General features: G+C 43.6%; 1 protein-coding gene and 2 long non-coding RNA genes across 6 annotated transcripts; 1 reads left to right on the top strand and 2 right to left on the bottom strand.

Moving 5' to 3' along the window:
* Window positions 1-13,522: 13,522 nt before the first annotated feature.
* LOC117080548 lies at window positions 13,523-16,886 on the top strand. The gene is made up of 3 exons (XR_004435889.1): window positions 13,523-14,040; window positions 16,438-16,493; window positions 16,804-16,886. It is a non-coding gene; the product is annotated as an uncharacterized LOC117080548 (long non-coding RNA).
* Window positions 16,887-49,148: 32,262 nt separating this feature from the next.
* LOC117080642 lies at window positions 49,149-72,392 on the bottom strand. The gene is made up of 3 exons (XR_004435910.1): window positions 68,951-72,392; window positions 58,056-58,173; window positions 49,149-49,500 (listed from the first exon to the last, which is right to left on the bottom strand). It is a non-coding gene; the product is annotated as an uncharacterized LOC117080642 (long non-coding RNA).
* Window positions 72,393-76,399: 4,007 nt separating this feature from the next.
* Window positions 76,400-110,625, bottom strand: LMO2 (LIM domain only 2). 4 transcript variants are annotated; one of them, XM_033203943.1, is made up of 6 exons: window positions 110,134-110,625; window positions 99,540-99,603; window positions 87,528-87,805; window positions 87,179-87,404; window positions 82,419-82,634; window positions 76,400-77,400 (listed from the first exon to the last, which is right to left on the bottom strand). In XM_033203943.1, exons 3-6 carry the CDS (start codon window positions 87,532-87,534, stop codon window positions 77,181-77,183), a joined length of 669 nt encoding a protein of 222 aa, XP_033059834.1. In that variant the 5' UTR covers window positions 87,535-87,805; window positions 99,540-99,603; window positions 110,134-110,625; the 3' UTR covers window positions 76,400-77,180. The 4 variants fall into 4 exon arrangements, with proteins under 4 accessions (XP_033059834.1, XP_033059833.1, XP_033059836.1 ...); XM_033203942.1 differs by lacking the exon at window positions 99,540-99,603 and having other exon boundaries at window positions 87,643-87,805; window positions 110,134-110,378; XM_033203945.1 differs by lacking the exons at window positions 99,540-99,603; window positions 110,134-110,625 and adding an exon at window positions 88,159-88,370 and having other exon boundaries at window positions 87,643-87,805.
* Between the last annotated feature and the right edge of the window lie 32,390 nt (window positions 110,626-143,015).

Genomic DNA, 143,015 nt, shown 5'->3' with positions numbered 1-143,015 from the left:
GTGATTCCAACCTGTAGTCTATTTTAGCAGGTCTTATTATTTCCCCTTGAAATAAACCCCTGAAATAGTTTCTCAATAATACTCAGTACCTCAATGTCACAGCTATTGTTGATTCATTTTTTATGACTCCCATGATCCTAACTAAATGTCATTCACATCACAAGTACTTAAAAGGTTAAATGTTATGAGGGAAACAAAAAAAGTAGAGAACAAGACCTTGCTCACAAGATGCTTCTAGTGCAGTTGTGCAGAAAATGTGTATTTTATCAAGCCGAGAGAAGCCATTCATGAACTTTACATGAAATTGCAAAATAGAATAATAAAATCTCTACCTAAAAGTGCCATAGAAGTAAAGAAACAACTATAATATATATGGTGATATAGTTTGGATGTGTGTCCCAGCCCAAATCTCATAATGAAATGTAATCCCCAACATTGGAGGTGGGGCCTGGTGGGAGGTGATTGGATCATGGGGGCAGAATTCTCGTGAATGGTTTAGCACCATCCCTGTTGGTACTGACCTCATGATAGTAAGTTCTCGTGAGATCTGGTTGTTTATATAGCACCTCCCCACCTCATTCTCTCTTGCTCCTGCCGTGTGAGACAACTGCTCCCCCTTCACCTTCCGCCATGATCAGAAGCTTCCTGAGGTCCGGAGGTCTCCCCAGAAGCAGATGCCACTATGCTTCCCGTACAGCCTATAGAACCTTGAGACAACTAAACCTCTTTTCTTTATAAATTGCCCAGTCCTAGGCATTTCTTTATAGCAATGCCAGAATGGACTAACGCATGTGGTGATTGCTTGAATAATAATATGTCCTAGGTGGCACCAGAGTGTAAAGAAGGAAACAAAAACTGTACTTGGGAAGTGGAGGAATCCTTCTACAAAAGGATCAGAGGAAAGAGAACATGAAAGGGAGTGCAAATTGACACTGCTTGGTAGCAGAAATGAAAGTTAATGGAGCACTGTGCCTTGCCCAATGCTAGAGACACAGGGAGAGCAATATTAACCAAGGCAGCTTTGAGTATAGTGTCCAGCCCCTTTAAAGAAAAGTTTAGAATAGCTCCCTATAGTCATGTTTTGTAGTTAGTGAAGTTGAGTCTCAGAGATGCCAAAAGACATGCTTAAAGACACAAAATCAGGAAGCAGTCTGCTGGAAACACATGATGGATCCATCTCCTCTTCCCGTTCTACCATGCTGCCTCCTTGAAGGAAACAAGGTGAAGCTAAGTCCTAGGAGAGACCCAGTCTCCTCAGGGAAAGGCAACAGCAAATTTGATTTGTGTAACAAAAATACATTCCATATGTAGAAATTGACAAACGGAATTTAAAATTTAGTCAAAAAGGCAAAAGACCTAGAATAGCCAAAACAATCTTCAGAAAGAAAAATTCTGGAGGTCTTAACTTCAGGACTTAATAAAAGTTGAAGTTAGGCTGGGCGCGGTGGCTCATGCCTGCAATCCCAGCACTTTGGGAGGCCAAGGCAGGTAGATCACGTGAGGTCAGGAGTTTGAGACTAGCCTGGCCAACATGGTGAAACCCTGTCTCTATTAAAAATACCTAAAGTTAGCCAGATGTGGTGGCAGGTACCTGTAGTTCCAGCTACTTGGGAGGCTGAGGCAGAAGAATCGCTTGAACCTGGGAGGTAGAGGTTGCACTGGGCCAAGATTGCACCACCACACTCCAGCCTGGGTGACAGAGCAAGACTATCTAAAAACAAAACAAAACAAAACAAAACAAAACAAAACCTACCATTATCAAGGCAGTGTGGCATTAGTGAAATAAATGGCAGATTCATGAAACAGAATGAAGAAACCTGAAATAGAATCACATGTATCTGACGAGGGTCCCAAAACCTTTTTGTATATACAGTATAGTAGAGAGAAGAAAGCTTTCTTAGGGTGCTTTAACCAACTGTATTGAGGTATAATTTACACACAATATTATGCTTGCAGTTCAATGAGTTTTGACAGGTGTATAAGCCTGTGTAACCATTATCACAATGTTCTACATTTTCAATACCCTCAGAGAATTCCTCTGGGACTCTTTGCTGCCAGTTCCTCCCCAAGCCTCAGTCCCAAGCAACTGCTGATCTGCTGTCACTATAGATGAGTTATGCCTTTTCTAGAATGTCCTATGCCTGGACTCATACAATATATAGTCTTTTGTGTCTAACATATTTATGATGAAATATTGGAAACATTCCCTTTGAGACTGGGAATGAGACAGGAATGTCCACTGTCTTTGCTTAAATTCAACATTGTACTGAAGGATTTAGTCAGTGAAGTAAGGCAAGGAAATAAAATACATGGTAAAAGATATTGGAAAGAAGAAATAAAACTGTATAATTTGCAGATTATATCGTTACGTGTTTTGAAAACCTAAAATAATCTACAAAAAATATTAGTTACTATGAGTGCATCTTCAGTTTCCTGAATATGAAATAAATACATACAATTATATTTCTAGGCCAGGCACAGTGGCTCATGCCTGTAATCCTAGCAGTTTGGGAAGCCAAGGTAAGCAGATTGCCTGAGCTCAGGAGTTCAAGATCAGCCTGGGCAATATGGTGAAACCCTGTCTCTACTAAAAATACAAAAAAATTAGCTGGGCGTGATGGCGTGTGCCTGTAGTCCCAGCTACTCAGGGGGCTGAGGCACAAGAATCACTTGAACCCGGGAGGCAGCAGAGGATGCAGTGAGCCAAGATCGTGCCACTGCACTCCAGCTTGGGAAACAGAGTGAGACAGAAAAATATATATATTTCTATACATAAACCACATAGTTAGAAAGCTGAAATTTAAAAAGGTAACATTTACACTAGCAATGAAAAATAGAACCTGGAAAGAAATCTAACAAAACTTATACAAGAATTATTGGAAAAAATTATAAAACCAATAAAAGGCATTTTAAAAGACCTAAATAAATGAAGAGCTATAACTTTTTCACTTACTACAAATAAATTGATTTAAAAACTCCATATCATAGAAATATAAATGATCACAAATTGATCTGAACATCCAACAATAAAAATACAAATCTCAATGGATATTTTGGTAAAAACTTGACAAGCTTATTTAAATATTTGGATGAAAAAGCAAGGGTCCAAAAAAAAGCCAAAATACTCTTGATGAAAATGAATATAATGGGGAGAACTGCCCTACCAGATATAAAGCTATAACAATTAATTCAGGGCAGTATTGTCCTAGAGATAGAAAAAAATACACTAACGCATTAGAATAGAGAGCTCAGAAAAGCAATGGGCATATATGGACAATGTAATATACGGTGAAGGTGCTATAACAGGTCAGTGAAGGAAAGGTTGAATTTTTTCAGTAAATGGCTCTGAGATCACATGGATAAAGAAAAATCAGAGGCTAGAGGAATTGAAAAAAGATATAGGACTTGTATAAAACAGCAAAATGGCAGGCATAAATCCTACTGTATTCATAACTGGACTAAATATAAATGGATTAAACATTCCAATTAAAAGGCAGAGATTGGCAGAATGGACTAAAAACAAACAAACATGATCCAATCATATATGACTAAAGAGAATACTTTAGATTCAAACAAACAAATAGGATGAAAGTAAAAGAATGGAAAGATATACTAAGCAAAAAATAACCAAAAGAGAGCTGGAGTGATTGTATTAGTAACAGACAAAATGGACTTTAAAGCAAAAATTGTTCTAGAGATAAATGCAATTTATAACAATTAATAATCCATTAAAAGGACAGAACTATTATAAACATGTATTCACCTAATAGCCTTAAAACATATGAAGCAAAAATGGACAGAACTGAAGGAAGAAATGAACATTTCTACAATGATAGTTGAAGATTTCAGTACCTGATTTTCATCACTAGATAAGACAACTAGACAGAATATTAACAAGGAAATAGAAGGCTTGAGCAACACTGCAAATCACCAAGACTTAACAGACATCTATAGAATACTCCACGCGAGAATACTAGAATACACATTCTTCTCAAGTGCTCACGAAACATTCTCCAGTATAGACCATAAAACAAATCTCAATAAATTTAAAAAGATTGAAATACGTTCTTAGACCATAATGGAATGAAATTAGAAAGCAATCATCACATATGCAGAAAAATGAAACTAGACCCCTATCTCTCGTCATATTCAAAAATCAAATCAAAATGGATTAAAGACTTAAATCTAAGACCTTAAACTATGAAACTACTACAAGAAAACGTTAGGGAAATTCTCCAGGATATTTGTTTAGGCAAAAAATTCTTTTTTTTTTTTTTTTTTTTTGAGACAGGGTCTCACTCTGTCACCCAGGCTGGAGTGCAGTGGCACGCTCGTGGCTGGCTCACTGCAGTCACAACCTCCTGGGCTCAAACGATCCTTCTGCCTCAGCCTCCCAAGTAGCTGGAGGGGGTTGATGTACTACAGACATGCATCACCACACCTGGCTAATTTGTGTACTTTTTTGGTAGAGACGGGGTTTCACCATGTTGCCCAGCGTGGTCTCAAACTCCTGGGCTCAAGCAATGCGCCTGCCTCAGTCTCCCAAAAGTCTGGGATTACAGGCATGAGCCACCACGTCTGGCCATGTCTGGGCAAAAATGTCTTGAGTAATATCCCATAAGCACAGGTAAGCAAAGCAAAACTGGACAAATGTGATAACATCAAGTTAAAAAGCTTCTTCACAGCAAAGGAAACAATCAACAAAGTGAAGAAATAACCTACAGATTGGGAGAAAATATTTGCAACTACCTATCTGACAGGGATTAATAACCAGAATATAGAAGGAGCACAAACAGCTCTATAGGAAAAAGATTTAATAATCTGATTTTTAAAATGAGCAAAAGATTTGAACAGACAGTTCTCAAAAGAAGACATACAAATGGCAAACAGGCATATGAAAAGGTGCTCAATATAATTGATCATCAGAGAAATGCGAATCAAAACTACCATAAGATATCATCTCACCTCAGTTAAAATGGCTTTTATCCAAAAGTCAGGTAATAAAAAATGCTGGCAAGGATGTGGAGAAAAGAGAACACTTGTACATTATTGGTGGGAATGTAAATTAGTACCACTATGGAGAACAATTTGGAGGTTCTTCAAAAAACTGAAAATAGAGCTACCGTATGATCCAGCAATCCCACTGCTGGGTACATACTCCAAAGAAAGGAAATGAGTGTATTGAAGATATATCTGTACTTCCATGTTTGTTGAAACACTGTTCACAATAGCCAGGATTTGGAAGCCACCCAAGTGTCCATGAACAGATGAATGGATAAAGAAAATGTGGTACATATATGTAATGGAGTACTATTCAACCACAGAAAAGAATGAGATCCTGTCATTTACAGCAACATGGACAGAACTGGAGGTCATTATGCTAAGTGAAATAAGCAAGACAGAACTACAAAATCACATGTTCTCACTTATTTGTGGGATCTAAAAATCAAAACAACTGGACTCACGGAGATACAGAGTAGAAGGATGGTTACCAGAGTCTGGGAAGGATAGTGGGAAGGTGGGGATGGGGGAGATGTGGGGATGGATATCAAGTACAAAAATAATAAGAATCTAACTTTCCACATTAAGAAACTAGAAAAGGAGCAAACTAAACCCAGAACAAGCATAAGAGAGGAAATAAGAGTTATAAATAAATAAGATAAATAGAAAAACAGTAGAGAAAAATCAAGAAAAGAAAGTTTATTATTTGAAATGATCAAGGAAGTTAGCAAACATTTCACTAGAGTAACTTGGAAACAAGAGGACTCAAATTACTACAATTAAGAATGAAAGCGAGGACATTACCATCAATCCGACACAAATAAAGATTATAAAAGAATACTATGGGCCCGGTGCGGTGGCTCACACCTGTAAGCCCAGCACTTTGGGAGGCCGAGGCGGGCGGATAGTGAGATCAGGAGATCGAGACCATCCTGGCTACTACGGTGAAACCCCGTCTCTACTAAAAATGCAAAAAATTAGCTGGGCATGGTGGTGGGCGCCTGTAGTCCCAGCTACTCGGGAGGCTGAGGCAGGAGAATGGCGTGAACCCAGGAGGTGGAGCTTGCAGTGAGCAAAGATCACACCACTGCACTCCAGCCTGGACAACAGAACACTATGAACTGTAGCCAGCAAATTCCATAATTTAGATGAAATGGACAAATTTCTAGAAAGACATAACTACTGAAACTGACTGGAAAATAAAATCTGAATAGACTTATAACAGGTAAATGATTGAATTAGCAATTTTTTAAAAAAGTCCAACAAAGAATATCCCAGAACCAGATACTATAGCTGGTATATTCTACCAAATGTTTACAGTTGTCACCAATCCTTCATAAACTCTTCCAAAAAGTAGAAGAGGAGGTAACAACTCATTTGGTACCACATTGTACCAAAACCAGAAAAAGATATCACAAGAAAACTTCAGATTAACACTGTTGTGAATATAGATGCAAAAATCCTGAATAAAATACTAGCAAACTATACTGTGTCCCTTTGAGTGATAAAAAATAAAATGCTGGCAAACTAAATCCAGGAACACATACAAGGATTATAAACCATTACCAAGTGGGATTTATCTCAGGATTGCAAGGTTGGTTCAATATATGAAAATCAATTAACCTAATATACTAATTAATAGAATAAAGGGCAAAATGACAAGATTATCTCAGTAGATGTGGAAAAAAGTAATCTAAAAAAATCCAACACCATTTTATACTAAAAAAAAAACAAAACACACACTTATCAAATTAGGAATAGAAGGAAACTTCCTCAGCCTAATAAAGGGCATCTTTGAAAACCCCAGAGCAAACATTGTGCTTAATTATGAAAGACCGAAAGCTTTTCTCAGCAGGAACAAGACAAGAATGTCCATTCTCATGAATTCTACTCAATATAGCACTGGGGGTTTCAGTCAGGGAAAAGACAAGGAAAAAAAAAGATATCTAGATCAGAAAGGATGAAGTAAAAGTATCTCTATTGGCAGACTACATGATCTTGTATATGGAATATCCTGAGGAATCTACACAAAAAATTATAGCTATTAAGCTGGGTCAGCAAAGTGCCAGGATACAAGATCAACATACAAAAAGTCATTGTATTGCTATATATTAGCAATAGACAATACAGAAATGAAAATAAAACAATTCCATTTACAACAGCATCAAAATGAAATACTTAGGAATAAATTTAACAAAAGAAATATAAGACTTGTTTACTGAAAACTACAAAATGTCATTGAAAGAGATTACAGAAGATCCAAATAACTGGAAAGACATACCATATTCATGAAATAAAATAGTTATTATTAAGATAGCAATACTTCCCAAACTGATCTACAGATTCAGTACAATCTCTATCAAAATCTCAGATGGCTTCTTTAGAGAAATTGACAAACCAATCTTAAAATTTATATGAAACTTCCAGGGACCTGAAATAGCCAAAATAATCTTGAAAAAGAAGAATGAAGTTGGAAACTTCACACATCCTGATTTCAAAACTTATTGGAAAGCTACAGCAATAAATTTAAAAAGTGTACTAGAATAAGAGGTGCACTAAAATCTCAGAAATCACAACTAAAGAACTTATCCATGTAACCATAAACCACCTGAACCCTAAAACTATTGAAATACAAAAGTGTGTTATTGAAATAAGGGTAGTTATGTAGATCATGTACTACAACTGAGAATCTAGAAAGACACTCATACATTTAAGTCAATTGATTTTTAACCAAGTGTAAGTTTGCCAAAACAATTCAATGGAGGAAGAATAATATTTTCAACAAATCCTGCTGGGACAACTGGATATATACATGCAAAAGAATGAGACTGGACCCTTACCCCTTACCTCACAACATATACAAAAAACAAAAAAAAAAAACTAAAAATGGATCAGTGACCCAAATATAAGAGCTAAAACCAAAACACCCTTAAAAGAAAACATAAAGGTAAATCTTCATGATCTTGGCAATGAATTCTTAGATATGACATCAAAACCATGAGCAATGAAAGAAAAATAAAAGATAAGTAGGACTTCATCAAAATTTTAAAATTTTGTGCTTTAATGGACACCATGAAAAAAGTGAAATGGCTAATATATTGGGAGAATATATTGGTCAAATATAGAGACCAAATATAGTAAAAAAGAGTATTTGCAAAATACCTAATAGGGGCTTGTATCCAGAATATATAAAGAACTCTTATAGGCTGGGTACAGTGGCTCATGCCTATAATCCCAGTGCTTTGGGAGGCTGAGTTGGGAGGATCATTTACGGCCAGGAGTTTGAGGCCAGGCTGGGCAACATCGTGAGACCTCCATCTCTACAAAAAAAAAATTTTAATAGCCAGACATGGTGTGCATGCCTGCAGTCCTAGCTATTTGAGAGGCTGAGGCAGGAAAACGACTGGAGCCTAGGACTTTTAGGTTACAATGAGCTATGATTATGCCACTGCGCTCCAGCAGAGTGAGATGAAAGAAAGAAAAGAAGAGAAAAAAAGGAAAGGAAAGGAAATTCTCTTACAACTCCACAATAAAAAGACAAATAACCTAGTTAAACACTGATCAAAGGAATAGACATTTCTCCAAAGAAGGTGGTCAATGATGCTCGATATCATTAGTGACTAAGGAAATGCAAGTAAAAACATGACAAGACATAATTTCACACAGTAGGATTGCTATAGTAAAAAAGATAGATAATAAGAGTTGATGAGGATGTGAAGAAATTGGAACACCCATATACTGCTGGTAGGAATATAAAATTGTTAGTCATTTTGGGAAACAGTTTGGAAGTTCCTCAAAAATTAAATACAGAGTTAGCATATGATCCAGCAATTCTACTTCTAAGTATATGCCCAAGAGAATGGAAAACATATGTTCATACAAAAACTTGTACACAAATGTTCATAGCAGCATTATTCATAATAACCAAAAAGTGGAAGCAACTCAAATGAACATCAACTGATAAACAGATAAAACAAAATGTAGTATAGCCATACAATGGGATATTATTTACCAAAAAAAAAAAAAAAAAAGAAAAGAAATGAAGAACTGATATGTGCTATAATGTGGATGAACCGTTTTTGTTTTGTTTTGATGGATGAACTTTGAAAACATGATGCTAAGTGAAAGATGTCAGTCACAAAAGGCCACATATTGTGTGCTTCCATTTAAATGACATGTCTGGAAAGGGTAAATCCATGGAGACAGAAAGTAGATTTGTGGTTGCCAGGGGACATGGGGAGGAAGGAATCAGGGGTGATTGCTAATAGGTATGGGGTTTCTTTTTGGCGTGATAAAAATGTCCCAGACCTGGCGAGGTGGCTCACACCTGCTATCCCAGCACTTTGGGAGGCCGAGGCGGGTGGATCACCTGAGGTCAGGAGTTCAAGACCAGCCAAGCCAACACAGTGAAACTCTGTCTCTACCAAAAATACAAAAAAGTAGCCAGATGTGGTGGCAGGCACCTGTAATCCCAGCTACTCAGGAGGCTGAGGAAGGAGACTCTCTTGAACCTGGGAGGCGGAGGTTGTAGTGAGCCGCAGTTGCACCATTGCACTCCATCCTGGGCAACAAGAGCGAAACTGCGTCTCTAAAAAAAAAAAAAAAGTCTTTGAGTTTGTGGTTATGATCGTACAATTCTGTAACTACACTAAAAACTACTGAATCGTATACTTTATAAACAAAGAAATTTGTCATTTTCTCATATACCCCACTTTCTCAGGAAAACACTTAGATAATGCTTTAAAAAGGACATACACTCACTTAGTATAATGAACACTGCCAATCTCTATATAATTACACCATATCTTCATCTATTTCACAGTCCACATGGACTGTTCAGTGAATCCATCAGAAGTAGATATATCGGTATTAAATGCAAGTCCCTGTGCTTGGCACTGTTGTGGCCCACTTAGCCTAATACCACTAGGGACAAATCTGTAGTCTGACAAAGTCAGGGTTTGTTTGTTTGTTTGTTTTTGGCTGATTGCAATAAGAAAAATCACACAGTGGAAGAACCATGGAGCTTCTCGACAAATGAAGGAAGAAATAGTTACTATAAAAGTTTTGGGAAAGATGGAGTCTGTAAAATTAAATGAAGGAGTGTTTTAATGCGTGTTAAGCAATGCAGTGTGAGTATAAAAGGGTCATCATCAGGTCTGGACTGAAATGGACACGGGATCATATTTCCTTGGACACTATTAAAATAAATGCCAATATTGTGTCCAGAAACCTTTATCTGAACCTCTGCACCCGGGCCGTAAATCAAGGTCGCTTCTCTGTCTTAGTTCCCCCAGGTAAGAGTGGGATGTTTCATTGTTACTGATGTAATTTCAAACAGCAAAGTTTTGAAAGTTTCCCATGTCAAAGGACAGGGTTACTCACTGAGTAAGAAAGCTGTTGTCACTCTAAGAAGGGGGTCATACCTTTCAGCAGCAGTGTGTCCTTGGGAGAAAGATCGTTTGCTATTAACTTTGCTGCTGGCTTTATCTGTGTCTATTATCGTAGCCTGATGAATGGCAGCGCCGATTTTTACTTTCTCAGTATTGGAGGGGTTACAAAGATTCATGCAATGTTGTTTGTGCTCATAAAGCCCTGGAGGTAAAAAAGGCAAACTTTGATTAAGGAGGGACAAATGCACGTTGCCCTGAAGATTCATTTCTTCTGCCTTTTGTTGATTTTCAAGGAGCTGTTTCCACAGAGCTGAGTAAGCGCAGAGTGTGCACCTCTCTGTGTGACAAGGTGGGGTGGGGAGGAGGTCCTGCCTGCCCTGTCCTAGCTTTCCCCCATGAACTCTATTTGTCCTGGTGTGTGGTCCTAGTGGGGTCCTTGGCCCTTTACATGACAGTTCTAATCACAAAGGCACACATCCACATGGTCTCTAATTTTTGGAAGTGGTGGGAAACATTTCCTAGGGGTCCTGTCAGCTGACAAGTTGGGCTGGAGACTGGGTGACCAGGATCCCGGTGCCTGCAAGCCCAAGGAACCAAGCTGTTGGCAGTCTGCTCTAAGATCTGGGATTGGGGGTGAAGGAGCGTCAGGGACTCTGCCAGCATTGAAGCCCCAAAGAAAGCGGGCCATTTGAAAGAGAGGTAGACCCGCTGCAGAAAGAGAAACCAAGTATTGAGGCTGCCCAGGGCCCGCAACCCGGGAGGTTGGCTGAGTCAATCAACCCAGAGCAGCAGAAGCAAAGGGCGGGCTAAGGCTGCAGCAGGGCTCACAGCCCCAGCCCATGGGTTGAGAGAAAAACCTGGCCTGGGCTTCACTACTTCTCCAAACAAAAACCCTGAAAGGTTTATGGCCCAATGGGAAAACCTGGAATGGCTTTCAGGGAATTGCAGAGACTAGGTCAGCAGGAACTCAGACTAGATCTGGGATCCGGTCCCCAGCCCCACCCGCCTCCTCAGGAGCTTCCAAATGTCCTCAATTTGCTGGAAACCAGAGCTTACATGGCTGCTGTTATCACTATTATTAGTCTGTTCTTTTATCAGTCTGTGTAATTGTTATGGAAGGTGAGAGTTATCTTCTACAACATATGATGTGAGGCTTGGGTCCATAGACATCCTGATTGATCTATTCATTGTGACCCCGTCTTGTGACTTCTAAAACAGACAAGCACATGGCCGAACATGACCTGTACCCCTAAAACTTGCCTTGATTCAATCATTAAAATATGTATTTTTCTCTTACCAACCAAAGAAAAGGAAAAAAAAAGCCCTCTCAATTTGTAGTAATCCTCTGACTTGGTCCAAATGCCACTAACATAAGTGTTATGTGGATACAAAGGAAGTAACTGAGGAATATTCCTCATGAAAAGTTAGCTTAGAAGGTTCCTGGTCCCTGCTGGGGTCAAGATCAGTTCAGCCCACTTTGGGGTCTTACACTGAGATATATTCATTCTCTCCCCTGTGTCTGTCTGTTGCCCTAGTTCAGCCCACTTTGGGGTCTTACACTCAGATATATTCATTCTCTCCCCTGTGTCTGTCTGTTGCCCTAGTGCCTGATGCACATGTTAATTTATTTGTATTGGATCTCACAAACTTGATTTAAAAAAGAAATGCAAAACCTGAAACTTGTTCTTGGTAATTTGACTAGAAAGGAGGAGACTAAGCAGGTGCTTTGTAATCTATGTAAAACGTGAGTGCCAAAGTTCAGAGAGGTCAGTCCACCTAGGGAGAAGTAGTTGTTATGGTGGATTCATAGGATCCATGTGGGTCAGGGGAAAATCAAGATGGAGCAGGTGGCTGGGCGTGGTGGCTCAAGCCTGTAATCCCAGCACTTTGGGAGGCGGAGGCAGGATCGCTTGAGCCCAGGAATTTGAGACAACAGTCTAGTCAACAAAGCAAGACCTCGTCCCCCTCAACTCCCCCAAAAAAGTAAAAAGAAAAGATGGAGCAGTAGGCTTGGCACAAAGCCATGATTGTAACATGGTGACAATAGCAGTGGTGATACTCACAGCTGCCATTTATCTAGCATTTACCATGTGCCAGGGTTGGTTTTAAATGGCAGTAAAAGGCAGAGCCAGAAATCTGCAGGTTCCAGGGAATGATATACACCCAATTTCTACCAATCTTCCTTTTCTTCTCTCCCAAATGAGGGAAAATGACCTCTATCTTCGCCTTATGTGTTAGCTGTATACGACTCTGATAATAACAATAATGGTAGTGATAATAAGTAGTATAAAATGAAAGTAATAATGTAAACATGCCCCCATATACTGCCTAATTATAGAAATATATAATTATATTGTAATATAGAGTTATAACTAATATCTATAGTAGATATTACCCTCAGTAGATATTTAACAAATCTTCATCTATTGCAAGTTCACTCAAGTATTTATTAAGTGCTAGTAAACACATGATCTTCTGCTATCCCAGATCAAGCAATAAACAGACACAGTCCCTGCCCTTATGTGTTTTTGTTTTGTTGTTTTGTTGCTGTTTTTCCATAAAGAGAGGTATTATGTTTTGTGTGTAGAGTGGTTCAAACAATCATAACACTTGATTCCAAATCAGAAGACCCAGATGCTAGTGTTTGGTTTGATAGCCAGTCACTTTAATGTCTTAGTGTCATCTGAACAAATAAGGCGTTAGACGAGATTTTTACGACCTCTGCCAGCTGTAACATTTCAGTATTTGGTTTAGAGTTTGTGACACCCAGGGTTGGGAGGGAAATTTGGCAGCCTTTACGTTTTGCCTACAACTTTACCTTTATTTGGTCTATCAAGTCTTTTTCATCTTGTTTAATGGTAGTCAAATCTTCAGAAACTTGGCTTTTTATATCTAAACTCATATAAAAATGATAATGGTAAGAAACCCAACTTAGTTATCTTTTTTTTTTTTTTCTGGAAAGGGAAACCATCAACAGCAACAACACACACACACACACACACACACCCCACATGATTGCTTGCCTAGGGAGGGATCAGAGCTTCAAAAGTGAGCTGATTCCAGCCACCAGCTGTCATCATATGAGGAGCTCTTGTGAGTTGATCGCCCGTGAAAGAGATGAGTTACCCTTTATCTTCACTAATCTACATCTGTAGTATATTCAATACTTACCTACCCTTTATCCTTTGCTCTGTGGTTTTCCATGGCTTCATGAAATGCTTTAGCCAGAAAGGTCAAGGTTTAAAGGTGGTTTTGTTTGCAATGAAAGTTAATTGTTAATTGAAGTTAATTGATTTTTCTAGGAATGAGCCTCTAAACATGGCCACAGCTCAGTGATACTGACCAACCAAACATCCCTTTGCTGGACCTATGCAAACATGAAACAGACAAAGAGAAGTGAGTATGTGGCATTCATCAGAGGAGTAAGACCAATGCGAATTTTGTAAGCAGTATATAGCCGTGTCGAACATGATTACTTGGAAAATTACTAACTAAACCTTTCCTTAGCCTTTTCACATTTAGTGAAGATTTCATGAAGAATTGTAAGAGAAAAGTTTTTCCAGACCCAGCCATGAGTACTCTGGTTTACTCAGAAGAACCACGAACTTTGAACAGCTTGATCATCCAGCTTTCTGAAACTTCTTCGTGCGTATGTATCACTGAGGTATCTTCTTAAAGCACATATTCTAATTCTTTGGTCTGGGGTGGGGACTGAGATTCTGCATTTAAAATAACCTCCAAGGTGATGCCAATGTGTTCCTGATGCTGGGACCCTATTTTAAGTAGCAAAGGTCTTGTTAGAATCAACCCAACCAGTTGAAGGCAGACGATCACAGTTCTTGACTGTGAGTTTCGGACAATGATTGTCGATGTTCAGATGGAATTTTATGAAGCTAAACATTACCTTTGGCCTGTATAGTGAGTATACTACAACTCAAGTGGCGGGGTATGTGTTCGTATTTCTCTCAAAAACGAAGCTGAAAAGCCGACGGGCACATGGGCAGCAAGGAGAAGAATGCTAAAATAAAATATTATTGCAAAAAGGTGGAGATCGATAATCTGCAGCTATTTCTTTTTCTTTCTTTCTTTCTTTTTTTTTTTTTTCTTGAGACAAGGTTTCACTCTGTCACCTAGACTGGAGTGCAGTGGCACAAGCATCACTCACTGGAGCCTCGAACTCCTGGGCTCAAGTGATCCTCTTACCTCAGCCCTCCAAGGATCTGGACTACGGGCTTCGTGAAATACTTTAGCCAGACAGGGCAGGGTTTAAAGGTGTGCCACTACAGGCAAGCACCACTACACCCAGCTAATTTTTTTTTTTTTTTTTTTAAAGAGATACCGTTCTCACTTTGTGCCCAGGCTGGTCTCAAACTCCTGGCCTCAAGCAATCCTCCCACCTCAGCCTCCCAAAGTGCTGGGATTACAGGCATGACCCATGGCCCCTAGCCCTATTTCTAATGTATGAATAACCTGTTCTCAAGTTATCTTAAGAAATAAAGTATTTCCTTTTTTGAAATAAATAAAAAGTAGCTATACTGACCACATTAAAATGAATTACTTTCACTTTAATGAATGGTAGGAAAATTCAGGATAACAAATAAGGAATAATCAGAAAAGAGCTATTTCTCTTGAAGATGGGATTCACTCATTCAGCAATTTATTGAACCCTTTGCAAAGGGGCCAGGTGCTGTGCTGGTTGCTGGAGATACAGAAGCAGTCCCCTCTGTCAAAGTCTCACATTCATTTGAGGGATAGTGACTCAAAACAATTCTTAAAATGAATTAAAACTGTGATCTCTGAAGGAGAAATGGAGCATTTTGAGAACATTTGAACTGGAGTGTTTGACTCGATTGGAATGTGAAGGAAGGCCTCCCCAAGAGAGTAATGTTTGAGGTGAGGTCTGAGGAATCCTGGAATTAAGCAGGTGAAGGGGTGTTACGAGACACACCTTTAGAAGGTGCTTGGGCCATGTGTGAGGTCGTCCAAATATCCTATACATAGTCTCCCCTGATCTGGGGCCTGACACAGCGAGTCTTGGCATAATTAATGCTGATGCCAGAGACTGCCCAACCTTGTCTCACCCACAGAAACAGACACGCTCCATGTGGTCCTTGTGGGCCACCACACAGTGGAGAGCTATCCAGCCTACCCCTTACTTCCACTCCCCCGAATCTTGTACTTAAGCTGTAGCCTTTGAGACATAACTGCTTTTTAAATTCATTTTTCCTATAAGTAACATATTATATAGATTGTATTGTGATGATAAAATGATACTTTGAACACATTCTCTTATATTATGTTTAAAGAATGAGCTCCCCAGTTTTTGCAGACTTCCAACCAGGTTTGGGAAGCTTTACTCCATGTGGAATGGGTAGGAGTTTGGCGAGTGTGGAATCAGTTAAATCTCTGTAGCCCTTGACAGACTTTGTCCAGGAACACATTTGGTGTTCACAATAGTGAGCAGCACTCACTGAGGCTTAGCGAAATGAGCTTGCCCAATGTCATGGTGACAGGTGAATAGGAATAAACCTAGCACTGGGTACTCATTTTTCCAGATACTTAACATCTCATTATCTCAAGTGTCCTGCTTGGCTTTGCCGTTTCAGAAGTTCCCCCAAGCCTGTCACCTTCTGAATTCCCCTTACACCCAGCCTGTGGATCCAGAGGTAGCATTTTCACGCCTAATGTGTTACTGAAACACCAGGGGTTTGGTCTAGGTCCTGCTGCTCACAGCACAGAAAGCCAATCACTGACCCAACAATTATTGCCAAAAAAGAAGGCTTTAACTGAGTGCTGCAGCAGAGGAGATGGGAGGTCAGTCTCGAATCATCTCCCCAGGAGAGTAGTCTCAAACTCATCTCCCTGACCAGCTCAAGTTAGGAGTTTATACAGCAGGGAAGAAATGTAAGTGTATGAAAAAACAGGAACTCAGGAAGGGTCAGGAAGCAATCACGATGAATGAGGGGCCTGGAGTTTCATTGTGTGGATGCAATGATCTGGTGAGTTTCAGATCTTTGATGCCCTTTTTTTTTTTTTTTTTTCCCAGAGACCTGGTGGTCCTTTCCTGGAGGAAGAAACTCTGAAACTCTGATAAAAACAAATGTAAGTTTCAAGCTTTAAGGTCATAAGGGTCAATTTCTATGTTTATCCAAAACAAAAAACAAAAAACACCCAAAACTGTTGATGGGACTAATGGGTTGGTTTCAAAGGCTGATATGACTGCCCCCAGGACTCGGTCTCTTGATTTATGATAAATAATATAAACTTTATTATAGGGGACAGTGGGGAAGGGGAATACTCACGAGTCTGTGAATCCTTGGGTCATGGAGAAGCCAGGTAGTGTTCTTCCCTTCCTTTCTTTTTCTCTTTTCATTCTTATTCATTGGGTACATTTTTCCTGCCCCGCCGCAAGATCCTAAGATGTGGAACTGCCTGAAGTGAGCAGTCTGACCACCAGGGGGCAGCATGAGTCCATCGCTTTGTCTGAAAACAAAGGTCCTAGTCAACCGCCCTCCTCTCCAAACAAGCTGAGTCTGCACGTTGGAGTCATCTGATGAACTTTTAGAAAATTACAGGTGGGTGGGCTCACTTCAATTGCCATCTTCTGTCCTGGAGAGTGGGGCGTGAACATCGCCATTATTTAAAAGTTCCTCAGGTGAGTCTGATACACAGTGTTGAAAACCACTCGGAGAAGACTCATCTGTGAAAACTGTAAAGGCTTTTAGGAATCACCCAGCCCAGCCCATCTGTTTCCATTTTGCAGCTTCAGGAACTGAGGCCCAGAGATAGAAACAGTAGGCTTAGGGGTACTTGGAAGACAGCAGCAGAGCCCAGGACCCTGACAATCGGCCCAGTTCTCCTTCCCCCGTAGCACTTGGTCTTCCATATTTCGGCTGGGCCTGGGCATCAGAGGATACCAGGGACCACTCCCCTCCCCTCCAAGCGCAGAACGGTGCAGTCCCTCCTGGCTCAAGTTGCTCCTCGCTGACAGGAGAATTCAGAACTGGCCTGCAGGAATCAACTGGAGAACCTCCCAACCACGTGTGCACGAGGTTCAATGCCTGGAAACCGGAGGATGGGGACAATGAGGTAGTGAGGACGGCCACAGTCCAGTCAAGGAGGGCTTCCTAGAGATGAGGCAGGAGGAGGAGATTGGTTGGATTTCAATGACCCATGAACGGTGGGGGCCACATTTCAAACCAGAGGATCAGGATAAGTAATGGGTGTTCATGGGGCTACAGGTGTGCGTGGGAGAAGGTGAGGGCCAGAGAGCACAGGGAGTTAACACTGAGGAGACGGAAGAGGGCACAACACTTGGGTACGTATCTTGACTCCCAGATAGAGGAACCAAGGCCGTTTATGGAATGTTCTAGATCTCGACCTGGATGCATGAAGAAGCACGGGAGGTGTCTGAGCCTAGGAGGAGCGCCTGGGAGTAAGCTAGACCTTAGAAAAAACACGCCTGGGGGCAGCCAGACTGGAGGGCCAGAGGGAGGCAGCACCCGGGGCTACTTTAGGATCATGCTTTCCAGATCCTCCCAACACAGAAAAGAGGTGACTTTTGGAAGGTGTCCAGAGGTATTTGTGGAGTGGAATGGAATACTGAAGTAGAAGATTGCCCTTAACAGTGGACTGTGGAGGAGGACAGGACCGGAGAAAAGATTGGGAATGGAAGTTTGGTGAGCAGCAGGGACTCCATATTGGGGGCGCTTCTAGGTCTGACGGTTTAGGGGAACATCACAACCCCATGGGATAGTGGTGTTCAGAGTGAAGAGACATCCCTCTCTCCTCCTCTTTCTCCAGGCAGGACATTCTTTGGGAGTCCCAAAAACCCCGACCTGAGAAAGCTCTAGAAGCACAGCATTAGCCCGCCACCCACCCTGTATGTCTTGAGTGCTTTGCGATTCCATAGGGTTGTCTGTGACACGTCCAGCCCATCACTGCTCTGCTCTGCCTGCCTCTCTGTGGGAGGATGGATCTGAGGTTCATGGACACTCCACTTCTCCTCTTGTAAGATTCTCTCCAATAAAGCCTCTTCTGCCTTTTATACCACATGGCACTGGAGAGGGTTGCCTTTGTCCTTCTTCCGTGGCACCCGGCCACCATACAGGCACACCATGTTCCCAACGCTGGGTGTTCCTGGAAGAGGCCTTGTTCCCCAATACTGAGTGTTTTTGGAAGAGTGAGTCCTTGTTCCTGATGCTCAGCATTTCTGGAAGAAGTCTTTTTCACTGGGGCCTCCCTAAGAATGGAAGGGTGATAATTTGTTCCTAAACATCCTGGCAGATCCCAGCGTCTTTATATGGTTGGGATGGGGAGAAATGAGAGTAGCTAAATGGATGCTAGCCTCTGTCTGCAAGGCAATACACACTTTTCAAAGCATCATGTCCACTCTGTCTTTTGTGGTTCACCGGAGCCTTCTGAATTAAAGAGGAAATGGCTGGCAGGGATGATCCCATCTACCTGCCCAGCCAATCCAGCAGAGAAAGGTGTCCCTTTCCCCTAAGGAAGCTCTGAGCGGACATGCTGTTTCCTCTTTTGGAGCATGTACAGAAGAGGAGCTAGAGTCCCAGAACCATTAGGCATGAGAGAGTTACTCCAATACACGGCAAGGTTTTTGGATGTTTTGTATTGTATTTATCAATGCTTTTTATTGAGCTTCTAAACACTTTACAGTGTTCTTAGAGCCAAAAAACTATAAAATCGTCAAGAACAGGTGCAATAATAAAAGCAATAATGATAATATGGGTAGCCATTCCTTCTCATATATTCGCCGTTTGCCAGGCCTGGTTCTAAGTGCCAGTAAAAGACCAGGCCAGAATTCCAGCTCAGATCTTATTTGTTACTTTTTATCACCTCACCTGTAAGGTTTTAACAGGTGTAGGGTTTCAGCAGTAAGAATAATTTGATGTTAAACCAAAGAATTCATGAGATAGAAAGACAAAAAATCCTATCCTTTTCCCCTAGGACTAAGGTGGCTGCCATGAGAAAGACCAGATTCTCAAGAAGAAACCATCTGTGAAGGATTTTGATCAGGCAACATGGGCATGCAGGTTTAAACACAGCCCCCATCCTTCCCTGCCTGCCAAACCACTTTCTCCTATGTTCATGCATGTCTAGATTTCTCAGTGAAAAACACAGTTGAACTCATGAAAGCCTATCTTTAAAAAATATTAAGTAGCTAATCTTATAAACCCCTATACACAGTGTCACTTCACTTTTTTCGTAAAACATGCCTAGTGGAATGGCAACAACTGGGAAAAAATCAGAGCTCAGCATTCATGTATTGAAAATATCTCTAAGTTGCCATAGGTGTTGGTTTATAAACTCCAGAAATAATTTATAAATAATCGTTTATATTTGCTTATATTAATACTTGTTTATAAACTCGATATTTTCATGTATTTATTTTTAAGCTTTTTTGTTAAACATGTAAATGTGATTATTTGCAAATCTTCAATATGATTATGTTTGGGCCATCACCATCCAGTTCAAGATTTAGAACATTTCCAACACTTCCAAAGGTGCCCCTTCCCATTCCGTTACACGCCCCCCGACACCCAAGAGAACCACCGATCTGACCTCTATTCCCGCAGATTCGTTTTGCATATTCTTGAGCGTATAAGTGGAACCACACGGCATGTCGTTTCTTGTGATAAGATCCTGTTGCTCTACATCACGACTGGGATTAATCCACACTGTATAATACAGTCATAAAACCGAATGCAGTACTGCAGGGGAAATGAAGGAACTGCAGTTCTATAAATCAATGTAGACACAATCTCAAAAATATAATATAGACATGAAAAATGATAGTTGCATAAAGTAAAAGTGAGGCAAGAGAAAAAGATAAGCATTTTTTAGGAATGAATTCCTGTGTAGTAAAACAATTTTTTAAAAAGCATGGAAACATTTCACACAACTTCTAGAGTGATGGGTACATCTGCGGGGCAGGAGGGAGGAGGATGTTCACTTTATAATTTTCTGAACTGAGCACATTACATTGTTACGTTGGTATACGTATGTATTATATATATCACAGTAAAACAAATGAAAAAAATAGTACACAGGAAATGAGAAAGTAGGGAAAGTTAAGTACAGACACTTCCCTGAGACATCATCTTTTTTGTCATAACTGCTTATACCTTTATGTTAGTAAGTTTGCCTTCGCTAAGTTCCTCTGGCTGCAGATGTAGTTTCAAATGACAGCAGCATCAGCATTCCCATGGTCAACTATTTAATCTTTAACTGCGTTTAGGTTTTTTTTTTTTTTTGAGACGGAGTCTCGCTCTGTCGCACAGGCTGGAGTGCAGTGGCCGGATCTCAGCTCACTGCAAGCTCCGCCTCCCGGGTTTACGCCATTCTCTCGCCTCAGCCTCCCGAGTAGCTGGGACTACAGGCGCCCGCCATCTCGCCCGGCTAATTTTTTGTATATTTTAGTAGAGACGGGGTTTCACCGTGTTAGCCAGGATGGTCTCGATCTCCTGACCTCGTGATCCGCCCGTCTCGGCCTCCCAAAGTGCTGGGATTACAGGCTTGAGCCACCGCGCCCGGCCTGCGTTTAGGTTTGACTCAGATTTCACCTCCACCCTTCTCACTTTTCATTTTGATTACCTGTTTATAGAATGCCACATGAGTTTATCACTGGGAGACGGGGAGGCAACACAACAACATATTTTGCTATCTGTGTGTGAACTGAGTGAGAGATATGCAGTAAGAAATCAGAGGCTTTGAAAGAAGTGGCATGATTGGTCACTGATCATGATGCACATCTGTCACTGATATAGTAGTGACTTTTGGACTGAGGAGCCAGCAGTGAAGTTTGCACTTTATGCAACTACTTACAGTTAATATCCCTTGATAACTGAGATTTGAGATTTGAACTGTATTTTTGGGTAACCTTGGTGTTATTTATTTAACCCATGGTGACTGAAATTTGTACGTATTGGAACAATGCAAATTGAAGACTTTATATGTATATATGTATGTGTATTTATATATATAACATGTATATATTTAGATATGTATATAAAATGTACTGTGTATACATACACACATTAAATATACATATATATACACACACACTCTCTATATGTGTATATATGTATCTCACACACACACAAATACGTCATGGTCAACTAGAATTAATTCCAGGAATCCAAGGTTGGCTTAATATTCAAAAATCAATCAATGTAATTCATTATGCTTTTTTAAAAAAGAAAAACCATATAATAGTCTAAATATATACAGAAAAATATTTGACAAAATTTAATACGCATTAATGATAAAAAAAAATCTCAGCAGACTTGGAATTTAAGGGAACTTTCTCAGCCTTTTCCTTATCAGGAGCATGTATGAAAAACCTACAGCATCATACCTAATGGTATGATATAGTATATTTAGATATACTATATATTATATATATATAATCCACTGGATATATATACACACACTAAATATACATATATACATACACTGAATACTGAGTACTTTCTGAATACTGTATAACTGAGTACCTTCTCTTTAGTAATGGAAACAAGGGAAGGGTGTCTGGTCTCACTAGTTTTATTCAACATTGTGTTGGAAGTCTCAGCAAGTGCAAAATGGCATATAGATAGGAAAAGAAGGAACCAAATTTTATTTGCTGACGACATGATCGTGTTTATAGAAAATCATAAAGAAACTTTTAAAAAATCTCCTGGACTATTAAGTAAATTTAGCTAAGTCACAAAATACAAGATCACTATACAAAAACTGATTATACTTTTATATACTAGCAATGAATAATTGAAAATGAAAAAAAAATTTTTTTTGAGATGGAATGTTGCTTTGTCACCCAGGCTGGAGTGCAATGGCACCATCTCAGCTCACTGCAGCTTCCACCTCCCGGGTTCAAGCAATTCTCCTGCCTCAGCCTCCCAAGTAGCTGGGATTACAGGTGCCCACCATCATGCCCTTCTAATTTTTGTATTTTTGTAGAGACAAGGTTTCCTTATGTTGGCCAGGCTGGTCTTGAACTCCTGACCTCAGGTGATCCGCCTGTCTCTGCCTCTCAAAGTGCTGGAATTACAGGCGTAAGTCACCATGCCTGGCCTGAAAATGAAATTTTTAAATGCCATTTATAACAGCACCCAAAACTATGATATATATTCAGTGAAATTTTAATGAAATATGTGCAAACATGGACACCAAAAACTACAACACAATGTTGAAGGAAAATGGAGAGATATACTAGATTTATGGATCAGAAGATTCAATATCATTAAATGGCATTTCTTCCCAAATTGAGTTATGTATGCAGTGCAAACCCAGCAGGCTTATTTTTTTTAGAAGTTGGCAAGCTGAAATTTATATAAAAATATGACCTTTGTGCCATAGGATAGCCTAAACAATTTTGGAAAAGAACAAAATGCTGAAGGATATAATTTATTTAATTTTAAGACTTAATATAAATATGTAACAATCACATAATTACTGTAGATATAAGTAGAGAAATATAAACCAATACAACAATAGAGCATCTAGAATTAGAGCCATTTATGTGTGGTCAATTTATTTTTTTCAATTAAGGTGCCAACATAATTCAACAGGGGAAATGGTATTTTCAACAGATGGTGTGGTAAAATGGGATATCAATTTGGGGGGAAAATTGAATCTCGGCTCTTATCTCACATCATACACAAAAGTTGACTTAAAATGGGTCAGAGAACTAAATATAAGAGCTAAGGTTATCAAACCTCTAGAAGAAAATATAGGAGAAAATATTGTAGCCTTTGGATAGGCAAATGTTTCTTGTGTAGGAATAAGAAGCATGAACCATACAAAAAAATAGTTGAGAAATTAGACATCATGTAAATCATTTCTCTTCTGCCAACACTCCACTAAGAAAATGAAATGGCCTGGGAGAAATTATAGCCTGGGAGAAAATATTTGCAATATATACAGCTGCATAGGGCTTGTACCTAGAATTTATAAAGTACTCATCCAACTCAGTAAGGAGACAAACCGCCCAGTACAAAAATGGGCATGGTAAGAAGAACTTTAAACTCTTGAAGCAGAAGAGAAGCTCTCCTGTTGGCCTGGAAACAAGCCACCATGAGTTCTATAGCTGCAGAGAAATGAATTCTGCCAACAAGCACATGTGTTTGGAAGAAGACCTGAGTCTCAGATCACACTGTAGCCCAGGCTGACACCTTGATTGCAGACTTGTGAAACTTGGTGCAGAAGACCCAGCTGAGCTACGGCTCGCCCGTGGAAACTGAGAGACAAGAAGTGGGCTTTAGTTTTTGGTTTAGGCTGAGAAATGTGTGGTGATATGTAGAAAACTATAATACGATAAGCAAAAGATATGCATATACTTCACAAAACAAGATATATGGATAGCCAATAAACACAAGAGGTTCCACATCAGTCACCAGAGAAATGCAAATTAAAACCAAAATTAACATACCTCCACACACAAGCACAAAATAGAATGACTAATGTTAGGGGGAAAAGCCTGACAATACCAAGGGTGGTGGTGTCTGGAATTCTCAGAGACTGCTACTGAAAGGTCAAGTGAACAGTTCGGAAGTTTCTCTAGCTACTTGGGAGGCTGAGGCAGGAGAATGGCGTAAACCCGGGAGGCGGAGCTTGCAGTGAGCTGAGATCTGGCCACTGCACTCTAGTCCGGGCGACAGAGCGAGACTCCGTCTCAAAAAAAAAAAAAAAAAAAAAGGAAGTTTCTCATAAAATTCAACATATCACATAGCTCAGCTCTTCCACTTGTATTTACTCAAGAGAAATGGTAACATATGTCCACACAAAGACTCATCGATCAATGTTCACTGCACTTTTTATTCATAATAGCCAAAAAGTAGAAACCACACAATTGCACAGCAATAGGCAAATGAATAAACAAACTGTGCTGCAGCCACACAAGGGAATGCTACTCAGCCATGGGAAACCTTTTGAGGGTGATGGGAATTTATATAATGTGATGGCTGTGGTGGTGACTACACAGGTGTATACATTTGTCAAACTCATCTAACTTCACATCTTAAATGAGTGCATTTTATATACAAATTATACCTCGGTCGAGTTGATTTTTAAAAGTTCACCATCCCAGCATGATTTGCTCAAAAATGATCCCATAGAGAGGGAAAAACTAATGATGCAGGTGGATAGAGGTCAATTGCAGGGGCTTTGTCCTTCAGTGGGAAGTAGGGTGGGGTCCAGTGCTTTAGAGGAAGAATGGCTATTAATAAAATCTGGGGTAGTTTACGTGTTTTCTCAGTTAAACAGGAAGCAGTGTAGCAGCTGAGAGTAAGGAGAGGCAGGGCTGTTGGAGGTATGAGAAGAGATAAAAAGGTGTGAAAGTCATTTCAGAGAGTGGAGAGGAAAAATGGTCCCTAGGTCTGCCACGCACACCTTCCCACTCCCTGACACGCCCCATTCATCTTGGAACTCTTGATCTCACATCCTTTTCCCCATCACTGGTTTATCTGAGCAGCATGAAGAGGCAGCAGTGTCTGCTTAGAACCTTAGACTTGGTACCATTGTTACAGAAACTCCAGGCTACATGACCTGAGACTTTGTAGGGCTGGGCCAAGCCAGAAGTCCACAAGGTGGGGCTACAGCCTCTGTCCCTGCACAGTGCTCAGGGTATCCTGAGAAGCTTCTGCTTCACTTCCCAGCTCTGCAACTCCCAGAGCTCCAGGGCTTTGAGAAAGCAGTCGGCTCCCAGAAAGCAGCCTGATATTGGGGGGTCCTAGCAAGCAGGTGGGGGCTTGGGAAGTTCATGAGAGAGATTGCCATAAGTGGAACAATGAGGGTGATGGGTGGGGAGGGTTGGAAGTGCAAGGGCCCCTCATGACCAGAACTAAGAGGAGGGAATTGGCCTGACAGGCACGGGGACAGGACAGAAGGCCACGCTGCCTGGGGCCTGAGACCAGAGAGAAGTCCTGGTGCTTAGACGTGGTTCTTGCTCTGCTCCTCTGGGTCTTCAACAGTGGCTCTGCAGAGAAGTCAGCTTTGATGCGAGCACTGTTTCCTAGCTCTTAGAAGCACTCAGGACATAGTTCTTCTATGCCCTGAATGTCTGCCTCTCCCTACCTCTGTCCCCTACCCTGGTCCAGCAGCTCCTGGACTAGAATCTTCCTGTGGCTCAGCCTGTGTACTTGGGTTTTCCCAGGGCTATCGAGTGTATGTGTAGCCAGAGCATCCGACAGGCTGACTCAAGCAGAATACCCAGCCTGGTCTCCCTGTCAGAAGGATGCCAACTCCAGCCTCATCCACTGGGACCAACTCTTCCACCAAGGGGACTTCATAGACATCTATCACTTCTTCAGCTTTGATTCCTGTTGTGTCTCACCCTTAAGGGACTCTTACTTGGGTCTTACCTGGACTCAGATATGTACCATCTGCATTCCCTGGTGCCTGCATGGACACTCAACCTGCCAGAGTCAACTCCGAGATTTCTGGTTTTAACAAACGGTATTCACCACTAAGGAAGGTCACCTCAACTTAGAGCCTAAGAAAGAAATATCTGCTTGTTTCCAGGAGCCATTTAGATAGTTTTGGAGCTAGAATGTTACTAAAAAATCTAATGCTCTTAAATAAAATTTTTCTAATATTTTTAAGCTCCCTAAATAATTACTGGTTCACAAAGAAGCCTGCAAACCACAGGACCACGGTCATGAGGTAGGGAGAGACTGGAGCCCCACTGACCTCCCTGTGACCCTCGACAGGGTGGCAGGAGCAGTGAGGTTTAAAGGAGTTACCTTGCTCAACTGACATCACTCTTTCACTCAAATGACATCTCTGCTTAGTGCTCATTGTGTAGAGGTAGTGCATGGAACCTGGGTAAAACAGATGGCAGCGCTGCTGGCCTGGTGCATCCCAGGAGAAGTGGGCGCTGCAGTGAATCTCCCCAAGTTTCACCCAAAGTCCCCTCACCCCTCCCAGGTGAGAAGCAGCCAGGTGACATGTTCCTAGCCTTGTGTTAGTTGCGTATCTTCTTTCTGATGCAGACAGAGAGACAGGACAGGGAAGAGCAACATAGAGCACGGGCATTGTGGGTCGCCTAACACTGCCCACTCAGAAGAACACGGCGCTAATGAACCCTTCCTCAAAATGCCATCACTCCCAAAGAGCACGTTAAATATGTGAGTTAGCATCAGGGGAGTCATTCATTGCCAAACCCTAGGGAATTTGCATATTTAGCTGATCCCTGGGAACTGGGTGGAGGGGTGGCTGGTACCGATATCCAGACCTCAGGCACCTTCCCTGATGGTCAGAGATGGGGCTTCCCCACCATAACCTTGCTGCACGCTGGGGTCCTGGATCCTTCCAGGAGTGTGAAGCAGAGGAGAAGGTATGAAATAGTTATCCGCAGTAGTGGGAGAGTGAATGGGCCAGACAGCTCCAGAGCCTCACTGGACTGACTTGAGGTTAAAGGCCATGAATTTGACCATCGCAGTGGAGGTTTGCTTTTGTTTTCCAGCCATGGCCAGCCATGTTTCTGAAGGTGGGAGTAGTAGGCAAACAGTTGATCTTGGCTGGACTTGCCATTTACTGAGTAAACCCAAAGAAGGGAGCTGTGGGTGTACGGTAAAGATTGATTATAACAAAGGGCCATAGAACTTAAATAGCATGCAATGTGAAAAGATGTGAGGATAAATTCAGGTTGGATTCCCGACCTGTGAGTTGTGTGATGTTAGAAAAATTCCCTAAGTTCTCCAACTCTCTTTCCTCATTTACAAGGCATCAAAGCACCCCCTTCCATGGGGTCATTATGAGCATGAAGGATGAAGTTTGGGGGCAAGTGCTTCCAGTCTCTAAGGTGCTCTGGAAACAGTGGGTCTGGCTTGGGGGTGAGTGTGGCATTACAGGCGGTTCATGTGCACGAATGTTGACAAGAGCATCCCCGGGCAGCACTGAGCTAGGGTCTGAGCTCCTGTGGTCACTCCACTTTCCCTGGCTCCTCTCCTCCTGCAAAGTTACCTGGAGCCACCGCGGAGGCCCTCATGGGCATCTCAGATGTTCTCACAAACACATCTGCTCTTACTCATCTTGGCTGCTGCTGCAATGGACCTCCCAGGTACTTTTCTGCTCTTCTAGTCAAAAGGCCAGCAATCAGAGCCTGGCCTTGTGGTCCTCAGGATGAAGCGGGGGTGGAGTTCCGCCCAGACTTCCATCAACAGGTTGAGAAAGGTCTGCCCAAACCCCTGAGGCTCTGCACAGAGACGCCTGCAGGGCTGCCCCACCGTCCTCCAGGTCCACTTCTCTGTCCATGGATGCCTTTGCATGTGGCCAGCCAAGCCTCAGCTTCCTGTCACCTCCTCTCCTGCACCTAAGGTGCAGTGTCCTGTGGACAAAAACCATCAAAAATGACCCTCTTCTTCCCCTGTGGAGTGACAGGCACTAAGCCCACCCCCTGCATCTCCTGGTGCTCTCTCCAAGGTCCTCCCCAGCTCTTCTCACCTGTACAGCAGCTATTTATTGCCTCAGACCTCCATCCCTTCCCCTTTCCCCCTTCCCCTGCCCAAGGTGGATCCTTGTACATGAATCCAGACTTCTCAGAGATGAGTGTCCACTACCTATCCCCTCCCTCTTTCGGGGCTGCACCCCTCTCTGTGGATGCCTTCCCACAGTGTCTCAATAAGCTCCAGACAATTCCATCAGTGTCTCAAGCTCAAGTAATCAGCTCAACTCTTGCCCCCTTACAAATCAAAACCAAACCTTGCCCTTTTCATTTCACCCAGCAGAGCAGTCTTCCCATTCCTGGGGTAATGAGACAGACTCACCCACACAGCACCTGGAGTTGAGACTTCGATTTTGTGCTGACACCTCCCAAGTCATTGACTCCTTCCCACATCTCTTCCAAACCACCATCCCACAGGCTGGCTGCCTGCTGGATGTGACCGCACAGACATCTTGCACGCACATCAAAACCCGATTTCAAAACCAGGTTTCTCCCCTTTCCTCACATAAAAGCACCCCATCATACCTTCCCCAGTGTGACCCTCTCGCTGGTGTACACCATCGTCCTCACCATTGCCAAGACCCCTAGCCCTTCTCTGGATTATTTCCTGAGCCTGCCATCCCACTCTGTGATTGCTGCCGAGGTCCCCTCTCACCTGGCCTGACGGCCACAGCGTCCTTGTGCCCTCCTCCCTCAGCCAGGGGCATTGTCAATCCCATCCTGCAGGGCAGAGGAAACAGGCAGCTCTCCAAATCCCCTCAGGCCTCTCCCTGCTCAAAAGACATCGATGGCCCTTCAGCCACATAAGGATGAAGTGCAAGTTGCCACCTGTCTGCACCGCGGCCTGTGCTCCAGGGGCTGTGAACACCATTCAGCTCCTGGAAGGTATTGTGCCCTGCTCCTCCAGTCGCTTGCAGAAGCCGCTTGCCCTGCCTAACACTCTCACCTCTGCTCCTCCCTCTGGCCCTTCCTGCAGCCCTGAGCTTAGACATCACTTTTGCACTGGGACTCCTCCTCAGGGCTTCCACGTCCTCATTCACATCACCAGTTACAGCATCTTCCTGCAGTAACGGCACCTGCCAGTCTCTCCCACAGCCTGTGAGCCGCATCAGCGAAGACAGCACCTCTTGCTTTGCGTAATTTTGACTCTGGTTAGTCCCAACAATTTATGGAGTGCCTGGGTGGGTGTGTGGATGGTTGGAGCTCAGGCTGGTGTGATCCTCAGCAGGGACCCAACTTGCTTTCTCTAAGACACCCCCAGCCCTTGCACAAAAGTTCTGGTTTTCAATCGAGTGTGCCCTCCCAGCTCACCAGACACGTGTGCCAAGGTGGAGTTCAGCTTTTCTTCCCACAGAGTGAGCAGGGGCATGTGGCCACCCTTTACTTCCTTTCACATAGTAATAAACTCCCTCCCATTGTAGCCATTCTCTTCCTGTTGTCCAAAACAAATTGCCTTCAAATGTGACCCAATTTCAGCACTTCTCACTCCCCCAAGGCCCTTTCTCCATCGGTTATACCCCCAGTCTCTCCTTCTCCATTTCTGCCCTGCTTGAAAACATGTACTGCATGCCCCTCTGAAAAAAACTCCTAGGTGACCTTTCATGCCCCCAAGTTGTTGCCTTATTCCTTACTTTTTTTTTTTTTTGAGATGAAATCTCACTCTTGTTGCCCAGGCTGGAGTGCAATGGCGTGATCTTGGCTCACTGCAACCTCCGCCTCCCGGGAGTGATTCTCCTGCTTCAGCCTCCTGAGTAGCTGGGATTACAGGCATGTGCCACCACGCCTGGCTAATTTTGTATATTTAGTAGAGATGGGTTTTCTCCATGTTGGTCAGGCTGGCTGGTCTTGAACTCCTGACCTCAGATAATCCTCCCGCCTCAGCCTCCCAAAGTGCTGGGATTACAGGCGTGAGCCACCATGCCCGGCCCCTCAGTTCATTCTTGACCAGAGGTCTCAAGATGAGTGACCTACATCTGCCACATCATTTCTTCTCTGCCCACTTGATCTGCACACCTGGCTGCAGCCCCACACTGCCAGGGCCAGCCTGTTCCTTCCCCTCATGCTGCTGGGTGGCTCCTAAAGGGCAGCGTGGGTACATGGGTTGTAGGACTGTACAGTTGTAGATTGAAATTCCAGCTGTGCATGTGTCTGGCTAAGCCACCTGGTGCCAGTCACTTTCTGTTTATGAGCCTCAGTTTCCTCATCTGTAAACCTGGGCAGATAGTAGTTCGTCGCACAGAGTTGCATAGAATTAATGAAATAAAGCATGCGTGTGCACACTATGTGTTCCCCATGGTCATCCTGACCCCATTCTGCTTCTTAAAGTCCTCTCCCTACCAGAATTTCAGTGATGCGGCACTAGCTCAGTGTGACAGCCTCTCTTTTATCCCTCTTAATGCACTAAGGCCGGCTAACATCGATGGAACCCTTTCTATGAATCAAGCAACATCCCCTCATTTTACTTTATCAATTTCTATAGCTTTTGCTATAGATACTATAATAGTACCCACTTAACAGATGGAGGTATTAAGGCACAGGGAAGGTAATAATGGCCCAGGAACACACAAGCAACAAGGCGCAGAACAAATCCCAGCAGTTTGGCTCAAGCCCCCATGCTGTCTCCAGTTCTCTGAGTGATCCAGGGTTTTTGGCTTCTGTTTCCTCCTCAAGCAACTCTCTCTTTCCCTGATCATTTATTCACACAACTTGATGTGTTTATTTCATGAATCTCAGTGCCTGACTCACCTCGCCCTTCTGAGTTTGCCCTACACTCCCCAGACTTGCTGGCCACGTCCTCCTGACACATGCCTTCATCTCAGGACCAGAGAATCCAAACTTACGTCAAGCTCCTTCATCTGTCTTTGAGGAATGTGATTCTGCAGCTCTGTCAGCGAATCTCACTCAGCCCTACGAGGTAGTTTCTTGCGAGCTTGCTGTGTCCTGTATTAGACCATAAGCCACCAGAAGACAAGACCCTGTCCTCGCGTGCCACTCTCTGCCTCGGGCATCGTAAAGGCAGATGAACTCTCTCTCAGATCATATTCCCTTCCTATTTCTGCTTTTGCTCAGGGAGCTATTATGTGTACTTTCTTCCTGCCTCTGAAATTCTTCCCTTGCCTCATGCCACCTGACCTCTGTCTCTCATATCCCACCCTCTCTGGTCAGGGCTGTCTTCCAACGTCTCAGATTCCCCACAGTTCCCTCATTCCAACTGCCAACTGTCACCCTGGCCCCAGCCCATCACTGCTTGACCATCATGATGGCCGCCCTACCTTCCCCTTATTTTTATTTTTTAATTTGTGTGGGTACATTATAGATGTCACTTCATATATGTATTTACAAGATCAGGAGATGTTTTTATACAGGCATGCGGTGAATAATAATCGTATCATGAGAATGGGGTATCCATCCCCACAAGCATTTATCCTTTGTGTTACAAACAGTCTAATTATGCTCTGTCAGTTATTTTTAAATGTACAATTAAATTATTATTGACTCTAGTCACCCTGTTGTGCTATTAAATACTAGGTCTTATTCATTCTTTTAAACTATTTTTTGTACCCATTAACCATCCCTACCTACCCTCACTATCCTTCCTAGCCTCTGGTAATTATCCTTCTACTTTCTGTCTCCATGAGTTCAATTGTTTTTTATTTTTGGATCTCACAAATAAGTGAGAACATGTAATGTTTGTTTTTCTGTACCTTGCTTATTTCACTTAACATAATGATCTCCAATTCCATCCATGTTGTTGCAAATGACTGGATCTCATTCTTTTTTATGGCTGAATAGTACTCCGCCATGTATATGTACCACATTTTCTTTATCCATTCATCTGTTGATGGACACTTAGGTTGCTTCCAAATCTTGGCTACTGTGAATGATGAAACAATAAACATGACAGTGCAGATATCTCTTCAATATACTGATTTCCTTTCTTTGGGGTATATACCCAGCAGTGGGATTGCTGAACCATATGGTAGCTATATTTTTAGTTTTTTGAGGAAACTCCAAAGTGTTCTCCATAGTGATTGTACTAATTTACATTCCCACCAACAGTATACAGGGGTTCCCTTTTCTCCACATCCTCGCCAGCATTTGTTATTGTCTGTCTTTTGTATAAAAGCCATTTTAACTGGGGTGAGATAACATCTCATTGTAGTCTTGATTTGCGTTTCTCTGATGATCAATGATGTGGAGGACGTTTTCATATGCCTGTTTGCCATTTGTATGTCTTTTTTTGAGAAACGTCTATTCACATCTTTTGCCTATTTTTGATCAGATTATTAGATTTTTTTCTCCAGCGTTGTTTGACCTTCTTAAATATTCTGGATATTAATCCCTTGTCAGATGGGTAGTTTGCAAATATTTTCTTCCAATCTGTGGGTTGTCTTTTCACTTTGTTGATTGTTTCCTTTGCTGTGCAGAAGGTTTTCAACTTGACGTGATCCCATTTGTCCATTTTTACTTTGCTTGTCTTTGCTTGTGGGGTATTGCTCAAGAAATTTTCGCCCAGACGAATGTCCTGGAGATTTTCCCCAATGTTTTCTTGTAGTAGTTTCATAGGTTCAGGTCTTAGATTTAAATATTTAATCCATTTTGATTTGATTTTCGTATATGGCAGGAGATATGGGTCTAGTTTCATTCTTCTGCCTATGGATATCCAGCTTTCCCAGCATCATTCACTGAAAAGAATGTCTTTTCCTCGGTGTATGTTCTTGGGACCTTTGTCAAAAATGAGTTCAGTGTAGGTGTGTGGATTTGTTTCTGGGTTCTCTATTCTATTCGATTGGTCTGTGTGTCTGTTTTTATGCTAGTACCATGTTGTTTTGGTTACTATAGCTCTGCAGTATAATATGAAGTCAGGTAATGTGATTCCTCCAGTTTCGTTCTTTATCTTGGAATAGCTTTGGCATTCTGGGTATTTTGTGATTCCATATAAACTTTAGGATTTTTTTTTTTTTCTATTTCAGTGAAGAATGTCATTGGTATTTTGATAGGGATTGCATTTAATCTATAGATTGCTTTTGGTAGCATGGACATTTGAATGATATTGATTTTTCCAATCCATGAACATGGAATATCTTTCCATTTTGGGGGGTCCTCTTCAATTGCTTTCATCAGTGCTTCATGGTTTTCATTACAGAGATCTTTCACTCGTTTGGTTAATTCCTAGGTATTTAGTTTTGTGTGTGGCTATTGAAAATGGGATTACTAGGCCGGGCGCGGTGGCTCAAGTCTGTAATCCCAGCACTTTGGGAGGCCGAGACGGGCGGATCACAAGGTCAGGAGATCGAGACCATCCTGGCTAACACGGTGAAACCCCATCTCTACTAAAAGTACAAAAATTAGCTGGGCGTGGTGGCGGGCGCCTGTAGTCCCAGCTACTCAGGAGGCTGAGGCAGGAGAATGGCATAAACCTGGGAGGAGGAGCTTGCAGTGAGCTGGGATCCGGTCACTGCACTCCAGCCTGGGCGACAGAGTGAGACTCCGTCTCAAAAAAAAAAAAAAAAAAAAAAAAAAAAAAGAAAGAAAATGGGATTACTTTAAAAATTATTTTTCAGATTGTTCACTGTTGGCATATAGACATGCTACTGATTTTTGTCTGTTGATTTTATATCTGCAACTTTACTGAATTTGTTTATCAGTTCTAATAGTTTTTTGTGGAGTCTTTAGGTTTTTCCGAATGTAAGATTATATCATCCACAAAGAAGGATAATTTGACACTTTACATTCCAGTTTGGATGTCCTTTATTTATTTCTCTTGTCTGATTGCTCTAGCTAGGACTTCCAGTACTATGTTGAATAACAGCTGTGAAAGTACGCACCCTTATCATGTGCAGTGCCATGATCTTGGCTCACTGTAACCTCTGCCTACACCTCCCAGGTTCAAGCAATTCTCCCACCTCTGGCTCCCTAGTAGCTGGGACTACAGACATGTGCCACCACACTCGGCTAATTTTTATATTTTTTTGGTAGAGATGGAATTTCACCTTGTTGGCCAGGCTGGTCTGGAACTCCTGACCTTAAGTGATCCACTTGCCTCTGCCTTCCAAAGTGCTGGGATTACAGGTATGAGCCATTACACCTGGCTGGTATCAGTTCTTCTTTAAATGTTTGGTACAATTCAGCAGTGAAGCCACTGAGTCCTGGGCTTTTCTTTACTGGGAGATTTCATTACAGCTTTGATCTCATTACTTGTTATTAGTTGTTTCAGGTTTTTTATATCTTTCTGGTTCAATATTGGTAGGTTGTATGTGTCTAGGAATTTGTCCGTTTCTTTTAGATTTTCCAATTTGTAGGCATATAGTTGCTCATATTAGCCACTAATGATCCTTTGAATTTCTGCAGTATCAGTTGTAATGTCTCCTTTTTCATTTCTGATTTTATTTATTTGGATATTCTCTCTTTTTTTCTTAGTATGGCTAAAGGACTGTGGATTTTGTTTAGTTTTTCAAAAACAAATGCGGCTTTTTTTCATGGATCTTTTGTATTGTTTTCTTCATTTCAATATCATTTATTTCTGTTCTGATCTTTATTTTTCTTCTGCTAATTTTGGGTTTGGATTGCTCTTGCTTTTCTAGTTCTTTAAGATGCATCATTAGATTGTTTATTTGAAGTTTTTTCCCTTTTTTGATGTAGACATTTATAGCTATAAACTTCCCTCTTTGTACTACTTTTGCTGTATCCCATAGGTTTTGGGATGTTGTGTTTTCATTAACATTTGTTTCAAGAAATTTTTCAGTTTCCTCCTTAATTTCTTCATTGACCCACTGGTCATTCAGGAGCATATTGTTTAATTTCCATTTATTTGCATACTTTCCAAAATTCCTCTTGTTGATTTCTAGTTTTATTCCATTGTGGTCAGAAAAGATGCTTGATGTTATTTCAATTTTTTTTGAATGTTTTAAGACTTGTTTTGTGACCTTACGTATGGTCAATCCTTGAGAAGAATCCATGTGCTAAGGAAAAGAATGCGTATCTGCAGCCATTGGATGAAATGTTCCGTAAAGCTCTATTAGATCCATTTTGTCTATAGTGCAGATTAAGTTTGATGTTTCATTGTTGATTTTGTGTCTGAAGATCTGCCCAATGCTGAAAGTGGGGTGTTGAAGTCTCCAGCTATTATCATATTGGGGTCTATCTCTCTCTTTGGCTCTAATAATATTTATTTTATATATCTAGGTGCTCCAATGTTGAGTGCACACTTATTTAAAATTGTCATATGTTCGTGGTGAATTGAGCTCTTTATCATTATATAGTGATCTTCTTCGTCCTTCTTATTGTTTTTGCCTTAAAATCTATTTTGTCTGATAAAAGTATAGCTACTGCTGCTTTTTTGGGTTTCCATTGGCATGGAATATTTTTTCCTTCCCTTTATTTTCAGTCTATGTGTGTCTTTGTAGGTGAAGTGTGTTTTTTGTAGGCACCAGAACAATGGGTCTTGGTTTTTCATTTATTCAGCCACTCTGTGGCTTTTGATTGGAGAGTTTAGTCTATTTACATTCAATGTCATTATTGATATGTAAGGGCTTACTCTTGCCACTTTGTTATTTGTTTTCTTGTTGTTCTGTGGTCTTCTCTTTCTTTGTTCTTTCCTTTCTGTCTTCCTTTAGTGAAGGTGTTTTTCTCTGGTGATATGATTTAGTTTCTTGGTTTTTCATTTTTTGTGTATCTGGTGTATGTTTTTTGCTTTGAGATTACCATGAAGCTTACAAATACTATTTTATAATCCATTATTTTGAGCTGATAATGACTTAACACTATTTGCATAAACAAACAAACAAGCATGGCCAGGTGCAGTGGCTCATACCTGTAATCCCAACACTTTGGGAGGCCGAGGCGGGCAGATCACCAAAGTCAGGAGCTCGAGACCAGCCTGGCCAACATGTGAAACCCCATTTCTACTTAAAATACAAAAGTTAGCCAGATGTGGTGGCGCACACTTGTAATCCCAGCTACTCAGGAGGCTGAGGAAGGAGAATCGCTTGAACCTGGGAGGCAGAGGTTGCAGTGAGCCAAGATCCTGCCACTGCACTCCAGGCTGGGTGACAGAGCAAGACTCCATCTCAAAATAAATAAACAAAGAAAAAAGCACCCCCCCCCCCAAAAAAAACCTAATACAAATGCTGTGGCCTAATTTTGTCTCACCACTTTTTAATTTTTTGTTGTTTCTATTTATATCTTATTACACTGTCTGTGTCTTGAAAAGTTGTTGTAATTATTATTTTTGATTAGTTCATTGCTTAGTCTTTCTACTTAGGATAAGAGTAGTTTACAGACCACAGTCAGTGTCATAATATTCTGTGTTTTCCTGTGTACTTACTATTACCAGTGAGTTTCATACCTTCAGGTTATTAGTTATTACCCATTAATGTCTTTTTCTTTCCGATTGAAGTGTTCCCTTTAGCATTTCTTGTAGGACAGGTCTGGTGTTGCTAAAATCCTTCAGCTTTTGTTTGTCAGGGAAAGTCTATTTCTCCTTTATGTTTGAAGGATATTTCTGCCAGATATACTATTCCAGAGTAGAAGCTTTTTTCCTTTAGCACTTTAAATATGTCATGCCACTCTCTCCTGGCCTGTAAGGTTTCCACTGAAATGTCTGCTGCCAGACATATTGGTGCTCCATTTTATGCTATTTGTTTTTTTCTCTCTTGCTGCTTTTAGGATTCTTTCTTTATCTGCACCCACTCACCCACACACCCACTCACACACACACTCATCCACTCAGTCATTACCCACTCACACACCCACTCACCCACTAACTCATCACCCACTCACACACACACCCACTCACTCACTCATCACCCACTCACACTCACACCCACTCACCAACTCATCACCCACTCACACACACACCCACTCACCCATTCACTAACTCACCCACCAACTCACTCACACACATACTCACCCATTTACCCATTCACCAACTCACCTCCTCATTCACTCACTCACACACTCACCTACTCACCCACACACTCACCCACTCACACACACACACACACTGACCCACTAACTCATCACCCACTCTCACACACACCCGCTCACCCACTACTAACTCACCCATCATCCCACCCACCAACTCACTCACTCACCCACTCACTCACTCATTCACTCACTCACACATTCACCCATTTACCCATTCACCAACTCACCTCCTCATTCACTCACTCACACACTCACCCATTCACTCACCCACCCACTCACCCATCAGCTCACCCATACACTCACTCACCCACTTATCTCACTCACCCACTCACCAACTCCTCACCCACCCACTCACCCACCCACCCACTCACCTTCTTACCCACTCACTCAACAACCCACTCACCCACCCATCCACCACTCACCCACCCCCCACTCACTCACTCACCCACCCACTCACCCATCCCCCCACTCACTCACTCATCCACTTACCCACCCACTCATCCACCTACCCACCCACTCACCCACCCACTCACTCTCTCACCCACTCATTCATTCACCTACTCACTTGCCCACTCACTCACTCACCCACTCATTCACTTACTCATGTGCTCCATTCTAGCGACATTGTTCTCCTTGTTGTTCCTACAACTTCCCAGCAAACTCCTGCCTTAGGGCCTTTTCTCTGGCTGTGCTTTCTGCCTGGAATGTTCTTTCTTTTTTTTTTTTTGAGACGGAGTCTCGCTCTGTCACCCAGGCTGGAGTGCAGTGGCCAGATCTCAGCTCACTGCAAGCTCCGCCTCCCGGGTTCACGCCATTCTCCTGCCTCAGCCTCCCGAGTAGCTGGGACTACAGGCGCCGCCACCTCGCCCGGCTAGTTTTTTGTATTTTTAGTAGAGACGGGGTTTCACCGTGTTAGCCAGGGTGGTCTCGATCTCCTGACCTCGGGATCCGCCCGTCTCGGCCTCCCAAAGTGCTGGGATTACAGGCTTGAGCCACCGCGCCCGGCCCTCTCTTTCTTACTCTTTGCTCAAATGTAACAATCTCAATGAAGTCTACCTTGATTGTAATATTTAATTCTGCAAACTGCCTCCACTTCCAGGCCCACATGCACTAACCTTGACTTAATTCTTCTTCCCTTCATAGCACTTACCTCTTCTAATATTAAGTGATTTATGACATTTTTAGTTTATGGTGTGTTCCTGCCCACTACAATTTAAGTACAAAAAAGACAGGAATATTCTTCTAATTCCCTGATATTTTTCAGGTGGCTGTGCTCATGGCACACAATGGACACTATAAGTATTTGTTAAATAAATGAATGAATGATGGAATATGTGTTCCTATTTTTTCATTGACTGATTTGTGACCTTGAGCAAGAAATTTCTCTTCTTAGGGCCTATTTCTTCCCTATTAAAGGACGAGGTTGGTTCTTTCTAGTCTGTTCAGGGTTGCACAGCATCCTGCAGAATCTTCCAGGATTATGGACAAAAGACATGGACAAAGCAAACTCAATCCAGGTTTTCTGCCATTCAAATTGCATTTAGGGGACAAAAATCATGGAAAATAAATTTCTTGCTATAGGAAATCATTGACCTGGTCATTTACTATACTCTTTCCTAATGTCCATATTTACACAACTTTGGAAATAGACATCCAAACAAGTGAAGTAGCCTGGGGCCTCATTAAAAAGCACTTCTGCAATGGATATGTAGAGTATGATGTTCTTTGTGAAAAAAAATTTTTTTTTTCAGACAATCTCTCTCTATTGCCTAGGCTGGAGTACAGTGGTGCAATCATGGTTTACTGCAGCCACAGTCTCCTGGGCTCAAGAAATCCTCCTGCCTCAGCCTTTCAAGTAGCTGGGACTACAGGCATGCGCCACCACACCCGGCTAATTTTTATATTTTTTGTAGAGACAGGGTTTAACCATGTTGCCTGGACTCCTTTGTGAAAATTAAAACACAGAAAGCCACACGATATACTACTGTTGGCTTATCATCTTTATAGACAAATGTAATATCCATGGCAGTCAATCACCAATTCTATTAACGTGGTTTCCTCTGAGGATAATGGTGCAGGCAGGGATACTTCAGATTGTGGGCCATAGCTATATCCTCAGTGCTTTACTTATGAGAGAAAGAGTGCTGAGACCAGCTCGGCTGTGGAGACCCTAACCCAGCGGCGCTAGAGGAGTTAAAGACATACACACACAAATACAGAGTGTGGAGGGGGAACTCAGGAGTCTTACAGCCTTAAGAGCTAAAAGCCTGGAACAGAGATTTACCCACATATTTATTAATAGCAAGCCACTGATAAGCATTGTTTCTATAGATTATAGATTAACTAAAAGTATTCCTTAGGGGAAACAAAAGGATGGGTGAAATAAAGGGATGGGCTCTGGCTACTTATCTGCAGCAGGAGCATGTCCTTAAGGCACAGATCACTCATGCTATTGTTTGTGGTTTAAGAAGGCCTTTAAGCAGTTTTCCGCCCTGGGTGGGCCAGATGTTCCTTGCCCTCATTCCAGTAAACCCACAACCTTCCAGTGTGGGCGTCATGGCCATCACGAGCATGTCACAGTACTGTAGAGATTTTGTTTACGGCCAGTTTTGGGGCCAGTTTATGGTCAGATTTGGGGGCCTGTTCCCAACAAAGAGAAACTTCTGATGCAAACATTTCAAAATGTTAATGTGTGTTAAATCCAATGGGCAACTTTAGTATTTTTTCCTAGCTCTCTATTTGACATAGTTTATAATGGAAAGAAAATGATTTTTAAGCAACTTCGACAGAAAAGGTAGCATACCACCTCCTTGGATCATAGCTCAGGAGTCCACAAAGTGAAAGTCAATTGCTCAGGTCCGAAGAATGATAATCAGAAAACAGGTGACCAGTTGAGCTCTGGCTGCCAGTATCCTGGCCTGTGTTTCGCTTCCTGGCCCACTTCCCCTGGAAGAACAGGACATGAAGGTGAGTTTCCGAAATCTCTGCTACTCACTATCCATCGCAGTTAATGGTCAAGAAAAGATCCACTTGTGTGAGGCCTGTAGCACTTCCACCTTTTTTTTTTTTTTTTTTTGAGACAGAGCCTCACTTTGTCTCCCGGGCTGGAATACAGTGGCGCGATCTCGGGTGACTGCAATCTCTGCCTCCCAGGTTCAAGTGATTCTCATGACTCAGCCTCCCAAGTAGGTGGGATTACAGGTGCTCACCATCACACCTGGCTAATTTTTGTATTTTTAGTAGAGACGGAGTTTCACCATGGTGGCCAGGCTGGTCTTGAACTCCTGACCTCAAGTGATCCACCTGCCTCAGCCTCCCGAAGTCCTGGAATTACAGGGGTTACTGTAGCTCCTTTCTTTTGGCCAATTTCTCCATTTTTGAATGGGAATATTTACCCAATACCTATACCCCACATTGCATCTGGAAAGTAACTAACTTGTATTTTTATTTTACAGGCTCATAGGTAGAAGGGATTTGCCTTATCTCGGGTGAGACTTTGAACTTTGGACTTCTGAGTTAATGCTGAATGAGCTAAGACTTTGGGGGGATTGCTGGGAAGGCATGATTGTATATTGCAATGTGAGATGGATATATGATTTGGAAAGAGCCAGCAGCAGAACGATATAGTTTGGATATTTGTCTTCCCCAAATCTCATGTTGAAATGTAATCCCCAGCCGGGCGCAGTGGCTCATGCCTGTAATCCCAGCACTTTGGGAGGCTGAGGTGGGTGGATCACTTGGGGTCAAGAGTTTAAGACCAGCTCTGGCCAATATGGTGAAACCCCGTCTCTACTAATAATAGAAAAATTAGCCAGGTGTGGTGGTGCATGCCTATAATCCCAGCTACTTGGGAGGCTGAGGCAGGAGAATCACTTGAAGCTGGAGGTGGAAGTTGCAGAGAGCCAAGATCATGCCACTGCACTCTAGCCTGGGTGACAGAGTATGAGACTTCATCTCAAAAAATAAATAAATAAATAAACAAACAAAAAGAAATGTAATCCCCAGTGTTGAAGGTGTGCCTGGTGGAAGGTGTTTGGATCATGGGGGTGGTTTCTCATGAATGGCTCGGGTCATCTCCTTGGTGATAACTGAGTTCTTGCTCTGATTTCACATAAGATCTGGTTGTTCAAAAGTTTTGTGACATTCTCTCTCTCTCTCTTTCTTTCTTCCTCTCTGGCTCTCTCTTCCTCTCTTTCTCCTGCTTTCACCATGTGACGTGCTAGCACCCCCTTTGCCTTCCAGCATGACTGTAAGCTTTCTGAGACCTCATCAGAAGCCAAGCAGATGCCTGGCACCACACTTCCAGTACAGCCTGCAGAACTTTGAGCCAATTAAACCTCTTTTCCTTATAAATTGCTCAGCCTTAGGTGTTTCTTTGTAGCACTGCAAGAATGGCCTAAAAAACAGACCAAAAGGCACCTTGAGTAGGTCACATTGGTCTTCCTATAAGCAGGGTCTACTTCAACATATATGGGATCCCTGCAAATGCTGGCCTTAAACTGAATACATCCCATCTCAGTCCCATGCAATGATGGTGTCTCATGTTGATTCAGATCTTTCAATTCTAGAAAGGAACTCTTACTAGAGCTCTTTGAATTCTAGGGTGAAGGAAGGCATCATTAACCCCTTACTAACAATGGGAGAGAGGGAGGCAGGGGACATGGGGGGCGTTAAGGATTCCCAAAGTTCTAGAATTTGCTTGGTGTCACTCAGCAATGTGGAGGTGGCCCTAGAACATCACTCCCTGGCCAGTGATTTTTTCCGTATCTGATTAGAAAATAGGGATGATGTTTAGTGAAGATTCATTTATCTTTACCTTTGAGCACTGATTCTAATCTGACTGGTAAAAGCACATGGTTATACAAATGTATGAAGGTATTTCTTGTGTTCCTTCTTTATTTTGAAATTGTGGCTCTAGGCTGCTGGCCAACAGCCTCAGATGGATTCCCACAGATAGATGTTCTCATTCCACAGGATCCAAATCCCAGCCCAGGCCTCAACCCTTCACATCTTGATAGTCACAATAGTACCCATGACCCTTTCACGACATAAGACCTTTACTGTATATTTGAAGATACAGTTAAAAAAATAAATCTGCATGCAAAATAATGTGTGTCTTTTGGGAACCACAAAATGGGCCTATATAATCAACCTCTAGTTTTAAAAATCAATGTTGAGTACCTCTTACATGCCAGTCAGTGTTCTGTATATAGCTGTGAACAAAATGGACAAAGTCCCAGCTGTCATGGAAATTATATGTGTGGGTGCTGGAGTAGCATGAACAATGAGTACACAAATGATATGTCCATCCCTGAGTGGGCAGAGTTCCAGAAACTATCAAAAACTGAGAGGACCTGCCTATGTGCTGACTGCTCCCTCCTTCTGGAAGTAAGCTTTGATGAAAAAGAACACAAACTAAAAATGTTATGAATATTCAACACACCCATTCCTCCCTTTGAGGGCTAAGATGAATTGGATCAAATCTTGTGAAGAGTCATTGTAACTGCCATGTCCTGGGGAACAGCTGGGTCCCCAGAGGCTGCTCTTGTCTTCAGAACTTATCTTACCCAAAGCCTCTCCCAAAGAGTATCTGAGTCACAAAGAAAAATGAGTTTTGCTTCAGCCCCTGCCATGGCCTAGCAGTTTATTTTACTACTCTTTGTCTCTCTAGATTTGCCTATTCTGGACTCTTCGTATAAATGGAATCATACAATAGGTGGCCTTTTGTGCCTGACTTCTTTTACTTATAATGTTTTCAAGTCTTATTCTTGTTGTAGTATATTCAGTACTTCATTCATTTTTATTGCCAAATAATATTTCATTGTATAGATATACCACATTTTGTTTATCCACTCATTCATTGATGGACATTTAGGTTGTTTCTACCTTTTGATTATTAGGAACAGTGCTGCTATAAATATTTATGTGCAAGTTTTTGTGTGGACATATGTTTTTAATTATCTTGGGTATGTACCTACCAGTAAAATTGCTGAATCACATAGCAACTCAATATTTAACTTTCCAAGACACCAAGAATCTGTTTTCCAAATGGTTGCACCATTTTACAATCTGATCAGTAATGTATAAGGGTTCCAATTTCTTATCATCCTCATCAACATTTGTCATGAGCATCTGCTCTTTTTTTCCCCCAAATCATCTTTTTTCTCAGATCCCTCACTTTTTGCTCTGGCTCATAAAATACCTCTAAATGTTGCTGAAATGCCAAGATTAATTTGAATCAAAGCTTGGGCACTTGCATGGGGAAAGAGAACCTGACAAGTTTCCTGCTGTCGTATTTGCTCTTCTGACTCACAACGCCCACCAAAAACCTCATTGCTCACTTTCCACATCAGTTGTTCTTCATCAGATTCAAGCACTGTTAGCGATTGTCTCTGAGACACATCCATCATCTCTTTTTGAAGTCAAGCTTACATTTTCCGAACAAAAGAAAATCCAGCTTTAAGCTTTTCTAGCTCTGGTTTGCTTCATTCAGGACTCTTTCTCCTCTTCGTGTTTTACAAAAGACCTTGTCAAATGTTGAGCTATTTCCAATCTCTTTCTCCTGGTATCTTCTTCTCTCTCTTTTCCTGTGTTTTTAATCTGCAGATTTTCTACTTGCATTTGGTTGATTCTTCAAGCCTCGTGATTGCATCTCTATGCCTAGTCACTTCCTCGGAGACTTTATTTTCTATGCTGGTACTTCCAAAAAAGGTCTTTATTGCTCTAACTTATCTTCATACTGCTAATATTATTAGAACTTCTTTGCTTTATTTGAAAATATCTTTAAACTGTTCCTCAGTGACTAGATATCATTTTATCTTGAAGACAAGAGGCTTCCCCAGAAGAAATTGACACCCTGCATTGCAGGCTTCCAAATCATTTTAAGAAAAACAATCCCTCCTAAGACCTTTAGACAGGGGGTTCAGGATGATGGAGACTGTACTCATGTCCAGTATAAAGGATGGAGGGGAAGGAATATTAATCAAAACAGCCTTGAGGCCAGGCCCCAGTCTGTTAAGAAGAAAATTTTTTGAAAGTTCCCCAATTCACATTGGAGCCACATTCAACTCGCTTTATAGGTGCTGAAACAATCTCAGAGAGGCTGATTGACTAGGTCTGTCTGACTCTAAAGTTCTTTCTGTTGCACCCTGCTGCCTCCCCAAGTGAGACAATGGGAGGCTGAGCTCTAAGCTGTGGGGTTTCCACAATCATCATGAAATACCAACCAAATATATGTATATATGCATATATAATGGTGTATGATATATATCACATGATGAAAAGATGACTTTAAAAAAAAAAAAAGCTAAAAGTCCCTGAATAAATCTTACAGGGATATTTTAAGAGTTCAGTGAAAAAATTACTGTTTGTAAAGTGCTCAACACAGAGCTTGGTCCACAGTAAGTGCTCAATAAAAGGAGCTGCTATATACTATTATTGATAACTATTATTAATCCTCATCATCATCACTGTCAAAACAAGGCTCACAGACTTAAACTGCACATATGTTATAAGAAAAGGTGCCAAAACCCGAATCCTGGACTATTAGCTACATATTCCACTATCTTTCAGCTAAACTGTATGGCTCTTACTGGGTAAATGTAGCCAAGTAAAACATGGTCTTCTATTAGTGTGGGTAATACGTTCATTTCAAGATAGCGTCAAATCCAGGATCTGCCTGACTCCGTGCAGAGAGCAAGCCCTCTCTGCGTTGCATTTGGGAAGGGGCCTCTCTTGCTGCTCTGCGGGGCTCGCTGGATCTTGTTCTCCTCTCCGGGTTGGAGGACCCCCCTCCTATTCCTGAGCAGCGGCTGGAGGAAATCCCGCCCTGGGATCCCACGAGGTCCGCGGGAGGCGCCTCAAAAGCCAGCCTGGAGCCCCGCAGCGGGGCGGGGGAGAATTCTAGGCCCGGGCTTGGGTCCCCCTCCCCCAGGCATCACCTAATATCACCACCCCTCTCCCCGGGTCCCCCCAAGGCATCAAGCCAAGCCCCTCGTAGCTGCCTGCACCGCGCCCTCCTATCCTTCCTCCTTTCCTCGCCTTCGCGCGGGACGAAGTGGCCGGCGATGTCCCGAAAGCTCGGCTCGGCTCGCGGGGACCCTGCAGCCCAGGGGCTCCCCACACCTCGTCTCCAAAGAGCCAGGTGTCAAAAGCCGCCAGTCCTTGTCAGCGCGGGCAGACGGGCCCCGAGCCAGGTCCTAGCGCCTCCCAAGGCGGGGGGTGGGGGCCCCCACACCTGGACCCGCGGACACCTGGGCGGAACTCCAAGCCGCAGCGAGGGAACTGCTCTTTGGAAATGAGACTACCTGGATCCTGGTTTTCTCCACATTCATTTCCCTTCATGTTCCCGAGTTCCACCAAGGAGAATTGAGGTCCGGTGCTTTCAGGGTCGCAACTGGGTTAACTGGGGAGCTCTGGGGATCCAGACTCGACTGGGACATTGCCCGTGGAGGAGCATGGTCCTGTGGTCAGCGCAGAGCGGTTATCAGGCAGGACCTCAAAGGGAGGGGAAGACCGTCCTCCTCCCACCCAGAGACCCCTCCCACCCAGAGACCCCTCCCTTTCACAGGGACGCCCAACCCCCGCCCCACTCTCTCCAGTTGCCAGCCCCAAGCAGCATTATGGTGACCTCCAAAACGCACAGATAGACACCTGGGCCCCCGCGTTAAAGCTCTGTCCATACCACACCCTAAGGATGGGCTCTCCTGGGGGTCTGTCCGCCCTTGGGAGGATGTGACCAGAAGAGGACAGCTCCCCGCAGCATCTGGACAGAGAATTCCCGAGTCTTTAGCAGCCAGCAGGAGGGACACAGGCTGAGAGAGTACATCCCTGGGCCCCCAGGATTTCCCATCCAGTGGGAAGGTGGGGGTCCCCAGCAGAGCTAGAGCCAAGTTTTCTAAAGTGTGGAGCTCTTGCTGGGGGCGAAGGGCATATTCTGTCTTTCCCTGCCTGTCTCACTTACCTGAAGGGCTTCTCTGCCCGGCCCCATCCCCACCCCATATTTAATTTTTCACTCTCCCTTCATTCCTCTGAGTACTCCCTTCTTACTTCATCTCTTGCATATCTACAGGGGTGTTCCATCTCTTCTGTCCCCTAGCAAGTCCTTAGTAATAACAATAATAATAATAAAATAGCTTACTTAGCACCTGCTGTGAGACGAAGACTTGTGAGTGCTTTACACAGATGAGCTCACTTAATCTCTGTAACAACCTCATCCTGTACGCATTGGTATCATCCTTGTGATGAGGAATTGAGGTCCCCAGAGATAAGGTGTTTGCCAAGGGTCACACAACTATCAGAGCTGGGGCATGAACCCTCACACACGGTCTGGCTCCAGGGTCTGGTCCCTTAATCACTGTCTGCTGGGCTTCTTTTATACTTTTGGATTTGATTGAAGCAGCAGAATCTTCATATGGACTACAGGAGTCTTAAAGCAAGCTTCACCTTTTCTCTGGACCCTGTGATCTCTGCATCTTCATGGCCATGCTTATAACCCATGTTACTTTTAGTTTACATGTCATCTTGGCATTTGCTAAGGTCCTATTCAAACTTTCCAATCTTGAGGCAGACTCCTTAGAAGGCGTTAAGAGAATAGCAAGGGTAAGTAGTGCCGCTGTGTGGCCAAAATGGTGGTGGCAGGAAAACCAACGAGAAAACGCAAAGGCAAATCCATGAATATGAGGGTCAGCTCTAGGTTTGGCCTCCTCTTTACAAGTTTCTCCTGCACCTTCCACCCCAGAAAGTCTGGCTTTGATTTTGTTCTGGACATGGCAATTTATACTTGCTTCTTATCTGGTATTCTCTCCCTTCATGTGGATTGGAGCCCCAGATGTGCCCAGTCTCAGATTCCAGTCTGTCCTAGCCATAGAATACCAGTTCCCTCAAGGAGAGTCTGTCTTCAGACCCAACTGAGTTCCCATCATCCCCCACCACCCCACCATGCCACCCATCACTGAGTACAGGGATGCCCTGGAGGCCAAAGTTCCCCTAAGTGCTGGCCTTTCAGTTTCTCTTCCCAGAACATCAGACTGACTTACCTTTGGAATAACTTGGAATTGCAGACTGAGCATAATGCTTCTGGTGACTGCAGGATAACCTGAAATAGACTGCCCTCCGGTAGGGTTACTGGGCAGAGTAAAGGTCAGGATGGAAGTCTGCCACTTTAGCCGAGCTCAATTTATTATTTATTTAAAGACAAAGTCTCGGCTGGGCGCGGTGGCTCAAGCCTGTAATCCCAGCACTTTGGGAGGCCGAGACGGGCGGATCACGAGGTCAGGAGATCGAGACCATCCTGGCTAACACGGTGAAACCCCGTCTCTACTAAAAATACAAAAACTAGCCGGGCGAGGTGGCGGGCGCCTGTAGTCCCAGCTACTCGGGAGGCTGAGGCAGGAGAATGGCGTAAACCCGGGAGGCGGAGCTTGCAGTGAGCTGAGATCTGGCCACTGCACTCCAGTCCGGGCGACAGAGCGAGACTCCGCCTCAAAAAAAAAAAAAAAAAAAAAAGACAAAGTCTCACTCTGTCATCCAGGCTGGAGTGCAGTGGTGCGATCTCAGCTCACTGCAACCTCCACCCACCAGGCTCAAGGGTTCTCATGCATCAGTCTCCTGAGTAGCTGGGACTACAGGCATGCACTACCACAGCCGGCTAATTTTTGTATTTTTAGTAGAGATGGGGTTTCGCCATGTTGGACAGACTGGTCTTGAACTCCTGGACTTAAATGATCCACCAGCCTCAGCCTCCCAATGTGCTGGGCTTACAGGCATGAGCCACTGCACCCAGCCAAGAAATTAAGTATATTTTGCTTCTATTTATATTTTGTAAGAGGCAGAACCAGGATTTGGACCCAGGTGTCTAACTCTGGAGACTAAAAGCTTTCCATTATACCAAGTTGCCTCACCTGAGCCGGATTTAAAATCAGGTGATCCCAGGTATACAGGTCTCCAATAGGAGTCAATGTTATTTTCTTGCTGTTGTATTTGTTATTGTGATGATTCAAGTTTAGAAAAAGAAAGAGCCAAAAAGTTCAGGTGAGGAGCAGACAAGACACAAAGAACTCTGAGTTCTGCCTGGGGAAGGAGCAGGGGACATGAGTTACCTTCCCCTCTAGACACAGGACTGCAATAGGATAATCCTCTCCCAGCTTCCAAATAGGAGTGGCCAAATGTAGTGGCAGGAGGAGCTAGGGGCAATGTGATTGCAACTCCCACCTCTATCCAGAGAACTGGCCCTAAAGCACCTCACCTGCTGTTTCACAGAGAGGCTCGTGGTCTCCAGCATCACCTGAGAGTTTCTTAGTAATACAGAATCTTAGGTCCCAAACCCAAACCACTGAATCAGAATCTGCAGTTTAGCAAGATCCTCACTCAGGTGATCCCCATGTTCATTACAGTTTGAGAAGCACCTAGGAATTGACCCTTCTTCACCTTGTTATAACTCAGTACCTTCTCTTGTGAATCAGGCACAATAGCACCTGCTTGACTCACCACTCCTGGCTGTATGAGGCTCAGAGAGGACACTGTAGGAAGGAAGTTAGAGATGGAGGTGCTCAGGAAGTTATCTCTTGTGCCCCCTCTGCCTTCTGCCCTCCATGGAAGCCCAATCTCTCTCTTTCTCAGTGGGAGAGGACTAGCAGGTGGCTCCTCTCTGGAAGAGCAGAGGAAATCAGGGACCCTCCACAGCCCATCCTCCATGGCCCCTGGGGGAATCTCTGAAGCTTCTAGCTTTTCATCTGAAGTTTAGGCTGTAATTGACACCATGTAATCCAGTAGAGAGAATTTTGCAGAAATAAATATGAAGCTTATATTTGGGTTTTTTAAAAATCAAATTAGGCCGGGCGTGGTGGCTCACGCCTGTAATCCCAGCACTTTGGGAGGCTGGGGCAGGTGGATCACCTGAGGCCAGGAGTTTGAGACCAGCCTGGTGAACATGGCAAAACATCATCTTTACTAAAAATACAAAAATTAGCCAGGCGTGGTGGTTGCATGCCTATAATCCCAGCTACTCAGGAGGCTAAGGCAGGAGAATCTCTTGAACCCAGGAGGCGGAGGTTGCAGTGAGTGAAGATCACACCACTGCACTCCAGCCTGGGTGACAGAGCAAGACTCTGTCTCAAAAAAAAAAAAAAAATCAAATTATATAGCAAATTATTTATGTGTATATATAGAGATATTAGGTTGGTACAAAAGTAATTGTGTTTTTTGTGTTGTTAGAATTTGCCGTTTGATATTGGGATAAAACATAAGGCAAGAAAAGATAAAGTTAAGAACATAATTCTTAAATTATTTACATTTAAGAATGTAAATAAATGTGGTTATCTTATACATCATTTTAATAGGCATTTCTCGCTTTATGTTTTTTTGCTAATGACTTATTACTGCTTATTTATGTTTATTTTAGACTATGGAAATGATGTTAGACAAAAAGCAAATTCCAGTGGTTTTCTTATTTGAGGTCAAAATGGGTTGTAAAGCAGCAGAGACAACATGCAACATCAGCAATGCATTTGGCCCGGGAACTGCTAACAAACATACAGTGCAGTGGTGGTGCAAGAAGTTCTGCAAAGGAGACAAGAGCCTTGAAGATGAGCAGTGTAGTGGCCAGCCGGTGGAAGGTGACAACGACCAACTGAGAGCAATCATTGAAGCTGATCCTCTTACAACTACACAGGAAATTGCCGGAAAACTCAGTGTCGACCATTCTACTGTCGTTCGGCACTGAAAGCAAATTGGAAAGATGAAAAAGCTCAGTAAGTGGGTGCCTCATGAGCTCAGCAAAAGTTTAAAAATCATCGTTTTGAAGTGTCGTCTTCGTTTATTCTACGCAACAGCAATGAACCATTTCTCAATCGGATTGTGATGTGTGACAAAAAGTGGATTTTATACAACAACTGGGGACGACCAGCTCAGTGATTGGACCCAGAAAAAGCTCCAAAGCTCTTCCCAAAGCCAAACTCGCACCAAAAAAAAGGTCATGGTCACTGTTTGGTGGGCTGCTGCTGGTCTGATCCACTACAGCTTTCTGAATCCCAGCGAAACCATTACATCTGAGAGGTATGCTCAGCAAATCGATGAGATGCACCAAAAACTGCAATGCCTGCAGCTGGCATGGGTCAACAGAAAGAGCCAATTCCTCTCCACGACAATGCCCAACCCCAGGTTGCGCAACCAACACTTCAAAAGTTGAAGGAATTGGGCTACAAGTTTTGCCTTATCGGCCATATTCACCTGACCTTTTGCCAACTGACTACCACTTCTTCAAGCAACTCAACAACTTGTTGCAAGGAAAATGCTTCCACAACCAGCAGGATGCAGAAAATGCTTTCCAAGAGTTCAAATCTTGAAGTATAGATTTTTACAGTACAGCAATAAACAAACTTATTTCTCATTGGCAAAACTGTGTTGATTGTAATGGTTCCTATTTTTACGAATGAAGATGTGTTTGAGCCAAATTATGATTTCAAATTCATGGTCTGAAACTGCAATTACCTTTGCACCCACTATATATTTGTGTGTGTGTGTGTGCGCGTGTGTGTGTGTGTGTATAATGTATTTCTAATAAAACATTTTTCCTGCTGCTTCTCCAGTGCCTAGAATAGTGCCTGGCACGTAGTAGGGGCTCAGTAAAATATGCTGAACTAATGAATGGGCTCTATGAACCTTCTTAATGTTCTAAAAGCTAGCATTTTATAGATAAGGAAACTGAAACATCAAAAAGTTAACTTCCATAAGCCCCACAGCTAATTTCTTTATCTGTAAAATGGGTGTATAAATATTGCCTTTCTCATTATTATGAGGAGTAAATGAATTACCATATAACACCTTAGGGAATGTGTCTGAGTCAACGTTCATGCTCACAATTAACTGTCTATGGGCTGGGTGCAGTGGCTTATGCCTGTAATCTCAGCACTTTGGGAGGCCGAGGCAGGAGGATCACAAGGTCAGGAGTTGGAGACCAGCCTGGCTAACATGGTGAAACCCCGTCTCTACTAAAAAATACAAAAATTAGCCGGGCGAGGTGGTGGGTGGTGCCTGTAATCTCATCTACTTGGGACGCTGAGGCAGGTGAATCGCTTGAACCTAGGAGGCAGAGGTTGCAGTGAGCTGAGATTGCGCCGTCGCACCCCAACCTGGATGACTGGAGTGCAGTTGCCTCGGCCTCCCAAAATGCTGGGATTACAGGCGTGAGCCACCATGCCCAGCCCTAAAAATGTCTTTCCATTAATGTTTCCACTCAAGCTACCATCCCATTTCTCTCCTTTTACCATCTTTTAAAACTCTTTTTCAAAAAAGTGGGTCTGAAAACTAATCTATGCTGTTAGAAGTAAATAAATCAGTTATTCATCAAGCTATATATATTTGTGTGTGCTTTGAAATATATACATATATATATTACTTTAGTGAAAAGTTAAGAGAGAGAGAGTAGCTTAACTAACCTCCTCCTCTCCAGTTTTCCTTCCCTCCTCTCCCATTCAATCATTATTCTCCCTTGCAAATTGGCTTCCATGCATAGTGTCAAAACTGTGGCCCCTGCCACATCTCAGCTTCCTCACTATACACTGTCACCATGCTGTCCTGTCATTCTCCTGTCTCCAGTGTCCGCTTGATGCTTCGAGTTCTTTGTCCGCTTTGAGTCTTGCTTTTCGAGTCTTGCTTTTCATAGGGCTATCTACACCTGGGCGGCCTTTCATCACTATCTCCGCCTGCTAATGTTCTGCCCCTTTGTCGAGATCTAACTCAATTCTGCCCCCTTGTCAAGATCTAACGCCTCCTCCTGGAAGTCTTCTCTGGTTTCCCCAATTCTATGTCATCATTGCTCACTTAGCACTTTAGGATAGTGCCTCTTGTGGGCCAGGTACTGTCTGAGGTAATGGAATACATTCAGCCCTGCATTAGTTATTGGCTTAATATTAAGTTTTGCTATTTGCATCACAAGAAATACAGACTCATTTAAGATTGACTTCAAGTACCTGAGGTTGTATAAAGGTAACGTCTTACCACCTTTCTATCTGAGAATTTGTCTTCTGGGAATAGAAAATAGTAATGGATTCTTGGCCATTGTTTGTAAGCAAAGCATGCCAGAGCTCATGTCACTGTTTTCTAGTAAGAAGCTGTGAGTTTGCACTGAAGAATTATAATCAAAATGCGTAAAGCTCCCTCCCCTACCTCCACTTAAAGTTCTTTTGTTTAGGAATCCTCCTGGTTCATCTGAAAGCTCCCTAATTTAAGGTACAAGTCTTTTTTCCCTTAAAAGGTTTGCCTGGGTTTATAACTCCTCCCCTTCTCCCACTTTCTGCAGAGTCAATGGATTTAGCCTTGAGAAGATTCTACGTACAGCTCTGCCCTCTGTCCTGGGGCAAGTGATGAAAATCTCCAGCTCCCAGTGTGACTCGGGAGAGAAGACAGCCTTCTGCAGAAGTTGAATTATAGACTGTGGCCCCTCCCCTATTTTTCTGCCAATAGTATGAATGAGCAACACCAGACTGGACCTCAAGAATGTTTTTCCAATTGAAATTTCTCTCCTCTGATGGAGAATTGAAAGCACCTATAGTAAAATCTAGGCACGGTGATCTACGTTGGGCACTGCACAAGCGCTCCTCATTCAACAAGGTGCCGTTCACGTCAGAGACCCTTTATTATTCCGATAATTTTTATATGTTTATTTTAATTTTGTTTATTGGAAAGATTGACGATTTATATATTTCTTACAACTTCCCGGCAGATGGCAGTAAAGTGTCTTGTTTTAAGACGTTTACTGCATTTTGTTCGGTGTCCATTTACAAAGGAAAAATGGGTCAATATTCAAAATCAACAACACATCTAACATCATCTGAAAATAACTTTTACTTCTAAACAAGGAATCACTTTATCTAATTGGTAGGTGGGTGTTTAAAATTTTGTTTTAATCCCTATTGTTATTAGAGCTCTGGCTAATTAATATTTCATATTGCATTTCTCATTATCTGCTGTGTTCATTGCACCCAAAAGGTATTCCTGAATTCCTCATTTAAATCTACAAGAACTTTCACTATTAGATTGATCACCATCAAATGACATACACTCAAATGATCCACAAAACGAATTACATGCACATAAATTAGAGATTACCACTTTGTGATCTGGCTAATTCTATAATGGAAATTGCTTGTGCATATCCTGTTAATAAAAATATTAATGCTTGATAATATTTAGCATTTTGTTAATTCTATATTTTGTATGTTATGTACATGTAAGTTCTGAGATAAAATACCATTGATTTTTTGCTCACATACTACAAAGGAATTTCTAAAATTAATTTCAGAATCAGAAAACATGGAAGGAAATCAAAGACAATCAATTAGACTACTGAATATATTTTTGAAGAAGATAAAATCGGGGCAAAACTGCTAAATTAGGATGTGAATTTAATTTCAATATTTACATCAGACATAACTTGAGGAAAAAGTGGAAGAGAAAAAGAAAACATTAAACTAGATTTTCTTTTCCCTTTCCAGGTACTTGGCTATGTAATTTGAATTTTTGTCCACAGAACACTCCAGTTGAAATTTGTCTACAAAATGTATATATAAGAAATTTAACTTTTCATTATATTTAACTGCTATCAGTACAGGTAGGAAGTTTTCAGAAATTACTTATTCATAAATTCTTCCTAATGATAAACTGACCACGCCCCTTATTCTACCTTAATGGTTTCTGTGTTTTCTCTATATTGCAAATTCTTCAGGGATGAAAAAAATGTATCAACTGAAGAATAAAGATGTGAGAATGGGTTGGCAGTACTTATCACATAATACTAATAAACAGAGGGTAAATGCACTTCAACAGTGTTAAGAATTCAAAGATTTGAAATATATGTAATATATTAAGTGATAAACAAAGATGCTATGATAATGAGAAGCAATATCATGTGCACATAATATACATGACTCAGCTTTGACAAAGCAACATCTAGGGAGAATATTATCCAGGAAACTACTAGTGCAGTGATGAAAATTGTCTTCCGGTGGGTGGGGCATGATGGCTCCCGCCTGTAATCCCAGCACTTTGGGAAGCCAAGGTGGGCGGATCACTTGAGGTCAGGAGTTTGAGTCCAGCCTGGCCAACATGAGGAAACCCCATCTCTACTAAAAGTACAAAATTAGCCAGTCATGGTGGCATGTGCCTGTAGTCCCAGCTACTTGGACGGCTGAGGCAGGAGAATTCCTTGAACCCAGGAGATGAAGGTTGCAGTGAGCCCAGCACTCCAGCCTGGGCAACAGAGTGAAACTCAGTCTCAAAAAAAAAAAAAAAAAAAAAAAAGACAAAGAAAGACAAAGAAGGAAAGAAGAAAGAAAGGAAAGGAAAGCAAGAAGGAAGGAAGGAAGGAAGAAAGGAAGGAAGGAAAAATCGTCTTCCTTAGCAAAAACTATCAAAAATTCAGTAACATAAAACCAAATAGTTAAACTGATAGCAGAGGTAATGAATGAACTAATTTGGAAAAAGATGATAAATGCTAAATATTATCTTTACTATTTTAGATACAGTCTCTGGTATAAGCCAGGTAGAACACATATTAGAACTGTAGATTTCCAAAAAGCTAGCATTTCATATGTGGATGTTTGGGTGAGGGAAGTTGTCCAGTAGATGACAAGACAAAAGAAAGCGTGTACAAACTTTTAGAAGACTACTTACAAAACTGAATGTAAAGAAAAGTTACATACAGCAATGCCAAAAGTATGCGTGGAAATCATAATGGATTGCAACAGAAGATCCTAAAAAAAATTCTAGAGCATTTTATACTTTTTGTTATGTGTCTTTACATTTGATATTGAATGATGCAGCAAGTATCTATTTTATAGCACTAAATTTTTTATATCATCTAAGAAATTATGTAACTACTCTTTTTTCTTTTTTTTCTAAAAAAAAAAAAAGAGATACACGTGCAGAACATGTAGGTTTGTTACACAGGTATACATGTGCCATGGTGGTTTGCTGACCTATTGACCCGTCCTCTAAGTTCCCTCCCCTCACCCTCCACTCTCAAACAGGCCCTGGTGTGAATCGTTCCCCTCTCTGTGTCCATGTATTCTCAATGTTCAACTCCCACTTATGAGTGAGAACACGCGGTGTTTGGTTTTCTGTTCCTGTGTTAGTTTGCTGATAATGATGGCTTCCAGCTTCATCCATATTCCTGCAAAGGACATGATCTCATTCCTTTTCACGGCTGCATAGTATCCCATAGTGTATATGTACCCCATTTTCTTTATCCAGTCTCTCATTAATGGGCATTTTTGTTGGTTCCATGTCTTTGCTACTGTAAATAGTGTTGCAGTAAACATACGTGTCTTTATAGCAGAATGATTTACATTCCTTTGGATATATACCCAGTAAAGGGATTGCTGGGTCAAATGGTATTTCTGGTTCGAGATCCTTGAGGAATTGCCATACTGTCTTCCACCACGGTTGAACGAATCTACATTCCCATCAACAGTGTAAAAGCATTCCTATTTCTCCACAGCCTCACCAGCACCTGTTTCCTGACTTTTTAATAATTGCCATTCTGACTGGTGTGAAATAGTATCTCATTTTGGTTTTGATTTGCATTTATTTGATGATTAGTGATGTTGAGCTTTTCTTCATATGTTTGTTGGATGCATCAATGTCTTTTTTAGAGAAGTGTCTGTTCATATCCTTTGCCCACTTTTCAATGGGGTTGTTTTTTCTTGTAAATATGATATAATTAACTCTTTTTGCTTCAACTAAATGTTGGAATATATTGTAAAGGCATTTATGGAACATAAAATTTTAAATCATTGTTGAATATAGGATGGGAAACTTGAGTAGATGCCATCTTGCTACTAAAACTTCATTAGAGAGAGTATACAATGCATGTTGATGATATGAATAAAAATGTAGATTCTAAAATGCAAGTCAGAAGTATACTGAAAATATCTTCTTTAAAATGCATTATTCAGCACAAATTAGGAGTAAAGATAAAGTTAATGTTATATGCAAAATTAGACAGGAACCCAAAGTCAATATATATAATTCCCTTGAAAGCATAACATTATGGGCTTAGAAAATGTTTGATGAAAAATTAACTTACGATATTCACACGAAGATATTATTGCTGCTAAACAAATTGCAGGGTTTCTCAACATTAAGCCCAATTTCTCCAATATAAAAATACCAGAAAGAAGAGGAGGATTTATTTATTTTTTTCCTTTCTTTTTTTTTTTTTTTGAGACCAAGTCTCGCTCTGTCACCTAGGCTGGAGTGCAGTGGCACAATCTCGGCTCACTGGGCTCAAAGGATTCTTCCACCTCAGCCTCCCAAGTAGCTGGGATTACAGGAGTGCACCACCAAACCCAGCTAATTTTCGTATTCTTAGTAGAGATGGAGTTTACCACGTTGGCCAGGCTGGTCTTGAACTCCTGACCTCAGGTGAAAATCCGCTTGCCTCAGCCTCCCAAAGTGCTGGGATTACAGGTGTGAGCCACCGCACCCGGCCAGGAAGATTAATTTCAAATGTCATTTCTATAGTCAATCCACCTGTGATCCCAAATTTATTTCTATTTTTCTCTATATTGGTTACAGTCATATTTTCTTTAAAGGAAAGATTTAGATTGCAGAAGGAATACATGGTCTTTTCTGTATCTTAGATTAGTATTTCTGAAATGTTCCTGTGCATATAGAACATGGGGGATCTTATTAAAATGCAAATTCGGATTCAGTACCTCTGGGTTGGGACCTGAAATTCTGCATTCCTAACAAGCCCCTGAAGATGCTCTGATGCTGGATATGTGGAGTAGCAAGGTTCCAGATATCTCATGGGATTTGAAGAATTGCTGTAAATATGAAGCACCAAGGCTGCGTTAAAAATGTATAATTGAAATTGATTGTTGGCCGGGCGCGGTGGCTCACGCCTGTAATCCCAGCACTTTGGGAGGCCGAGGCGGGCGGATCACGAGGTCAGGAGATCAATACCATCTGGCTAACACGTTGAAACCCCATCTCTACTAAAAATACAAAAAATTAGCCGGGCTTGGTGACAGGCGCCTGTAGTCCCAGCTACTCAGTGACTGAGGCAGGAGAATGGCATGAACCCGGGAGGCGGAGCTTGTAGTGAACCAAGATCGCACCACTGCACTCCAGCCTGGGTGACAGAGCGAGACTCTGTCTCAAAAACGAAAGCAAAACAAAACAAAACAAAAGAAATTGACTGACAAGCATATTAAAGACTTTTATAGATAATTCATCAACGTATGAAGCCCTAAAAACCTGAAGTTGTCTTTTAAAATCTAATGTTCTTTCACTAAAATATTGCAAAGTCTTTGTTAAAATAACTTACTAGATCCATTTCCCAAGATTCAACTAATTTTGCCAATAGCAATATCAATGGAGAATGTGGCTTATCAAAATTAAATACATTAAGCTGGGTACAGTGTCGTGTGCCGGCAGTCCCAGTTACTGAGGAGGCAGAGAGGGGAGGAACACTTGAGACCAGAAGTTCATATCCAGTCAGGCAACATAGAGAGACCCTGTCTCTATAAACAAATAAACAAACAATTGAAATATGTTAAAACCAATGTAGGCCAGGTGCCGTGAGCTCACGCCTGTAATCCCAGCACTTTGGGAGACTGAGGTGGGCAAATTGCTTGAGCTCAAGAGTTTAAGACCAGCCTGAGCAAACGTGTCTCTACAAAAACCCATCTAAAAAAAAAAAAAACTGGTTCTGGTGGTGCATACCTGTAGTCCCAGCTACCTGGGAGGCTGAGGTGGGAGGATATCTTGAGCCCAGGAGATCAAGCCTGCAATGAGCCGTAATCGAGCCACTGCATTGCAGCCTGGGGACAGAGCAAGACCCTGTATCAGAAACAAAACAAACCAACCAATGTAAGGCCTACACTCAATAAGGAAAGTCTACCAATCTGATGATCATTTCCATAAAATATAAGCTATAAAACAAGTAAGCATTAAAACTGCCAAAAAGAATTTTACTTCCACAAAGATGTCTTTTTTACAACAAATTATTAGATCCAAGTGACTTTGAGTTCTTAATATGATAATTAATCATTTGAATTTTTCAATATTTTATAATGAATTATTTGCTTACATAATTTACATGGAATTACTGTCTTAGTCATTGTTATTATTGAGAAATAAATAATTTAACTTTTTAACTTGAGGAAAGAATAGCTTTTTCAAATTTGTACGAAATGCCATATGGACTGATGATAGCCCTGGTTTGGAGAGTGTACTAAATAAAGAATGAAATTACCCATGGAACTTACCTGCCTGGTCTCAAGCTCTTGATATCCTGAAATTGCTCAGGTGGTTCAAATAATCCAAATATAGTCTGACCCAGAAGGCGATTTTAATGGGTCACCAGATAGATTGTTAAAAGGTTACCTGTGGGACCAAGGAAAACAGGATTCTTGGCCGTGGATCTGCCAGGAACACCAATTACCAAGTCTTCATGGGAAAAATAGGAACCATGGACCTGCATGGCATAGAATCCTGGAATTGGAAGCTTGTCCAGGGTCTAAGGCAGCTCCAGCTATTATATGAATACAAAGCTTCTTTATCCCCTCCCCAGTAGTCTGCACTCCAGCCATTCAAATAACCCATCCTCTCCCTCTCCTTTCCCTTTCCTTTCTTTTTCTGCCTCTACTACTGATCTCTGTGTAGCTCAATTAGTAAGAGAATCTGACTGGACTAATAAGGTCACTCTTGTTCCTGCTGGACAAAATTCTCCTAACCCCAGACTCGTGTTAAAAGAAACCCTTGGGAAAACTCTTCTAACCAGGGGACAGTGGATGGGGGCCCTTCACTTACCAGACTGGGGATAAAAACTGACTGTGTAGAGAATCTTTTGAAAATAGTTCTTCGAGGCCGGGCGCGGTGGCTCAAGCCTATAATCCCAGCACTTTGGGAGGCCGAGACAGGCGGATCACGAGGTCAGGAGATCGAGACCATCCTGGCTAACCCGGTGAAACCTCGTCTCTACTAAAAAAAAAAAAAAATTAGCCGGGCGAGGTGGTGGGCGCCTGTAGTCCCAGCTACTCGGGAGGCTGAGGCAGGAGAATGGCGTAAACCCGGGAGGCGGAGCTCGCAGTGAGCTGAGATCCGGCCACTGCACTCCAGCCTGGGCGACAGAGCGAGACTCCGTCTCAAAAAAAAAAAAAAAAGAAAAGAAAACAGTTCTTCGTTTAAAACACTCTTGATGGATATTATCTTTATGAACAGCATTTATTTTCCTGACTATAAAAGTAGTACCTGCTTGTTTTAGAAAAATATAGAAAAAAGTAAAGAAGAAAAATAAAATAATCACTGTCCATTTTTGTTGTTTTTTCTTCTAGTTAAATATGTTTGTGGCTGGGTGCATGGTGGCTCATGCCTGCAATTCCAGCACTTTGGGAGGCCAGTGCAGACAGATTGCTTGAGCCCAAGAGTTCAAGATCAGCCTGGACAACATGGTGAAATCCTATCTCTACAAAAAAAAAAAAAAAATTAGCTGGGTGTGGTGGTGCGTGCTTGTAGTGCCAGCTACTTGGGAGGCTGAAGTGGGAGGATCACTTGAGCCTGGGGAGCAACCTAGGCTGCAGTAAGCCGTGATTGTGTCACTGTACTTCAGCCTGGGCAACACAGTGAGACCCTGTCTCAAAAAATATCTAGAGCTCTCTAAATATAATGTATATACATATATATGTTTGTGTATACTTACATGTGTATTTAAAACATATATAACATTTGAGATTATGCTACACATATTCTTTTTTCATTTATTTTGTGAGTTTTTTTCTAAGTGATAGAAAAATTCTTCATAAACACTTTTGCTAACTAGATCCCTCATCTTCCGACAAGAGATGTGCTATTATCAGCAACTTCACTATTGTAGGACAGATGTGGATTTTAACCAGACTTCGCCTGTATGAAAATGTTGGAGGGGTAGCTGTGAGGACAACTCACTGTATTGTGCCTGGGGCTTTTCACCCCTAGACCTGACAGAAAAATTAGCTGGTTTCTGTCTCCAGGTCAGCTCTGGCAGCCAGGACTCCATCCACCAAACACAGGCTTCAAGAGGGGGAAGGCCTGGCACGGGGATGCGGTGCACCAGCTCCTTCTAAAGGGTTACAGAATTAGAGAGCTGAGCTGAAGGGGTGCACCTGGAGGCAGTCCTGAACGCTGGATTTACAATAGGAGCCTGGGAGTCATATAAATGAGTAATGCTTCATGATGCTCTTTTCCAAGCGAGCTGCAAAAATTGGCAGGGGCCCTTTAGTGTGCTGTCGATGTGTCTGGAATTCAAATAATTTGATTCTGAGATACAATGACAATGGGAAGCAAGGCATTACCTTGCAAGAATGATGGCAGAGACAGCTGCTGCAACCAGCATCCATGGAAGAGGTTGCGTGAACAACTGTTCTCCCTTTGCCGTCCCCCTGAAATCTCTATTATGCCTCGCTGCTACTGCCCTTACTCAAGGGCATTAAATTAAAAAGTAATGTAGCTGGTAATTCTTCCTTTCTTTTGCCCTAGTTCAGGCAGTGAAGAATGGGGAAAGTGAAATAAAAACCTTGACGGAAACTGATATGTCTCTTTAAAAAAATGATGCTGACATTAGACACACCTCAGGAGGGTACAATTTGAATATTGGGTGGCATTGCAACATACAGTATCACTTGCTTTCTTTGCTTTAAAATTTGTCCTTGTTGGCTGAACACGTTAATATTTTTCCAAGGTGTCATAGCTGGGAGGGTTCCATCAGGAATAACAGGAGATCTGGTGAGCACTGGGTTCTTTTATCTTCCAAATCATAAGGGATTTTGCTTGTGCTGGTTGTCACTTCCATTAGAGGAACTGATAAGCAGATTCTGACTTCATTTGCCCAGATATAATGCTCTTGTTGGTAGAGCATTTAGCTTCTCTGAAGCACTTTTTTATTTATTTATTTATTATTTATTTATTGAGATGGAGTCTCGCTCTGTCGCCCAGGCTGGAGTCCAATGGCACAATCTTGGCTCACCGCAACCTCCGCCTCCCAGGTTCAAGCAATTATCCCGCCTCAGCCTCCTGGGTAGGTGGGATTACAGGCACCCACCACCATATCTGGCTAATTTTTGTATTTTTAGTAAAGACGGGGTTTTGCCATGTTGGAACCAGGCTGGCCTCGAACCCCTGACCTCAGGTGATCAGCCTGCCCCAGTCTATAAAGTACTGAGATTACAGGCGTGAGCCAACATGCCCTGCCAGCACTTTATTTTTTTAAGTCTTTTTTTTTTTTTGTCTAGGCCATTGCATTCTGGAGAAGAGCTCTAGACAAGAACTATGAGCTCTTAGTTGTGATTTCAGATTTGTTGTTGCAGCTTGCTATCTCTGGCTCTCCTTTTTTTCCATCTAGAAAAGGAAAAGTGTTGGGCTTTCCTCTCCAGATCCCCAATTCCCTGATTCTGTTATCTGATTTGATAATTTATTACTAATGGTAACATTGGCAAAATTCCCAGATATTTTGATACCACCTTTCCTACAAAAGTCACAGTCCTTTAAAATGAATTTGGCAAACAACATTTTGACTTTTTCTTAGAGTCATAAATACTTAGTTCTCAGAATCTGAACATGTAAATAGTGATGGCAACCAATTACACAGCATTTACTATGTAACAGGTATGGTTCCAATGCTTCATTTAGTCTCACAACAAACCTGTGAGGTATGTAGACAGATAAAAATTATTCTTCTAGCTTTACAATTGCTAAGAAATAATGTATGATATGTCCTGTTTCTGCTACCAAAGTACCTTGGACAGACAGTCAAAAAAGGGTAATGAATGGATAAGAAATCATCAGCGGCATGCCCCTAGATCCAGATTTTCTCCTAGATTCATGAATTCAGGGTAAAACCTTGGACAAAAAGCCAGTGTCCAAGGAGCACAGATAACTTCAGCAGTGGTATCTGTTCACTTTCATGAAAACTGTCTAGGAACGTGGTCGCAGGTTCATACTGACCTGCCTGGATGAACTTGAAGGTTTCTTTCTTGCTACAGAGTTAGGATTGCAACCTGCCTGCATGGAGAACAGGATTCCTTCCTAATTAGCAATTGCTTCTTTTGTAGCTATTGCTCCTGGAGCCAGAGCAACCCACTGGTGCACAGGGGAATCCTGGTGTGCTCAGAAGTGGTTACAATGAACCTAAATCATCAACACCCTTGGCAAGGCTATGGGGCCCCAGAAGCTTCCCCGCTGTACTGCTGCATTCCATTCTGTATGTGCCAAGTTACAGGAACGAGTGGGAAACACCAGTAGAGAACGTATTCTCTCTTTTCTCTTTCCTATTTGCTGTCACTGAGAATGAGAATTCAACCAAAATGTCCATTTCACTTCAAGGTAAGGAATTCCTCATGGAACAGAAAAAGAGAAAATCATGTGTAAAACAGAATCGCCACTCAAAAGAATCCAGAGTTATGCCTATTCCAATGCTGAACAGTTTCTTCAAGAAATGAAATCATATTTATTTAGGGTTTCTCTTTGTCTCTCTTTTTCGTGTGTGTGTGTGTGTGTGTGTGTGTGTGTGTGTGTCCCAAGCAAGGTAAACTGTTCTTCTTGTACCCAAAAATACTTTTAAAGACCAAAAGTAATGTGTAGGTCAGCCCTCTGACAGTTACTGCTACCATCTTGTATTACCGCTAGACCACAGTGATCCAGAAATGGTGCCAAGGGAGAATCTACTCAGCTGGGCCTCTCTCGTTCCACACAATCTAGGGAGTCAGGTTCTTAGCCTTGCAAGTCTAGATGTACGATCTTCTCAGTGTCCCAGAGAAGACAGGTTATGGGAGGGGAACCCATACAAACCAAATTCATGCAAGGTTAAATTATAGCCCAGAATGCGATGTTAACATTCTGAAATTAAATCATCCAGGCAACTGGTAGCTACTGGGGAGACTGATGCGGGAGGACTGCTTGAACCCGGGAGGCAGAGGTTGCAGTGAGCCGAGATCGCGCCACTGCACACTGCAGCCAGAGCAACAGAGCGAGACTGTCTCAAAAACAAAAACAAGAACAAACACAAAAAAAACACAAAACAAACAAACAACAACAAAATGATTATCCAGGCAACTGGGCCCCCTAGGGAACTCTCCCTGCAGGGAACCTATGAGGGAAGCCAACCCAGACCAGGAGGTCATCGAATGAGTTTTGAGGCTGTTGAGAAGCCTCTTGAGTGAGTCTGAACAAAGGCAAGAGGCCTAGAAAGTGTCCCTGAGGGCAAGGCACAGGGTGGCTCATGCCTGTAATCCCAGCACTTTGGGAGGCTGAGATGGGAGGACTGCTTGAGCTCAGGGGTTTGAGACCCACCTGGACAACATAGCAAGACCTTGTTTCTAAGTTTTATAAAAGTATTTTTTTTAATTACACAAAAAAGAAAAGAAAGTGTCTCTGTATTGGTGATTGGATAGCCTGCTAGGCACAGTGCAAAGTGCTTTATATATACTGTGTTGTTTAGTTTGGTCCTCATAACAATATGTGATATTCTGTTATTATCCCCACATTACACCTGAGGAGGCAAGACCCAAAGAAGTTAAATTGTCCACTGTCACACAGCTGTTGTTTATGGTCAAAGGGTACAGAAAACTGTGTTTACATATTTTTAGCTCTGTCCAGTAAGAGACCATGAGTTTTTTAAAAATAAGCTTTATTGAGGTATAATTTACATATGATAAAATCTACCCATTTTAAGCATTCAATTCAATGAGTTTTAACAAATTCACAGTTATGTAATCATAATCACAGTCACCATATAAAACAGCCCCATCCAACCCTTAGCTCTAGCTTTTGACAATCACTGATTTGTTTTTGGTCACTATAGTTTCCCCTTTTCTAGAATTTCATATGAATGGAATCATGCAGTGTGTAGTGTGCCTAACTGGCTGCTCTCACTTAGTGCAATGCTTTTGAGATGCATTCATGTTGTATTTGTCAGTAAAATTCATGTTGTAGTTTGCCATAAAAAGGAAAAAAACAGATATAGTCTTCTGTTTGTGTATCTTCTTTAGTGAAGCATCTATTGAAATCATTTCCCCATTTTAATTGATTTGTTTTCTATTACTGAGATGTAGTCATTCTTTACATATTCAGGATACAAGTACAAGTCTTTTTTCAGACACATGTTTTGCAGTTATTTTCTCCCAGTCTATACCTTGCCATTTCTTTTTCTTTTTTCTTTTTTTTTTTTTTGAGACGGAGTCTCGCTCTGTGGCCCAGGCTGGAGTGCAGTGGCCAGATCTCAGCTCACTGCAAGCTCCGCCTCCTGGGTTTACGCCATTCTCCTGCCTCAGCCTCCCGAGTAGCTGGGACTACAGGCGCCCGCCACCTCGCCTGGCTAGTTTTTTGTATTTTTTTTAGTAGAGACGGGGTTTCACCGTGTTAGCCAGGATGGTCTCTATCTCCTGACCTCGTGATCCACCCGTCTCGGCCTCCCAAAGTGCTGGGATTATAGGCTTGAGCCATCGCGCCCGGCCCATTTCTTTTTCTTGATGGTGTCTTTGCAAGAGCAACATTTTAAAATTTTGGTAAAGTTCATAATTGTGTTTGCCTCTTCCTATTGAGACAGAGGAAATCACCAGCTTAATGTCGATTTTTATAAATAATTTATTAGATTGGGCGTGGTGATTCCCAGGCTGTGCATTTATTGTACATTCAGAACTGTATAAGTGGTGTCTTGAGGTTTTGCATTCTCAGGGAAAACTTTTGTTTTCTCTCATCCAGAATCTAGATAGAGGTTGCAAACTTCCTTGACATCACTCTGTGCCTGTGGATAGATTTTTTTCCCAGTCCACCCCTTCACTGTGGATGTAGCCCTTTGCTAGCTCTGCCTTATGTAGGATTCTCACTTCCAACCATCCATTCACAACAATCCTCAATGTATTCTCCCTGCATGGAGCCAGATGGTAGTGGCCATTAACTCCCCAGGGCATCGCAGTGCCAGCTTTATGCAATATTTCCCACCTCTATTTATTTCTGGACCTGATGTTTTCTATATTTGTTTTTCCTGCAGCTCAATTTTGCATCTAGATATCTTTGGATACATTTTATTCATCATTAATAGGTGTTGTGGTTATCTTAGGCTTCCATTTTGCCCGAACTAAACATTCTCCAGCTTAGGTTTTACTTCATCTTTGTGCACTGCTGGATCTGACTTATTTCACCTTTCCCTGTCAGGTGATGCTGGGTTTGTGCCTTCCTGTTCATCTGGGTTTCATTATAAGCCATGGTAAGTAGAATCAGAAGATTCACATTCCTTTCTAATGACCCCGGTTGCCCAGCAGTTAAGACCGACTATCTTTTTTCTCTCTCGCACGTTTTGAGACAGAGTCTTGCTCTGTCACCCAGGCTAGAGTGCAACGGCATGATCTGGGCTCACTGCAACCTCCATCTCCTGGGTTCAAATAATTCTTCTGCCTTAACCTCTGAGTAGCTGGGATTACGGGCACCTACCACCTTGCTTGGCTAGTTTTTGTATTTTTCATAGAGACCGTGTTTCACCATGTTGGCCAGGCTTGTCTCAAACTCCTGACCTCAAGTGATCCGCCCGCCTTGGCCTCCCAAACTGCTGGGATTACAGGCATGAGGCACTGTGCCCGGCCATCTTTTCTCTTTAATCACTGGGTAATACAGGAAATATTCTGTCTATATTCAAATGAATTTTTTCTTTCCTCAATAACTGATTTCCCCTGATCACACTAAGCAAGTAAAACCTTAGAGAACACAGCAAATTGTGTTGCAATAAACAACTAAGACAATATTGCTTCAACAAAAATCATGCACAAGATGGTTTAAAAAGTCCCTATTATTAGTAGTAAAAATAAAAACTTTTTTTAGTGCCAATGAAGTCATTTTAGCTACCTTTGAAATGTATCTAGAACCTGTTGATATAGGTTGGATCTGTTTCCTCACCCAAATCTCTTGTTCAATTGCAAACCCCACTGTTGGAGGTCAGGCCTGGTGGGAGGTGATTGGATCATGGGGGCACTTCCTTAATGAATGGTTTAGCACCACCCCTTTGATGCTGATCTCATGATAGAGTTCTCACAAGATCCAGTCGTTTAGAAGTATATAGCACCTCCCCCCACGTTCCTCCTGCTCTGGCCATGTGAAATGTCTCGCTTCCCTTTTACCTACCACGGTGAGTAAAAGCTCCCTGAGGCCTCCCTGGAAGCAGATGCCACCATGCTTCCTGTATAGCCTGCTGAACTGCGAGCCAATTAAGCCTCTTTTCTTTATAAGTTACTCAGTCTCAAGTATTTCCTTATAGCAATGCAAAAATGGTCAAATATGCTTGGCTACTTTTCTGTATCCCCATTTTAACACCTTAACCCAAGCCACCATCATCTCTCATCTGGATTATGCAGTAGCCTCCCAGTCATCTCTCTAGTGTCCTCCATGCACACACAGTTAGAGTGATCTTTCAACACACTAATCAGAGTATGTATGTCTCTCCTGCTTAAAATATCCCAAAGTCTTGCCACTGCAGTTAGAATAAAATCTGAGCTCATCTTCAGCCTTGTAAGATCCTATATGATTTGGCCACATGTATCACCTTTCCTCCAGCTACTTTGGACTTTTTAATGTTCCTTGAGCGTGACAAGTGGGTTCTTGGCTTTAGACTTTCACTTGCCTATTTCCTCCATTTCTGAATGTGTGTATGACTGAATCTTTCCTGACATTCGGTCCTAGCTCAAAGTCACTGCCTCACAAAGGCTCTTCCTGACCGCTCCCTCCCTCCCTCCTCCAAAATGACAACATCTCTCTGCATCTCTTGACATTCTATCACATTGCTCTATTTTATCCTAATTCATTGACCACTCTCTGAAATAAACCTGTTCATTTATTTGTGTACTTATTTATTGTGTTTCCTCCCATTAGAATGTAAGTGCTGGGGTAACAGGGACCTTGCTGTCTTGCTCACCACTGTATTTCCATTGCTAAGAACAGTGCCTGGCCCCTAGAAAATGCTCAATACATATTTACTGAATGCATGCAAGCATGAATGCCAGCAACTGTTCTCACTGCTTCATGTAGACCACCCATAATTTTTACAATGATATGCTAATGTAAGTATATTATCTTCATTTACAAATGAGAAGACCAACTAGAACCACATCCATTTGTCTCCAAAGATGACTCTTATACATTTACACTCCCTCCCATTTTGTTAGGTAACATTAAATGCAATGAAACATTTATTGTTGGCAAATGCTTTTAACATTTTGTTTACATTGGCTATATTAATTTTTTTTTTACACAGGGTCTTACTATGTCATCCAGGCTGCAATGCAGTGACAATCTTGGTTCACTGCAGCCTTGACCTCTCAGGCTTAAGTGATCTTCCCACCTCAGCCTCCCCTCCCCCCAGTCCCTCAAGTAGCTGGGACCACAGGTGTGTGCCACCAGGTCCGGCTATTTTATTTTATTTTTTATTTATTTTATTATTATTATTATTATTATTGAGACGGAGTATTGCTCTGTCATCCAGGCAGGAGTTCAGTGGCACAATCTCAGCTCACTGCAACCTCTGCCGCTGGGGGTCAAGCGAGTCTCCTGCCTCAGCCTCCTGAGTAGCTGGGATTACAGGTGTGTGCCACTACGTCCGGCTGATTTTTGTATTTTTAGTAGAGACAGGGTTTCAGCATTTTGCCAGGCTGGTCTTGGACTCCTGACCTCGTGATCCACCTCTCTTGGCCTCCCAAAGTGCTGGGATTACAGGCATGAGCCACGGCTCTCAGCCCTTATTTTATTTTTTGTAGAGACAGGTATCTCACTATGTTCCACAGGTTCATTTTGAACTCTTGGGCTCATGCAATCCTTCCACCTCAGCCTCCCAAAGTGCTGTAATTACAGGCCTGGACCACCACACCTAACCTAGGATTTGAATTCTGTCTCTTTTTCCTTAAAATAAGTGGGAAAGTAATTTCCAGCAGTCCGAAAAAATATGTTATTTGGTTATATAAAATTAAGTTTTGAGAGATAAACAAATTAATGAAGCTAGAGGCAATATAGTCTAGGATGAGATGAGCTAGATTAATTAAAGTCTCAGCTTTATCCCAAGCCTCAGTTTCCTCTTCTGTAAAATTCAGATAGAAATATTTGCTGTGTAGGGTTGTTGTAAAGACCGTAAAATACTTAGGATAGTGCATCTGCCTGGCAAATGCTCAATAAAGTCATGTTTAATAACATTGATGATGATAATGCTACCAAGAATCAGAATTTTATTGCTAGAAAACTGTAAGAGACAAGTTCCATTCACTGAGTGAGAGGTTGGGTTGAATAAGTTCAAAAACTTTTTCAGCTTTCAACAAAGATTGTATTATTCTGATCAGTGCTTTTCAAACTCTGGAGTTTTTAACTTTCAGTCTACCGTGGATTGATACTTTTGTAAAATATAATAAAAAGTGGGTGACTGGAAAAATAAGAATTTTAAAATGCATACAAAATAAAACCCCCAATTTTCAAATCTAGGTTCAACAGATGTAAAATTACTCCTTCGAATTGCTGTAAACATTTCTAAATGTATTCCAACATATCATATCTCCTGAAAAAAAAAAAGCTCCTAAATATCTTTTAATTATAGCTTGTTGCATAACAAATTGCCCCAAAACTCAGTGGCTTAAAACGATTATTTATCTTGTATCACTTCTGTAGGTCAGAAATTGAGAAACAGCTTTGTTGACTGATTCCGGCTTGGGGGTTTTTCAAGAGGTTATATTCAAGATATAAGCTGGGACTGCAGTTGTCTGAGGCTTTGACTGGGCCAGAGGCTCTGCTTTCAAAGTGGCTCATTTATAAGATGGGCAAATGAGTGCTGGCTGATGGCAGGAGGCCTCCGTTCCTCTTCACCACATGGAGCTCTCAGTAGAGCTCTCTGAACAACTTCAAGGCATGACAACTGTTTTGTTTTGTTTTGTTTTCTCCAGAACAAGTGATCCAAGAGACAGCAAGGTGGAAGCAACAAAGTATTTTAGGATCTAACCTCAGAAGTCACATGCCATCATTTCTGCACTATCCTATTGGTTAGACAAGTTAGCCCTATTCTATGTGGATGGAGACAACACAGGAGGTGAAGCCAGGAAGCAAGAATCACTGGGGTCACCTTGGGGAATGGCTACCACAAATGCTTCCTCCCAAACTCCATACTTACGTGTCTGTAAAGTCAAGTCTGAGGACCAAATTCCTAGAGATCATCTACGGTAAGCTCCTCAGTTTGCAAACGAGGAAACAGACCTACCTAAAGACACACCAGTAATTAGTGGCAAAATCAGGTTTCCTGATTTCAGTGTTCTTTCTGTCACATCACATAGGCTATTTTACCTACTATATATCTATTTTGCCTGGGATGTAATTACAGGGAGGCATTTGCCTTGAGCTGCTCATCAAGTAATTAGAATGAATGGGGTGGGGTGGGGAGGCTGACACAGAGATGCTGCTGTGGGTTTGCTGAGGCTCACAACAAAGCCATCTTTAAAGTGGTCATCAAACAGGATAATTCAGTGAGCCCAGTTCAAAAGCATCACAATGTGACAATGGAAATTGACTTGATTTAGCTTCAAAGATTCTATTAACTCGGAGAAATGATGATTTTCCGGGAGAATTAATACATGGTCACTGGTAAAGAATGGAAGTGACTTCAGGGCTTTGAAACATCTTTTAACTCAATTCTTAGATGTGCATACAAAACATTATAGCTTAGATTCCTGCCCCTATAATACACACATTCCAGGGCCAGATGATTACATCTTGATCCTAATTACAAAGGAAATGCAGAGTTTCTGGTAATCTCATTTTATAAGGTTGAGAAAAAACGTGCTTCAGAAATAAGCACTAAGTGAACCTTCTAAACACATTCTTCACATTATGGGGGAGTGGGTGTGGAGAGGGGAATTACTTGCTTGAGGTACTTTCTTTATTTGTAAGGTCAAAAGTGCATTAAAGTTGTGACAAATGAACAGTAGTGCATTACTGAATTCTGGACTATAATTTCTCCTCTCTTTATCTGGCCTTGTTCTTCTCCTAATCAAAACAAAAAGCCCAAAACAAGAAAAAGCCAAGATTTGTGAGGTTTTTTTTAAACAAAATACCTTTTTATTTGGAAATAGTCTCAAACTGACAGAAAAGTTGCAAGAATAAAAGCAGTGTACCAGTACAGCCTTTACCTAGACTCACCTGTTGTTAATATGTTAATCTCATTTATCATTTCTCCTCTCTCTCTCCTCTCTATCTCTCTCTCCCTGTCTTGAAACACACACACACACACACACACACACACACACACACACAACCTTTTTTCTCAACTATTTAAGTTACATATATAATAGCTCTTTGATGCAGGAGTTTTTCTCCACTCCTTTATCAGACTTGCGATAGGCGTGCCCTGTTCACTCGGCTCTCCATGCTCAAGCTCTTCTGGGGGGGAGCGGGTAGGTGAACGAGTGCAGGATCTGGCCGGCTGCTTTGGGCACCGGCAGGAGCAGACTCCCTGCAGGCCCTGCAGCGGTGCCCAGGTGGGGGTGCCTGTGACTCCCAAAGCCCCAGAGGGCATGTTACAATGCTCTCTTAGCTCCAGCATCTGTGGACTATGGTGTGTTATCAGCTCAGCGGGCCTCTTGCCTCATCGCATGGGGAAGCTGCCTCCACCAGTGAGGGCAAAGGGCCAGTGTGACAGCCTTTTTTGGGTACCCTCACTCAGTGGGTCGGGAGCTCTCGTTCAGCATCTGAGAAGAATGAGGTCGCACGGACACTTGCGTGGAGGTGGAGAATTGTATTTATTGATGGAGATGGCTCTCAGTGGAGAGGGGAGCTGGAGAGGGGCTGGGATGGGCAGATAATCTTCCCTGAAATCTGGCTTTCTCCAGCTGGCTCTTCTCTGAAGGTAAGCCGTCTCTCCTCTGAAGTCCAGCTCTCCCTCTGAAGTCAAGTAGCCTCTCCCCAGTCAAGCTGCTTCTCTCCTCTACTGACTGAGTATGGGGTCTATACAGGCACAAGATGGCAGGGGGTAGGGTGGGCCATAGGTAGTTTTGGAAAAGGCAACATTGAATTGGTAAAAAGACATTAATCAGAAAGAACCAATGGGGAGAGAGTGGGCAAACAGGGATAGAAGTTCTCACTTTGGGCAGAGGGTTGCAGGGTTTTCGGCTGGAAGGTGGGGTTTTGCCAGGGACCCACCCCGTCTGCCTAGAATTTCTCTGCTTCCTGCCTCTATCACTTGACTCTTAAATATTTCAGTGTGCATTTCCTAATAATAGGGACATTCTCTTACATAAACTCAGTACAATTACCAATTTCAGTAACATCTTCATTAACACCTAATACTTTTTAACTAATCTATTCATTCATACTCTGACTTTATCACTTGACCCAGTGAAGCCCTTCGTAGAATTTTTTCCCTCCAGCACTGGATTGAGTACAGGGCCAGGTGTTGGATTTAGCTGTCAGGTCTCCTTAGCTTTCTTTAACCTGAAACATTCCCACAGCTTTCTTTATTCATGACATGAACATTTTCAAAGAATAGAGTCCACACTCCCCCCGACCAACTTTTAAAACTAGAATGTTCATCATTTTGGGTTTGTCTAATACTTTGTCTCATAATGAGACACGTTATATATTCTCAGCAGAACTACTAAAAAGAGTGATCCCGTGTCCTTTTCAGGATATCATATCTGGAGGCCTGGGATGCTCATCTGCCCCACGTAGATCACCTGCTCAAGGTGCTATCCAATTTCTCCACTGTGTAATTAGCATTTTTACTTCTTATAACTAGTGAGGAATATATGGGAAGGTACTTGAAGACCATCCAAATATCTGTATCTTGCTCTTTGTTTCTCTGTTGAAATTTAGCACTTATTGAGAATGCTTGCTTGATTCTATGTTAACTGTCACAGTTGCAGAATGATTTTTCCAGCTTTCATGCTGTCTTCCCATTTACCAGTTGGCATTCAAGATTCTGCTGTAAACACGAGTCCTTCCTTCTCCCTCATTTATTTATCACTGGTATAAACCCATGAATTCTGCCCCCTGCCATGCTTAAAACTCATTACTATCCTTAATTCATTACTGTCCTTAATTGTTTTGATAATCAAATTGTCTTAGATTTGGCTGAGAGTCCCTTTAAGCTGGCTCCTTTGTCTTTATGACATGTTTACATCATTTTTTTCATTTCATTTGTTTAGTTTTTACTATTTCCTTACTTTCTGGCAAAACAAGATGCTGCAGGCTTAACTTCTATCTTCCTTGCCCCTTCCCTGCAAATTCCTGGGTTTTACTCCCTACTTTGATTTTGATTTACCATATAGTCTTAAAATTATAGAAAACCTCATCTCCCCTATTTATTTACTTACTGGCCCTCCCTCTTAGCTACTCATGCCATAAATATTTGTTCCTTCTTTTCCACATGCGTGACACTGGCCTAAATGCTGTTGGTGATGATAAAGAACTTACAGGCTAGTTTCAGAAAAGGCCTTCTTCTCAAATCAAGTTTTAAAGTAGAGAATAGGTGGGGAGTGGTGGCTCATGCCTGTAACCCCAGCACTTTGGGAGGCCGAGGTGGGCAGATCACCTGAGGTCAGGAGTTCGAGACCAGCCTCGTGAAACCCTATCTTTACAAAAAAATACAAAAATTAGCCAAGTGTGGTGGTGCATGCCTGTTATCCCAGTTAGTCGGGAGGCTGAGGAAGAGAATCTCTTGAACCCAGGAGGTGGAGGTTGCAGTGAGCCAAGATCATGCCACTGCACTCCAGGCTGGGCCACAGAGTGAGACTCCATCAAAAAAAAAAGAAAGAAAGAAAAGAAAAGAAAAGAAAAGAGAAAGAAAGAAAGAAGAAAGAAAGAAAGAAAGAAAAAAAGAAGAAAGAAAGAAAGAGAAAGAAAGAAAGAAAAAAAAAAAAAAAAGAAAGAAAGAAAGAAAGGAGAAAGAAAGAAAACAAAGTTTTAAATAAAACCAAGAAAATATAACAATCAGGCTAGGCATGGTGGCTCAGACCTGTAATCCTAACACTTTGGGAGGCTAGGCAGGAGGACCACTTGAGCCAGGAGTTTGAAACTAGCCTGGGCGACATAGCAAGACCCTGTCTCAAAAAAAAAAAAAAAAAGAGGAAGAAAGGAAGAGAGAAAGAGAGAGAGGGAAGGGAAGGGGGGAAGGAAGAGAAGGAAAAGAAGAGAAGGGAAGGAAGGAAAGGAAAAGAAAAGAAGGGAAGGAAGGAAGGGAAAAGAAAGGAAGGGAAGGAAGGAAGGGAAAAGAAAGGAAGGAAGGAAGGAAGGAAGGAAGGAAGGAAATATCTTGAGCACTATGTGCCAGGCAGGCGCTACAGTCTGGAAAGGGTAAACCAGAGACTGTCCCTGATTTTGTGGGACTCAGGGTTCAGGGTTTAGCAGCAACAAAAGAAGAGGAGTTTCCTGATGACTGTGTAGATTCCTGGGTCCCATTCAAGAGATCCTGATTCTGCAGATTTGCAGTTTGGTTCAGGAGCCAGCATCTTCATAGTTTCTCCTATTAATTAGAAGATTTCTAGTACTGAAATTAGAGAATGATTGGATGAGTAGTTGTAAATTGGAGAGATTGAGGGGGCTACCTGGAAGAGGAGGGGCTTGAGCTGAGGGTCCAAGGTCAAGTCACAGGTCAGCAATGTCCAAAGGGCCCAGATCGTGCAGAAACTGGGAATTAAGGGCACCCCACCAGAAAGTGACAGCATCAAAATTTAAACCCTACACCGGCTGGCCTCCAGCCAACGCCTATACACAAACTGGGCTCACTGAAATACTCATGCTGCAAGTCAAGGTCCCCAAGTCTTTGGTCTTCCAAGTCCAAGGCCATTTCAAATGTCAGTTCCTCTTTACTCCAGACAGACACGCTTGGGCCCATTTAATTGTTCCCTTATCTGCGTTTCCAGAGCACCTTTTACATTGCTTTATTGTGGTGCTAATCCTGTATCCTTGTGTTTTGTTTACATTTCTGCCTAGACTAAACTCAAATATCCCCAAATAATGTGGGATGGAAGGTGTTCATTCTCCCTCTTTTGCAGATGGGAAACCTGCTGTTCAGTGAGGTGAGACTTGGAGAGAGCAGCAGGGCGCAGGGTGAAGCGCCTTGGTTAAAGTGACTTCTATGACTTCTCAGCCGCAGGACCTTAGGAAGTTTCTTAACCATCTGTGCTTCATTTTCCTTGGCAGCACAATGCAGGTGATAAGCAGTAGAAACTGCCACCGAGGCAGGTTATGTGGCCTCAAGCAGTTAATATATGTAAAACTAGAAGAGGGCCTGGCAAATGGTAAGTGCTGTGTAAATGGTTATTAAGCAATTAAAGTCATGTCACTGGAATCCAAATCCAAGTCTTCAGATGATAAAGCTCCTAGATGCTTGCTCTATTTTAACTTTGTAGGACTCCAAGTTTTCCCGAAAAGTAGTAGTTGTCTTAGAAGCAGCAATAAAAGGAAGCTGGTTTGCGGTAAAAGACATTCAAGAGATAAAAGGAAGCAAAATGTTCCAGCCAATTGCTTTAATGAAGGCATGGACCAGGGAAGAGAGCAGATCGTCAGTTCTCCTGACCCTGGGTCTAGAGCACACACAGTAATACATTCCTGCAAGGACCACCAGGGTAGACCTTGGGAGCTGGTCCCTCTGAGTATCTTTACATGTCTTTCCCCTTAAGTCAGTTGTGGGTTAGATATTTGGGCCTCTGAGGTGATGTGCTACAAAGACTGCCTGCGCATCCACAGTTCTGCAAGGTGCCATTGACAAATGGAAAAGGTCAATTATTGCTTTGTTGAGCATGACAAAAATATTGGCTGATTTCCTGAATCTTAATGTGTGTTGTGCTACAATGGGGATTAAGAATAAAGTTTACATTTCCAACGCAATGATCATTTGTATTTTTACTTAATGCTACTTATAAGATAATTGCGCAGATAGAATCTATTACCATTATTATTATTATTACTGTAAATACAGTTTAAAATGGCGAATTAAATTGTGATCGATTTTGAAGATGATGCGCAGAACAAATGAGTGACGAATGTATCGAAAGTTTTCAGTTTAGGGACCAAGGGTAGACAGTATCTACATGTGGAAGAGTTTCAGTGATTAACCTTTACATCAAATATTAATAACTTAGAATGCTTGATCTTCCTAACTGGGAAGCCATTCTCAAACTTGAGCATGCGTCAGAATCATCTTTAAGGCTTATTAAAATACAGGTGGGGCACAGTGGCTCGTGCCTGTAACCCAACACTTTGGGAGGCCAAGGCAGGTAGATCACTTGAGTCCAGGAGTTCAAGACCAGCCTGAGCAACATGGGAAACCCAATCTCTACCAAAAATCCAAAAATTAGCGGGGCGTGGTGGTGTGAGCCTGTCGTCTCAGCTACTACAGAGGCTGAGGTGGGAGGATTGCTTGAGCCCAAGAAGTTGAGGCTGCAGTGAGCCAGGATCATGACACTGCATTCTAGCCTGGGGGACAGAGAGAGATCTTATCTCAAAACAAACACCCCACAAATTGCTGAACCCCATCCCCAGATTTTCTGATTTAGGGTGTCTGGGGTGGAGCCCACGAATCTGTTTCTTTATTATAGTAAGTTCCCAGGGAATGTTGATTCTGCTGGTCCCAGAGAGTTTGAGAACTACTGACTCAGAACAAACATCCCGTCGCTGATAGCGCCTTTCCACCAGGTGAGCTGGAATGCAACGTAACTGGATTTGTTTTAAATAGGCCACCTTACGCAGTCAGATTTCCCAACCACTTTTAGCATTTTACAGACCAAGAGAGCCATGACTTCATTATTTCTCACTAGAAGAAGAAAAAAATCATTTGTCTCTCTATCCTGGGATTTAAAAAAAATTCTTTTTAAAAAAAGATTACAAACCTTAGGAAGATTTTAAAGGAATCTTATAGGTAACTGTAGCCTTAGCTGCATGTTTCTTGTGTCTTAATAACTAAACGCATTTAGACTTCTTGCATTTCCCAGTACTCTAAGGAAATCATTGAAAAGCTTATTCTTCTTCATCTAGGTTTGTCCTTCTTTGGGACCCTCTTGGGCTAGCGCACTTCGAGGTGATGACCAGTAGGTGGCGCTCTGCATCAGTTCACGGGGGCGGCCTGACTCGGGTGAAGGCAAACACACAAACCAAGGTGCCTGCTTTAAATCCTCAAAGTAAAGGTCCTCTTAACCACTTGTCATAAAACACCCTGAGACGCCCGTCTTGGAAAATCGAAGTGTCAAGCTCAGCATCTTTGCCACATTTCAAACTAGGTAATTACCTTCTCTCCCAAAGGGAATCTGCTTTATGTTTTTGTGTCCTTTCTAGGTTACAAGTTTCCCAAAGGCAATGATCTTACCTTCCACTCACTCCATACAATGCTGAAGTGAAATGCATATTTTACAATAACAATTTAATTATTCTACATTCCTCTGAGCTACATGATGACCTGTTACATAATTGCCAGTAATATAGAAATGTGCCTGCCTCATCCAAACCCTTGCAATCCATGGAAGTTTTTATTTGACCTAAGAGTAAATTGCTTATTTACTTCTCCTTTACAACACAAAAAGCAGAGCATTTCCCCGCCATCCCAAATTGTTGTAATCAAATAAACAACACTGCATTTCAGTCTGTCATTTTTATTAAGCCCGCAGAGCTGGGTTTTTTTTCTACACACAACAAATACTTTGATATAATCTAGGATAATAAAATAGTTGAACAACTTTTTTTTTAAGATTTATATTTGTATAGAAACAATCTGTGGAGCTCCTCACCTCAAAATGAAGGTGTCTAAAAACAGTGATTCATCAGCATTGCTTTAAATAATTGTTTGGTTAAAAGTTGTGGTTTCCATTCTCAACTGAAATGTGTCTCCATGCAGTTTTCCTTGGGTCCAAAGCTTAAGGCCCCCGGAAGGAGGCCAAGAAAAAAGAATGGCCACTCCTTTCTGTCCTTCCCTTGTGCGGAGGACAGTCATTGAAACAGGGGTGTTACAAGAGCCAGGAAGAAAAGAAATCAATTGCACATCTCTAGTTTGCAAGCATCAAAGTCACAACAAGTCTTTACACAACAACTCCCTATCTGTGGATATGAAATTCCATCATGATAGCACAACGCCTGCTTGCCCCTAAATGTTCCTTTCTTCTGCTAATCATGTCAGTTACTACGGATGGCTGTGGCCGTAAGCTCTCCCTTAAGGGCTGGTCCTCTGCCACCTTGAAGTGTCAGCCCTTGAATTATGCCACTTGGATGCTATGCCTTGGTACCCAATAAAGGTCTACCATCCCCTAAGAAATCCCTTACCCCACCCTCAAACCCCCAAAGTGCCTAAGAGTGAAGACGAAGATGCCATGGAGACGGTGTCTTCAGTGAACACCTCCCCAAAGATGCCCGGGGACTCAGGCCTATATCATCCCATTGATCTTAGTCCACTCGTAGATGTCCTGTTCGCACACTATGTCAGAGTTGATGAGGAGGTATCTGTCACCTACACAGAAATGCTTCTGACAGGCAGCACATTTGAAACATTCCAGGTGATACACTTTGTCTTTCACCCGCATCGTCATCTCATAGGCACGAATCCGCTTGTCACAGGATGCGCAGAGACCGTCTTGCCCAAAAAGCCTGGGGCAAAAGAAAGAAAAGCTAAGAAGACAGTGAAAGGGACAATCCTGGAAGACAGGGCTCAGGGATGAGCCCTAGAAAGGAGGCCGAACTTTCCAGATGTCAGGAAGCCAGGAAAGGTCAGCTCCAGAAGGAGGGCCGGCGAAACTGGCATTTGGATCTGGCATAACTCCTCCCTTTTCGGAGCCCTCCCCCTGTCTGCAGCAACTGCTCACCATTCCCCTAGGCTGCCCCCTGGCTCCTCCTCTGTGGGCGAGACTCTCAGCTGATGTGATCTATGATAAGGAGTTAGGCAAGTATTACCTGTCCCCTCCCAGGGGAACCCTCATTTCAGAAGAGCAGCTGGAGGGAGACCCTAAGGGTCCCTTTGAGAGGGTACTGACCAGGAATGCAATAAAATGGGCATTCTTCTGAGGCTCCCAAACTCTATCATATCAACAGCCACTGATTCTACCCATGGGGAGAGCTGGCCTTGAATACCTCCATAAGCTGCAAAGCACATCTCTACCTGCTTATTCGCTGCGGCCCCAGCTGCTGGGAGACAGGGAGTTCCACAGGAAACATGCAGTACAGCTAATCGCGCCTCTGAGATATAGAGGACAAACAGCATCTCTCCGCCACGAATGGAAGATCTTAATTCATGGCCCTCGCTGCCCCGTTGTCATGAATCAAAAGTGAAACTTTTTTTCTGACATTTAAACCAAGACTCTCCCAAGCCTCAGTTGATCCCTTATTTCAGGCAGTATGCAGTGTCAAGGTGGGAGAGAGAACATGGCAGGGCTCAGTGCAGTGGTTCTCAAAGTGTTGGTCCTGGGACCAGCAGCATCAGCACCGCCTGGGAACCTGTTAGAAATACAATTTCTCAGGCTGGGCGCAGTGACTCACACCTGTAATCCCAGCACTTTGGGAGGCTGAGGCAGGCAGATGACTTGAGCTCACCAGTTTGAGACCGCCCTGGGCAACATGGTGAAACTCTGTCTCTACAAAAAATACAAAAATTAGCCGGGTGTGGTGGTGCATGCCTCTAGTCTCAGCTATTAATACTTGGGAGGCTGAGGTGGGAGGATGGCTTTAGCCTGGGAAGTGGAGTTTGCAGTGAGCCGAGATCATGCCACTGCCCTCCAGCCTGGGTCACAGAGCCAGACCTTGACTCAAAAAAAAAAAAAAAAAGCAAACCAACAAATTCTCAGCCCTCCTCTGTCCCTACGCAATGGAAACACCCTGGGGAGAAGGCCCAGTAGTTTGTGTTAACGAACACTTCCGGGGGACTGGATGCAGGCTAACATTTGAGAATCAACAGCAAAAGTGCAGTAACACAAGTACCGGAAGCAGAGTAGACCCAGCTTCAATGTCCCGGTCCAGCCCTGAGTGACCCTGGAGAGACCTCTGATTCTCTGAGCCTCAGTGAAACAGCAGCCATCATAGGCTCCACCTCACTCAGCTGTTAGAACAACCAAACGAAGCATGTCAGGGCACCCATGGTCAAGGGCTAAGCCAACGCTGGTTATGTGTTAACACATTTTGGGTGTATTCCCAGCTGCACCAGTCTTGCTGCAGGAAGTAATTTTCACTCATGGCTGAAAACATAGCATGTTAGCAGGTGGTTTCTACATAAAACCTTTAGGACAGTTTTAGGTGAATGCTTGCTCTTACTGGAAGTTCTGATTGATTTCAGGATATCAGAGAATCAATTGGTACATTCTGAGAGGTTGTAGGGGATGTAAGGGCAGTTGACACATTTTGCAATATTTGGGCAAAATTAATGGAATTGAGAAGAGGTGGTCCATGAACGGAGAGCTCATTGTTCGGGCCAGGGCCAGCTAATTTTCCTCTGAATCCTGCTTTCCATTTGAAGATTTCTAGAGTGTTTCCAAAGCACCGCCTGGGAGCAAACTCATTACTGGGGGAGAACATTTTATCCCAAGGTAGCAGATGGTGGAGCTGCAGGTAACCACCACATTGGAGGTCACAGAGTGGAAAGACAGTTCTGGTTTCCTGACTGTTCTGTAAGTTAAGTTTGGGCCTGAGCAATGATGAACGACTGAGAAAACAGTGTGCATGGAATGAATCCAACTGCCTGGGGTGGGCGATCCTTAAGGAAGGAGGAAGCTTATTAAAGGGAAGTCAGGGGGTAAATTATAATCCACATCAGGCAGCTAATGAAGGGAAGGACAAAGGACGAATATGTGAGAGACAAGTTCAGGTCCCAGCATCACCTCTAACTTATCAGGTGACCTGAGCAAATGGAGTCCACTGCACAGGCTTCCGTGACTTAAGCCGTCAAGCAAGGGAACTGAAAGAGAAGGCCCTTGTAGCCCTTTCCAGCTCTGGGATTCTGAGATTCTAATATTAGCAAAAAATAAGCCAGGAATTGACACCTAACTTGAACATTAACCTCTGGCACCAAGAATTGGTATCTTAGGCTGGATATCCCAGAAGCGGCCCCTGAGGCAAGGATTTATGTGCCAGTGATTTATGAATGATGCATTCTCAGGAAAACCCTGGAAGGCAGCAGGGGAGGCTGGAGGGAAGGGGAGGAGGCCGGAGGGAAGGGGAGGAGGCCAAGCCAAGTTGTGACCTCAGGCAAAGTCCCTCAGAGGGGAGGGACTCTGGAATATAAGTTATGCCTGGCTTCAGGCAAGGCTGCAGGGCTTGGTACTCCCACCATGTCTGTCACTGGTTAAGGTCCATTGGGGGTCTAGCGGGGGCAGGCATACTTCTGGCTCTAACAGATTCAGGTGCTGGCTGTTAAAAGCAAAACCACTGCCATCACCACCACCCCACCACTCCCAGCACACTAGAATTAGTGAAAAGGGATCCAAGGAGATCTGGCTCGGCACAGACATGAACAGCTGCTCTTGGGTTCCCAACAACACAGCAGAGTTGAGGTTCCGCATGGGGGTCTCATGAATATTTGAAGCAAAATGTCGGAAAAGAACTGTAACAGGCAACTTAGCCACTGGAAATCCTCATGGGGACAAGTTATCCTAGGGGTGAAGAAGAATTCAACCCCATTAGAGGGCTCATTCAGTCACTCTTCCAACTTGCCTTGTTAAAAAGATCCTGCCAGATATACCAAGAATGCAAGTAAACAAGATCTTGGCTAAAGGACCATCCCTGAAGCAAAAGACAATTTTTCTCCTCTGTCAAGAGGTGTCCCATCTTAAGCTCTCTGCTGCCCATTTTAATAACAATAATATAAATATTAAAAGATGGCTGGAAATGCCTGCACTAACGCAGAGTTAATTAACATGTTGCCTAGGAATGTGGCAGGGAGAAGAATTATTTCATGTCACCAAGACACAAGTTAATTAACATTGGGTTCTCCCAGACTGTTTTTTTTTTTTTTCTTCCTCTCCTTTTTGAAAATGGAAAGGATTAACAAGCCCAGGCAGCACTGGTTTTATTCCTGAATGTTACATAAAACGGTAGAGATAGGGAGAAGCCGGGGCTCCTCTGACCTTACTCAATCTGCACTTCATTTAATAAGATTCAAATGATTTGACAGGGATGGAGTCAAGGGTCCGATGGGATTCATTTACCCGTCTGCCTTCTCACTGACTTGGCAAAGTGGGAGTGAGCAAAACCAGGTCTGTATTTATCCCAGTTCTATTTCTTGGGACTTAAAAAAAGGAAAACTGACCAAAATTATAAGCATGATCATTGCAAAACCCTACTTATTTTCTCGGAACCACCATATCTGCAAGGCCTGCAAGGACTTTATCTGGGAATTCAAGAAGGACAAAAGGCTTCTTCCATCAGTCTTTAGGTAAAGCTTCCTTCACTGTGAAACTGCCTGCAGTTTTTTTGTTTTGTTTTGTTTTGTTTCTGTAATGTAAAATGCTCTGAGGGCAGGTTCGAGGGGAAAAGCTGGCCCAGCAGCCAAGGGCGCTGAGGTCTCAACAAGCTTCCATGGGTTGGATGGTCCGGGTGTATCAGGGAAGCATGCCTCACAGACCCTCGGCTCCAGGAAGACGGAGAAATCCTGACAGCTACACAGGTGAGCAGATCTGACAGCAGAGGGCACAGAGAGAGTTACCTCCACAGCAGCTCATCAGAAACTAGAAATGCTAGTACATTCTAGGCAGAGGCATTCACAGAGTGCTGGAAAATTCGGATGGCCAACAGGATGGCCCAGAGCATGGGAGATGCCCTCAGCTCCTGTCTTACTTGGCGTGGTCGAGTTCCTATTTTACCCTTCCTTTCTTCCATCCCTTTGCTCATTAGATTGGAAAACAATGATTATGTCATAAGGATAACTTATAAGAGCAGCTAACATCTATTTGATCCATACCGAGTCAAGTAGTTTATCAGCATTACTCCATCAAATCCTCCCCACATCCTTAGAGGTAGGTGCTATTATAATCCCCATTTTACTGATGAGGAAATTAAGTCTTAGGAAGGTTAAGTAACTTTCCCAAGGCTGCCCGGAAGCAAGGGTGTTGGGACTCAAACCTCCAACTGCCTGCAGGGCCTTTGCCTTCTGTTCTTCAAAGACTGCCTTCCTGCTATGAGTCAATGCTTCGAGCTCCACATGCTTTCTATTTTTAAATTTCTCATCATATAATATTGGAGTCATACAAAAGATTATTTATAACATATATATATATATATGTTCTGAAGCATTCAAATGAGGTCCTCAGAGATCACCTCCAAACTTAGAAACACTCCCAGTTCCTCTGATCCTCCATGCGTACTCCTCCTCAATCCCATCCCCTGGCTTCTCCCGCTCCCCAAGGGAACAAACTTTTCTGAATTTTGGGTGTATAATTCTCTTGCCTTTAAAGATATAGTATTTTACCACATAGGAACGTAACCCTGAAAATATGCTTCTCAAACAGGAAGAAATGCCCTCTGCTTCTCGGCACGGGAGCTGCGACTCAGTTTCTGCAGCCTGACCTCTTTCTATAGGTGTTTGAGCCTGGAACAGGGTCGGGGGCAATATACACAGACTGCAGATGTCCAGGGACCACCCAGCCTCCCTCCTGAGGGCCCCAGTGGAGTGCCGGGGAGGGTACCTGAGATAGTCTCTCCGGCAGAGCTTCCGGCCCAGTTTGTAGTAGAGGCGCCGGCCCACCTCACCCAGCCGGCAGCCACAGAGGTCGCAGCTCAGGCAGTCCTCGTGCCAGTACTGGTCGATGGCCTTCAGGAAGTAGCGGTCCCCGATATTCTGCTGGCAGCCGCCGCATGTCAGCAGGGACGGGGGGATCTGCAGCACCTCATCCACTGGTTCCCTGGAGAGAAGGCCAAGCATCAGGGACAGCCTCACCAGGGTGAGACCAGCACCGGGGGTCCAAGATCATTTTGGGCCAGACAGGGTACCTCACCTGACTGCCTTTTGGTGACCTAAGGGAGAAGGGACAGGACAATACATCCCTTGGCCAGATTGCAGAGTCCCAACCAACCTTGGATTAAGACGGGAGAGAGCCAGACCTTACTCCCTAGATCTCTAAGAAGTAAACACAGGGCACCAAGAGGCATCAAAGGCAACTGCAGGTGACACTGTGTCCCTGCCCATGCCCATGCCCAGCACCACCTGGGCACCTCTGGTCTCCTTCTGCTTTTTCCCTCTCTCCCCGCTGACTCTCCCTCTCTATCTTCACAGATTTCCCTCATTTTCCGCCTCCTATACCCAAGGGCACTGCCTAACCTCAGAGGAGGCACCCTGGACTAAAAGAGTTGCTCACCACCAGGGCAGCGGATGACCCAGAGAGCTAAGAATCTGCAAATCTCCTGTTGAATAAAGTGCCATCCTCCCTCCAGCCCTTCTCACCTGCACAAAAGCAGAGGTGAGGAAGAAAGAAGAATGAGACCAACAATTATTTTAGGCTGCTTTCTCTTTCCAAAATAAAACTTCCATCAGGATATAATAGGAATTCTCCTAGTTTTACTCTTTTACAGAAATTCCATTTTCCATTCTTCCTACTGAAGGAATACTTGGAGGAAAATCCCATTTTGTAAGGCCATTGTTACACTTATGAAGAACATCAAATAGGCCTTTCTTTCCTTACCTGAACATTTTTATAACAGTAAAGCTGATTCGGATAAAGTTGATTCGAGGAAGAAAATGAAGTGGGGGCAATGATTATTTCAAAGAGAGTGGAAGGCAATTAAACAGTCACTGACATCTCAATCCAGCAATTGTTAATAGGCTGTGACACGTGTTCTTTCATTCATGTGCCATGCACAGTATCTCCTGTTCACTTTGCTTCACTGGAATCTGAATACTTTTTTAACATTTAAAAATAAATAATTTTGCTAAAAGAAAATAAATGAGTGGAAGGAATTATTCTAGTGTCCCCCAAATGGGACAAAGGAAACACTTAATACTTGTTGATTTGTAATAATTAGCTAGTGTTCTCTGGAACCTTAAACACAAATTTATTTCTTAAAAATCTATTATGGTTCAAAAAACAGGCCTTCTTCCAACTGTAAAATTCCCAAAGGGAGTTTCCTCCTGGGTGCCCTGCAGGTATAAATCCATGTCTCCTATTTCTAACTAGTACTAACTTACCAGGTGACCTTGTGTCCTAATTGGTCTGAGCCCACAAAGCCCAGCAGTCATTATACCTGGGGACAGGAGGCTAGGTGGCTCAATGTCTATAACACTCTGACAACTTCAGAGGATTCTGTCATGTGAAGAATGAAGCGTTTCTTGTGAATATTTAGGAGTGCTAAAGCCATGCCCACACTTTCTAGATACAGTGTAACAGCACTTCATGAGATTATCATCTTTGGAACAAGAAAATGTGAAGCTCAAGTTAGATTATCTGGGGGAAAAAAAAAAAAAAAAAATGGCCAGGCACAGTGGCTCACATTTGTAATCCCAGCACTTTGGGAGGCCAAGGCAGGAGGATCACTTGAGCCCAGGAGTTTGAGGCCAGCCCGGGCAACATGGCAAAATCCTGTCTCTACAAAAAATATAAAAAATTGCCCAGGCTTGGTGGCATGAGCCTGTAGTCCCAGCTACCCAGGAGGCTGAGGTGGGAGGATCACCTGAGTACAGGAATTTGAGGCTGCAGTGAGCACTGCACTCTAGCCTAGACAACACAGTGAGACCCTAGCTCAAAAAAATCAAGACTATAGTTTCCTTTTTTTTTTTTTTTTTGAGATAGAGTCTTGCTCTGTAGTCCAGGCTGGAGTGCAGTGGTGCCATCTCGGCTCACTGCAAGCTCTGCCTCCTGGGTTCACGCCATTCTCCTGCCTCAGCCTCCTGAGTAGCTGGGATTACAGGCACCCGCCACCTCGCCCGGCTAATTTTTTGTATTTTTTGTAGAGACAGGGTTTCATTCACTGAAGCCTTGCTTTCTTTCCTTTGTTTCTACAGATTGTATATAAGGACTGCCATTTTCCCTTCTAATAACTAACACTCTAGCGTTTTTATGTGTATCAACTCGGAATTGCATCTCTTCTCTTTCCACAGCCCATGGTCTTACTCTGGGCTTTCAAAACCACTCATGGGACCTCGACAGACATTGGATGTCCCGATGCTGATGCTGCCAAAGGACTGTGAAAGAGGATAATTTGCCCTTAGCTGGTGCAAAACTGCCTGGAATTCAAATGAACTGCTCTTGTTACTCACAGGGGAGGCAGTGGGGGCCACCAGTGGCATAGCAAGGGAATCTCTGTGTTCATGAATTCTGGCTGGCTTTCTGTCCAAATGTTTCATTTGCATATAGCTAGGCAAGTCTCCATCTGTGATTTGGAGATGCTGATTGTAACGACCCAAGTTGGCTTTGAGGAAGTACACAATGAAGCATCTAGTAGGATACTGGACAATAGGAGGAATGTAAAGTAAAAGAGTTATGATGATGGTCTGAGATGAGATGGAGAAGTAAAGTATAAGATATTGGCTCTGTCTTTCTATAATTAATTGATAATATCACATTATACTTAGTGGGCAATCCAAGACAATGAATGAGATTGATTCACCCTCAAATTAATATTTTATATTCTCCCAGACCCTTATCTTGAATATTACACCTGAGTATCATTTCAGCCTGGATTTCTGGGATAATCATAACAATTTCTAAGGGGGTGGGGAGAATGTGCTGCTGCAATTCTCAACTAGCTTGTCCCTCTCTGATCAGAAACTGTCTTCGCTGGGCAAATAGTGAAGTGAAGGAAGGAGCTGGTGAGCCTCCAGCAGTAGGCATCTGCTGTGTTACGAAGTTAGGATGTTTCAGTTTTCTAACCTCAGTGAAAAAGCACAAACTTTGAAAGAAGCAAACTTTCTTCAGGGAAATGAAACTTTCAGATTTGCCTTCTATTGAAAGGATTAGTGACTAAATTCTGCTGATCAAAAAGGCATAAGGCACCAATTCATCCAATTCACTCCCTTATTGTGTTACTATGATCTTGCCCAGTCTCTGAAACTCAAAGCTCAGTTGTAATTTTATTTTTAAAAAAGTGATCAAACCACCCTTTAAACCCATTGTTTACATAAACATACTTTTAAAAAGAAATGTTATTTTTCTCCTGAGAATTTGTTGAAGGAATTGGGGGTTTTTGCTACAACAAACCTAGCTCATTACAGAACTGGCGTCTTAACCTTCAAGACGGAATAGTGATGTTTATATTCTCATTGGATGGTGGTACTTCCTGTGTTTTATGAGAACATGCTGAGCTTTTATGCTGGTAACTGAGGGTAAAACCCAGGTAAATAAACACCATAGAAAGCCGAAATTGAAGGGTGTATGTGTGTGTGTGTGCGCGGTATTTCAAGCAGGAAAGCACAATTCTTTTAAACCAGGAAAAGAAAAAACAAAACAAATGTCTCTTAGAAGCACAAATGGACAAGTCATTAACCAGCTCCTTTGGTCTTGTGTAACAAATCCCTTCAAAGGATTAGAGGGGGACTTCAAAGGAATAAAAATTCTCAAAACCAGACAGCTAATGACTCTTAAAAGGGCATTTGCGTTGACAGGAAAATGATATCTGAAACACCCCTTGCTACCCATGTTAACACTAAAGAATTGGTGAGAGATAGAAAAACATTCCAAACCAGTACGAGGCTCAGAAAACAGATGCGGTCAATACTCATTAGAGCTCTGGTTCCCTGACCCCAAACCCTTTTGAGACTCTGCTAAAAACTACGAGCCTCTACTCCCCAGAAGAATTCACCTGTACACAAAATGGTGCATTAACTTTCGAGGTTCACAGGCCCCCATGGTGGACCCCGAGGGGGGCTACACGTACTCAGATTTACTCCGGATTTCGCTGCTCTAGAAATCCCCGGAGGCCCAGAGCCAGCTCCAAGGTGGACGGTGGGCCCCCTCACCCGCGCGGCTGGCAGCGGCTCCACCTGCGGACCGGGAAGGCGGCCGCTGGGGACCCCGGAGGCCTCCACTTGGAATGCTCCCCTTTCCAAGACCAAATGGACAAAGAGAACGGGCCGAGAAGGAGAGGTGCGAAGGGAGCAGAGTCAAGCACGGAACGCTCTCCGGACTGCACCTGCGCGCCTCCAGGCTCCCCTTGTGCCTGCTCCCGTGCAAACTTTCTGGCCCGCGGTGGCTTTAGGCAGCGTCCTGATAGCCTGGAGTGGCCCGCAGAGGCGCCGGGCCGACCCCTCTCCCTGCCGCCCACCGCCCAGTCCCTCTCCCAGGGCCCCCGAAGTCACCCGGGAGGAAGAGGGAGCCCAGCGCTCCGCACAGGGGGCCAAGAGCACGCCGGGGGCGCGCACCTGGAGTCCCCTCGAAGGCCGCCCGGGTCCCCCAGCCGCTCCGGGACGCGAGACCGTGGACACCGGGGGTGGCAGGGGCAGGGGCGCCGCACTTACTCTGAAGGGTCCAGGCTCTTCCTTTCGATGGCCGAGGACATTGGGGAGGGAGGCGGCGTGCCGGGCGGCGGGGGCGCTCCCTTTGTGGCGCGGGGCTGGCCGGCTGCCGGGGCTCGGACCCCCTCGGGTGCTCGGGCGCCGCCGCCGCCGCTCCTGCGCCTCCGCTTGCTCCGGCGCTCCGGCGGCGAGCTCGCCCCTCCGTGCTCAAGGACAGTCACCGCGCTCCCTTCAAATGCCAAAGAGAGAGAGCGAATCACCGGGCTGCGGGCGCGCCGCGGCCGAGGCGGGGGCCGGGGCGCGCAGCCTGGCCCCGGGCGGCTGCAGCTGCTGCTGCTGCTCAGGACTTAACCTTCCATCCCGGTCCCGCCGCCTCCGCCGCCCGGTCCCTCTCGCGCGCTGTCGCCGGCTCCGCGCCGCCCTCGGGGATGGTGCGCGCCCGCCCGGCCGCCCCGAGCCCCTCGCACCTTCGTCCCGGGTCGCGGCGTGCTGCTCGCCGCAGAGGGCAGAACGGGGGCGGCGGCCTGGGGGCGGGGAGGGGACCGTGCGTCTCTCCCCGGGCTTCCTCCTCTCTCGGGAAGGTCTATTTTCGCTCAGCTTCCCTCTGTCTCTGGTTTCATTTCCTTTTTCCTGATCACGATTCAAATACAATAGAAGGAAATCACATTTAAAGAGACAGCTGCCCGGTTCCCCCACCTCCCCTTTTTTCTTCTTCTTTTTTTTTTTTTAAAGGGGGCTTCTGGGGATTAGCAATACAAACAGCAGCATCAGGACTGACTTGGCTTCTTAAAGGGGCCAGTGTCGGGGACGGGGAGATCCGCTCAGCTAACTCCTCTCCTTGGAGAGGAGGCTGGGCAGCCACTAAATCATTCTTCAGGGCTTCCCCTCTTCAGCCTTTCCCTTTTGGTTTAACTAAGGCAGAAAGTAACCCACGAACAGCTAGAGCAAGCAAGAAAAAACAAGAATGTGAAATAAGCACCTACAGAAATGCAAGTGTTCCGAGTGGATTTTGAGCCCGTCCCAGGTTCGAGATCCCAGGTCCACGGACGCCGAGCACCGGATGCCCCGGACAGCGCGGCTCTGCGGGCTATCGGCTGCGGGCTCCAGGCTGCGGCCGCACTTTGCAGAGGCGATGGGGGTGCGCGAGCCGGGACCGCTCGGGCCGGGGACGCCTGAGCAGAGCCAGGGCAGCTAATCCCAGAGGGAGGGTGGCTGGGAGGGACTTCGTGGGGCCAGGGCCCCTCTCAGTCGGCTGGTGTCGGAATCCCCTCCCTCAGCACCTTTCAGAAAGCGGACTCCTGCGGTTAAACTGCCCCCCATGTAAAATGCCAGTAGTACCCCGACCAGAGAAAGTGTTTTTCCAGTGGTACAGAACAGTATTAGGGAGATAATTTTGCCCTGGGTCAGGCACAGAGAAAGAAGGCGGACTTGATTTGGGGGTTCAGGCTTCCCCCCCTCAGCCTCCTTCTAGAAAGAGGTAGGAACGCAGAGAGTAAGAAGGGGGAGGCCAATAGTCTGCCCTTCCATGGAGAAAACGTTTGGCTCTCCTGGGCCTCAGAGTTCCTTGAAAAGATCTGCGTTCAGAAACTGAAAGGCCTATTTGTGCGTGATGCCAGTCACTAAGGCTTGCAAAGAGGGAACGTACTTTCAGGATCCATAGTTTTATATGATCAGTCTGGATCATAGGCATACATTTTTGTTCCCATTTTAAAGATGACACATGGGTCTGGATGAGCTCACCCTGAAAGGTGGTAGTTGAAGTCAGAAGTGAATCCCTGAGTGCTTCATTTTCCCTGTTCAGAGCCAAAGCTTCATGACTTGTTACAAGTATAACCATAGTTTACTACTGCCTGCATGCTTTTGTCATTTTCTGGTCCCTGTGTCCCAAGGCTTGGGTCCCTCATGGGTATAATCAAAAGCTGTGTGTGTATGTGTGTGTGTGTGTGTGTGTGTGTCTCAAAGAAAGCCTTAAGAGCAAATTTTTGTCCAAGTGGAGCCTTCAGTATACAAAAAGACTTTTTTTCGGCTGTGCTCGGTGGCTTATGCCTGTAATCCCAGCACTCTGGGAGGCCCAGGCTAGCCTGAGCAACACAGTGAGACCCCATTCCTACAAAAAAGAAAAAAGAAAAAAAATTAGCTGGGCATGGTAGTGCTTCCCTGAAATCCTAGCTACTCGGGAGGTGGAGGTGGGAGGATTGCTTGAGCCCAGGAGGTTGAGGCTGCAGTGAGCCATGATCGCACTACTGCCCTCCAGTCTGGGGAACAGAGTGAGACCCTGTCTCAAAAAAAAAACTTTTTTTTTTTTCCAATAGACCCTTGTTTTTAATCTAAAAAAGAAAATTCTTAGAATTTTAGGCAAGCCTAAACTATGTGATAAATATGTAACCTACCACACTACCACACTACTTTCATTTCTAACAGAAATGAAAATAAACATATAGGTTGTGATGAACAGTTTACCTACTTTAACCAGTCAATGTGGTGGTTAAATGCTAGAATTTTGGAACCCAACTGCCTGGGTTTGATTTAGACTCTTAAAACTTATCAGCTAGCATGGCCTAGGAAAATCATTTAATCTGAGGAGGCAGTATGCAGTAGTAGCTCTGGAGTTAGGCTGCCTGGATTCTAGCCCACTCTTGACCACCTGTGTGAACCTGGGCTCACAGCAGGAATTTAAACTCCCAGTATCCTGGCCAGGCTCGGTGGCTCACACCTGGAATCCCAGCACTTTGAGAGGTCAAGGAGAGCGGATCACTCGAGGTCAGGAGTTCGTGACTAGCCTGCCCAACATGGTGAAACCCCATCTCTACTAAACATACAAAAATTAGCCGGGTGTGGTGGGACATGCCTGTAACCCCAGCTACTCGGGAGGCTGAGACAGGAGAATTGCTTGAACACGGGAGGCGAAGGTTGCCATGAGCCAAGACTGTGCCACTGCACTCTAGCCTGGGTGACACAGCGAGACTCTGTCTCAAAATAAATAAACAGATAAACAAACAAACAAATAAAATAAACTCCCAGTATCGTCATCTGTAAAATGGAGACAACAGATCCTATTGCCTAAGTTATCGCGGGGATTATATGAGTAGTGCACAAAAGGGTGGCACATAGATTTGTAATGGCATGGGGGTAATAACAGATATGAGGTTGCTTGCATGAAAAGCAACTGGTATATAGTAAGCACTCATAAATGGCAGCTGCTATGTTATGGCAAAGGGCATCATGAAAATAATTTTAAAAGAGCTTGACATTAAATTTAAAGGTGAAATGGGGGTTTAAAATAAGAATTGCCCACCCAAATTTGGAAACTATTTCCTGTGTTGTAAAAGTAGGAAACAGGATCCCTTCACCTCACCCCCTTCTCCTAAATAAAACATGTAAGCATTTTCCATTTTCATGTTCATTATAGTGGTGACTAAATGACCTGTTTGCATCTGCTTGGGTGTTGTTTGTTTGTTTGTTTTTTGAGATGGAGTCTCTCTCTGATGCCCAGGCTGGAGTGCAATGGTGCAATCTCAGCTCACTGCAACCTCCGCCTCCTGGGTTCAAGCAATTCTCCCTGCCTCAGCCTCCCAAGTAGCTGGGATTGCAGGTGCCCACCACCACGCCCAGCTAATCTTTTGTATTTTTAGTGGAGACGGGGTTTCGCCATGTTGGCCAGGCTGGTCTCAAACTCCTGACCTAAGGCGATCCACCTGCCTCGGCCTCCCAAAGTGCTGGGATTCCAGGCGTGAGCCACCGCGCCTGGCCACATCTGCTTGTTTTTATTTAATCTGATAAATTATTACTTTCCTTGTTACGGTTCTGCATGGGGCTCAAGTCAGTTGTTAAAATAAATATATCCTTGAGTTCCAAGAGGTAACCTCAGAACAGCCAACTTCAGGGCATAAAGTTTCTTTTTAATAATATGCTTCTACTTTGACCTGAGAGTATAAAGAAAAAGAGATTAGTGCATATGACTTTGGGTCAGTTTCTTATCTTGCACAACTCTTTGGGGAGAACTTCCTTAGAGAAGGTGAATATTTGAAATGGTATCTTAAGATTTCAATTTCACACACAGTGGTTGTAAGAAATAACTGCCTGCCGGTGGGATTTCATTCCTATTCAACGGGCAATTAAATTGCTCAAATTTAAGTTTAACATTTAGAATCAAGTCTCAAAATGTGTTTTTATTATGAATAATTTTAAAGCAATCATGACCTTATTGTATCCTCCCATAACAACTAGTGCATGCCTTATGCAGAAGAGAGACTCAGGAACTGTGAGGTGATTGGGACATGTAAAACGGTTCTTTAAAAGTTGAGGAAATCTCTATTTGATCCCTGCCAGTGGGACTGAAATTTCATTCCTTTCCCCTTTCCCCCAACTCCTTGCAAATCTTAAATATTCTAAAGTCTAGAAAATGTTCAAGTTTTCCTTCCTGAATAAGAATGCTAGAAGAATGAATCAATCTACGTGATGGCTCTGACCCCAGATGGATCATTTTTTTTTCCTGTGGGCATTTTCTATTCTTTTTGCTTATTACGTTTACAATTATTTTCTAGGGAAGAGCAGATTCAAGTGACTAAGGTTATATTCCTTTGCTAAAATGGACTTCTGGTAGAAATGAAAATGCAAATATAATTGAGATCCCAACATTATGATAATTTACCTCTCTCTTTTTTTTTTTTTTACAACCATTAGAAGCCAAGTTGCAACATATGCTTTGTCACTTGTGACATTCATATATAAAAATATGACATTTTGTCTCTAAATGTGGCATTCAGGAAGAAAAATAAAGATCTGTCTTAATAGGGGTTCAGCTCCCATGGAGAATTTTTTAAACTATTCAGTTGTCACAGGCATCTTGCACTCAGACCCATTTCAGAACATTTCAGGATCAGCTGATAGATAAGTTTTCACAGATGTTAGGCCTATTAGTAACCTTAGTGATAGGCAAATTCGGTTTTCTGTATAGTGAAGAGCCCAAAATACATCTTTTAAAAAATCCACTTCAACTGAGTCTTAGGATGAGTGTAGAAGCTCAGCTGTTTGCCAGCTCTGTGATCTGGGGGAATTTACTTCACCTCCCTGAACTTCAGTTTCTGTACCTGTCAAGTGGAGGATGGAGGCAATCATGTCACCAGGGCCAGAACTAGGATGGGGCCACTGGGGTGCCTGCTTGCCTCACAGGAGTTTTGAGAGGATTCAATAGGATATATATAAAAATGCTTTGCACAGTGATGCTGCACAGTAAATGGTCAGAAATGATAGCTGTTGGTTTTACCTCATCTTTCAGAAGTAATCACCACTGTATCAGGAAGCAACAATCTCCCAGCCAATCAGGACATCCGCCAAAGAGTGCTGAGACTGGGGTGCTGTAGAAAGAGCTGAAGTTCACCTAAGACCTTGGCAGGCCGCAGGCCAGAAATGCAGGGCTGTGCCCATTTGGGGGCCTGGGTAGGCTGCTGACAGCTGCATTGCTTCTCTGCTACACTGACTGCTTCAGCCACATCCCTAATTCTTCATCTGTTTTCCCCCTTCCAACAACTTTCAAACCACCATTTATAATTTTAAAAAGAAGCCAAACAAAGCACTGAAGGAGCCACCCCCAAATGTCACCATTTCTCAGTGAGTTCCTAGCAGTGTTAAGCTCATAGTGTGTCCTAGTGGAAGGGGCCTGAGAAATGGGATTTTCTAGCTTGCTCCTTGGAGCAGTAGGAGTTTGAAAGCGCCTCGCTAGTGGGCGTCATCCACCCCTGCTCCCACTGCAGCAGTTCTGCGTTCATTGACCTCGGGCATGCTGCCCAACCTCTCTGCATTTGAGCTTCCCCATCTGTAAAGTGGGAGTATTCAGAGTACCTGTCTCATGGAGCTGTTCTAAGGATTCTGTGAAATGAAGCAGATCAGGTGCTTGGAGAGGAAAGTGGCACATTGTCAGCTTATATGGAAAATTTTGCTTATAAAAAGAGATTCTAATTGTAAAATGTTTGGGCAGCCGGGCACGGTGGCTCACGCCTATAATCCCGGCACTTTCGGAGGCTGAGGCGGGTGGATCACCTGCGGTCAGGAGTTCAAGACCAGCTTGGCCAACATGATGAAACGCTATCTCTACTAAAAATACAAAAACTAGCTAGGCAAGGTGGCCAGCACCTGTATTCCCAGCTACTCGGGAGGCTGTGGCAGGAGAATCGCTTGAACCCAGGAAGCAGAGGTTGCAGTGAACTGAGATGGCGCCATTGCACTCCAGCCTAGGTGACACGAGTGAAACTCTGTCTCAAAAAAATGTTTGAGCACCCATTGATAATTCAAACCCTTTGATGGACAAGGTAAATGAGACATACGTACAGGGTCAACAGTTCCTTCTTCCGCCTCAGGCAATCGTCAGACCTTCCCCACCTTCTCTCTTGGGTACCAAACCCTAGACTTCATTTGCTGCTTCAAGTTCAAGGTGGGAATCAGAGCCAGGTGAGCTGACTCACTGAGCTGTCTTTATGCTCTTTGTGTATACAGTCTCTCTCCTTTCTGTAGCTATGCAGAGGTACCACACCTGAGTGACACACCACAGTGCCTGGGACCCCGGTACAGCATATTTGAGATCCAAACTCACTGTGGCCTGGAAGGCCCTATTATCTGGCTTCTACTGCCTGCCCTGTCCTTTTCTCCAGCATGCCCCTTCACTCTGTCTGCTTGAACCACACTGGCCTTCTTCCTAGTCCTTAAAACAAACCAAGCTGATTCCTACTGTAAGACTTTTGCACTTGCCCTTCTCTCTGCTTGCAGTGCTCTTCCCCTGGATCACCCCATGGCTCCCATGTACTTCATTCAGGTCTCTGTTCAATATTTCATCCTCAGAGGGGCTTTATAAGATTCTGCTTCTCCTCACTCTCCATCCCTGTTATCCTGCTTTGTTTTTCTTCCTAGCATTATCACGGCCTGCTCTTTACTACAGATGTATGTGCAGGGTTTTGGTGTGTGTTTTGTTTTGGCCTTTCCTCCCAGCTAGAATGTAAACTCTGCGAGGGTAGAAATTCTTTCTGACTTGTTCCCAGTTGTGTCTTCAGCACCTAGAATGTGCCTAACTGTGGCTGGCCCTCAATAAATATTCATTAAAAGAATGACTGTACAAATGGCAGCACCACTCCCCTTGGCCAAAGCATGCCTGCATGATGACCTCTGGGTGAAAGTGGAGAAGGAACTTCAAGGTCTTTTGTTTTTCTTGAGCATCATTACTGGGAGAAGAATAAGGGTCCAGATACCATTTGTATTTGGGCCCAAGAGTTTGATTTGGGAAAGAGATCAGGCTTTTGGCTCCCAGGAACAGAGAAACAGTGGTGTCTAGAAGCCACAAGGCCACTCTTTGAAGCCTGACTCTCCACTGCAGAACCTCTACCCTCTCCAAGGACTGAAGTGTAGAATGTAGTCAATCATATGAGTAAAAGCAAAGGCTTTGGAGAGAGAAAGCCTTGTGTTTGAGTCTTGGCTCCTTTAAGTAAGTGGTTTTAGGCAAATTATTTAACAGTCCTGAACCTCAGGCTCATCATGTGCAAAACAAGGATAATAATATCTTCATTACGGGTTGTAGGAATAAAATGAGATCATGCATGCCAAATGCTGAGCCCAGTGATCAACATGGAATAAGTGCTCAATGGATGGCAGCTATTATTAGAATTAATTAAGCAAAAAGAACCTCAGAGGACAATAGTCAACCAGGGCAGGGCTTTCTTGGATAGACATAGATGGATAACTGGAGTTCTGCCCTACAAGGGCTTAGTTCAAGCAAGGTGGGGTCAACATTCTTGCCTAGGGAACAGAGTGTCTTGTCTTACCTCTCCCAGTATGTTGGCCTCCATGGGACAGGTGAGTTAGGTTCACAGAGGCCTGGCCGAGGCTCACATTCAGGAAGGCAACATAAAGAAGGTGCCAGAAGCCATTCCTGGCCATTGGCTCTTCAGAGTCACGTGTCACTGATCTGAGACATTGCACCTCAGACAGGCTTTCTATTGGAGGAAGTGGGGAGGATGGGTTCAGGCCGCTGCTGGGGAAGCTGTGTTTTCTGGCATTTGGGCCATCAAAGGGCGCTGAGCCTGGCAGGGGAAGGTGATTCTGACCTTTCTGATGGCACTTGCCCCTACAAGCTGTCTCCAGATTTTTTTTTTTCTTTTGAGACGGTGTCACACTCTGTTACCCAGACTAGAGTGCAGTGGCGCGATCTCAGGTCACTGCAAGCTCTGCCTCCTGGTTTCAAGTGATTCTCCTGTCTCAGCCTCCCGAGTAGCTGGGACTATAGGTGCACACCACCACGCCTGTCTCATTTTTGTATTTTTAGTAGACAGGATTTCACCATATTGGTCAGGCTGATCTTGAACTCCTGACCTCAGGTGATCTACCTGCCTTGGCCTCCCAAAGTGCTAGGATTACAGATGTGAGCCACTGTGCCCAACCTGTCTCCAGATTCTTAAGCGACAAACCTCAGCAAGAAGGAGTAGAGCTGGGATCTCCTCTATGATGCTCCCTAGAAATATCCATTGTTGAGGGAGGTATCCTTTGGCCAAAAACAGAGAAAGAGCTGCTTGTTTTTTTCTGCCAGTTTTTGCTGCTTCCCTTCAGTCATCCCTCATGTGTTTTACTGCCACACTAACTGATCTGGAATACTGTTTTCTTCCCTGTCAACACCATGCTCAAGAATTTGCAATGGTTCCCTATCGTCTATGACCATCCACAAGTTGCTTAACCTCTTGAGACCTCAATTTTCTCATTTTATAGAGAAAAGTGGCAGACTGGAAGGTTAGAGCTGAAATTCTATGTGTGATTCTGTCATTCTAGCAGGTCAAGACCAAATTTCCCGTGCTTCCATTAAAGGCACCCTGTAATCCTGCTCACTCCTTTGATCCAACTTTATATCCCATAGTCCTGGACCCTGAACCTTCCCATCCAGCCTGTTCTCCTCTATGATCTTAAATATCCTGCCTCTGCCATTTATGTGCATTGTGTTATTCTTTTCTCTCTGTCGGGGATGTCTGCTTTCTCCCTGTTTTAAAGCTTTGGTACTACAATAGTAGAGTGATTAAGAGTAGAGGCTTTGAGATAAATAAACCTGGCTTCAAGTCTCTGCTTTACAACTTACTATCTGGGTCATCTTAAGAAAATCTCTGAGCTTCAGTACTTGCAATGATCAAATAGACAATGATAAATGTAGGGATAGGAGTAGTCATTGAGATAATGTATGCAGTGGGCAGAGCACAGTGCTTGGAACATAGTAGGTGCTCAGTAAATGGCAAAGATTATTGCAGTTAGTATAAAATCCTCTACAGTCTTCTCTGCTTCTCCAAATCTTGTCCAATGTGGACGCAGATCAAGCTACATCTTTACCCTGAAGGTTTCTCTGTCCCTCGAAGCTCATGGTGGTGATCCCTTTCTGAGTTCTTATAGTCCTTGGTCCTAGTGCCTAGCTAGGTGCCTCATTAGATTCTGCCTTGCAATGCAATAATTTCACGTGTGTGCCTGCAACATCTTGCCTTAAGTCCCTGGAGAAGAGAGACCACGGTTTTCATCTTCACTAGCTCCCAGGATACTGATATAAATATGGAGATACTTAATCATTCCTTTTGAATTGAAGCCTTCAAATATCACGTTCATGTCATCAATTGCCCAGTTCCTAGATTCACACTGATATTTACAAAGCCCTGAGTGTTGTTGCTTTGGTGAGGAAGTCCTTCCCAGAATCATTATTGAAGATAGAGCATGCATTGTCACAAACCTTTTAAAAACCTGGTAACTAAAACTGTAACATTCTTAAAGACAACCTAGGGGAACAGCTTTATGACATTGGATTTAGCAAGATTTCTTGGATATGACACGAAAGGCAGAGGCAACAAAATTAGAAATAGGTAAATTGGACTACATCAAAATTTAAAACCCTGGTGCATCAAAAGACACCATCAACAGAGTGAAAGGGCAACCCCCACAGAATGGAAGAATATATAAGTCATATATCTGATAAGAGATTAAGATCTAGAACATATAGGCCGGGCATTGTGGCTCATGCCTATAATCCCAGCACTTTGGGAGGCTGAGGTGGGTGGATCACCTAAGGTCAGGAGTTCGAGACCAGCTTGGCCAACATGGTGAAACCCCCATCTCTACTTATAAAAAAAAAATTAGCCAGGCATGATGGTGTGTGCCTATAATCGCAGCTACTCAGGAGGCTGAGGCAGGAGAATAGCTTAAGCCCAGGAAGGGAGAAAATGTTGCAGTGAGCTAAGATTGTGCCACTGCCTGGACGATAGAGCCAAGATCACGCCTCCAGCCTGGTTGACAGAGCAAGACGGGCTCTGTCTGGATTTAAACAATCCAGTTTCAAAATGGGCAAAGAATTTGAGTATCCATTTCTGCAAAGAAGACATACAAATGGCCCACATGAAAGCTCATGAAAAGATGTTCTACATCACTAATTATTAGAGATGCAAATCAAAACCATAATGAGATACTTCTCCGCACCCATTAGGATGGCTAATGCACAAGTGTTAACAAGTATTGGTGAGGATCTGGAGGGTTTGGAGCACTTGTGTATTGCTGGTGGGAATGTAAAATGGTGTAGCCATTATTGAAAACAGTATGGCGATTCCTCAAGAAAAGTAAAAACAGAATTACTATATGATCTAGCAATTCCATTCTGGACATACACCCAAAAGAATTGAAAACAGCAACTCAAACAAATATTTTCACATCCATATTCACAGCAGTATTACTCACAATAGCCAAAAAGTGGAAGCAACCAAGTGTCTATCAACAGATGGATTTTTTAAAGTGATATATACATACTATTATATATATACACATATATATGTGTGTGTATATATATGATATATATGTACACACACACACACACACACATATGATTCCACCTTAAAGAGAAAGGAAATTCTGACATAAGCTACAACATGAATGAAACTTGAAGACGTTAAGTGATATAAGCCAGTCCTGAGAGGACAAAGACTATATGATCCTACTTTTGTGAAGTTCTTAGAGTAAACAAAGTCATAGAGACAAAAAGTTGAATGGTGGCTGCCAGAAGCTCGGGGGAGGGGACAGTTATTGTTTAATGGGCAAGACATTTCAGTTGAAAAAGATTTAAAAGGTCTAGAGCTAGATAGCGGTGATGGTCACCCAACAATATTTATGTGCTTAATGCCACTGAACTGTACCCTTGGGAGTGGTTAAATATTAAATTTTATGATATGTGTATTTAACCCCCACACCTCCCCAAAAAAATCTGACAAAAGTTAAAGACCATTCCCTAGGCGCAGCTCTGTTCCTACATGCAGAATTTTACATATTGTTCCAGGGAGCTCACGATCCTCTCAGGTTCATCTGCGGACCCATTCGACAACCGAGTGTTAGGGGGAAGCCAGTCTCATGAGTTCCAACACATTCTTCAGTGCACTCAATGGCAATCCCTGCCCACTTAGGCCTTTTCGAATAGTGCTCATCCCTGACTTCTGGATAGACTTCTTTGCAGAAGCCCATTTGGCTCCAAGGACAGGAAAAAAGAGTGCAGGTGGTTATTACGCAAAGCCACAGCATTAAGGAACTCAACATTCTTCTAGATATCTGCCCTCCTCTCTGAGAATCCAGTCCTTAGAGTGTAGCAGGTCCCAGCTCCATTTGGGGTGGTGGTGGTGGAAAAGGCGGCGTCTCGGATAAACAGAGAATCTTTAATGCCTGCTCAGGCCAGAGCCCCTTTCCAAAGACTTCGAGACTGCTGTGGGCCTGCTGACTCCTCTCACGCTTTCAAGCTACAGTGCTTCCCATCACATTGCAGAAGGCCGCCTTGGGTCATATCTCACAAAGGAAGAGCTATTAACAAATATTCCATTTGTATTTCCTGCGTGGCCCTCCATCTGGAAATATCTTTTATCTGGCAACTTTTGCAAAATGAACCGAATCTTGAACGAGGTCTTGGCAGGTTTATGCTAGCCTCTCTATCACTCCAATAAGTCATCTCCATTCTCACCTTCACAAGGGTCAAGCAGTTGTGACTTGGGATAGGAGACAGGGCTGGCATGGAATGGTAGCAAGTCATCTGGGCCCCGAGGCATCTTTTTAACCCTGAAAACGTCCACTTGAAGGGCAAGAGCCAAATCTAAAAAATTATTATGCATACTGTCTTTCAGCTTAAATATGTATGCTCTCACTCCAAGTTCAGATCACAATTTACAATTCCACATTTTGTAATTGTTAAGTGCAGTCTGGCTTCCCCAAAGACTGCAAGCTCATTCCGCCCATCTGAGAGCCTTCTTACCTCAGTCTCTGGCATGCAGTAAGCATACAATAATGGAAGGAATGAAGGAATGAACAAATGAATTAATTAAACCCACCTTACCTGCCTCTCCACTAGTTACTTCAAGTCCAGGTTGAAAAATACCTTCTTTTCAGAGCAGTTGTTACTGAAAGAAAATGAGAGGAGCCCTCTGGTTTAGACAGCTAGAAGTAGAAAGGAGAAAGAGAGAGAGAGAGAGAGAGAGAGAGAAAAAAAAGAATTCTTATCTTCAGTTAGAGAAATGTTTCCACAGGTCCTTGATAAACTAGGGAAAAAGACCCCCAGGGCTTTCTGATAGCAGGCGGGTGTCCTTGATAGTGGGACGGGTGGGGCAGGCGGAACTTTGGCATCAGGGCTCAGGGATGGATTCTAACGGTTTCTTTGCTGGTTGAAGAGGCTGCTTCCTGCCGACTTCTTTTTTTTTCTTCTTCTTATTCTTCATGTACCAGCCCAGCTTGTGAATGTGAAGGAGTCGTCCCTTTTCCAAATGAACAGGACTGGTGTGTCAGGTGGCCTTGCCATTGCACGCGTCTGCCGGTCTGAGAAAGCGAGTGTTCGTCTGTGTCTGCGACTGTTTGTGTCTCATGCTTTGCAAATCTCTTATCCCTCTGAGTCTCAGAAATCCCCCATGAGTGACAAAGGACAGGTAGCCTGGTGCCCATTTGATAGGAGAGGAAATGAGGCCAAAGCCCTTCCAAATCTTAAACATGCCTAAACTAGAGAACTGCGTGACCCTTATTCCTTAGACTCGGGCATTCTTGCTCACAGGCATGTCTTTTGAGTATTTTTCAAGAGGAAGACTTTCATGAGGCAAAAGCCAACATACAGATATCGTAGTACCTGTGGTATTTATTGGATTTGTCTCTTGAATGATTCAAACAAAACATTACGGTTATAAATAGATAGACCTAATTGCTGCAAGTAATACCTACCTTTTATTGAGCACTTATTATGTGCCAGACATTTTAAATACTTGATCTTATTCAATTCTGATTTTTAAAAAAAACCTCCTGAGATCAGTAGTGTTATTCCAATTTTACAGAGGAGGAAACTGAGAGAGAAGTTTCAATAACTTTCCCAGGGTCATACAGCCGCATAAATGTAGGAGATGGAATTTAGACCTAGGTCTTCTGACTCTATGCCCTCATCTCATTCACTATGCCAGTGTTTCCCAAATTTCCTACGTTTGCATGTTAGGAATACATATTCTTAGGCCCATACCCAATCTCCCAGATCAAGGGAGAAACCTCAGAAGGCCTTTCCCTGATCTAAAAAATAGCCTTCTCGCCGGGCGCGGTGGCTCAAGCCTGTAATCCCAGCACTTTGGGAGGCCGAGACGGGCGGATCACGAGGTCAGGAGATCAAGACCATCCTGGCTAACACGGTGAAACCCTGTCTCTACTAAAAATACAAAAAACTAGCCGGGCGAGGTGGCGGGCGCCTGTAGTCCCAGATACTCGGGAGGCTGAGGCAGGAGAATCGCGTGAACCCGGGAGGCGGAGCTTGCAGTGAGCTGAGATCCGGCCACTGCACTCCAGCCTGGGCGACAGAGCGAGACTCCGTCTCGGAAAAAAAAAAAAAAAATAGCCTTCTCCCAGGCACTAACACACCGCTATTTAATTTTCATCATTATATTTGTCACTACTTGATATTTTATTTGTGTATTTGCATATTGTCTTTCTTCTCCACTAAGGGATGAGTTCCATAAGTGCAGATACAAGATGTCCAAAGTTTTAATTTCTAGAAACTGACTAACAGGGACGGTACCTAGGAAGTACTCAATACATATTTATTAGATAAGTTAGTGGACACTGTCCAAAGTATTGTGTTAGGAAGAATTGTGAATCTGGACCCAGGTTCTGGAGAGAAGAGGAGAACACTGGTGTGTGTCCTGAGATTTCGGCATGGGAAAATGTTGGCACATATGCCATGTATTTGCCATCCGAGAGAAAGAAACTCAGTCCCCCCAAAATAAGAGGAAGATGACACAGCAAGTCAGTAGGAGAGCCAGGTAAAATACAATCACTTCTTTCCAGGACCTTTATCTCTTACTTGGAAGTCAAAATGAACACGTTTGTAATGGAGAAGAAATCCACAGTCAACAGTGAGGTGCTGACCAAAACTGCAATCAGATTGGATTAGGGAGCGATCAGAGTGGACATCAGCATGGAAGGCTTTCTGGAGGAAGCAGAAAATCGAGTTGCCCCTTGATGAGCAATTATCTGGAAACTTTCTTTGTTTTCAGGCTTGTACTATGAGCTTTACATAGAGTGCTTTTTTTAGGCCCTTGCAACACCCTAACTAAGTAAGTATTGTAATCATAATGTTATGGGTGATGAAACTGAGTCACAGAAAGGCTACAGAACTTGCTCCAGATCACAGAGCTACTAAGGACTGAGTAGGAATTAACAGCCAGTGATTTCAATAATGGTTTTCTTAAGCAGAGCAGGTGTGTCTGGTAGGAAACAGCCCAAGTAAGGGTCTGGGTATCCGGTCAGTTGGAGGAGCTGGAGGTGCAGTTCACAGGTAGTAATGAAGTCAACTGGCTGCAGAATTGGACCAGAACAATATTCCAGTGAAAGGAACCAGATCTGCTGTTCACTCCCATTTGAAGGCATTGGATGCCAAAATACACCACACCTGACCCAGCGATTACAGGCAATTCAAAGGTTTATTACTTATGCAGGCATAGGCAGCGAGGGGAGCCCCTGGTTGAGGGCCCCACTGAGAAGAGGGCTCCCTGACCTCTGGGGAAGAGAGAGAGCCTGGTGCTGGGGACCTAGGTAGATATAGGACAGGAGCCCACCTGTTGAACAATGCCAAGAGGAGGTATGAGGGGAGATTAATTTTGAGTGATCCACTCTAGTGGGGGTCAGGCTGGGGGCAGTCAATCAAAAAGAGCAAGGATGAGTTTTCTTGCATGTGATTACTAGGTGCTGCAGAGGTGAGTGGGGCTGAGTGGGTGGTGAGGGGCAGGGGGTGCCCTGATGGTTTCTGCACCAGTGGGTGTTAATTGTTTGGCCAAATGACATTTTGCTGGGAGCAACTTTTTGCACTCAACTCAATTTCTTCCAAATTCACTCCCTAACGTTTGGTTCACCATCCCAAGAGCTAATATACTTGTATACAGGCTGTACCAATTTTACATAGCCAGTGCAGTATGTAAGTCTACTTGTGGGCAGGAGGGCCTCCTAAAACAAGGTCACCCCAGCCTATAGGGGACATCCAAGTCCTAGGGAGTTCAGAGTACCACATGTAGAATTTGGTTTCGGTTTGGTGGCACATCCGTTGGGCTATTTGGATTACTTTGCCTTCAGTATTTATCCACATCCAGCAGGATACACTATGTCCTCTGAGAGCGTATACTCCTTCTGGGAAGCTGGCATGTCATCTGGAACTAGTCTCTTATCTGCCACCCTGGCAGTTAGGGGTTTTTGCCCTTCAGTGAAAGCTTCCAGTGCTGCTGATTTTTGTGTTACAAGGGCTGATAGAACCTGGGACCTTTCTCTGAAGTATCTGTTAGTTTTCCTGGTGTGATCATATTGTAAGACCTTAGTCCCACTCTTCTAGCCCCAGGTCATGCTTATACCCAGGACAATGGGTAGGAAGACGGCCCATCACCTCTGACTAGGGACTGTGACCAGCAGGGTTAAACTGCAGAACAGTTAGAAAAATGTGAAGGGGGTTGTCAGAGTTAACAGTGTGCGGGTGAGTTTAGGTAGTTGGGATGTCAGGAGGAAGTTATCTAGGAGTGGAACAGGTAAAGCAGGTTCCCTCTGGGGCTTCCAGTCTCTCATGTTCCTTTAATATCTGGGGTGGGCCATGACACTGGTTGTGCTATGTGGACCTAGGAAGATACAAACATAGGCATGTATTTGTACATTTGGATAGATTCATGATCTGGACTCATGAGCCAGGGACCAGACTGGATAACATCTGAGCCAGCATAGGACAGGGCAAGACCTAGGAGCCTAGACCAGAAGTGTTTGGTGTTGGTGGTTTTGTGGTGCAAATAAGGGAGTGACCTGCTTATGGGGGCAGATAGGAGGCCCAACATTGCACGAGGTCCAGCCACTGGGATGTGGCTTTATCTATGTGTACATACAAGTTAGCCCGGAGATAACCTTGGGCAGTAGAATTGCTTTGGGAGGCCCAGGAGGGGAAGTTCCAGCCACAATAGCAATGAGGTTTATTGTGCCCAATGGGGAGGAAGTGGGAGGAGAGAGTTATAACTTTGGTGGCCTGTCTGGTGGCTACCCTTTTCAGGTATGTGACAAATGCTGATTAAGGGATCCCCCAAGGGAAGCTGTTTGTGCTCCAGCAGGGGGGTCCCTTGGTAGATGATGTGGGTAACTGGTGGGCAGCCTCCAGGATGCAGTGGTTGGCTGGGATGTGGTCATCACCTGCAATGTGGCCATTGTCTCCCTGGGCTGGTACAATTTTTTTTTTTTTTTTAGCTGGAGTTTCGCTCTTGTCACCCAGGCTGGAGTGCCATGGCACAATCTTGGCTCATTGCAGCCTTTGGCTCCCAGGTTCAAGCAATTCTCCTGCCTTAGCCTCCCAAGTAGCTGGGATTGCAGGTGCCTGCCACCACGCCTGGCTAATTTTTTTGTATTTTTAGTAGAGATGGGGTTTCACCATGTTGGCCAGGCTGGTCTCAAACTCCTGACTTCAGGTGATTCACCCACCTTGGCCTCCCAAAGTGCTGGGATTACAGGCGTCAGCCACCATGCCTGACCACAACTCTTAAGTCAGATTTGGGTCATGGAGGTATAGGCTGACATCTGGAAGGATGTCACAAAGATACACAAAGCAGAAGGAGTGCTTGAAGGCACATTTAGAAGGGGTGCTGGAGGGTACCACATGCCCTGGGCTGCCGATTGGGTATCATTACTATGATAAAGGTAGTTTGTGGGGGAGGTGGAACTAAACATACAGGACCACATTCCTTTCTGTTTGTCCTGATGGCTGCTCAGGATGATGTGATATTCCTGGCCCAGGGTGTTGTAGAAGAATTGTATATTCTAAACAGACAGGGATGACACTGCAGGTGCAGTATTGCCCAGGTGTCCCAGCACTGAGTAGGGAAACTGTGTCCCAGGCCACCAGCCATATCAGGCATAGCAAACTATCAAAAACCAAAAGTTTCCACAATAATATTTTCAGTTATTAGAGTCTGTAATAGCATTTAGGGCTGGCCTTTTCTATTGACAGGGGCATCTGTATCCCACAGCTGTGAGTGGCTGTCCATGCTTTGGCATCCATGGTGGGGAATAGACAGCATCAGCCATTGCTATTTTAGAACACTAACGTTGGGGGGCTCTTTCGTCTTCCTCCAAGATCCACATGGTGGTAGGTGTCAGTCCTGGGGCCAATACTTCTATTCCCTGTGGAAAAAGCTCCACAGTAGCTAGCCTTTAAATCCATCACAACTGGTAGATGTGTTAGGGGATGGGAGAGCCTCATTTCCAGGCTGGTAGAAACCTGTTGTCAGGGACTTCACTGTTCCATCCATAGCCAGCAGGTCCCACTTATTATTGCCATTGGTTTGACACCGATGCTTTGTGAATTGTGGATACACTGGAAAAGGATAGAGGAAGGAAGGATCGGAGGAGCAGGAGGAGCAATCCCATAAGGGAATCCATGGCTTGGAACCTGGGACTCTTGTCAGAACTAGTAAATGTAAAACGAGGGCATTTCATTATGGATGAGGGGCCCATAGGGGCAAGTATCAAGGGAGATAAGAGCAGTAAGAGAAAACTGATTTGGAAACCACAAGCCATTTTGTAGCTTTAAGAGAATATACATCATTGTAGAGTTTGCGGTAGCCTGGTGGGAGAAGTAAGCCAGTGACAGACAGGAATACATGTCCATCATGGTTAGGGCATATTGCGGGATTGGGGAACCTGAGGGAAGGACCCATTACCATCAGTTTTCCGTCATGAGTGTGGGCAGTTTCCTCAGTGATTCTGCTAGGAGTGACATATTGCACCCACCCATATTTCTCCACAGGCATTCAATATGTTTGGGATAGCAGTTGAATATGGGTGGGCAACGTACATGCAGTATCTTCTTGTAGAAGGCCTTAGTTGCTAGTCTCCAAGACTATGGATGTATTTATTTATTTGTTTATTTATTTATTTTTTGAGACAGGGTATTGCTCTGTTGCTCAGGCTGGAGTGCAGTGGTGCTATTGTTCACTGCAGCCTTGACCTTCTGACTTCAGGTGATCGTCCCAACTCAACCTCCCAAGTAGCTCTGTGCACCACCACCCCTGGCTAATTTTTTTTTTTTTTTTTTGGTAGAGATGGGGTTTTGCCATGTTGCCCAAGCTGATCTCAAACTCCTGCGCTCAAGCCATCTGCCTGCCTCAGCCTCCCAAAGTGATGGGATTACAGGTGTGAGCCACTGTACCCAGCCAAGAATGTGGATTTAATGAGCCATTAGTCCATGGAAGACTCTTGAACAGGGGAAGGATGTGAGTGGAGTTGCATTTGGGTTGGGTTGGGGTGGGGAGAGCCTGGAGGTGAGGTTACTGTGCCAGCAGCGTAACCACCAGTGAAGGGTTGAAGAAAGGAGTTGGGGGCAGTGGGAGTGACTGAGTGGGCAATGACAGAGGGACCCATGTGACTGGCCAAGACTTGTCTGCAGCAGACAAGGGAGCTGTAGCCAGGCAGCTGCAGAGCCATTGATAGAAGCTGCCGTGGCTTGAGCACTTGCTCTGTACCATACTCATACAAGCACATTCATATATGATCTCGCTCATCCCTCACACTGAGGTCATTTGTGGGATGCAAATGGCCAGCCTTATGCTTCTGCCCCGTCCACACAGGCCAGGGGCCATACTCTGTGCCGCTGCCATGGGGATCCTTTCATAAACTGCATCAGATCATCTCACTCCTCTGCTTGAAGCCTTCCCAAGGCTTCCTTCTTGGCCAGAGTAAAAAGCCGAAGTCCTATAAGGCCCTGCATATCTGGCCCCAGCCCTCCCTGTGTCCCCTTCTCTTACATTCCCTTTCTCCTTCCCTCCCTCTGCGTCAGCCACACAGGCCCCCTTGTCATTCTTCAAATTCTTGCTTTAGGGCCTTTGCTCTTCTTCTTCCAGGAACATTCTTCTGCAGATGTGAGTTCTTCTTACTAGAAAGGTCTTCCTTCATCACCTGAGTAAGACACTAATAACCCAGGCCAGCACATTCCATTTTTCCTCACTCTGTCTGTGTTACTTTTCTCCCTTGCACGTATTGCCATCTGGCATACAATATGTGTGCTTGCTTATTTGATTGGTGTCTGTCTCACCCTCTCAAGTTTGTAAGCTCCTTTCAGGCAAGAGCAATGTTTGTTTTGTCGACATCTTCGTATCCGCAGTGCCTAGAACAGTTCCTGCTGTGTATGGGACGCCCAGTAAACGCTTGCTGAGTGGATGAATGAAGTGTGTATTATCATCCTGATTCGATGAAAGGGAAAACTGAGGCTCAGGAAAGGTAAGCAACTTCTCCAGGCAGGACAGCTAGTAGTTGCCAAAGCCAGGGTTCAAGTCTGACTACAAAGCCTGTGCTATTTCTGTTAGGGTAGAATACCCTCGAGTCTTGGATCTTTGTAACTGAGGAAATTGATCTTTTTTTTTTTTTTTTTTTTTTTTTTAGGCGGAGTCTTGCTCTGTCGCCCAGGCTGGAATGCGGTGGCCCAATCTCGGCTCACTACAAGCTCCGCCTCCCGGGTTCATGCCATTCTCCTGCCTCAGCCTCCCAAGTAGCTGGGACTACAGGCTCCCGCCACCATGCCCAGCTAATTTTTTGTACTTTTAGTAGAGACAAGGTTTCATCATGTTAGCCAGGATGGTCTCGATCTCCTGACTTCATGATCCACCTGCCTCGGCCTCCCAAAGTGCTGGGATTACAGGTGTGAGCCACCGCGCCCAGCTGAAAATGGATCTTTAACAAACAGAAATGGGGAAATTGAATGGATTTGGGTAATAGAGGAGAGATGACAAGTTCGTTTGGAACTCTGCTCTTCTTTGACTGCAGTGGGACCTCAGAGGCTAGGGGTAGCCATTTGAGCATCTTCTATATGCCAGGCACTGTGCTGGGCACTAAGGATTTAAAAATAAACAAGACACCGTCCGTACCCTTGAGGAGCTCACCAACTAGGGGTGAAGTGTCCAGGACACACTCTCTGAGTTCCTGTTGTGGCAGCTAACCATAGCCAGACCACAGCACAGAGATGAGCTGGCAGCCAGACTCTCCAGGCCAGATACGGGCTGGGTAGCAGCATCTAACTGTCCTGTGCATCTGTTCAACAGAATTGCTGAGCAGTTCTGTTGTGCCAGACCTTTGTCTGCCTCAGCCTCCCAAGTAGCTGGGACTACAGGCTCCCGCCACCATGCCCAGCTAATTTTTTGTACTTTTGTAACACTAGAGATACAGAAGCAGGTCAGACAAGGGTCCATTCTCAGAAGCTCACAGCAGTGAGGAGGAGGCATCCTTCACTCATTATTCATTCATCTGTCAGCTAGAAAACAAGCACTTGCCATGTGCAAGGCTTATAAAATTTACAACACTTATGAAAACACTCCTAGGCTCTTGTTATAAAGCAATGAAGAAAAGGGAGATGATCCCTACACTCAAGGAACTTACAACTGAGTGGTGATGCGGAGAAAAGAGAACTCTTAAATGCTGTTGGTGGAAATGTAAATTAGTACAGTCTCTAGGAAGAACAGTATGGAGATTTGTCAGAAAACTAAAATTAGAACTACCATTTGATCCAGCAATCCCACCACTGGGTATCCATCCAAAGGAAAAGAAAGTATTAGATACCTGAACTTGTAGGTTTATTGCAGCACTATTCACAATAGCAAAGACGTGCAATCAACCTAAGTGTCCATCAGTGGATGATTGGATTTAAAACTGTGGTGTATATATGCGCAATGGAATACTATTCAGCCATAAAAAAGAATGAAATCATGTCTCTCGAGGCCACATGGGTAGAACCGGAAGCTGCTATCTTAAGTTAAAAAAGTCAGACACAGAAAGACAAATACCACATTTTTCACTTATAAGTGGGAGCTAAATAATGTGTACACATGGCCATAGGGTGTGGAATGATAGACACTGGAGACTCAGAAGGGTGGGGGGAGGATGATGAGAAATTAATTAATGGGTACAATGTGTATTATTCTGGTGATAGATACCTTAGAAGCCCTGACTTCACGACTATGCAATTTACACATGTCACAAAATCGTACTTGTTCCCCATAAATTTATATAAGTTTTTATGTTTTTGTTTCTGTTTTTATGAGACGGAGTTTCTCGTCATCCAGGCTGGAGTGCAATAGTGACATCTTGGCTCACTGCAACCTCCGCCTCCCGGATTCAGCGATTCTCCTCTCTCAGCCTCCCGAGTAGCTGCGATTACAGGCGCCTGCCACCACGTCTGGCTAATTTTCGTATTTTTAGTAGAGACAGGGTTTTACCATGTTGCCCAAGCTGGTCTTGAGCTCCTGACCTCAGGCGATCCACCTGCCTCAGCCTCCGAAAGTGCTAGGATTACAGGTGTGAGCCTGTAAGTTTTTTAAAAACTTAGAGGTGAGTAATTATAATAAGTGATATTATTATTACTCTTATTAACAATGGCAGTGATGAATGCTGAGGGCTAAGTGCCAGCTACTATCCAAGCACTGCCATGATTTATTTCTATTATTTCTCACAATGACCCTATGGGTACCCCTTTATTACAGATGAGAAAACGGAGACTGCCATCTTTCTAAGGTCTAAAGTGATTTTCTGGGAGCACAAACAAAAGCTTAATTAATTTTAACAGATAAAGACAGAAAAGGCTTCACAGAAGATTCACCTTTTCAGGGCAACTTAAAGAAGTATGGGTTTTCTTTAAGCTGAACCATTAGGGCAAGAATCTGGAATAATATCTGCTTCAAAGGGGAGTTATGCAAAGTCAACAAGATAAGATGTGTAAACCCAAGCACAGTACCTGGCACAAAGTAGATACTCCCAAATGTTTGTTCGCCTTCATTGATCCTCTGTGGTAGAAGGAACTTGTAGCCACTTTCCCCATCCACCTTGGTTTTTCAAAAACACCCCTTGAAGTTATAACCTCCTTGGGAGCCAAGGCTTCTCTGAAGCACCCCATTACAATCTTTGCCCTCAACTCAGAACTGGAATGTGTTTGAAAATGCCAACAAGGACAGCAGCCCCACCTCTTCTTCATTGCCTAAGGTTGTTAGGCAAACACACACACACATGCACACACACTCACACAGTTGCTGGGGAGATCACGGTAAACACAAGCCTCTTTTTTGGATCAGAATAATTGAGTGGTCTCCCTTTGTGGCCAGTGTACAGGAACAAATTAAATGGGTAAATTAGCAGTTCCCGAAGACATTAGCAACCAGCGGCTCACACAGCAAGCGCCTGACTCACCGTGGGGCCTCTCCAAGTCACAGCCTATGAATAGGCTCTTCCTCCCTCCAAAAGAGAAGCCAGAGTGCCCGGAACACCATAGGGGAAGCTTGAAGGCTTGTACCCCTTTGGAGGCTTTTTATTTTAAAAGACCGATTTAATTACCACTTCTTCTGGCTCCTTGAAGATGAAAAAAGTTCCCTTGCAATCCTCCATTCATCGGAGAATTAATGAAGCCTACTCACCGCAGATGATGTAATCCTGGTGGCTTCCCCCATCAGATCTAGGCTGCCTGCCCCACGGATACCTTCTGGGCTAATTGCCTGCTTTGCACCTGTTCCTTCTCGGGAGGCCCTGGCACCCTAGAACCTGGTGCCTGTGCCATCTCCTCTCTGCCAGGACACCCACAGGCCCTTGTGAATAGCAAAGCCCACTTCAAGGCTGAGGGCAGGTGGGGGTATTTCCTTCTCAATTCTGCTCAAGGCCCGTTGCTGTTCTTTGAGGATGTTGCAAATCCAGGGTTTGCGGGGCTGGGCCTCTCGGTGGCCTGGTTGTCTATCTGATAGGGCGGAGCCTTCACCCTTGCAGCGAGCTCTGTCACACCAGATGTGCTCCACGTGGAATCCTAGCCATCAGGGGATGACCTCAGCAAGCCCTACAGGGCCCAAATCCTAACTCAGACCCTCATCCTCCTACTCAGAACGTGGAGACTTGTGATCCTGAGTTTGGACGAATTCCAAGAGACCTTCCAATTCCAAGAAGCCGTCTTTGTTTCTGTTCACACATAGCTCCCTCTCCCTCCTAGGCCTTCCCCCTTTGGACTTCTCCCCTACACCATCAGCCTGTATTTACTTCTCCTTCTTGCTCAATACATTACTGTATTATCCCAGTTAAGAGGGGCTGCAGGTTGTATCAGAAAGTTCAGAGGCTCACATGACCTGGATTGGAACTTGGCTCAGCCACTGACTAGCCAGACAAACTCAAATAAAGTACACAGCTTCTCAGCACCTCGGCCCCCTCATTCATAAAAATTCAGGGACAATGGTACCCACTTTGCAGGGCTGTTGCATGGATTAAATTAGACAACACAAGGAAAGAGCTTTCCTAAGTTCCAATGCCATGTAACACATACAGTATTGTCTTACCCAGCAATAATTTTGGTGCATGGATCTGATCATCTCTCTGTTTTTTTTTTTTTTTTTGAGATGGAGTCTCGCTCAGTCCTCCAGGCTGGAGTGCAGTGGCGTGATCTCGGCTCACTGCAAGCTCCACCTCCCAGGTTCACGCCATTCTCCTGCTTCAGCCTCCGGAATAACTGGGACTACCGGTGCCTGTCACCACGCCCGGCTAATTTTTTGTATTTTTTTAATAGAGACGGGGTTTCACCGTGTTAGCCAGGATGGTCTCGATCTCCTGACTTCGTGATCCGCCCACCTCGGCCTCCCAAAGTGCTGGGATTACAGGCGTGAGCCACTGCGCCCGGCCGGATCTAATCATCTCTTAATTAAACATGGAATTCTCCTAATATGGTTGTTTTTTTGAACTCCTTAGGGTCTGAACAGTTATAAGTGCGCCGAAGTTGGGTCTTCACGAGCTGAATAAAAGGGGGCTCTGACTCTCTTCTCTTTTGTCCTTACCGTAAAGTTCTTATCAGCTGCTCTCCTGGCCCTGCCTCTGACTGTGGGCTTTGGGGCCACTACAGGCTCTCCTTTCCTTCTCCCTCTCTGAGTCCTGAAGTCCTGGTTTGCAATCTGCTGTTGCCGTTCTCTGGAATGGCTGCTTCCCCATGCGCCCCTGTCTGTCAGCTACCTGCATGCATGTCTGTCTGCTGGGCAAGGCCCTATTCCAAGGTGACATCTCACCGGGCCTCACCCACAAGTCTCTTCCAAGCATTAGCAGCCCACCCCAGTCCAAACATATCTTTTATAGCTGATCTCTGGCGGCACCTCCTACCTTCCAATTAGGAGCCTGTCAACACCCGGGCCATCACTCTTCCTGCAGCGGCTGACAACACACACGCCTGCCGCGGCTGCTCGGGGAGAGTCAAGCAAAATTATTTCCATGGTGGTGGTGGCCTGAGCACAAGAGTCAGAATCTAGGTGAATCCGAATCTAGTTCTGCCTTCTCACTTTGCAAGGAGGTGATTTATTTCTCTTTGAATTGGCAGCACCAAGCATTATGCCTGGCACACAGTAGGTACTCATAAATGAACACGTGTAAATTAAATCGAAAAGGCCAAAGACACATTGCTAGCTTACAGATTTCCTTTCTCAATGTCTAATGACATCCAGTTCATTTCTTTCTCTTACACGTGCAGATCAGAAAGTTAGCTCATAACTCATCTGTCGTGATTTTTTTCTTTCCTTAACTTCTGTGGTTGAAAATAAATTTACCCCAGAAAAGAGAGAAAGAAGATGCCTGATTCCTTTGTCCTCCCTCTTCGATCCTCTCTAAATCTCCGGGTCATGGTAAGGCTCTCTGAAATTCAGGGCCATTTTCAGACACTGGAGCTGATGAGGGAAGTATGACACAATCGAACATTTTCTTATCTGGCAGTATGGTCTGGTGGTTAGCATACGGTCTCTGCCAGTCGGAAGTCTGCCTTTCTATTTCTGGGGCTTAGGGGAAACCATGAAGCAACAGTCTTTGCAGCCTGCTCACTCTTGCTTTCTCTTTCTCTTGCTCATGTGGAGTTCACATTGGACCTGCTTACCCACAGCAGTCACCAGCTCAACCAGGGAAGGAAACACACCACCCTGTTAGCCCTGCTTCAGCCTTGGGTGAGGCTGTGAAGGCTGGTGGTAAACCGATGAAAGATAATCCAAAGAAATGAAAGTGAGGGTGATGAGCAGGAGAGTGGTTTGGGGCTGAGGGTATGAAGATGCCATGATGACTGACTTAACCACATCAAACTAAACCATGTCTCCTACTACAATTCATCAGCCTGAAATTGTGAGAGGCTCTCGGGGGCGGAGATTTCGCTGGCGAAGGGGCACCCTGTGGGCCTACAAAAGGAGGTGGGAGGGAAGTTAACCTTGCGTTGTCCTCCAGGGTGCAAATCCAGACATGGGAAAAAGGGGAAGTTCTTTTATCTGAAGTAGAAAAAGGTCGGGGAGAGAAGGAAAAACACCCAGAATGGCAACAAATTTGATGAAATCGGAGAGGTACAAAAAGAAGAGTATTAAGATCAGATCTTCTGAAGGGCAGAGAACTACAATGACACACTTGCTTTATTGCTGGACCTAGGACAGTTTATACAGCGGTTCGGAAAGGCCTCCTGAGGGGTTATCTGTGTCAGTCCAGCCCAGCATCGATAGAAATATGAATCTCTGAGGAATTCTCTTACGCCTGAGGCTTCAAAGTACATAGAGATTTGAGCAGTCTTGAAATCGATAGGAAACTTTCAACATTTGATCAGTCGAATTATCCCACCATAACTCTACAAGTTCTTGAGCCACATCTAGAAAGAACAAGGCAAGTTAGGGAAAAATCATCATTTAACATGCCATTTCCTTCCTCATTTCTACCCAAATGATCTTTAGGTCTCAATTCCTGCTACGGTTGCTGTTTTTCGCAACCAGGAAGCTGTGAGACCTTTGGGTTATCTTTAGAGTGAGACCCTCTAGAAGGTTTTAGGCTGAGCCTTGGGCTGGGTGATCAGATGGCATTGGCCTTGGGCTGACCATTGCTTTGGAGTTGTGAGAATTTCCTCTCTGCAAAGGAGGTTCAAACACTATGTTTTCTCGGCTAATTTTATGTGCGTTATGCAGAGCGTCAGACTATAGTCAGAATATAGTGTTTTACAGGATCCCAGTGTTAATATCACAGAAAAGTCCAGCTGACATTATGTGATGTAGGGTGCTTTAAAAGAAAACAAACAAACAAAAAAACAAACAAACAAAAAAACAATTCCTCTGCAGGGGGCAACACTAAGAGAAGGATACTAGCTTTTTTTTTTTTTTTTTGATAGAGTCTCAGTCTGTCGCCCAGGCTGGGGTGCAGTGGCGTGATCTCGGCTTGCTGCAACCTCTGCCTCCTGGGTTCAAGCGAGTCTACTGCCTCAGCCTCCCAATTAGCTGGGATAACAGGCACCCGCCGCCATGCTGGCTAATTTTTGTATTTTTAGTAGAGACAGGGTTTATCCACATTGGCCAAGCTGGTCTCAAATTCCGGACCTCAAGTGATCTGCCTGCCTCAGCCTCCCAAAGTGCTGGGATCACAGGCATGAGCCACCATGCCCTGCCAGGATACTAGCTTTGTGACGAGAAAAATCTGGGTTTGAATTCTGTCTTGGCCCTTACTCAGGCAAGCCACTTACTCTCTCCTCCTCCACTTTTCATCTGCAAATGAGGATTACAAAACCCTCTTAAGGCTGTTGTGAGAATTTAATCAGATATACAATTAGTATAATCTCTGGCACATAGCAAGTTGTAATTTATTGCCCCTCTGTCGCAGAGTGCATGTGGAGACTTAATTTTTAAATATTAAAAACGAAGTTTTCCCTGGGTTTCCAGTCTGTTGATGTTTATGGAGAGAAAGCTTTCAGCTGACAAAGGCTATCCAAGTGACAGAGCCCATTTCAGGATGGCAACTAAGGCTAATGATGTCCTGCTCTTAAGTGGAGATCAGCAAATGTTAAACAGGGGCCCCACCTGCTCTACCAGACAGCAGCAAAGTGCTTGTCTCATTCTCTTTCCAACATGTTACCATCCCTGTGTCACAGACAAGGTAGTTTAAGCTGGGTCTAGACTTGTCTGAACCAGTCTGGAAGACAATAGGACGCCCTCCCCTCCCAGACCTAATTACTTGCAGGATTAAGGAGCCTCTCAGAGAACAATGTGTCCCATGGAGAAGCAAAGTTGAAGGGGCGTTTGTTTTATTCAAGAACAACAGGAAATAGCAGAGGGAGAACAGCTCTTGGACCCCCAGTGGAGTCCTAGAGCAAGACAGCTATGATAAGAGAGGGAGTGAAAATTGAATCAAAGACTTTTCACTGAGATATCTGGGGAATAGCATGACAGAAAGCTCTGGGGCCAGCTGCTTGGCTGTGAATAAAGATGATGGCACTGGTGGCTTCAGAGGATGGTGCCCTAAGGACCAGTTTTGGCGACCTTGGTTTGGGCAGCATCGCTCACCTTTGAGGTCATTCACACTTACACATTCACTCATTCATTCATTCATTTATCTAACACATTTATTGAGTGGCTATTATGTGCCAGGTGGGGCATCAATGCCTTTGGAGTAGAAATGAGTATCCTTGATACATGTGAATCCACAAGAAACATTCCTGGGATTTGCTGGGGAATGTGACGGATCTAGCACCCCATAGTGCAGGAGCCAGGGGAATCCACCAACTCCTGCCTGGTTACTACCTCTGCGAGCCTGGTTTTATCTGAAGGCTTTGTGATCCAGCTTGACTGCTTGAATTATCAGCATCCGAAATGATCCCCATCCCTCATTCCTCCCCTTTATCCTCTCTATGGTAGGATCAGGCACGACATTGCTTAAGCCTCTTCGGCCATGTAGATTTACAGGCCCAGAAATGTTCTCTAATTTGGATTTCAAAGTGAATTTTTTCATCTTTCAAGTAAAGGCAAATAATATTTTTTCTATTTTGTTTTTGAGACAGGGTCTTGCCCTGTCACCCAAACTGGAGTGCAGTGGTGTGATCATAGCTCACCATACACTGCAACTCCTGGCTCAAGCAATCCTCTGCCTCATCCTTCTTATTACCTGAGATTACAGATGCAAGTCATCATGCCTGGCTAATTTTTCAAAAAATCTTTCCCTTTTTTTTTTTTTTTTGTACTGATGGGGCTTGCTTTGTTGGCCAGGCTGGCAAAAATATTTTTTAAGTTGTGCACGAGCCAACATTGAGGACAAAAAATTAAAAATCAGCAGGCTGATTTTAACTAATGGCTACCAGTTTGCAACCTTTGATTTTCATAATTAGGTATGGATTGACTCAGGAGAAATGGGATCCAGCCATATCTGGCTGCTACCTGGCTTGAGCGGATCATCAAACTTCTCTGAGACTCAAGTCTCCTCATCTTAAGATGAGATTTTAGAATTCAGTCTTCCTTCCAACTCTTGACAGTCTGTACCTGTGTTTTAGAGCAGTAGTGTCATGTGTGTACTTGTTGGCTCGTGAATATGTCACTGCTTTTGCATTCAAGACTGGAAAGTGTGTGCATGTCCTTTTTGCTGGGAGGTAGGAGGTTCCAAAAAACGTATCATGACTTTACCTTTCCTCTTTGTATTAGAAACAACTGAGAAATAGACCAGGAAACCAAGTGAGAATTAAACTATAATATGTGCTCTTTTGCTGGCAAAGCTGAATAATGACTGCCCTTTCAACCTGTGGTCAAAGTAGAGGTCATTACCTCCTCCTCAAGTTTAGGCCAAAGGATCTGCCTGTGGGCAGAATTTGGGCTGCACAATAGAACTTTACACTGACAGCCATACTGAGGATACGGCCTTCTCACATTGTGGGAGCATCACTAACAGTCAGTGCCCAGCACATTCCACCTGGGTCATGTTCCAGGTACCCTTGCCTGGCCCAGTGACTCCTGGAAGCAGGAGATGAAAGGAAACCTGACTCTACATGCAGACAGATCACTGAGCAACAAACTTTAGAGGAAGCAGGGCTACTGCTGCCCACATGATGCCTCTGTAAGAATTAGAAAAAGCTGCCTCTTCCTCTGGGCAGACACTGCCACATCAGAGTGCGTGGCTTAGCAAGCAGGAAATAAATTATATTTCAGCTCAAAACTCATCTACCCTGCTGCACAACCACAGCAGCAGCTTGGGCAGGGGCTCGTATTTTATGGGCTGAGGATGGGACTGCAAGATGAGGGCCTTGAGTCATTGTCATAAGTTCTGCGAGTATGCTGTCCAGAATGGTAGCTGCTAGCCATAGGTGGCTATTAAAATTTACATTCAAACTAATTAAAATTAAATAAAACTAAAATTTCACAGCTCAGTCTTACTAGCTTACTGTAAAGTGATCAATAGGCCAGGCACGGTGGCTCACGCCTGTAATCCCAACACTTTGGGAGGCGGAGGTGGGTGGATCACTTGAGGTCAGGAGTTCGAGATGAGCCTGGCCAACATGGTGAAACGCTGCCCTTACTGAAAATACAAAAGTTAGCTGAGCATGGTGGCATGCACCTGTAATCCCAGCTACTCAGGAGGCTGAGTTAGGAGAATCTCTTGAACCCGGGAGGCAGAGGTTGTAGTGAGCCGAGATCGCACCACTGCACTCCAGTCTGGGTGACAGAGCGAGACTCTGTCTCAAAAAATAAAAATAAACAAATAAAGTGCTCAATAGCCACATGGGGCCAGTGGCTACCATACTGGACAGGCAGATGTAGAACATTTCTATCGTCAATGAAAGTTCTCCCATTGTCCTATGGGACCACTTTCAGTTGTATTAGCCACTTCCGAGTCTTAACTAGCTTACCTTTCTCATCTCCTCCCCTGCCATCCCACATAACGGACTGCATTCTCTAGTCCTTCTCGTGCGTTCCCAATATCCCGAGTGGAATCCAATCATCATACTTTTTGCTCCTGCTGTTCCCTCTTCCTGAAATGTCATTCCTCTACCAAGAACAATCCACCCAATCAAATCCAGCTCGCTCTTCCAGGCCCAGATCACATGACAACTCCCTAAGTTTCCTAGGTGGGTACTGTTATCTCTTGAGAGCACATTTATCTGTACATTTATCTGTCGTAGTACGTTTAGCACTGATTCTAGTCGAGTGTTAGGCTGTCTTGTGGCCCCTGCTCACTGTGTGCCTTTGAGAGCTGGTAGCTGTCTTATTCACCTCTGTGTCTCTAGGGCCAGTGTACAAAAGCCCCTCAAAGCTACACCTCTGGGAGGAAAAGTCTCTTGAACCCTATCATTAAGACCTTGCATCAGATAACTGTGTAATGATATTTTAATGCCATTAATAGTTTTGATAATTTAATGTTTAATAACTCAGCAATATTTTTCATCACAATGCCTTGAGCACTCTCTGCCTGTTGTTTCTCTGAGCCCTTCTAGATGAGTACAATTTTCCCCAACTCACTGCTGAGAGAACAGAGGCGCAGGGATGGGCAGTCATCCAGGGTGACTCAGCTAGGAAATGGCACAGTGACATTTGGACAGGGCTCTTCCTGATTCCAGGGCCCAGATGCTGGAATGCCTCTCATTTGAGGGAGTGGTCTATGGAAATGGTCTGGCAGATCTGCATTTGTTTAACCGAGGCAGAATGGAGGATGAAGAGCTCAAATTAGGCAGAGGGTTTGTTCGGGGCAGCTGCCCCTGCTGCACACGGATAAACCCAGAGAAGGTCAAGGCGAAATTGAGGACGGGTCTCTGGGAGGCTTTCTCAGGCTTCATTCCTCTGGACAGGGTTGGGCGGGTCAGGGGACCTTGTTTGAACTCTCCTTTTCCTCTCCTACTCTCAGTCTGTCGCTTCTTGCAAAATTGGATGTTGCAGAAAGGCAAGTTTGACTCTGGCTGGGAGAGGATCGTGTATCCCCAACTTTCCCTTATGCCTCAGCTTCAGGTCAGATGCTCTGATCTCCTCTCCATCCTTGGGAGCACCATTTCCACGGCAGGCCTAGGTGAGCTGGGAAGTTTTATGATGACATTCAAACAAATTCCTTTCTGCAAGAGGCTTTTAGCTTGAGTGTCAACTAACTCTGGACATCTTGTTACTGAAGCTCTTCTAGCCTGGGGAGAGACATTTTATACTCAAAACTCATGAACGAGAATGGGAAAACCAGGGGAAGGAAGCACAAGTTATCAGGTCCAGCCGGTCCACCCATGGCTCCCTCCAACCCTGGTGTAGGTTTCTGAGGGGCAACGCTGTGGGGCAACACCAGTAATTGCCAAAGCACAAGTCTCTGACCTCCCGCTAGAGTGGCCTCGGTTTTCTCTTTTTTTGGCCTTGTCTTCCTTCCTCTTCTAGTTTTCATGTTCTTGTTTCTCATTTTCTCTTACCTCTGTACATGCCTTAAATCTCCTAGTGAGTCCCCTGGGTATCGTGTGGCCCTACTGGGGGTATTCAGCTCAGAAAACATCTTCATTCGGTTTTTGAACTCCAGCTCTCCACCTCTGTCCCCCTTCCCAACCCACAGTAAACATCCCCGTTAAATGTTTTGAGGTCCAGATTCTATGAATATAAAAGGGTTGAATTATGAGCCAAGATATGCACTTGAGGAAGGAAACACCTGCATTTCAGGGGCCAGGTCAATTGCCTCCTGGCAGATTACCTTTCTCTTCAGCCCTGCCCTCCCCAGATTCGGGTAACTGCACTTGTTATTCTGACCTTAGCAATTAGATTCTGAGCCCTTCTGTTCCTGGTCTGAGTTCCTCCCTGTTGGTGACATTGGTTGAGCCTAATGTCTAGGTTACGACAGCCTGATAACCCGTTGCCAACTCCTGGTGATGGTTCTGTTTTGGTTTGGCATAGTGGGACCGTTCCCCAACTCTTGCTAAGCCCTTTGTAAGACGTGAGCCTCTCCTCCTAAAACTGAGCACTATCATGTAGAAGTTAGGAGCACAGCCCCTAGTGTCGGACCGGCTATGTTTGGATCCTAGTTCTGTCCCTTGCTAGATGTGTAACCATGGACTCATTATTTTAGCTTGCCATGACTCTATTCTGTTTCCTGTAAAAGGTAGGAATTATAATGCCCATTTCACGGTGGTGTTGTAAGGATTCACTGCGATAAGACCAAAGAGATGGGACCTTCTCTCTTGAGAACTTGACAGTTAGGTCCAAAGAAGTGTGAGTAAAACCCAGGTGCAATTTAGGCAGGTGACAATAACCAAGGAGCCCGACCTAATGCAATAGGCAGGAAGTTGTATGGGGAATAGATGGCAACAGAGTCAGAAAGCAAATAAGTAAGTATTAATGCAGAGAAAAGTGAGATCCATAGGCAGAAATTCTACCTAAGGCCAGGCTCAGTGGCTCACGCCAGTAATCCCAGCACTTTGGGAAGCCGAGGTGGGAGGATCAAGGTAGGTCGGGAGTTCAAGACCAGTCTGGCCAACATGGTGAAACCGCATCTCTACTAAAAATGCAAAAATTAGCCAGGGGTGGTGGCGTGCGGCTGTACTCCCAGCTACTCAGGAGGCTGAGGCAGGAGAATCACTTGAACCCAAGAGGCAGAGGTTGCAGTGAGCCGAGATCACACCATTGCACCCCAGCCTGGGAGACAGAGCAAGACTCTGTCTCAAAAAAATGATAATTAAAATTAAAAAAAAAGAAATTCTATCTAAGAGCCCAAAGTAGTCCTCTGCCCTCTCCCATCTCCTGCAGGGCATGGCACCAGTTCCAGGTTAGGGTAATCTGGAAACCAGCCTTGAGTGAAGGGGCTGAAAAGGCTCAGGCAAGCGGGACAGGATTTGTAGCCTGCTGCTGGAGTTCTGAATAAGGACTCGAGTCCACCTTCCCAGGATTTAGAAGGGCTAGGGAGGTGTAAAGGTGCAGCACAAAGCTACAACCTGAAGAACATAGCACCCACTCACCTCTTGGTACTCAGTGTGGTTGTCTCCTTGGCACCCTTGGGAACCCATTCCTTCCTTACTCTTAGTCCCTGTGTTCTTGGTGGAGTTCCCACATCCAACTTCCAGAGTAGACCAAGTGACCATGCCTGGCTAATCAAAGCATGGTGCCTCCCAGGCCACTGGGATTGGTTCAGAGAAGGGTCACCTCAGGTAGCTGATGTTGCTGCAGCTATCTTGCCACCATATGGAGCCAAGACTGAAAGATGAAAGACAGCAGGGCAAGGAGGAGAGGCCCAGAAAGACCAATGACATTGTTGGAGACACAGGACAAAGATCCTAATGACATTGTTGGAGCCTTTGAATCCAGCTGTGCCTGGAGCGAGCCCCTGACCCTGGAGTTTTCAGTTATATGGATCAATAAATTCTCTGTTAGCTTAAATCAGCTTGATATGAGTTGTCTATCACTGTTAACCAACAGCATCCTAACCAAAGGCTAAAGCAGCTGAAAATAGCCTATTTCCAGACCTCATGTGCTCATTAATAAAGAGTAAGTTCCTGTGGTCCCATGAAGCCATGATACCATTGGCCTTGTGTCTGGATAAGGCTCAGGCTAAAGATGCCTGACATTACTGTAAATACCTGGGCAGGAGTGAGTTGGCAGAGGAATGACCAGGGATACAGAAAACCAGGTTCTTCCTGATGCCTTATATCCTGCTTTAATATTTCCATCTGCCATTGAGGAGTTCAATTGGTTGCCACCATTTTAGAGAGCATAATGGTTATACTTTGCCTTCAAAAAAATCTATCATCTATCAATCAAAATCTATCTATCTATCTATCTATCTATCTATCTATCTATCTATCTATCTTGCTATGGAAGAACCAAGGCAAAGAAAAGTGTAAAGAGGATCCTACCAATTGTCCCAGAAGACAGCCCCTGGAACAATCATAAAAAGAATCCCAGCTGGGCGCGGTGGCTCACGCCTGTAATCCCAGCACTTTGGGAGGCCGAGGCGGGCGGATCACGAGGTCAGGAGATCGAGACCATCCTGGCAAACATGGTGAAACCCCGTCTCTACTAAAAATACAAAAAAAAAAAAAATTAGCCAGGCATGGTGGTGGGCGCCTGTAGTCCCAGCTTCTCGGGAGGATGAGGCAGGAGAATGGCGTGAACCCAGGAGGCAGTGGAGCTTGCAGTGAGCAAAGATCGTGCCACTGCACTCCAGCCTGGGTGACAGAGTGATACTCCATCTCAAAAAAAAAAAAAAAAAAAAAAAAGAATCCCAAAGCCTTTGAACTTTTTTGTCTATGACAAATAGCAAAAGCATCCATTGCTGTTAGATATCTGTTACTACCCTCATTCCTTCCATCTTACAGATGTAAAAGTTGAAGAATTAGTTGCTATCTTAGTTAAATTAGAATAGGTGCTTAAACAAGGGATCCCAAAATATGTAATAACTCCATATACTTGAAGTTCACCTCTTGTTCCCCTAATAGTACTGGATTGGTGAACAGTTGGCAGGGCAGGCTTCTTCTGTGTAACTGTTTAAAGATCCAGGGAGAGGGAGGCTCTGCCGTCTTCAACATGTGAGGTCCTCTGGATTCCAGCCAGTTGGATGGGGAAGGAGCATGAAGGAGCAGTGTGTGGGAAACCTTTACGGGCCAGACTTGAAAGTGATGAACAAAACTTTCAATCTCATGCAACTGGCTAGAATCCAGTTACGCAACTGTAGCTAAATGCAAGAGAGTCAGAGCCAGCTGTGGTGGCTCATCCCTGTAATCCCAGCGACTCTGGAGGCTGAGGAAGGAGGATGGCTTGAGGCAGCAGTGAGCTATGATTGCACCGCTGCACTCCAGCCTAGGCAACAGAACGAGACCTCATCTATTCAAAAAAAAAAAAAAAGGAAGAGAGTCTGAGAAACGTAGTTTATCTTTGTGCCCAGGAAAGAGAGGAAAATATGGATTTGGTGAGCAACTATTAGTCCCCGCTACACCATGTGGTGCTTCCTTTCTGAATTTGAATGGCACTTTGAGCTTGCAATTTTTTTAGTCTCTTCTGTGTCTTTGCAGTGCCCAACAGATTTGAGAGTATAATCCTCAACCTAGAGAAGTGAATCATTTCCTTCTTATATCTTTAGGTGGATACTCAATACATATTTATTAAATGGATAAGTGAATTCATAAGGTAAAAACAAATAGAGTCTGTTAAAATATGTTGTTTATTAGATCACTCTTTAGCCTTAGAAAACTTTCTTAGAATGTTTGTATGACTAGCCGTCTTCTTTTACCATGTTTGTTTTATAAATACATAAATATCATAGAAAGGAAAATTTCAGGAAGTAGAAACATACACTGTTTTTTCCCACTAAACTCAGCTATTATCAAGTACCTGCTAACTTTTGCATTCCTTTGTATGCTTTAAAAAAAAAAATACTCTCTTTATCTCTTGGTGCCTCCAGAATGCAAAAATCCCTGAGCTCTCAACTTACCAATCTCCTATAAGGCTGTTGGAGCTTGGACGTTAAAAGTCCTCATGAGGGCTTTTCAATAGTATGACTTCCTCTTGCAACATTGGCACCTCACTTCTCACTTAAAACATTTGCTTATGTGCTTTTCAAAGTGCTTTTATAGCCAGGGTTTGATTCAGTCCTTACAAGTCTGTGAAGGTGGCATGAGGTCATCATTACCCCTCGGACCGAGAAGGGTTCATACATGAAGGTGAGCTCAGAGCTAGAACTAACACCCGGTCCCTCTGCCTGCCATGTAAACCATCTCCCAGAGGAGTGCTGTGTTAATGACCTCAGATTGGCTCCCTCCTCACCCCTTACTCCTGTTTTCTATCCCAGGTCAGAAAAAGGCAAAAAAAGACAAAAGAGCACGATCAGGGTATACCTCTTTACCTCTCATTAACACAGAGCCACTATCCAATCCCAGAAGTGGTCCCTCACCAGTAGATGAGTCATTTGTCCACTCAACTTTCTGCCTACCTTATTTATCAACAAGAAATTTGCACAAGTTCTCTTTGTTAGCTAAGAGGCTTTCTACTACTACAGGCTTCCCCCTACGGAGAGTAGACCCCTTTCCCTCCTAGCCTTTAGAATTGTATCTTGAACATAGCAGACCAGAATTTTGATTAGTTTTTTCAATTATACGGTGGTTCCCTCACTTTTATAAGCACAGTAGAAGTCGCTGTTGGCACCATGTCACTAGGGGCTTAAAGACAGAAACCGGGTTGATTTCCACATAATGATCCAAATAAAAAAGGCTGAGGAATGCATCCTGAACCACTAAGTCCACTGCAGTTTATGTAAGTAGTTTATGTTGAGACGTGGCCATAGCACATTCCCCTGATTTCTGAGCATAAAAATAAAGCATTTTCCTGTGGATTATTTCTAACCTGCGCATTTTTTCCCAAAGTCAGGTTTGCCTTGACCCCAGGGTGAACATTTAGAGAGCGATACTTCTCAGTCGCGGTTCCCGTGATGTTATCAATTCCATTGTAGAGCCAATAATTAATTATAACAGTAAGAAAGACATTATTCAACCAGGCCTCCCTTCCTGCCCTGAAATCCACAAAACTCCCTGCCACCTGGGCAGTTGTTGATGTGTGTGTGTGTGTGCGCATATGGGTGCACATGTGTACTTAAAAAAAAAAAGATTAAAATTATGTGTAAAATATACAAATGAAAAACTTTGAAAAAGAAAATATCAAAATAACTAAAGTAGCTGTAGAAGAGTGGTGATGTTAGTGGAAGATGGGTCTTTTTCTCTCTTTTTCTAAAATAACTCTATTGTAGTGTTAGTACTTAAATAACTAAAATTCATACTATTAATTTTACATTAATTCAACATAAAAATTCTAAGTACTTTACTATTCCTCTAATGTTTATGATGTACCTACTACATGCCAGGCATTGTCTGGATGCTAAGGATACAGGATGAATAAGACACAGTTCCTTCTCCCATAGGGCTTCTACTCAAATAGGAGAGACAGACCATAAACAAGTAATTATACAGGTTTATTAATTAATATGTGATATGGTTTGGATCTGTGTCCCCACCCAAATCTCATGTCAAATTGTAATCCCCAGTGCTGGAGGTGGGGCCTGGTGGGAGGTGATTGGATTATGGGGGGGGATTTCTCATGGCTTAACACCATCTACCTTGGTGCTATCATGGCAATAGTGAGTTCTTGTGAGAACTCCGCCCTCTCTCTCTTGCTGCTGCTCTGGCCACGTAAGACAAGCCTGCTTCCCCCTCGCCTTCCACCATGATTGTAAGTTTCCTGATGCCTCCCTAGAAGCCAAGCGGAGGCCAGCATCATGCTTCCTGTACAGCCTGTGGAACTGTGGGCCAGTTTAAGCCTCCCTTCCTTATAAATTACCCAGTCTCCAGGATTTCTGTATAGCAACATGAGAACAGACTAATACCCTGCATACAACAAATATTTATGGAGCATATACTATGGTCCTGAATATGTTTATATGCTTTGATCAGCAGTGAATGAGGCGAGCAAAGACCTTGCCTTCATGGAGCTTATGGTTTAATGGATATAGATCATGATTTGTTTCCAATCATAATGACTATAGTGAAGAGAAAGTGCTAGCGGGGGACCTGACCTAGCCTAAAAAGCCTGGGAAGGCCTCTCCAAGGAAGCAAGTGATTTTAAGTGCCTCAGTAAAATAGGGCTTTGTTTTGCCGTCCAGGACAGAGGGGGCTACCCTGGATGTGGCAGGAGTTAATTCTGGTGGACACTGAAGTCTGTTTCTCAGTTTCATCTGCCGCAGAGTGTAGCCTGGCACAAGAGCTGCCCCAGGCAACGTGTGGCCTCCAGGCCTTGGGCTAGCTGTGTGTAAAGGGATTTGGAACCAAGTTTCCATTAGCAGTCCCTGTCCAGTTTTGCTGCCGTGCACTGTTTCTGGTAAGTCCTGATATAGAAACCAGCAAGGCCATCCTTCCCTTGCAGCACAGACAGTAACTAATGGGCCTTTCTTCTGCAGACGCGAAAACTGGAGCAGGGAAGACAAATCCAGCCTGAGCCAAGAGGCCTCTGCATCACTGGTCAGGAAGAAGCAACTGCTAGATTTCTGGTTTGCCCCTCAGACCGTGGAGCTCCGGGTCACCAGCCTGAACCGCTTAATGCACATCACGCCTGGGTCTAGTTGGAAATGGCTGAAGGCACTTAAATGGAACTCCCAACCTTTGTCCTCAGCTTCCGAAACCACAGGTAAGTATTTAGGTCTGTGTTGTATCGATCATGCCTCCCACTGGCATCAGGAAAAATGCTGTGAAGCAAGTCAACTTTCTAGCGACAAGGGAAGTCATTCTCCTAATCCGCTCTCACTGGACAATCAGGTTGACAAAAACCATTAAGTTTGCTGAGATTAGAAATTCACTGTCAGAGGGAGCCATGTATAGAGTTTTCCACTCCATTACACCCAGGACAATAACCAGAGGCCAAGTGACAGGAAAAGGCTGGGGCTTTTTAAAGTTTCCTGTGTCCTTGGGTAGAGAAAAATAAATTCACAAAGCGTCTCCTTTTTGTAGGATGTGGGATTATATATAATCTCATTAATCAACACAACAAGCTATGAGGAGAGGTCTATTTATTGCATTTGACAGAAGAAGCAGCCGAGGTTCTGCAGGAATAGGTATGCTATCTAAGATCACCCAGTTAGTTAGTGTTGGATGGGGCTGGGAATCAGAGTCAGAAGACTGGAGGGGTCTAGAGACTAAATGACCTGCTTTCTTCTAGGCAGAATAGCACTTCAGCCATCCTTGAACCCACTTCCCCGAGAAAGACCCCACAGTTCTGTAGCAAGTGGAAGCGGGCTCGCTCAGGAGTTAAGATCACAGGCTGTGGTGCCTGGCGGATTCACATCCACACCCCAACTCTGCCTCCCACCGCGTGCCTTGAGGCAAGTTCTTTCCCCTCTCCAAGCTTCCTTCTCCTCCTCTTATTCGTAAGAAGATAATAACCTAAAACACTACTCCATAAGGGTTCCGAGGATTAAATGAGATCACACATGTAAAGCATTTAGCATATTGATCGGCACATGGCAAGTACTTTGAAAAACAGAAGACAGCAATAGGAAGTGGTTTCTTACTTCTATCTTTACTATAAATTTATATAAACACATTTTAAAGTTTGGAAAACAGAAAAAAAGAAAAATTCACCTATATTCATAACAACTATTACCACTACAGTATATTCCTTCCAGTACTTTTTTCCAACGAATCTATTTTTTCCCACACATATAATTTTTTTCTGTAGTATTACATTCCATTCTTTTTCACTTAAAATTATATTAAAATCATTTATTCATATTTCTATAATCTTTCTTTTCATAACTGTACTGTATCTTATCATCCAAACATAACCATAATTTTCTTATCCATCCCTCTATTGCCTAACATTTGTTTTCAATGTCCCTTATTATAAATAATGTTGGCTCAAGCCTGTAATCCCAGCATTTTGGGAGGCCCAGGTGGGTGGATCACCTGAGGTCAGGAGTTCGAGACCAGCCTGGCCAACATGATGAAACCCCATCTCTACTAAAAATACAAAATTAGCTGGGTGTGGTGGCAGGTGTCTGTAATCCCAGCTACTCGGGAGGCTGAGGCAGGCGAATCACTTGAATCCAGGAGGTGGAGGTTGCAGTGAGCCGAGATCACGCCATTGCACTCCAGCCTGGGCAACAAGAGTGTAACTCCATCTTGAAATAAATAAATAAGTAAATAAATACAATTAATAATAATAATAAAATAAAAATAAATAAAGTGCTGGGATTACAGGCATGAGCCACCACATCCAGCCTAAAATCTGGCAAAACCAAATGTTGGTAAGAACGTGAAGCAATAGCAACTTTCGTTGACTGCCAATGGGAATGCAGAGGGGCACAGCCACTTTGAAGAGCTGACATTATCTACTATTAAAACTGTTAGAAATGCCTATCCTATGACCCAGTAATACCAGCTCAAAAGCATATACTCTAAATCAAGCATTAGAAAACTTTTCCTGTAAAAGATTAAAAAGTCAGAATTTTAGGCTTTGCAGGCTATGTGGTCTCTGCTGCAACTACTCAGCTCTGCTGAGCAAGAAAGTGGCCACAGACAATGCAGAAAGAAACTGGTGTGGCTATGTGCACTAAAATTTTAATTATGGACACCAAAATTTGAGATTTTTTATTTTTATTGTTATTTTGAGATAGGAACTTGCTCTGTCATCCAGGCTGGGGTGCAGTGGCGCAAGCACGGCTTACTGTAGTCTTGACCTCCTAGCCTCAAGTGATCCTCCCACCTCAGCCTCCTGAGGTGCTGGAACTACAGGCACACACCACCACATCCAGCTACTTTTTAAAAACTTTTTTTTGTAGAGATGGGGGTCTCACTATGTTGCCCAGGCTAGTTTCGAACTCTTAGACTAAAGTGATCCTCCACTCTCAGCCTCCCAAAGTGCTGGGATTAGAGGTGTGAACCACTGTGCCCAGCCCTGAATTTTATATAATTAATTTCATATAATGTATCTTCTTTGGATTTTTCCAACCATTAAAAAATGTAAAAATCATGCTTAGTGCACGGACTGTACAAAAGAGGTAGTGGGTCCATTCTGGGTTATGGGAGGTAGTTTGGCAACCCCTGCTCTGTAATATTACTCAAGGAGTGGTCCAGGGATCAGTAGCTCAGTAACAATTTGTTAGAAATGAAAACTTGAGAGCCCCACCCTAGACTTACTCAATCAGGATCCCTAGGAAAAAACAAATAGGAATCTCTATCTTTGCAAGCTCACCAGCTATTTTTATGCACACTGAAGTTTGAGAATTACAGATGTGGTTCTCAAACAGACATATGTGCAAAAGCCTGTATGTACAAGAATGTTCATAGCAGCATTATTTGTAATAAACCCAGACTGAAAACAACCCAAATGTCTAGGAACAGCAAAATGTCTAAAAGCAGTAAAATAAGTAAACCAAATAATATTCAGTAATGAAAATACATAAAGTAGGTTTTATGCTCATATTATGATAATATGGATAAACCTTTTAAATGTTTATATGGATAAACCTTTTAAAGAATGTTGAGCCCCAAAAAAAAAAATCCATTCAGGAGGCTGAGGCAGGAGGACCACTTGAGGCCAGAAGTCCAAGTCCAGCCTAGGGCAACATAGCAAGACCCCATCTCTACAAAAAATTTAAAAAATAACTAGATGTGGTGGCACACACCTGGAGTCCCAATTCCTCAGGAGACTGAGGTAGGAAGATCACTTGAGCCCAGGATTTCAAGGTTGCAGGGAGCTATGTTCACACTACTGCACTCCAGCCGGGGCAACAGAGCAAGACTCTATCTCTTAAAAAATCAATAAACAAATAAATCCAGACACAAAAGAATATGAACTCTATGATTCTGTACAACAATATACAGTTCAAAAATAGACAAACTATTGTTTTGGAGTGAGCACTTAAATGGCAAAATGGTCAAATGAGGCAAGGAAGTTATACTTAAAATCAGGATTGTGATCTTTGAAAGGAAAAGGGGTGTTGTGTTTAAATGGGCACATAAGAAGCTTCTAGTGACCTGACAATGTCCTATTTCTTGACCCGGGTGACTATAGCATCTGTATTCACTTTATGATAATTTGTTAAAGTGTACATTTATGTTTTATGCACTTTTCTCTATGTGTGATTTTTTTCACAATAAAAAATTAAAAGGAAAAATAACTGCGAGGAGTGGCAACTTTCTGAGCTAGCCCTGTGTATAGAACCTGCCAGACCCACTTCACACCTTGACTTCCTGCTTGGCCGATTCCCTGTAGCCCACCCAACTGCAAGTTGCAAATTTATAGGCCAACTGAGCCCAGATGGTTTCCTGCGATAGCTGCTAGGGGCATAATAATGAATACACATCTCCCCGCACGTTCCTGAATGCGTTTTGGCAGGATTTTTCCTGCAGGCAGTAAAACCTTGTTACAAAGTCTCCCTCTGTCTCAGGGGCTTGGCCACATTGCAGTTGAGCCACACTGCCTCCTGTTCCAGGCAGCCATCATCCTTGCTCCACATAGCATCCTTGAGAGCTGGCTTTTTCTCCATTGTCCTGTGAAGCTGTTTGATTGATTGTTACTAATAATCATTGCATTTCAGAAACTCAGATTTCTGTCCTCACAGCTGGAACTTTTTCTTCACACTAATTAGAAAACCATCCTCTGGGAAATGGGGCATCTTTATTGAGTCAATCTTTGGCAATGACTAAGTCAACTGGCAAGATGAAGTTTACAGCAGGGAGATGAAGGCACTAAAACTCTTCCAGTACACTGGTCGCAGGCCTGAGTCCAATAAGCCAGGCTGACCTGACAGATATCCAGACGCCCTCATCTAGAGAAACTAAGGGTTGCATTACAGAAGAGCTAACTAGAGGTTGGGGTCAACCCAGGGGTCAAAGAGCCATCCCAGCTAATGATCCCCCAATTTTCTTCCCCTTCTTTCTAATTTACTGTAGCTCTGGGTATTAGCTACATAATTAAGACCACATTTCCCAGACTCCCTTGCGGTTAATACAGTCATGTGACTAAATCCTCATTAATAAGAACGCAAGCAGAGGTGGTATCTGGAACTTCTAGGAAATGTCCATGTCCTTCTCCTTTCCCATCTGTGTCGTTGCTTGGAAGCTTTAGCAGCCATTTGAACAATGAGGTGACGTTTGAAAATGGCATCTACACCAATGAATAGCAAAGCATCATGCAAGTCCTGGACTAATTTTCGGCCTTTTTTTTTTTCAAGACAGGGTCTCGCTCTGTCACCAAGGCTGAGTGCAGTGGCACGATCTCGGCTCACTGCAACCTTGACTTCCCAGCTTCAAGCAATCCTCCCACCTCAGCCTCCCAAGGAGCTGGGACTACGGGTGTGCACCACCATGCCCAAATAATTTTTTATTTTTTGTAGAGACAAAGTCTCACTATGTTGCCCAGGCTGGACTCAAGCAATCCTCCTGCCTCAGCCTCCCAAAGGGCTGGGATTACAGGCATGAACCATGGCACTTGGCCTTAATTTCCTGGCTTTTGTAAAAAAAAAAAAAAAAAGAAAAGAAAAGAAAAGAAAGAAACTATCTTGTCTAAGCCACTGCTTTGGCGGAGTTTCTGTCACTTGTATTTGAATCCAGTCTTAATTGGTACAACAGTTTTTTTTCAATGGTAAAGAAGTGGAAACAACTTCAGTGGCCCACAAGAAAGGACTGGCTAAATTCCTTCACTCATTTGCTTACTCATTTATCGCATTTTTAGTGAGTGCCCACCACATGCTCAGCTTTGATCTAGGCTCTGAGCTATTGGGGATTTAGTGGTAAAAAAGGTGTTGTCTCTAACCTGACGAACTTTGTTAAAAGAGGAGGCAGAAGGCATAAGTAAATGCACAATACAATGATGTGTAATTAGTGGAACCGTAGAGGCTAAGTAGTTTAAAAAATATAGGAAAGGATAGGAAAGATAGGAAAAATGGTGACACATTGCTAAAAAGTGGATAAAGATCATGCACACTGAGTTCAATTTGTGAAACAGCATATATATTTGCATGGAGAAAAAACTAAACTGATAGATGCTTTGTCTGAACACCTTGAACAGCAGTGGTATTTAGTAGGTAAACAATACATGATTAATGAATGAAAGAATCTATTTCAGGATCAGGGGATTCTGTTTTTTCTAGGTATTTTTCTGTACTTTTCAAATGCCCCCCAATAAGTATATATTACTTTTGTAATAAGGAAAAAATATCACCATTAGGAAACTGTGAATTAGGGAGTTAAGGATCAAGACGGTGTGTAGAGCAGCGATTTTTGTTAGAATGCAAACTAAGCTGTGCTAGACTTAGTCTCAAAAAGAAATGCAAGTCTGAGGTCTGAGTTTGGCCTCTCCCTAAGGGGTGGGGGCTGTGGCTCTCCACCTCATGCATGGTCTGGAAGCAGGCAAGAAAGTTTGCCCTGGGCTTTGTTCTACATTTTAGTGGAGCAGGGCCCACTGCAACCAAGTTATTAAGCACTAGGTCTATCACTTCTCTTCCCATGGCTCCTCTCCGCTGGGCCTCCTGCCCTACCATCAAGGCAGCTGTTGTTGTTTTGTAGAGGCTAATTAACTCCACACTGCATGAAGCCAGACGCTAATTGGCCCAGTCACTTAATCAACTTTAATGTCTCTCTTCTGGTGGACACGGCTGCTGCTTTTTGTTCCCCTGATCATCAACAAACGCGGTTCCAGGGGAATGGCAGCAACAGCCTCTGGTGGTGACAGCCTCAGCCTGTCACCTACCACGGGAAATACTGAGGCTCGTTTTGACACCTCAGCTCAGTGGACAGGCCCTCAAGTTCATGATCACCGAAGCATCTTGAGACCTGAGCTTATTGCTTCTCTTCCAAACACTGCATGATGATATGAGTCATCAGATGGTTGGTTCCTCAAGAGAATTAGCCTCATCTCTGTCTGTTGCTGACACATACTTAAGGCTATAACATCTAACTTATACAGCTATCTCTTGCTGAGTATTTTTTTTTTCTGTAGCACTGTGTTGGAGCCTTTCCAGCAGAACACGAACACAACAATTGCACAGAGTAGGTAAGCAATACAGATTTTTAACCGAATGAGGAAAAGTGATGTTTATCACTTTTATCCCATTTGTCAGATGAGGACACTGAGGCAACAATAGTGTTTACATCTGTAATTGAAATGATGTACATATTTCTATAAGAGTAGGACCAGGAAGTATTCTAATCCCCCCGACCTGTTTTTTGTTTTTTTTTTTTTTTAGAAGTGGAAGCTTTCCAAAAGAAAAATGACTTTCCTAAGGACACAGAGTATGACAAACAGAATAGTGTTACCCTTCCCAAAGCCGTTTACCTGCTAATCCCCACAAGCTATACATTTGTTACCTTAGATGGCAAAACAACCTTGCTGGTGTGACTAAATTAGGATCTGGAGAAGGGAAGCTTCTCCTGGAGTATTTAGTTGGGTCCAATGTAATCACAAGGGTCCCTATAAGAGGGAGACGGAAGTCTATGAGTAGAGAGAGCTATAAGAACAGAAGCGATGTCAGATAGGAGAGAAGAAGCTGCTGGCTTTAAAGATGGAAAGATGGGCCACAAGCCAAGGAATGCAAGAAACCTCTGGAAAATGCAAGCTGGAAAACAGAAGGAGATAGATATTCCCCTGAAGTCTTCAGAAGAAATGTAGTGCTGCCAACACCTTAATTTTAGACTTCTGACCTCCAGAACTATAAGAGAATAAAACTGTAATGTTTTAAGCCACAAAGTTTATGGTAATTTGTTACAACAGCCATGGCAAATGAATACTGATTTTGTTACTGCAACAATACAAAACTGTTACATACTGCAAGTGGAAGATTTAAAGGGCTTGACATTTAGGCATTGGGATGTGAAAACCCTTTTTGACTGAATTGATGAGATTTTTCCACACCTAATCAGTCTATGGTGATTTTGAATTCTAGCTTCCCATAAAGATGAAGATAACTGTGCAGGTGGAACTGTTGGCCTGCCTTCTCACCGCTGACGTTTCCCGTCTCCTTCCTAGTCTATTCTACACTTTCTGCCCTTTTACTTCCTCTTTCTTCCTCAAGAATCTAAAACCCAACATTGCCAGGCACAGGGGCTCACATCTGTAATCCTAGCACTTTGGGAGGCCAAGACGGGTGGATCACCTGAGCCCAGGAGTTCAAAACCAGCCTAGGCAACTTGGCAAAACCCTGTCTCTACAAAAAAAATACAAAAAATAAGCCAGGTGTGGTGGCATATACCTGTAGTCTCAGCCACTCAGGAGGCTGAGGTGGGAGGATCACCTGAGCTTGGGGAAGTTGAGGTTATAGTAAGCTGTGATTGTATCACTGTACTCCAGCCTGGGCAACAGGAATGAGACCCTGTCTCAATAAATAAACAAATCCAGCCTCACAATAGAGCTCATCTGGGGGAAACCATGGTTCTGTGTCAGTCTGAATGTCAGCTTTAACTGGGACAGAAACAGTCACAGAACTTGTGGGAGGTTGGTGTTTGGGAGATGGTAGACAGAACACTTAAACTCTTGTGTTTGAATTCTACCTACCCCACCTGCTTCCAGCGTGCCTCCATTTCATCCTCCATCTGAAGGGTTGTTGTAAGGATGCAATGAAATTACCCATGTCGGGCCAGGTGCGGTGGCTCTCGCCTGTAACCCCAGCACTTTGGGAGGCCGAGGCGGGCAGATCATCTAAGGTCAGGAATTCGAGACCAGCCTGGCCAACATGGTGAAACCCCCGTCTCTACCAAAAATACAAAAAATTAGCTGGGCGTCGTGATGGGCGCTTGTAATCCTAGCTACCTGGGAGGCTGAGGCAGGAGAATCACTTGAACCTGGGAAGTGGAGGTTGCAGTGAACTGAGATCATGCCACTGCATGCACTCCAACCTGGGCAACAGAGTAAGACTCTGTCACCAAAAAAAAAAAAAAAAAAGGGAAAAAAGAACCCATGTCATGCTTAGCATAATACCTGGCAATGATAAATGCTCAACCAGATGTTGGTGACAATGACACTGACTCAAACTGAGCTCCTGGTTCTCAGGAGCCTGGGTTTACTCCTCAGAGGCTTGAGATCTAGAGCAGTGGTTCTCAAACTATAGCATGCAACAGGTTCCTGCGAAAGGGACTCAGCCCCTCTTCCAGAGTTTGATTCAGTAGGTCTGGGGTAGGGCCAACATCCATCCCAGGCAATGGGGATTCAGTGGCACCAGAGACTACACTTTGAGAACCACTGATTTAGAGCTGAGAGTCAAGGATGGTGCCTTCACTATTGTTCCCCAGTGCCCATCACAGTGTCTGACATATAATAGGCATTCAACAAATATTTGTAGAATGAATACATTTTTTTCCACTGTCTCCCTGAGGCTTTAAATGTCTGGGAAGCTGCCCTTCTCCATAAAAGAATTCCTTTCTCTATCTTTTTTATCGCCATCATATTTACTACAACTTGGTGCTGACAATCTCCTCTTCATAGACTCCCTGTTTTCCCCTTGAATACCCTCCATTTCCCCAGCGAGTGTCTCTCCCTGGATCTCAACCTTTTCCATTAACTCCATGCACTGCACAGCCTGTTCCAGGACATCAAACTTTAATTTAAACAGAAAATAATCAATAAGCTTAGCAAATTGCCCATGGCAACCTCTGCTGAGTGAATCAAAGAGTTTTATAGGTAATTTAAAGGGTGTCTTCACTCATCCCTCAAGGTAAAGCTTAGCACATTGACAAGAGCCCTTTTCCGCCCTGGCTCAGGAAGGTCTGGAAGGAAATGAAAGAGAAAGGACTTAGGTCCTGGGGTTGGGGGAGGCTGGGCCGGGAAGGAAAGATCTGTCTTTTAGGATTAAAAGCTTCGAAGAAAAAAACACTGACATTAGATATTGAACCCCATATGAGTTGGGGAGTTCTGGATTGCAGAAAACAGAAATGGACTCTGGATAACTTTAGAAAATAAAAATAGCTGGGCGCAGTGGCTCAAGCCTGTAATCCCAGCACTTTGGGAGGCAGAGACGTGCGGATCATGAGGTCAGGAGATCGAGACCATCCTGGCTAACACAGTGAAACCCCGTCTCTACTAAAAATACAAAAAATTAGCTGGGTGCAGTGGCAGGTGCCTGTAGTCCCAGCTACACAGGAGGCTGAGGCAGGAGAATGGCGTGAACCCAGGAGGCAGAGCTTGCAGTGAGCTGAGATTGCACCACTGCACTCCAGCCTGGGTGACAGAGCAAGACTCCGTCTCAAAACAATAATAAAAATAAATAAAAATAATAAAGAAAGAAAGAAAGTAAGCCCATTCCTTCTGATCTGCACAATGAATGTCTAGAATGGCTTCTCTTTCCTTGGAGAAGTACTGGGGTCTTCTTTCCTGAGTTTCACAGACTCAGAGCTTTGTCAGTGCCTCCAGAATTTAGTGTGAAAACAGTCAGATGGATCTAGCCTTCTGAACAGAGCTGCAATTATGCCATGCAGTCTACTACTTTCTCCTGCCTGTTGGACTCTGGAGCCAGACTGCTTGAGTTTGAAACCCACCTCTGTGACCATGATCAGTTTACCCTTTCTGAGCCTACCTTTCATGTGTGAAAGGGAGATAATTGTAGACCTGTGACATGGTTTGGCTGTGTCCCCACCAAATCTCATCTTGAATTGTAGCTCCCACAATTCCCACGTGTTGTGGGAGGGACCCAGTGGGAGTAATTGAATCATGGGGGTGGCTCTTTTCCGTGCTTTTCTCGTGATAGTGAATAAGTCTCATGAGATCTGATGGTTTTATCAAGGGGAGTTTCCCTGCACAAGCTCTCTTCTCTTGTCTGCTGCCATGTGAGACCTGCCTTGCACCTTCCTCCATGATTGTGAAATCTCCCCAGCCACGTGGAACTGTGAGTCCATTAAACCTCTTTCTTGGCCGGGCGCGGTGGCTCAAGCCTGTAATCCCAGCACTTTGGGAGGCCGAGACGGGCGGATCACAAGGTCAGGAGATCGAGACCACCCTGGCTAATACGGTGAAACCCCGTCTCTACTAAAGAATACAAAAAACTAGCCGGGCGACGAGGCGGGTGCCTGTAGTCCCAGCTACTTGGGAGGCGGAGGCAGGAGAATGGCGTAAACCCGGGAGGCGGAGCTTGCAGTGAGCTGAGATCCGGCCACGGCACTCCAGCCTGGGCGATAGAGCCAGACTCCGTCTCAAAATAAAAATAAAATAAAATAAACCTCTTTCTTTTGTAAATTGCCCAGTCTCGGGTATGTCTTTATCAGCAGCATGAAAACAGACTAATACAGCCTACCTCATAAATGTTGTAAGAATTAAATAAATTAAAGCTTATAAAGTACTTAGTCTTATGCTTTATTAATAGATAGCACTCAATAAATGCTAGTTGTTCTTACTAATATTATTAATATTTGTCTTCTAAAAACATCCACAACAGAGGGTCCTAGAACCAAAGAATTGGGGTCCTTGAGAAAATCAGTGTTGAAAGATTCTTTGGAAATCAATGAATCTAATCCCTTCCTTGAAAAGAAAGGGCACTGAAACTCTCACTTGCCTGAGACCATATAGCCAGTTAATGGAGCACCTTGACTGTGACCCAGCCTGCTGCAGTGAGGGCAGCCTGTTTGTATACAGTAGCCTTGTCAGTACCCATAAGAGTGGTGTCAGAAGCCTGAGAGGCCTGCTAATGGAACCTACCTCACCATTGGCTGTGCATTGCATCCAGCCATCCTGGCACTCCCTGCTACCCTTGGGGGAATGAGGAGGGAAGGCAAGATGGGGAGTGCAAGACCCCAGAGTAAAAAGTCGGAGATCCTGGCTTCTCACCCTAATCTTGCTTTATGCCAGCCTCCCCCAATGGGAGGAACAGGCATTTCTGACTACCTTTATTCATCTCAAAGTATTTTCACATACCCTATTATTTTGTTTAATCTCCAGTCTTCCTATGGGATAGGTATTATTAATCCATTTATAAATGAGACAGAAGATGAGTGATTGGTACTTAATCCATTTTTTAAAAAATAATTTCTTATGCAACTTTTCAGACATGCATAAAAGAAAATGAGACCATACATTTCCATTTATCCATTCACAGCTTCAATAATTATCAACAGATGGCCATTCTCGTTTCACCTATACTCCCCTCCCTCACTCTTTCTCCTCTACTATAGAGCAAATTCTAGGCATCATATTATTTCATCCATAAATATGTCTGTAAATGATAAGAACTCTTTTTTTTTTTTTTTTTTAGACGGAGTCTCGCACTGCCGCAGGGGCTGGTGTGTAGTGGCACAATCTCGGCCCACTGCAACCTCCGCCTCCCAGTTCAAGCAATTCTCCTGTCTCAGTCTCCTGAGTAGTTAAGATTACAGGTGCCCGCCACCATGCCTGGCTAATTTTTGGTATTTTTAGTAGAGACGGGGTTTCACTATGTTGGCCAGGCTGGTCTTGAACCCCTGACCTGGTGATCCACCCACCTCTGCCTCCCAAAGTGCTGGGATTACAGGAGTGAGCCACTGTGCCTGGCCAAGAACTCTTTTTTTTTAAAAGATAACCACAACTGGCTGGGCACAGTGACTCACGCCTGTAATCCCTCTACTTTGAGAGGCCAAGGCAGGTGGATCACGTGAGGTCAAGAGTTTGAGACCAGCCTGGCCAACATGATGAAACCCCATCTCTACTAAAAATACAAACATTAGCCAGGCATGGTGGCAGGCGCCTGTAATCCCAGCTACTTGGGATGCTGAGGCAAGAGAATCACTTGAACCCAGGAGGCAGAGTTTGCAGTGAGCCGAAATCACGCCGCTGCAGTGCAGCCTGGGCGACAGAGTGAGACTCTGTCTAAAAAAAAAAAACAAAAAAAGATAACCACAGTACTATAAATTTTTTATATCAAGATGTAGCTGTTCCTTTTTTATGGTTCTTATATAATATCTTAATTGTTTTCTTAGAATAGTAGTAACTATTATTTTCACTTAACATCATATCATAAACATTTCCTATGTCATTAAATGTTCTTTTAAAATGTAATATTTAAGCATGCATATTAATAAATCAATTAATTTATTGAGCCAATCATGATTTTAGATATTTATGTTATTTCCACATTTTTAACATTAAAAAGTGCTTCAAATAAATGTCTGTGATAGACAGCTCAGTGTCTTCAAATATCCATTTTCCTCTTATTCTTTTGAATGAAACCCCAATTTTACTTGGTGTGACGAAAGATAAGCTAAAAAAATTTCATTTCCCAGCTTCTTTTGCAATGTACTGAGGCCAGGTGAATACATCAGCCAGCGAAAACTAAGTAGAAATGTAAGTGGGACCTTGAAGAAGGCTGCTTAGAGAGAACTGACTCAGCCAGGAAGTGCTCTGTTTTTGCCCTCCCCTTCCTGCTTCTACTGCTGGGAATGTACGCAGAGTGGTTAGGGGTCCAGTGCCATCTTGAACCATTCAAATGGAAACCACACTTCCATTCTGCACATTCCACTTCCTTCTGCTCAAGATGGTTGAGCAAAGGAAAGAAAGAGCTTGGATCTTTGATGGTCCCAGAGTCAGGGATTTGTTTACCCTTGGACCTCCTTTATGTGACAAAGCAATAGACGTCTCTCTTATTTAAACCTCTGTTACTGGAATTTTCTTTGGTATGCAACTGAATCTAGTTCTAATGGAATCTTTGCACATGTGCATGATCACTGTATACAGCACTTCAAATTCTTACCTTGTATTATAGATATTTATTTTCCTATCTCACCCCTCCTATTAATCTGTAAGTTCCTTGAGGACAGGGTTTTTTTGTTTGTTTTAATGTTTTATCTTCTTATCCCACATAACACCTATCTAAGTTCCTGGTACAAAATATAAGTTTAAAAACATTTTTTTCAAAAAAATTAATGAGCATATAAGTGTGGGAATGTGTGACCTTGAGCAACTGATTTACTTAACCAAGACTTGGCATTCTTAATTTGAAAAGAAGGTATAAATTCCTACTACAGGTGTTTTTGAGAAAACTCAATAATCTGTTATTGAAAGAGCCACGAAAACTATACAATATAAGGGTTTATCATGAAGGAGGACAGGAGAGCAGAGTGATGAGAAGGTCTCGAGACTGGGAACATGCGGGTCTTCACAAGGGACAGCAGGAAAGTCGTGGAGCTGGGGTAGAGTCATTGAGTAGAAGAGGAGCAGCGTGAAGTTGGAGAGGGGTCTTGCAGGTGATGGTGAAGATTTTTCCTTTTTCTTTTTGAAACAGGGTCTCACTCTATCACCCAGGCTGGAGTGCAGTGGTGTGATCTCGGCTCACTGCAGCCTCAACCTTCTAAGCTTAAGTGATCCTCCCACCTTAGCCTCCAAAGTAGCTGGGACTACAGGCACACGCCACAATGCCCAGCTAATTTTCATATTTCCTGTGGAGATGGGGTTTCACCATGTTGCCCAGGGTGGTCTTGAACTTCTGAGCTCAAGCCATCTCCCTGCCTTGGCCTCCCAAAAGTGCTGGGATGACAGGCGTGAGCTACTGTGCCCAGCCTATGGTGAAGATTTCTAAATGTGATTGCTGTCTCAAAATGCATGACCCTCGCACAGTTATGAGAGGGTTACATGACAGTGCTTACCACAGTGCCTGCCATAAGATAAGCATTTCATACACAGTGATTGTCATTATTATTTCATTATTGTTGTTGTTTGTACTAACAGGGCAGTACAGTTGGAAGAGAATGGAACCAGAAGTCAGAAAAATAGGGTTCCACTCTTGGTGTTGGAAGTTTCCAATCTCACTAGCCAAGTGAAGATGCGGAAAATACAAGCCCAAGTAAGTGACTGCCAAACTTATGAAAGCCTCAGAACCATTTACTCAAATGGAAGATTTCACGAGAAGTCAAACATGTCAAATAGATGTAAGTGGCGTGATTGTGGTAGGGGAGTGGGTGGAAGTCTTGCACACCATTGCTGCCGCTCAGCTGTCTCTTCCTCTCCACAGTGGCCCCTCAGGGGGCTTCTCAAGGCACTATTTAAAAACCGCTAGACATATGCTGAAGGCCATTAGTCATTAGGGAAATGCAAATCGAAACCACAATGAGGCAGAGCACAGAGGATTTTTAAGGCAATGAAACTATTCTGTATGATACTACAATGATGGATACAAATCATTATATATTTGTCAAAACTCATAGAATATCCCACACCAAGACTGAATCTGAACGTGAACTATGGGCTTTAGTTGATTATGCTGCGTCAAGATAGGTTCATCAAGTGCAACAAATGTATCACTTTTGGTGCATATGTCAACAGTGGAGAGGTCGTGCATGTGTGGGGACAGTGGGTATTTGGGAACTCTCTGTACTTTCCACATAATTTTTATGTAAAACTAAAACTGCTCTAAAAAAATTAAGTTTACCAATTACAAAAAGCATAATATGTTCTCACTCATAAGTGGGTGTTGAACAATGAGAAAACATGGACACAGGGAGGGGAACATCACATACGGGGATCTATTGGGGCGTGGGGGCTAGGGAAGGGATAGCATTAGGAGAAATATCTAATGTAGATGACGGGTTGATGGGTGCAGCAAACCACTATGGCACATGTGTACCTATTTATCAAACATACACGTTCTGCACATGTATCCCAGAACTTAAAGTATAATATAAAATAAAATAAAAAACTTAAAAAGGCATTAAAAAAACCACACAATAAGATACCACTTCATACTCACTAGGGTAGCTATAATTAACATTTAAAAAAACAAAACAAGAAATGGAAACCAAAGAGTTAGCAAAGATGTGGTGAAATTAGTTGAAACCTCCATACATTGCTGGTGGAAATGTAAAATGGTTCAGTCACTCTGGAAAACAGATTGGCCTGGCCAGTCCTCAAACAGTTAAACATAGAATTAACATCTGACCCACTCAGTCTACTAGCAGGTATATGCCCCAAAGAAGTTAAAACAGGTATTCAAACAAAACTTGTACAACGGTATTCATAGCATCAGTATTCACAATAGCCCAAAGGTAGAAACAATCTGAATGTCCATCAACAGATGAATAAACGGTGGTATATCTGTAAAATGAAATATTATTCCATAATAAAAAGGAATAAAGTATTGATAGATGCCACAGCATAGATGAACCTTGAAAACATTATGCTAAGTCTCAGAAGCCAGAGACAAAATGTCACATACCTCATGATTCCATTTATATGTAATTATCCAGAAGAGGCAAATTCACAGAGATAGAAAGCAGATTAATGGTTAGCAAGGGCTAGAGAAAGGAACAGAGAAGGTGTAAATGCGGCATAAACAGGGGTGGGTACTGATGGTGCCATAATGGAAGGCCCTGGAAATTCACCAGACTCCATCACTGGGAGTAACGAAGACAATTATATCGCTGGAGGATTAAGTTGTGAGCTATTTCTAGTCAAATCCAAAGGGTTGGGCTCTTTGTTGCCTACAAAGGTTAAAACAAGAGGCCCTCCAGGGATCCAAGGGATCAGGAAGGACTGGTAGAGAACTCTAGACCTGTGCTGTCTAATACGGTGGTCACTCGCCACATGTAGCTATGAAGCACTTAAGATATGGCTAGTCTGAATTGAGATATGCTATGGTGTAAAACACACATCAGACTTTGAAGACCTAATATGAAAAAAAGAAAGTAAAATAGGTCATTAATCATTTTATATTCATTGTATACTGAAATAATATTTTAGATATATCGAGTTAAATAAATATATGATTAAAACTAATCCTGCCTGTTTCTTTTTACTTTTTCACGTGGCTACTAGAAGTTTTTATATTGCATGTGTAACTCACATTATATTTCTGCTGGACAGCACTGCTTACTGAATCATTGCTCCTCAAGGGCAGAGGTGGTGCTATCCAGGGGCTTTGGAGGCAGAGACCACTCAGCCTAATGCACCATGTGGACATTAAAGCTTCCCAAATGGTTGCTGGGAAAATGTGGGCATATCTTGTCCCAACACAGCACAACCCACAGAATCTATTAAGCAAACCAAATTTTGCTTGTGTCCTGGATACAAACACAGCTGCATCCAAAACTTAAAGTCTTTTAAAGCAACTCAATTTTCTCAAAAGGACCCTATGTCCATAAAAATATCATCAGTGGAGGGGTAAGTCCCCACCATGCCCCTCCCTGACCCCCTAATAGGTCTTCCAGAGTCTCAGAAAGGGTAAATGGAATAGAATTTTCAAAACACTTGAAAACGGTCAGAAAAACCATGCAATGTTTCTTCTGTGGCGGAGTAAAGATTGCACATTTTGTAACAGGATAGAAAATAAGAACAAAGATCCATACAGCCAGTCCCCCAAACCACCATTTTAGTCAGTCTGCCTGAGCTTTTGGCTGAGTTACAAAATGAAATAAATCCCTTTATAATCCCTCACTCTGGCTCCAAAATATATTTTCACAAGCACCAGAGCAGACCCTTTGGGCATTTCTTCCTAGAAATGCTCATCTTTACTCCAACTCTTTTTTTCTGATCATATCCTTTTACAAAATAGTGAACTGAAATGATTCTTGTACAGGTTATATCAGATGGAGATGGGGAGAGGGGAGATGTGGGCAGTGGTGCAAACAGAAATCGGCCTCACAAGCTCAACATCACTCCCAGACTCTCCATAATCCTCCCCAGGTCACACACCTTGGTTGACTTCTCCTTCCACCCAACACACTGAATTTCCCATTTTCTGCCTACCTACATTCTCTTGCATTGTTTAATCTGAGTTGTTACTTAACACTTCACACCGCTTGTAGGGTCTTCGAAGAGTATGACACTGTCCCTTAACCTCCACCCCATACCTAGCTCAGTATGACTTCATAACACTCAGTAAAAATTCGTTGAATGACTGAATGAAGTTGAATCTGATATTTGCCAACTGCAATAAAATAGAGAAAATCAATGTCAGCTTTTCCAGCTAGATAGAGAAACAGGACAGCTATATAAAATGATCTGTAGGAAAAATTGCATCCAACACTTTACTTTCAGCTCTCCAAAGGAGGCTGTTATAACAATGGACTATAAATACTGGGTGAAAGCTGTATCTGTAAAGAAGCAATTCTAACAGTGGGCTGGAAGAGCCAAGAAAATCCAGC

Source organism: Trachypithecus francoisi, unplaced genomic scaffold, assembly GCF_009764315.1.
Source record: "Trachypithecus francoisi isolate TF-2019V2 unplaced genomic scaffold, Tfra_2.0 Lachesis_group8, whole genome shotgun sequence".
Classification (NCBI taxonomy): Eukaryota; Metazoa; Chordata; class Mammalia; order Primates; family Cercopithecidae; genus Trachypithecus; species Trachypithecus francoisi.
This window is presented reverse-complemented; position numbering and strand designations above follow the sequence as displayed.

What these genes read in the sequence shown, in the direction of transcription:
- LMO2 (XM_033203942.1), bottom strand. Translation starts at nt 110,166, where the DNA reads ATGGGGGAAGCCACCAGGATTACATCATCTGCG. An exon ending in AAGAGCCTGGACCCTTCAGA is followed by an intron (nt 82,635 to 87,178) that starts GTAAGTGCGGCG and finishes CCTTCTCTCCAG; the next exon opens with GGAACCAGTGGATGAGGTGC. An exon ending in TGCCGGAGAGACTATCTCAG is followed by an intron (nt 77,401 to 82,418) that starts GTACCCTCCCCG and finishes CTTTTGCCCCAG; the next exon opens with GCTTTTTGGGCAAGACGGTC.